Here is a 144,179-nt window from a genome sequence, read left to right as displayed (position 1 = left end):
GCGCTAAAGTAATTAACAATGCAATCCTTTTTAAAAATTGAATTTTATATTGGTTGTCAGTTTAATTTACTGTCCAATAAATGCTGTTGTAATAGAAAAGGTTTAAATGTAATTATATTATGAATGAATGTTTTATATGTAGGTACAAATATGATTTTTAGCATGATCCAATCTGATGCAGGTTTTTATTTTGGCCTATTTAAAATGTCAGAATTAACTATTTTACTATTCATTCTGGATGTTAATTTTTACAATATGGCAGCATGAAAATGGTTCTTTGATTGCTCATTTACTTTTTTGCTTGAACTGAATTTTTTCATTTTAAAAGTAGAATATTTCGACCAACTAAAACCAATTATTAGTGTGGCATTAGTCTTGAATGTTACGCATGTCATATTTCTCAATTTATATGTGCAATTTTTGTGATAACTCAATGTTGGTTTATTTTTTTAATTAAAATAAAATGTATCAATTGCCTTTTTTAATTAAAAAAGGATTATGTTCATTGTTGGAAAAAAAATGGCAAATGAACTTGTCTTTGTTGTCATCAGTTTTGTGAAACTTTTTTATTAAACATTTTTAAGATTATTCTAGTGTACCTATTTCCTTTTGTCCTTTGGGAACATTCTGGGCAGAACATGACAGTTTCACTCGCATAACCATAGAAAAAAATAAATCAGGTTTAGTTGTATTTTACTATTTTTTAGCTTCAAAGAAGTATAGTATATGGGTTTCATTTTGTTGGCTGATGCATGGTAAGTAGTGATTCCATTGCCTATGACTAAGGGATAGTGTGATTATCACTGTCTAGCCACCTTTACTATCCCTTTATTGGGTAAGGTTCAGTACCCATCATGGTTGGGTGGATAAGTTAGGGAAATCCTTGAATATAAAGTCCAGACTTCAATGTTCTCTACCATCATCCACCTGTCTCTAAATTATTCCATAAATAACAGCTGCAATTATTATTTTTTAATAGGCACAAAAAAAATAACCACAGAAACAGAGCCCCTTTAAACATTTGCTACAAAAAATTAAAAAGAAAATATGACAATAAAAAAAATCATTTATTTTATCACTGGTGACAATTCAAAAGTAAGTTACAACAAATTTGGGACAGACTAGATCACAGTTATTTCTTTTACAATTTTAGAACAAAAATTGTATTTGAATAACAATATCCATAGCTTTTTTTTTCATACATGTTCCATAAACAGTATTTAAAACAATTGGCAATGGTTTTTCATTATGTCAAGGGATCATGATAGTCTTAATTCTGCTAATGCATCATTCTGCATGGAAACAAAGATTAGAATTATTACGTTAAAGAACCTATACTTAATTGCACCATTTAAAAGAGCATATGAAGCTAATTCGCCAACTTAAGCCATTATGTTCAAACAATATTCCAAGACACTATATGAAGCACTTTTAAGTTACACTGGTAAAACTTTTGATGTGAAACATTGTTTCTAAGCTTACTTGGTAAATAATTAGGGTATAATCTAAGCACAAAAACAGGGCTACAAGTGTCATGCACTGAAAAGCTGATTGTAATTTCAGTTTAAAGACACAATTACTAAAAAAAAATTTTAGTCATTAAAACTGACTTAGTTAAAAATAACACTGATATTGCTCAGTAATGAGCATTAAATAAGAGGTATGGAAACTTCTTTAAAAAAAATATTTTACTTGTCAATCTTAAATTGGTCGCCCTAAGTACACAGCATCTTCACTACCTTCCTCCATAGTTGTAATAGCAAAGAATCCCAACTTTGCATAAAAATCAACCATAAACTTGTCTCCAATATTGAGTTCACAGTGAACACCTTTAGATCCCATACATTTCAAAGCTGACAGAACACAGGCCAAAAGTCGACGGGGAAGAGCTGGATCTTCCACTCTACTAGGTAAGATGTCAAGGCGAAGTACTGATGGATATATGGCATAAATCTCATCAGGGACTGTCCTTTGCTCATTGTGAAACCCCTGAATGACTTCCTGAAACATAATTTTTTTTAAATTTTCAATGTGTTAAAACTAACATTCTAAAAATAAGGCATCCAACAGTAACTTTACTGGATTAATTCTTTAAATAAAATGCTTACATCAACAGGTGAGCAGCTTTCCTTTTTCTCTGTAAGAGGATATTTCTCACACATTGTTGGTATCCAAGCCATTTTACTCTTTTTGGATAAGTCTCTTGCATCAACCCCTGCCACTACATATCCACAAATGCCGACATCATCTTCTATTACAAAACTATATTCTGGACTTAATGTTAAGAATTTGCCCACCAACCTGAAAAAAGGAATTTGCAATTGTATTTAATCAGTAATAACTAAAGGGAAATGGGGTTTTTTTTAATTGTAAGAAGCATCATTAAGTTTTTATAAACATACTTATCTCCCATTAGTTGTGGGTTGTCAGGGAAAACATCAGTGCCATCCATTCCATCGTCACATGTTTTCAGACAAATATGATAAACAGCATCCTGTTCAAAACATTAAATTAAATCTAAAAGTGAATGCTGGTGAAAACTATAGGTCATTCATGTATAATGATCACATTAAGGGGAAGGATGAGCTCTGAAAAAGTCATGTTGGGGGTGTTTGGTAGAAATCAACCCTTTGTAATAATTTTAAATATAAATATCTTGTAGATGAAACATGTATATTCTGCTTGTGTATTGAAAAAAGAAATCTTATTAGCACTGCAATGTATATGTGATTTAAAGACTTTGTATATTGTATTTGCATATTGAAAATGTGAGAGCACTTAGTTCTGTGGACTTTGACATGGGGATGTCAAAAATACAAAAAAAAATTAATGGATAACCCCAATATTAATTATGTAAGTACAGTCTACAAAACTGGCAGTTTCATATTTGGAGATAAAAGCTGGCAGCGAACAAAGCCACAACCTGCTGAGATGAAAGCCTCCTAAGAAAATGGCAATAATATGGGTCATACACTTTGGAAGCTGACAACCAGCAAGGCAAGACAGAAGTTCCCAATGTACAAGAAAGAGGCAGGCCGCTAGAAACATGGACTTTGAGACAGCCACTAAAAAGAGGAACTACATGTGGGGAGTTGCCAAACTATTTTCATGGGAGTTGTGAGGAACAAAGTGGGACAGCAGGTTACATACTGCTACATTGGGCTCACATTGTGGGACAGCAGGTTACATACTGCTACATTGAGCTCACATTGTGGGGAACATAATGGGACAGCAGGCTACATACTACTACATAGGGCTCACATTGTGGGGAACATAGTGGGACATCTGGCTACATACTGCTTCATAGGGCTCACATTGTGGGGAACATAATGGGACAGCAGGCTACATACTACTACATAGGGCTCACATTGTGGGGAACATAGTGGGACAGCAGGTTACATACTACGACATAGGGCTCACATTGTGGGGAACATAGTGGGACAGCAGGTTACATACTACTTCATAGGGCTCACATTGTGGGGAACATATTGGGACAGCAGGCTACATACTACTACATAGGGCTCACATTGTGGGGAACATAGTGGGACAGCAGGTTACATACTACTACATAGGGCTCACATTGTGGGGAACATAGTGGGACAGCAGGTTACATACTACTTCATAGGGCTCACATTGTGGGGAACAGTGGGACAGCAGGTTACATACTACTTCATAGGGCTCACATTGTGGGGAACATAGTGGGACATCTGGCTACATACTGCTTCATAGGGCTCACATTGTGGGGAACATAGTGGGACAGCAGGTTACATACTACTACATAGGGCTCACATTGTGGGGAACATAGTGGGACAGCAGGTTACATACTACTTCATAGGGCTCACATTGTGGGGAACAGTGGGACAGCAGGCTACATACTACTACATAGGGCTCACATTGTGGGGAACATAGTGGGACAGCAGGTTACATACTACTACATAGGGCTCACATTGTGGGGAACATAGTGGGACAGCAGGCTACATACTACTACATAGGGCTCACATTGTGGGGAACATAGTGGGACAGCAGGTTACATACTACTTCATAGGGCTCACATTGTGGGGAACATAGTGGGACAGCAGGCTACATACTACTTAGTAGGGCTCACATTGTGGGGAACATATTGGGACAGCAGGCTACATACTACTACATAGGGCTCACATTGTGGGGAACATAGTGGGACAGCAGGCTACATACTACTACATAGGGCTCACATTGTGGGGAACATATTGGGACAGCAGGCTACATACTGCTTCATAGGGCTCACATTGTGGGGAACATAGTGGGACAGCAGGTTACATACTACTACATAGGGCTCACATTGTGGGGAACATAGTGGGACAGCAGGTTACATACTACTTCATAGGGCTCACATTGTGGGGAACAGTGGGACAGCAGGTTACATACTACTACATAGGGCTCACATTGTGGGGAACATAGTGGGACAGCAGGTTACATACTACTTCATAGGGCTCACATTGTGGGGAACAGTGGGACAGCAGGTTACATACTACTACATAGGGCTCACATTGTGGGGAACATAGTGGGACATCTGGCTACATACTGCTTCATAGGGCTCACATTGTGGGGAACATAGTGGGACAGCAGGTTACATACTACTACATAGGGCTCACATTGTGGGGAACATAGTGGGACAGCAGGTTACATACTACTTCATAGGGCTCACATTGTTTGGGAACATAGTGGGACAGCAGGCTACATACTACTACATAGGGCTCACATTGTGGGGAACATAGTGGGACAGCTAGCTACATACTGCTACATTGGGCTCACATAGTGGGACAGCAGGCTACATACTGCTACATAGGGCTCACATTGGGGGTCATCCATTTATGACATCCACCCAGAAGGACGAAGATTAGAAAAAAATTGACTTGGGGGGGGGGGGGGTTCAAGTCTACGTGGACATCCACATGTTGAATTTAACATAGAAGTGTCAAGATTTTAAAACAAACATAAAACTTGCACCCTGCATGCAAAAAGTAAAATTAAGTTGGCAGTGCTAGTGATATAAAAAAAACAACATGTGTAAGTAAAGTACCGGATTTATACCTACACTGAGATCATCCATAAAACAAAGTCACGATTTTTACCTCCCCTCCCTCCCCCAAGTCACTAATCTTCACGAAAAGCCAGGACCCAACACCTATAATGATGTTACACCTCAGCCTACCACAACTCTCAAAACTGTATTTAAAAAAAAAATTGCTAAAACATCTACTAAGTATGGTCAATGTTGAGTAGGTCGTGTTAGATTTGTACTAAAATTTTTGAGAAAGTTAACTTCGTGAAACAACAGCTTTAATTCAGTTTCTAAGAATATTGCAAAGCGTCTCGCTACACTTTCTTAGAAACTCCTCCAGCTCCTCTGTAGTGTGACGCCATTTATGGACGAACCCAGATAAAAAAAAATAACCTCTTTGGAAAGCGAGCAATTAAGTAAACAGAAATAAAAGCCATGAACCTGAAGAGGCCTTGTGACTAAAATACATTCAACAAGTACAGAGAATTATACTGTTATCACACCCCCCCCCCCCCACCCCCTTACAAAGGGTTTATTAATACTTTGTGTTGGTTTTGGTAAGTTATGGGGAAAATCCTTGAAATTTTTTTTTTTTTATAATTTGTTTTATACATTTTAAACCTACTAATTTTTCTCTCCACAAGCTACATTCTACTTTTTAAATTTAGGCCTAATAATTAAAAGCAGTTAATATGCACACAATACTTGATGCTTCTAGATTTTTCTTAATTTAAAAAGCACTGATGCTTTTTTAACTTACTTAAAATACTCAAATAAAAAACAATTGGGTATACAAATTAAAGCATAACAAAATTAAAGAAATTTAGGTGCTCTACCCCTTAGACTTTTGAGTTTATAAGAGCAAACAAAATTCTGACTGGTCACAGGAACCACAAAAATATATTTTTGAGGCTCTACCCATCAATTTCAAGATCACAATGAAAGAAGTGCATAATCTGAATGGACAAAAATCATACCTCATCTTCATGTTTGTAGGGTCTAAGATGAAATGATCGTGATATTATGTAATCTGGAGGCTTGATATAAAACAGATCATGGGCACTATCAATAGGTAAAAGCCTCTGTAAAAACATGGAAGATAATTAAACAAATCTGCAATACTTAAAAAGCATACTACCACCAACTTGACATTGGCATTCGTGTTTGACCTACTTCAAATGAGGTAACATGATTATTACTTTAAAATGCAACCTGGGCTAACCTCAGTTGGGCATCTCCATCAACCACTGTACACAGCACTGCACCAAAATCTCAGGCATGTAGTATATTTTGTTCAATAAATTGGCTGGTTCCTATAATTTGAAAAAGGGTCAATCCCTTTGTGGCTACATCTCACTTGAGTATCACATTTTTTGCATTAATATTATTCGTTTTTCACTGTATTTTGAACAGTAGTTATCCACATTTGAAAAATATAAATTTAATTTGGAGAAAAAAATTAAAATATTATAAAGTATACATTCTCAAGTGAAATGTTCATGTAAAGAGACTGACACCAACAATCTGTAAAAGAATGCACTTAGGCTAAATTATAAAGCCTTAATTAATAATAAGTTTCTGGGACAAACACATTTTTAAAATGAATAAAATATCAATTTAAAATTGTGTAGGAAAGTAAATAGATGTAATTTAAACAAACAATAAAAAGACAGATGTATCTTTAAATCTTACGTTAGATTTAATTTTTTTTTGTCCCAGAAACAAATTGTTGAAGGAGCAAGACCAATAATGTTCTTTCCATTTCATCTATTTCCAATAGTTTTTCTCTAACTTAATGTCAAATTGTAAGAATGATAGGCAAAAAAAAAATTGTAATTTAAAACTTTGAAAATGAAGTCTAAATTGGCAATATGTAATAACAATTGAAAGAACATGATTTAGTCAATCCTGTGTCATCACAGAATCTTATTCTTTTAAATGGGTTGACTTGCATACTTTTAGAGAAAGCACACTAACACAATTCCATTTTATCCTCATGCAACGGTGATGACTGCATTAAAGCAGAATGTGTGATTTCAAAAAAAATATCTAAAACTAAAAGAATAAACAGATGACACCTATTGGGGAAGAAAAGTTATGATAAACAAAATAACTGAGAAATTGGTGCAAGTACCATGAGCAGCAGCTGCAAGAAAACAAAAGTATTAATATTGATGGAGGCCCTGCCCGAGAACAGCCATCTCTGGACGGGTATCTTCAAGATTAAAGATAGATTATTACTTTAGTGATTAAATGGATCTAGAATTATCAACTATAAATTGCCCTTGATACAGCTACGTTATGTTAAAATCTCTTCAAACTTATCAGTTTCCAGATTTATCTGTGCTCTCATACATACTTGAAGCTCTGCCTGAAGACCTCCTCTGAAAACCCATGGCTCCTGATCACCACTCATAAAAGCTTCCTTATATCCTTTTGAAAACCCTAGAAGTTTTGATAGGGAAAAAATACAGACGACCCAGTTAGCCCACACAGCATGTATGTTCAAAAGTTTAACATTGTCAACCATATTTGTGGCAGTTTGCTGAGCACGTTCAAACAGTTTACTGCCCTGAAGCTGCAGCAAATTACCAAAAGCCAATACTTTCTTTAAAAAAACTGAGGATCAAATACACAATTCACATCTGTACCATCTAGTTACATAGATAACGAACATATAACTCATTATTAATCTTCATGACTTTTTTTTTAATTTTGTGCATTTTGGTTTTTCTTTTCATTTACATTTAGTTCAACTCTAACATTATATTTTTTAATTTATCATATTTTCCATAAATGATATGAAACCTAGTTTCTATTAGCACAAACAAAGCAGAACTTTTATTTTGAAGTGCAGCTACCATTTTTATTTCTTTAGGGGACCTTAAAGGTATAAAACTTGCCTTTATGAAAAGAAATCTTGCATAAGCATTATCAATATATTTAAATGCATTTGGTGCACTAGCATTGTCAGCATGATACATTTTTTAAGTAAACAAAAAAAAATCAAAAGATGGTTAAGCCTAATATTTTATGCAAGAGTGTATGTTTCAAAAAGGCAAATTTTAGAACTTAGAAAAAAAGCTTATACTTTCACATTTGCTCCTTACTAGAGATATGAAGACAATGATTTCTTCAAGGAGTTGTATTTTTATAAATATAAATTATCAGCATAGAACTTTAATTTGAATCTATTTTTCTATAAACAAGTCTTCAAATTAGATGAGCAAATGATGAAATTATTTCCGAATATACACAGGAGGCTCCAGTTGATGTTAGATCATTTTGTTTTGCAAAAGAAATTAATGCTAACACTTAAATTTAGCTCTTCAATTGAAATTAAGGGATAGGTCTTCCTAATTATTAAAGAACACACTATTATGCAGAAATTATGCACCTGTATTGTTCTTTAATAAAATGCAGTAAACGTATTTATTTTAATTAAGTAGTATCAATTACAAAAACAATATATAATTTAATCAAATTCAAGGCATGTTAATATTATTTGCATGAAAAATATGAGACACCTCTCTGCAAAAACATTTTAAAACCTTTTAAAACCAGCATAATTTCAGTGTATATCACAATTCCTAATATGGAATAAAGTGATTTCCAAAACCAGAAGTTACTTGCTTGTTTAAATTTGACGTTTTAAAATGTATACATTAAGAACTGAAAATCAACTGGAGACTCATGCTTGGCTGAGGTCAAATAAAAATTATTATCAATTCGTCAGAACCTGCTGCATAAAAAAAACTCCATTAGCCAACTCTAAATGAAAGCTGCACTTCAAAGTTCAACTTTGCAACATATAAGCACCATAAATACAAAATATATTTAAAAAATGAGAATGCCTACATGTAACACAGCTAAAAGTCTGTTGAGCCAAAGGATGAGTAGCAAGTCCTTTTGCTGTAAAACAAAGGGTTCTTTAAATAGAAAGTAAGTATACTACAAAGATATATTATGGTAAATTACAAAGAATAATGTAAAGATCTACTTACATAAAAAATAGTCTCGATTTTGATCTTTTAAATAAAAATATTAAGTAATTAATAAGATATATGGTGATACCTAGCCACTGAACATATGCTCTGCATATCTTGAGAATACTGACAAGGTCCCACATGTAGGAGTACATATCACACATGAAAGACTTATTCGGTCCTGATGTTAATTTAGAAAGTAGATTCACCACAGAATCAACTTTGCTGGAAAATTCATCAGCTAGATGATGCCATTCTGTAGCCTATGTACAAAGTTAAATGTGCACATTTAATATTTAAAATTCTAAAAATATGGAAGTTACTATTTTCAGTGAATTATATGCCAGAACAGTTTTTTTAAATAAACTGCCTCTTATTATAATATAAATTACATAAGTGCAAAATTTTTAATGGTAAATAAATTCACACACAGAGTGGTTTTTCTGAATACAAAAAAAGAAAAAAATTAGAAGCTGTAAAATGTTGTATAACTGAAGTGGCCTTATTATGAGGCACAAGTAGTGTCTGTTAGTTTCTTTCAAATCAGAATATTAATGTCCTGTGTGGTCAGCACTATGCCCAGCAGCCCTTACTTCCCAACTACAAGCTGTTACACATCAAAATTAAAGTCAGGAAATGATGCAAATCTTATGAGTCTACACAAATGGTTTGGGTAGTTAAAAAATGCAATATTTACAAAAACAGTTTCCAATTTAACGCCCTGTATATTTTCAATGTTCTGCTAACATAAAAAAAAAAAATTAAGGTATATCTTACTTTTGAACCTAATTAACAAATTTTCAAAAATATTTCTTAAGAGATTTAATTATGCCATACCCATTTTACAAGTACCAGTTAATAGTTTCTAATTTAATTACATACCTCAAATGTGTTTGTATCTTTGCCACTATTACTAACAATTGTATGTGCATTGTTGCGGAGCCAGTAAAGTCTTTGAAGAAAGAAAATCCCTTGTGAACCATGTTCAAACGGCATGTAAAAAAGATCTATGAGAAGCATTGCATCGTCTTCACAAACAACAAAGTCAATTCTATCATCTGAGATGTTATCTTCATTTTTCTCATTCATGTCAGATTCAATCTGCATTAAACTGTCTGATGAATTTTGTTTTTCAAGTGTTGGTGCTGTATTATTGGTACTTAAATTTAGCGTTGGCGAAGAGTTGTGAACATTGTCTGCTGCTGATGCAACTTCCATTGGTTCTGCTCCAGATTCAGAAGAAAGTGGTGCATCTGAGATAGAATCTAATTCAGGCTGTGGCAGCTCTAATAAACTGCTGACTGGTAGACTAGGCGGCTGGAGAAAAGTAGGTATGGGAATGGGCGCCTGTGCATTGGTGCATATTGTTGCAAGTGCAGTAACGCCAGCAGAGCTCATTGTCTGGGTAGTAAAAGATGGGGTCAAGCAAGTTTTTATGATGTCTGGCATTGGGAGACCAGCAGGTGGAGATGGTGGTAAATAATTTTTAGGTGGTGTTGAGGGTGCTTCCAACTCCGAGGGATCCATGCAGGGCTGGGCAGCTGAAGGAATATCCCCTACAGAATTGTTAGCAGAAAAGGGAGCAATACCTGGAGGTATAGCAGGGTTTCCAGGGGGACATGAAGGAATACCTGGTGGAATGGACAATGGAGGGGTGGGGTTTAGAACAACCGGTGGTCCTGGGGGTATGCAAAGTGGTACACCTGGAGGGCCAGTCAAAATGGCGCCAGGCAAATAAGTTGGGATTACACGAGGAAATGGTTGACGGGGTGGTTCGCGTTTGCAGTGTATTTCAGCAAGCCAGTCTGACAATGCATTTTTTAAAGCCATTTTTGGTTGATATCGAAGATCAATACGAGATGGGATATCCTCATCAGAAATGAAATCATTCTCAGTTTCCAGTTTAATATCAGATGCTATTGGGCTTAAACGATCACCTGGTGATAAAAATATTATAAATTGATAATATTACAAGTACATAACAGTACTAGAGATATGATACAGCAAAGGAGAAAAAGACAGTTATAACTCAATAACTTTACAACTGAATGAATGACAATTTATCATCCCATACATCTTTCAGCAAACCGTTATACTTTTATCCCAGCTCAAAAAATGTAGGCTTGTAATGTGTGCATTATTTACCTTTTATAATATCTTTCTTGACTCCATCAGGATTAGATTGACACCACTGTCCCAAAGTATGAATTGCCATGAAATTGGCCTCAAATTCTGTATTTGGATTAGTCATAACTCCATTAATGTAGGGAATGACCTCTGGAGACCTTCCATCATATGGACCAAGAAATATACGCCTTGGATCATAATCATTTGCATGGATATTATCCCATATCACTGCTGGTCGCTTCAAAACCGATGCTATTTCCTCTAATGATGTAACAGTTAATTTTTTACTAACAACTTTTGGACCTACAAGTAAAAAAAATTGCAAAAAGAAAATAATTCTTCTAATTTAAATCATATTTTAAAAATTCAAAAAGCTTATTTTGCTTTACAAGTGCAGCCTGCTCACCACACTGACAACACACATATTTTAAGTGCTACACTGTTAGGTCAAGTATCCCAAAAAGTTAATGATACATCTGCAAAGAAAGGTATAGTGAGGTCAGCACTGTGCAAAGCAATCTTTATTCCACTGAATCAAGTTAGATATTCATCTGGGACTAAAGCCAGTGAATGAATCTCAAAGTCTTTCAGGATAGTAACTGAGCACTCAAACTCTAACCAAGCCATCCTATGTGGCCAGATATATGAATTTCAGCTTGCAAATTTAAATTAATGAGTGGTGTGTGAATTCACTGACTTTGATTTCAGCACCAAAAGGGTTGATTTAGTTTTATTTAGTTGTGTTATTCTCTTCATTTATAGCTCTGTAACAATTTATCTTGAATATAGATAAAACCTAATGAGCCAGATAAAGTTTAACAGGACTACAGTTCACAAAATGTTACTTTAGCTGAATCAAAATATTTCCAATACCTGTCCACATAATATCTATTCCAGGAAGAAGTTTGGATCCAATTGTATTTAAATATTCAGAAGAAACAACACTTGGAACAGCCCTTGAAGCACAGTATTCTATAAATAAGGTAATCAAAATGAATTACAAATTCTTTCAAATGTTTTTAAACAAAATTAAATTTATAGAATTTAACTGCTACAAAGTTTTTAAAATTCTAGACCTACCTGTTGGGCAAAATAGAAAGAGTTTTGGTTGATGGAGATGTTCAAACACTTCATTGGAAAGAGATACTTGTGCCAATCCGAATGACTGAAAAGCACTACGATCAGCTTCAGATAGCTCAGGATCAATGTCATCAAACAGCATAGCAAATGCTTCACAACCAAAAGTTGCCACCTAATTAATTAGAAAGTACTAAATGAGCTAATGAATATAGTCTAAAGTTTAATTAACATCACAATTTAACCACCTTTACTACACAAATGGGTCTTCTTGTTTTGCAAAAACAGGTGGAACAATTTTCTTATACCTGTTCCAATTTTCTTTTCAAAGCTTGAACATCCTTAACATTGGAAAATGAGATGTCAAGTCCAGGTGAAATGGCGTAAACAAAAGTAACATCTTTTTCTTTAGCAGCACTTATAAGATGTGAAAGATTTTCTAGAAAAAAAAAGTCATTTTTAAATTTTAACAACCACTATTTCAAGAATTTAATATGGAAAACTACTTTTTACAATATTTGACTATTTTTTAAAGAAACCATACCTGCTTCTTCCACAGAATAAAGTTCCCTCCAATATGCCCTGTGTTTGTAATCATCTTTTGGTGCATACATGTATGTGTTGAGACCACATTTCTGCATCCTGTTTAATGTTGTTAAAAATAATGTGTTAGCAAGTTATAGAGTACGAGCTACATACCCCTGCTTTGCCACGGTGTGGAACTCTGCACCGAACTTTTTGGACAATAGAAAAAGAATGCCACTAAACAAAAACAACAGATTTTTTTAAGTTGTCGTGAAATAAAATATATTAATTTCACAAAATTAGATATTAAAAAGAATTAAGGGTATTTAATAACAGAAGGGGAAATAAAAAACTGCACCCCAACCAGCACAAACCAAAGCCCACACCACCCGTTTTACTTAACAACACAACACACCCCAAGACACTATATAGTGTAACTCAAACCTCACCAAACTAACCCCACAATACACACTCATACTTCACATACATACAAAACACACCACATGGATCAAAACCCAAACCACCGTGCTCCACATATTAACCCACACCTCAACACACTATGAACGATACCCCGAAATAAACCCCACACAACCCCTGGTCCACATGTCACTACACCCTACAATATACATTAAAACCCACACCCCACTACTTCATATAGCACAACCCACACCTCACACCAGTTATCACATGATCCACACCCAATCACTAATCCCACACCATAATCAATAAACCACAGCCTATTCCACTACACACTTATCTCAAAACACACAGAATAGACCAAACCCCAACCAGCTTGCCCCAAACCACACCACACAACACATGAACAGCACTTCAAACAAAACCCAACACCATACCCCTAATTATTCTAGTCATAGCTCACCACCCCATACCCAAAACGCAAGCAATAGGGCACCCTCTTACCACAAACAATCCTTCATCTTACACTTCTCATTACCCCCACCACAGCACCCAAATATATCACACACACAGAGTAGATCAACATGCTCCATACTGCAAAGTTTTCGCATTAATTCAACACTTAACATAATGTTGCAAAATGTAGTCAATACAGTATTAAATTATGATAGCAAAGTTATAGTTATACAGCGTTTAATGCATTTAGGTTTACCATAAGCCTGCTATCAAATGTCTTTCTGTTAAGATTTCTGCTGAAAAAAATTGTTTCACAAGCGTGCACTCGGCAGTAAGGTGCCATTTGGCGATCACATGAGTATCACCAACTAACGAACGACATGTTTCCCCGCACCCAAGGAGAGAGCCTGTAGTTCTCTCTGACACAAGTGTTTCACATATTGATGAATGAGGATGGAATAAAAATTACATTTTACTCAGTATTAAAGTCAGAAACAACAAATTTGCCTCTGGGGTAGTTACTCAAATAATGGATGTCTGCAGCCTATTCTATATTTAGTACAAATTATTCTAATATACTGATGAAATCCAAATCACATGATTAAGTTTACTGAGTACTCAAAAACATGTGCTTAATGCACATGATGTGACACACCACCCAGCCACTTGTATGATAGACTAGCCGTACATCACCCACTTTACTTTTATAGATATAGATTAAGATAGATGATGTGAAGAAACTTACCAAGAAAACAGCAATTTTCTTTGGTCAGCACTCCAAGGTCTGCCATAGAAACCTTTTTAAAAAAAGCAAACAGAAAAAAATTATTTGTATAGATAGTTAATCTCATTTTTTAATTAAAAGTAAAAAAATAATAAAATATATTTGAGTACTGCATGGCATAAACATCACAAATTCAACACAATAAATTTCACAACAAACAGTAATATAAACTAATAAATAAACTAAGTACAGAATAAATGATAAACTAAAAAAGTTCATTAACAAATGTTATGATTTCCTGTTATCTAGCAGCCGGGAGGAAGTGACAAGTGAATTTGATAACAAACAATGGCTTGAGATGCTGAGCAGTTTGGGTTTTGACCATAAAAAACATCTAATCTTGCAAAATCTCATTATTTTTATGTAAGAAAAAATATCTAAATGGCTGTGGAGCAGCGAGGCTGGGTGGAACAATACACAACTGTTATACCAAATCCCAAGGTTCGGTTCCACAGGTTATCTCAAATAAACAGCTGACTGTAAGGAAAATGGTCAAGCTCCCTAGATTTTTTAGAGAAAAAACTACTGAAAATTCCAATGGACAAGCTATTCACCTGATTTTAATTTTTCTCAATTTTTTTTTAAATTACCAAAATACAACAACAAAAAAACAAGAGGTAAATAGTGTTTATGTGTGATCATTCTTTCAATAAATAACTATTTGTATGCATAGTTGTAACACATTCACACACCCACAGTAAGTTTACACGCCGTAGACTAAGTAATACCCTTCCCTAAATCATATGACGTAGTTACCACAAGAACAGCTTTCTTCTCTAAACCAGTAAAACAGTCATAAAGCAGAAGGGGAAGATTATCTGAATATGGGTAGCAAAACGGAAAATGGATCCACTGAAAAAATTGTCTATGTTTTTCAAAAAAGTCGTTTGGCGGAAACTATCTCAAATGGAAAAAGCGGATTTCCGGAAAAAAGCGGAGGGGTTTCATCTCTGTTCCTATAGCCAAGGTTGCTATTCGGACACAGCATTGAGTTTGGTCTATAGTTATACATACACATAACCTGTATTAAAACGATAACTTTAATGCTATTTGATTTTGTGGATTAGCTTTTTTTGTGTGTTAAAAAGTTCTTTCGATTTGCTAGTGTTAGGAACTACGATTTCTAAATACCCTATAATTAGGCCTAGGCCTATAGATAAAATTATTAAATATTGCCAATTAAATGTAGTCTCGTTGCCAAGTGGAAAACGTCATGCCTCCCAAGCCGTGGTAGTTACTGGTTTGGAACCTAACTAAACTGAAACTCCCCTTCACTTGTTCCTGGAAATCAGAAGCCAGTTTTGTACAAGAAGAAAAGTATTCAACTAAAGATTCTAGATCTATAAATATTCTAGTTCTAGATTTTTTAATATGCCAATTCTAAACATAGTTGCACCTAAGATCGACTAGAAATGGCTTGATTATATTTCATTATCAGATTCAGGAATAGTGATGGCGCACTAATACTTATACTATTTCTAATTCACTAGGGCCTATAAAAAATAAATAGACCAATTCCAGCCAGAAAAAAAGACATGCACAATGGAGAGAAACTACCACCTTAATTAGTGGCAATATTTTCGATGGTACTGCGCATGTGTGTGTGTGTTTACAAACCGCAGAACCCGAACCCTATCCCTCACCCTACCGCAGGTCACTGCGCCGCCTGTGCAGAACTATTGAGTTTTGTATTTAATGCCCAAAAATCTTTATCCGAGTAGATCTAGAATTCTAGATCTAGTCACTTCAAAATAAATAGAAGCTTGAAGCTAGATTCAACTATGTAAAATGTAAATAAATTCAAAAATTGGAGTACCTAGGGTATAGAAGGGCACTAAGAGCCACACTTTTTAGCACCTGTCAGCCTACATTTTTTACTAATCCAAGTATTTTCTAGTATTGAAATTAATGCCAAATTATTCTAACACATCATACACAATATACAAATAATAATAAAGGCTATTAAATTGACTTTAAATTGGTTTAATTTTATAATTTAGCATTTATATTTTAAAGCCTCCCCAAAATCAGCATTTGGGGCAAATGTAGCCGGGCCATAGGGCATTAAGTATTCGAAGTGACTACTCGGAAAAAGATTTTTCTCCCCAACGTCTCCACTTAGCAAAAGATAGCTCTGCGCATGCGTAGTGACCTATGGCTAGGGTTAGAATGAGGGTTAGGGGTAGGGTTAGGGATAGGATTAGGGTTAGGGATAGGATTTCCGATTAGGGCTAGGATTAGGGTTGTTGTTAGGGTTCTGCGTTTGTGAACACACGCATGCGCAGTACCATAGAAAACATCGCAGCGAAGACAAGTCATAGTTTCTCTCCATTGCGCATGCGTATCTTATTCCGGCTAGCATCAGCCTTAAGTATTATGATTTTATCTCCTAGTTTTGACTAACTCCACAATAAAAATAATTAATTTCTAACCCCAAAATAGTTAATGCTGTGTACACACACTTTAACTGATACTAGTCTAGCTATCACGGTGAACGGAAAAAAAGTCACAGGAAAAAAAACAACAGAAAAAAAGTCAGTTTTTGCTAGGAAAAAAAGGTCACAGTGGAAAAATTTTATCGGAAAAAAAGTCACAGAAATACTTTAAACTTAATTGAACTAACTTACTAGATCTAGAGTCTAGAAAGTCTAGATCTAGATTCTACATCTTTATAGGGCATATAGATAGATCTAGATCTAGTCTAGGGGCCTACTCTATACTACAAAAGTTAAAACTAGTCTATACCGGAAGTCGCCATATTGATTACAGAAACATAATAGAGACGACAGAATATTTAAAAAATAAAAAATAAAAGCATTTTAATACCTTCGACAACTCCTGAAATGAATTTTTTGTAGTTAGACTTTCCTTGAATTTCCTTTCCTGTCATAATATAGCAAATACTTTCTCCTTTTATATATTATTTTATTTTTAATGTACTAAATTCAGATTTCGTTTTCTCACAATTTGTAATGCTCCTGAGCGCATGCGTGCATTTCGAAGTTGGCCACAAAAATGTGTAGCTTCCGTGTCTAGTTTATTTATTTATTTTTGGAATGAGGCTAGGCCTATTAATAGATTACAAATAAATTGTTTTCGCATGTGTGTTCAGCTGAAAAACAAAACTTATTTAAAACCTTTATGATAAATTGAATACAAAGATGTGACTTTTCCGAATTTCTGTGAATTTTCGGATTCGCTAATGTTCAGTTAGAATCTAGATCTAAATAATTTCACTTTTGGGGGAAAATATTCTGTTTAAGTTTAAACTAAAGCTAACCAACAGGCCCTCTGAGTTCCATTTCGGAACTAGACTCTAATTGTAATTTTCAACTTCAAGGTTTACTTCATCATTTGATGGAACATAAAATCAACCAGATTAGCAGTAGAATCTAGTTAGAAAAGCTCTACTGTTTATTTTTCCGCTTTAATTTTAAGTATGCTCTATTCTGTTGAAGTTGAAGACTTTTTTTTTTATAAGCTTGTATTTCGTTTACAATGTGTTCGCTCCATTGTTTGTTTCGTTCTTTGTTTGTTTGTGGGTTGTAATAGATCTTGTAACTCATATTTGTCGCAGCAATTTCGCTTAACTTTCCAGATACTTTTGTCTTTAATGATAATGCAAAAATATCTAATTTTAAATCTAATTTGAGATTAAATTAGTAATTAAAATCGATTTAGAAGATGACTAAGTTCATTAATAACAGTGGAGAACACAAGATTAAATAGGCCTACCAGTAGGCTGGTTGATTTTTTATCTGAGTGTCGACCGCGGACTAAGATACTAAGAAGGGGTAGAATAAAAATTACGAGCCGACCCGCGGCGTATCATACGCCGCTGTTTGATTGTTTTATTTTTTTAATTTTCAGTAATTCATAATTTTTGAATTCAACAGTACCAATGCTGCCACTGAAAATATTTGCTTTAAAACACTATCAGTAGGTCGTTAAGGACGATACCCCCACCCCACGTGAAAGCAGCCTCCTCTTAGTTACCTCCCCTAAGTTTAAAATCGTTTCAAACTAAATTATCTGCCCCTAATAGCCGTCACTAAACCCGGCTCTACGATTGTAAACATTTAGCGTGAACCAAAGCTCACCAGACCATGTGGGGGTGGTAGGGATATGCCTAGAGAGGAAGAGAGGGGGCTGCTAGGCGCGCTTACAGCTTGAAGGCTCCATGAAGAGTTACATAGAGATCGCAAGCAACTGATCCGGTTTTAAAACAAACATTTTTAGTGATATATGGCCTCGGCGTCATTAAGAGCGAATTGAAAAAAAAAAGTTGAACACAAACGATTTTCTTAAATATATAATAATGCACTACTAGTTAAATAACTATAAAGAAAAGCGTGTGTGGCGTCATTTATAGACGCCCCCATGCATTATTATATAATAGCTTGTTATTAAAACTTTTTTTTTAAACTCAATACTTTAAAATTTTTATTAAATACAATTCCATGACTAAAAACAATTGCACACCAAATGAACTCAGACAAACGCCCTCGGGAATTAAATAGTACTTTATATAGGAAATTTAGTTAGGAAACTCTAATTAGTTTTTTTTTTAAATTAATGAAGCACCCAATGAAGAAATATTTGATGTCACATTGCATTGTCGTCGGATCTTGACCCACGTGCCAAAGTTGAAAAAAAATTGGTCAAACGGAGGAAGCAAGTTAAATAAAAGCTTGTAAAAAAACTGTAACAATAAGTTTTTAATTGCACTGAAAATAAGAAAAACAAACTTGCTTTCTCTATTAAAAACATTGGTAGCTTAAGTATGAGGCCTGCCCTATAGAGGCATAGGCCTCTTGCCCCCCCCCCCCCCCCCCGTGACCATTTTTAAGGCAATGACGCATTCAACATGTATAGAAGTACAGATACAAAACAAAACATTTGTAATGAGGCAATTAATAAGTAAGCACCGTTTTATGGGCCGTTATTAGTGTTAGTTTATTCAGTCGCGTAGAGAGGTCGGGTGTCACCCGGTGCGTCACTTAATGGCGTAGCGACCCTTCTCGGGTCAAACTTTCAATTTACGATTTGTACCCAACCCCCCCCCCTTCAAACTTTCTATTTGCACCTCTTAAAACACTATTTAACACTCGAATTAATCACTTAATTAAGTGGAATTATTATTTTTCTCTATATATTTTGCTATTTTTTGCCTTAGTGCAGTGGCGTAGCGAGGTCGGGTGTCACCCGGTGCGGCACTTAATGGTGTCACCCCCCCAGAGGCATAGAGACCCTTCCCAGGGACAAAGTTTCAAGTTTTCGATTTGCACCCCCCCCCCCTCAAACTTTCGATTTGCACCCCCCCCCTCGAGTTTTCGATTTGCACCCCCCCCCCCCTCAAACTTTCGATTTGCACCCCCCCCCCTCGAGTTTTTCTCTATATATTTTGCTATTTTTTGCCTTGGTGTCACCCCCCTAAATGGTGTCACCCGGTGCGGTCCGCACCCCCCGCCCCCCCCCTCGCTACGCCCCTGCCTTAGTGTCATCCCCCTAAATGGTGTCACCGGTGCGGTCCTTCCCCCCCCCCCCCCCCCCCCGCCCCTCGCTACGCCTCTGAGTTTATTTTTAAACAAAATAAAATACCTAGGCCTAAATTGATTTAGATATTTCACTTTAATACGAATATATGGTTTTCTTTTCAAACAAATGACTAGAGCATTATCAAACAGATCAATTATTTATCGATCAATTAGTTTTTGTTGCCAAAAAAATGTGTTTTTAAATTTTGATTTTTCTTCCACGTTCCACTTTCCAGTCCGTACAGTTGTTACCCTGCTTGATGGCAATTTTCAGCAGCTCGCATGTTAGGCCAGTTCAAAAATCGTCGAGGGATCGAAACTCTAAGTCAATACCCCGAGTGTCGATGAAAGGTTGCATCTCTTGTACAAGCTGATTGATTTGATCCCTGGCATGCACATCGTCTGGCACAAAAATGTCACACAGTGTGATACAAACGTCTTTCAGCGTGCAATCGTCTTCCTTTAACAACCCGCACAAGCTCCGCACAAAATGCAGGCCCTGTGTCCACGGACAAATGATTCATACAGTTAGCATGTTCATAAATATAAAACACTTTCTCTGCAAGTCTGACAAAATTCTGAGAACCTTAAAGGTTAACTAGACTTAACCATCAAAGTACCATGTAATTACTACCTACATTTATATTAGCGGTGATTTTCATTCGAATAATTCTGAGTTGATTACACCTAGCTATTGTTCGGATTAGCTCGTCGTCTAAGCTGTCTGGGAAGTTGTCACCGTTGAAAACCAGTTCTTCCAAACTTTCGTGGAAGTGGTTGGCAACATGATTCATGGTTACTGTCAACTACACACATCGTGGGGAAGAGGTCAAATTTTCAGAATATACATGTTTTTTTAAACACAGCAGGGTGTCATATCGTTTCCTTAGAGACAGACTGTTCTAACTTCATTTTTTTTTTTTTTGCGAGATTAACACACCGCTGTGTTCTAAATCCACCAAGGCATCATGGCAAAAATGTCATGGCCATATCTCTCACTATTATTATACAACACTTTATTTTTACCTATTCCTTAATGTAGTAATGTTAAGGGAAATAGATCTTTAAAGCCATGTGAACATTTTTGAATAGTGGAGTTAGAACAGTCTGGTTCTATTGAGGCGATATCTATATACTAGATTATACATATACACCCACATATAAATATATATATAAATATAGATATAGATATAGATAGATAGATGACATAGATAGATAGATAGATAGATAGATAGATAGATAGATAGATAGATAGATAGATAGATAGATAGATAGATAGATAGATAGATAGATAGATAGATAGATAGATAGATAGATAGATAGATAGATAGATAGATAGATAGATAGATAGATAGATAGATAGATAGATAGATAGATAGATGGATGGATGGATGGATGGATGGATGGATGGATAGATGGATAGATAGATAGATTGACTGATTGATAGATAGATAGATAGATAGATAGATAGATAGATAGATAGATAGATAGATAGATAGATAGATAGATAGATAGATAGATAGATAGATAGATAGATAGATAGATAGATAGATAGATAGATAATGCCAGTAGCGTCATAAGGCGGGGTCGATACTGCTCATACAGGGTGTGACACAATGTACAGTCTGGCACCAAATCGAAAAACCGTTACATTACAGCAGCAAGTTACACCCGACCTAGTGAGACCACTGATACACAGATTACAAATCATCGGACAAGTCTGCGTTTGGATAACATTTTTGGATAACATATATATATATATATATATATATATATATATATATATATATATATATATATATATATATAAATATATATATATATATATATATATATATATATATATATATATATATATACATATACATATATATATATATATATATATATAAATATATATATATATATATATATATATATATATATATATATATACATATACATATATACATATATATATATATAATTATATATATACATATATATATACATATATATATACATATATATATATATACATATATATATATATATATATATATATATATATATATATATATATGTATGTATACATATATATATGTATATATATATGTATATATATATACATATACATATATATATATATATATATATATATATATATATATATATATATGTATATATATATATGTATATTTATATATATATATATGTATATATATATGTATACTTATATATATATATGTATGTATATATATGTATGTCTGTATATATATATATGATAGACATTTATTTATTCATCTCTCAACACCTAAGTATACGGAACATCTGCTACGTTACCAAACACAGATCTAATCAGAAGTGGACTGGCCGTGTCCAAAAGGCCCAAAAAAAAGTTAAAGGAGCCCTCCGCCAAATTGAAATTTTAAAAGGGGCCCTCCTCCAAATTGAATTTTTTTGGATGCATTTTTGCCCCCTTAAAATGGAATTTTACGCCCTGGTAAGAGGGAATAAAAATGGTAAAATGGAGAAAAACCAACATTTTTTTTTTAATTAATTAAAATACTGATAGAACTATAACTACAGCTCATCGGAATTTTTCCCGGTAGCCGATCGGGCCAGTCAACCCCTGCATGTAACGGACGAATGCGTTACCTGCCTTCTAATAGAACACACGATACACGGATTCAGGCTTACCTGCCATTCTAATTGGGTATCTAATCGGGGATCAAACCCTGGCCACATGTAAAAACTGACCAATGGCATACTCGGGGCTAAAATCTGAAGAACGTTGTCAACCTCAATGATTGCCGACATTGTCAAATAAACCGCTAAATTAGGGCATGCCAATTTCAGTAAACTCCATCTCTTGTTAGAGATCGTTTCTGGGTGGTACCGTGCAGATAGAAATGGATACATATTATATATATATATATATATATATATATATATATATATATATATATATATATATATATATATATATATATATATATATATATATATATATATATATATAACATTATATCGACTACAAATCTAAACAACACTGTCCACCAAATACAGACATCTTATTCCCTAGTATGTTTCTGTCGATTCCACATGTTGACCACAGACCTATCAAATCTTACCGCCAGGCTCATCGTGATTGGCCCTTATCGTGAAACGTTTCAGTCGTCCCTTAAGAACCAACGCCAGATGTTCCATAAGCTCATCGCTCAGGTAACAGTAATTTAGTGCCAGACTCGAAAGGTTCTCAAATTTCTACATTCAAAAGGATAACTTAGTCATTTTTTGTGGCTGAAGAATTTGCTACTAGCGCTAGTTAGCCCCGAATGTCAACAATCTCTAGTTAGCCCTAAATGTCAACAATTTCTAGTTAGCCCTGAATGTCAGCAATCTCTAGTTAGCCCTGAATGTCAGCAATCTCTAGTTAGCCCTGAATGTCAACAATCTCTAGTTAGCCATGAATGTCAACAATCTCTAGTTAACACTGAATGTCAACAATCTCTAGTTAACCCTGAATGTCAACAATCTCTAGTTAACCCTGAATGTCAACTATCTCTAGTTAACCCTGAATATGAACAATCTCTAGTTAACCCTGAATGTCAACAATCTCTAGTTAACCCTGAATGTTAACAATCTATAGTTAAGCCTGAATGTCAACAATCTCTAGTTAGCCCTGAATGTTAACAATCTCGACTGTTGATACGCATCTTTTAATGTCATTTGTTCTTACTTTTTAAAATGAGATTTGTACTGCTGATTTGTTTGATGATATTTTTATGAGATTTGTAAGGCCATGGCATGTATATGACGAGTGAAATGACATGAGATGTGTAACTCTATGACATGACATGTGTAACGCCATGACATGTTGGTGACGAGTAAAATGACATGAGATGTGTGTATGACATGAGATGTGTAACGCCATGACATGTTGATGACGAGTGAAATGACATGAGATGTGTAACACCATGACATGAGATGTGTAACGCCATGACATGAGATGTGTAACACCATGACATGAGATGTGTAACACCATGACATGAGATGTGTAACACCATGACATGAGATGTGTAACACCATGACATGAGATGTGTAACACCATGACATGAGATGTGTAACACCATGACATGAGATGTGTGTAACGCCATGCCATGCATGTGACGAGTGAACTCAAACAACGTCGCCAGACTCGCCAGTAACACAGTTTTGAATGCACCAAAAACGCCGACAGCATTTTGATTACTAAAGAAATCTTCTATGTCCAATGTGGTTATCTTAGGTCCCGAGGCTGCGGCTAACACGTCTAATAGACAAACGCCTTGTTGTAATGAAAACTGAGCCGATTTCATTGCAAACTCCTGAAATACACGATTTTATAACTTTTTTCAAGCTAATTTTGATTCAACAAAATGAATGATCTATAAAATGTCCATTATTTTGTCCACAATTGGTACACTTGTTCACTGAAAATAATTATTATTATGTCGTCTGTTAAGTGTTAGACTATCATTTGCTGTCACTAAATTAACAGCATAAATACAAAGATTGCCATTTGAATAAACGACAAAATTATTATTGCAATATGAACTAATTGACCAGCACTCACCTCCACAAACTGACCAGCACTCCACAAACTGAACAGCACACTTCTCCACAAACTGACCAACACTCCACAAACTGACCAGCACTACACAAACTGACCAGCACTCACCTCCACAAACTGACCAGCACTCACCTCCACAAACTGACCAGCACTCCACAAACTGACCAGCACTCACCTCCACAAACTGACCAGCACTCACCTCCACAAACTGACCAGCACTCCACAAACTGACCAGCACTCACCTCCACAAACTGACCAGCACTCACCTCCACAAACTGACCAGCACTCCACAAACTGAACAGCACACTTCTCCACAAACTGACCAGCACTCCACAAACTGACCAGCACTCACCTCCACAAACTGACCAGCACTCCACAAACTGAACAGCACTCACCTCCACAAACTGACCAGCACTCACCTCCACAAACTGACCAGCACTCACCTCCACAAACTGACCAGCACTCACCTCCACAAACTGACCAGCACTCACCTCCACAAACTGACCAGCACTCCACAAACTGACCAGCACTCCACAAACTAACCAGCACTCACCTCCACAAACTGACCAGCACTCACCTCCACAAACTGACCAGCACTCACCTCCACAAACTGACCAGCACTCACCTCCACAAACTGACCAGCACTCACCTCCACAAACTGACCAGCACTCCACAAACTGACCAGCACTCCACAAACTGACCAGCACTCACCTCCACAAACTGACCAGCACTCCACAAACTGAACAGCACTCACCTCCACAAACTGACCAGCACTCACCTCCACAAACTGACCAGCACTCACCTCCACAAACTGACCAGCACTCACCTCCACAAACTGACCAGCACTCACCTCCACAAACTGACCAGCACTCACCTCCACAAACTGACCAGCACTCACCTCCACAAACTGACCAACACTCCACAAACTGACCAGCACTACACAAACTGACCAGCACTTACCTACACAAAATGACCGTCACCTACCTTCACAAACTGACCAGCACTCCACAAACTGACCAGCACTCACCTCCACAAACTGACCAACACTCCACAAACTGACCAGCACTACACAAACTGACCAGCACTCACCTACACAAACTGACCGTCACCCACCTTCACAAACTGACCAGCACTCCACAAACTGACCAGCACTCCACAAACTGACCAGCACTCACCTCCACAAACTGACCAGCACTCCACAAAGTGACCAGCACTCCACAAACTGACCAGCACTCACCTCCACAAACTGACCAGCACTCACCTCCACAAACTGACCAGCACTCCACAAACTGACCAGCACTCCACAAACTGACCAGCACTCACCTCCACAAACTGACCAGCACTCACCTCCACAAACTGACCAGCACTCACCTCCACAAACTGACCAGCACTCCACAAACTGACCAGCACTCACCTCCACAAACTGACCAGCACTCACCTCCACAAACTGACCAGCACTCCACAAACTGAACAGCACACTTCTCCACAAACTGACCAGCACTCCACAAACTGACCAGCACTCACCTCTACAAACTGACCAGCACTCACCTCCACAAACTGACCAGCACTCACCTCCACAAACTGACCAGCACTCCACAAACTGACCAGCACTCCACAAACTGACCAGCACTCACCTCTACAAACTGACCAGCACTCACCTCCACAAACTGACCAGCACTCCACAAACTGACCAGCACTCACCTCCACAAACTGACCAGCACTCACCTCCACAAACTGACCAGCACTCCACAAACTGAACAGCACACTTCTCCACAAACTGACCAGCACTCCACAAACTGACCAGCACTCACCTCTACAAACTGACCAGCACTCACCTCCACAAACTGACCAGCACTCACCTCCACAAACTGACCAGCACTCCACAAACTGACCAGCACTCCACAAACTGACCAGCACTCACCTCTACAAACTGACCAGCACTCACCTCTACAAACTGACCAGCACTCACCTCCACAAACTGACCAGCACTCACCTCCACAAACTGACCAGCACTCACCTCTACAAACTGACCAGCACTCCACAAACTGACCAGCACTCACCTCTACAAACTGACCAGCACTCACCTCCACAAACTGACCAGCACTCACCTCTACAAACTGACCAGCACACTTCTCCACAAACTGACCAGCACTCCACAAACTGACCAGCACTCACCTCCACAAACTGACCAGCACTCACCTCCACAAACTGACCAACACTCCACAAACTGACCAGCACTACACAAACTGACCAGCACACACCTACACAAACTGACCGTCACCTACCTTCACAAACTGACCAGCACTCCACAAACTGACCAGCACTCACCTCCACAAACTGACCAACACTCCACAAACTGACCAGCACTCCACAAACTGACCAACACTCCACAAACTGAACAGCACACTTCTCCACAAACTGACCAGCACTCACCTCCACAAACTGACCAGCACTACACAAACTGACCAGCACTCACCTACACAAACTGACCGTCACCCACCTTCACAAACTGACCAGCACTCCACAAACTGACCAGCACTACACAAACTGACCGTCACCCACCTACACAAACTGACCAGCACTACACAAACTGACCGTCACCCACCTTCACAAACTAACCAGCACTCCACAAACTGACCAGCACTCCACAAACTAACCAGCACTCCACAAACTGACCAGCACTCCACAAACTGACCAGCACTCACCTCCACAAACTGACCAGCACTCACCTCCAGGCCGCTCTGCGACTGTATAAAGTTAACCAGACAGATGGCAGCACTTGTCCTAAGGTTCGGATATCTCCAGAACCTGTCCAGCTCCAGCTCCGCTACGACCAAGAGCCGGAGTCTGGAGGCTGCCAGCAGCAGGAAAACAGCTTCCAGGTTCTCAATGATCAGCTTACAAGTGCTGGACGTCAGGTGTCGGCACGTGATCCTCAACTCTTGCAGATTGTGGCCGAACAATTTCGTGAACTGGATGGCCCGAAAAGCTGGGTGATTATTAAAAAAATCTTGAAATGTTATCCTAAAAATCTCGAAATGTTATTCTAAAAATCCTGAAATGTTATTCTAAAAAACCTTAAAATGTTATTCTAAAAAAATCTTTAAATCTTATTCTAAAAAATTTTGAAATGTTATTCTGAAAATCTTGAAATGTTATTCTAAAAAATCTTTAAATGTTATTCTAAAAAATCTTTAATTGTTATTCTAAAAACTCTTTAAACGTTATTCTAAAAAATCTTTAAATGTTATTCTAAAAAAATCTTTAAACGGTATTCTAAAAAATCTGTAAATGTTATTCTAAAAAATCTGTAAATGTTATTATAATACGAACCTGCGTTCTGGGCGTTAGGGCCACCAACAACAAAGGACTTTGACCGCCACAAGGATGGGTTTTTGAATGCATTGTTCCATGCCCGACATACCTAGCAAAAAATAGAAGGTCTACAACATAAGAATAAAATATTGTTAGAAAATGTAAGATTTTGTTTTAGAAGAATTTGTAATTGGATTTTTTTTCCCGATCGGCAGTTTAGGCAAATAAAAACCTCGTGACTAGATTTCTTTGCTTACATAGTAAAACCACTATTTACTACTATATTTAGTAGTAAAAAGTAGTTCCGGTGAATAAACCTGAATTACCTTGCTATTTTCAGAAGGACTCATCCATAAATCACGTCACTATGACGAAGACTCTTGTGATGATTTGTTGCCAAAAAAATAGGCGAATGGGAGGGGGGGGGGAAAGTCTGAAGCCACACTGAAGTTATTTTTAAAGCGAATTTTAGCCCTTTATTTAAATTCTAAAAATACATGTTTAAAATATATGAATGAACCTATTATTATTACAAAAAGTGATTGGTGATTTCTTTACAAAGGAAACAAGTCAAATGGTACTTTCACCAATTGCATACAAGTTTGGGTTATCCCTTATTTTTAAAAAATTTGGGCCTGTGTGGGGTGTCGTCTATTTAAGACCCCACACAACGGCGGGAAGAGGAGTAGGAAACTTTTCTTTAACCACTGGATATTATAGAAAGTAGTCCTTCAAATAAAACTACCGCTCTTCACGGGTCAACAGATATATTTTTACTTCTAAAACTGAAAAAAAAACAAATTTAGCACGTTCTTTTAATTAGCATTACAGTTATTAGCATTCAAAATTACACATTAGAAAAATCTTTTTATGAACTAGTATATTGGACATAAGAGAAGGCCGGTTCGTCCAAAGTGGTCGATATGGACGTAAGTATATTTAGGTCTTTATATATATACTAGGCATGCTGCCCGGCTTCGCTTAGGCTTTCGAAAACATTGAGAATTTGAATGCTTAATTAATTCGCCCATATAAGGCGCCGGTCACTCGAGGTCAGTTTTGACCCCCTCATTGTAGACTTTTCGGCCAACCGGCCCTTGTGTTCTGTCGCCCCAAGGCAAGATTCTGCCAAATTTGAAGCGCCTGCGGCGCCGGGAAGTGCCCTATCGGGCACCCGACAACTTAGCTTTCTAGATCATCTAGATCTAGATCTAGAATCTCTAGATCTATATGATCTAGAATCTCTAGATCTAGATGATCTAGAATATCTAGATCTAGATCAATATCAAAGTTTAGGCCGAGAAAATCGTATTGTATACATTTCATAGCGTACATAGCTCTAAATCATATTTAAATGAAATAGTTCATTTCTTTTTATTCTAAACTCGGAAGATGACGTCATCAGTTTCGTGCTCTTTTTTTTTAGTGTAAACAATAAGCGACGTCATTATTACGACATGCGTTCATAGACCCAAGTTTAAACACTTTTCTGGTTGCATAAATAATACTGTTTCTCTACATTGGAATACGCCTTTATTTTTTATTTTTCTTCTTTAAATAAAATTGTGGTTATACATTTAAAACATCTAACATATTATTTTCAACAAAAGTCCGTATAAAGGTATCCATATATCGCTGCCGATTCTGACGTGATGTCCGGCGAAAATATTTTGCGGACAGAGAGAGAGAGAGAGAAGAGCGCACATGGCTTTTTATATATTAGGATATATATATATATATATATATATATATATATATATATATATATATATATATATATATATATATACGGTATTTATTTACCAACAAGGCCCTTATAGGCCTATACGTATCAAAGTATAAAGTTGTACCAAAAGTTTACCTGTGATGCCACACATCGGCTTTTATCTGACAAATGTTTAAACACCTCTAACAATACAAGGTACGGTGTCTGATCCCATGAAGTTATGGCCTGTAGCTGCGTTGTAGTTTTTCGAATTCGCTTACGTTTGCTGTCGTGGAAGTCTTCAGGGAGAGAACGTTTGCTGGTCCGCATGCTTGATGTGGTCGACACGTTGTGATGGAATTTAGAGATGGTATCTCAAATGAGTTTTTATTCTAAACTGATGACTTCTGTACGTGTTTGTTATCATAACATGCCTGGTTCTTTTATTTGTGTTCACCACCCAAGCTGTGCACCCACGGATGTAAGTCACGCAACAAGAAGACCCGAAATATAAATAGCAAACTTTGGTGCACAAAAATGTTTGCGTCTCGGGGAAGTCGGGGGGGGGGGGGGGGTTGTAGGGTTTTGAGAACACGCTTACTTCGTCGTTTACTGCAGTAGTACATGGGTGTAGAGATGTCATTGTCATTTACTGCAGTAGTACATGGGTGTAGAGATGTCATTGTCATTTACTGCAGTAGTACATAGGTGTAGAGATGTCACTGTCATTTACTGCAGTAGTACATGGGTGTAGAGATGTCACTGTCATTTACTGCAGTAGTACATGGGTGTAGAGATGTCACTGTCATTTACCGCAGTAGTACATGGGTGTAGAGATGTCATTGTCATTTACTGCTGTAGTACATGGGTGTAGAGATGTCATTGTCATTTACTGCTGTAGTACATGGGTGTAGAGATGTCATTGTCATTTACTGCTGTAGTACATGGGTGTAGAGATGTCATTGTCATTTACTGCAGTAGTACATGGGTGTAGAGATGTCATTGTCATTTACTGCAGTAGTACATGGGTGTCCCCATTCACTCTGTGAGTCAATGACCCTTATAAAAAGTAGTTTAAATGCCTGAAGCGCATACATTGGATGCAGTGGTCGAATTGTAGGGAGCACGGCTGCCAACCAGAAATTATCGAGTTCAGATTCCATTACTTGAAAGCAAAAGATGATGATGATAGTGATGATTATGATGGTTGTGATGATGATGATTATGGTGGTGGTGATGATGATAATGATGATGGTGATGATGGTGGTGGTGGTGATGATGATGATAATGATGATGGTGGCGGTGATGCTGGTGATGTTGTTGATGATTATGAAAGCCCAATATACATGTGTCTCGGTGACGAGGAGTACACTTTAGAGTCCTAGTGCGGCCCACGGACCAACAGTCTAAAAATGTTTTTAGGTCTTGGAAGAAACCCATGTTGGCGGAGTCTAAAATCGATAGCGTCGTGACCAAATTATTGAGACCCTTATCGTACAAAACACACTAGTTAGCTAACCAAGCCCGCAAACACAATGCTGCTAATTATAATTATCACAACCATCAGACCATGACTGAAAGCTGAAACCAATCGATATAGCTGAAAGGTTCAGCAATTTCTCAATAAACAATATCGATTAGACCCATTCACAGATCTATATGCAAAAGGAAACGATACAAGTTATTGTGTCCGAAAATAGATTTCCTTAAGTGTGGGGTAGTTTTGTTGGTGTAAATGATATTTTAAGCCATTGGATTTAGTCTATCTCTGGCCATGATAATAACATCATGGAATAGCTTACACCTATTTATGGCCATGATAACAATGGGATAGCTTACATCTACATGATAAAAACATCATGGGATAGCTTAAGCCAATATATGGTCATTAACCATAATAATAACTCACGAATGAACCCTACTCATAGTCATATACTATTGTGCTAAAACCTAGTCTAGCACAATACATAACTCAATTGATTTAACCAGTGGTTTTATGATATGTCGTCATGACAGTCGTCATGCACCATCTGACTACACCACTGCCTACAGAGGTAATCTATATATATAAAGCAAAGTGGTCAAGTGCCCGATAGGGCACTTCCCGGCGCCGCAGGCGCGTCAAATTTGGCACGATGGTGCCTTCGGGCAATAGAACACGAAGGCCGGTGACGGTTGGCCGAAAAGTCTACGGAGAAGGGGTCAAAACTGACCTCGACTGACCGGCGCCTTATATGGGCTATATTACGAAAAAAAATTTCCTCCGACGACCCCCCTTGATATTTTGTGAGGTGGTAGGAGAACGCCTTGGGGTGTCACAAAAAACTCGCCATGTCCGGGAAAAATCGGGAAATGGGTCAAAACTGACCAGTCGTATTTCCCTATATAATCTTTGTATTTTATGGGGAAAACAGAGGGTCATTTCAAAACAGATTTTAGGGCACTTACCCTATTTACATCTGGCTAAGTTTTGGCATGCTTATAGGTAAATGGCTTGGCCGTAGGGCGGACCTGTCGGTTTGACTCAAAGCACTCGACGAGGGCTAAAAAGTGACCGCGAGTGAAATTCTCTTTATATGAGCTCTATTACGAAAAAAAATTTCCTCCGACGACCCCCCTTGAAATTTTGTGAGGTGGTAGGAGAACACCTTGGGGTGTCACAAAAAACTCGCCATGTCCGGGAAAAATCGGGAAATGGGTCAAAACTGACCAGTCGTATTTCCCTATATAATCTTTGTATTTTATGGGAAAAACAGAGGGTCATTTCAAAACGGATTTTAGGGCACTTACCCTGTTTACATCTGGCTAATTTTTGGCATGTTTATAGGTAAATGGCTTGACCGTAGGGCAGACCTGTCGGTCTTACTCAAAGCCCTCGACGAGGGCTAAAAAGTGACCGCGAGTGAAATTCTCTTTATATGAGCTCTATTACGAAAAAAAATTTCCTCCGACGACCCCCCTTGATATTTTGTGAGGTGGTAGGAGAACGCCTTGGGGTGTCACAAAAAACTCGCCATGTCCGGGAAAAATAGGGAAATGGGTCAAAACTGACCAGTCGTATTTCCCTATATAATCTTTGTATTTTATGGGAAAAACGGAGGGTCATTTCAAAACGGATTTTAGGGCACTTACCCTCTTTACATCTGGCTAATTTTTGGCATGTTTATAGGAAAATGGCTTGACCGTAGGGCAGACCTGTCGGTCTCACTCAAAGCCCTCGACGAGGGCTAAAAAGTGACCGCGAGTGAAATTCTCTTTATATGAGCTCTATTACGAAAAAAAATTTCCTCCGACGACCCCCCTTGATATTTTGTGAGGTGGTAGGAGAACGCCTTAGGGTGTCACAAAAAACTCGGCATATCTGGGAAAACTTCGTAAAGGGGTCAAAACTGACCAGTTGTATTTCCCTATATAATCTTTGTATTTTATGGGAAAAACAGAGGGTCATTTCAACGCAGACTTTAGGGTACTTAATCTCAGTATATCTGGCTAATTTTTTGCATGCTCCTAGGTCAATGGCTTGACCTTTAGGGAAAACTGTCGGTTACACTCAACGCCCTCGAAGAGGGCTAAAAAGTGACCGCGAGTGAAATTCTCTTTATATGAGCTCTATTACGAAAAAAATTTTCCTCCGACGACCCCCCTTGATATTTTGTGAGGTGGTAGAAGAACACCTAGGAGTGTCACAAAAAACTCGGCATATCTGGGAAAACTTCGGAAAGCGGTCAAAACTGACCAGTTGTATTTCCCTATATAATCTTTGTATTTTATGGGAAAAACAGAGGGTCATTTCAACGCAGACTTTAGGGTACTTAAGCTCAGTATATCTGGCTAATTTTTTGCATGCTCCTAGGTCAATGGCTTGACCTTTAGGGAAAACTGTCGGTTACACTCAAAGCCCTCGAAGAGGGCTAAAAAGTGACCTCGAGTGAAATTCTCTTTATATGAGCTCTATTACGAAAAAATTTTTCCTCCGACGACCCCCCTTGATATTTTGTGAGGTGGTAGAAGAACACCTAGGAGTGTCACAAAAAACTCGGCATATCTGGGAAAACTTCGGAAAGCGGTCAAAACTGACCAGTTGTATTTCCCTATATAATCTTTGTATTTTATGGGAAAAACAGAGGGTCATTTCAACGCAGAGTTTAGGGTACTTAAGCTCAGTATATCTGGCTAATTTTTTGCATGCTCCTAGGTCAATGGCTTGACCTTTAGGGAAAACTGTCGGTTACACTCAAAGCCCTCGACGAGGGCTAAAAAGTGACCGCGAGTGAAATTCTCTTTATATGAGCTCTATTACGAAAAAAAATTTCCTCCGACGACCCCCCTTGATATTTTGTGAGGTGGTAGAAGAACACCTAGGGGTTTCATAAAAAACTCGGCAATTCTGGGAAAACTTCGTAAAGCGGTCAAAACTGACCAGTTGTATTTCCCTATATAATCTTTGTATTTTATGGGAAAAACAGGGAAATTTTAACACAATTTTTAGGTTACTTAATGTCTGTACATCATGCTAAGTTTTTGCATACACTACTATAGATGACTAGGCCGTATGGAAAAACTGTTGGTCAGACTCAAAGCCCTCGACGAGGGCTAAAAGATGATCTTGAGTGAAATTCTCCTTATATGAGATATATATATATATATATATATATATATATATATATATATATATATATATATATATATATATAAATAAATTGACGAACGATCCCCTTAATATTATGTGACGTCGTAGACCGACCATGGAGGGTAACAAAAAAACTTTATTCCCGTCGGAAACAGCCATTATAGTCGTTAAATAAGTTCATATAACGTAATTTCTTATATAAGCAAACAATATAAGTAAATAATGACATACGTCATACGTTCAGTTTTCAAGGGAGGTAACGTTTTTAAAATTATTATTTTTCAAATAATTGTATACTATTTTAAACAGAAACAGAAAATGACGAAGTATAGCATTTGTTTTAGTACAAAATTAAGTTGTTAATTTAGTTAAGTATGTTAATTAAATTAATTAATTAATTTCAAAAGGCAATGTAATATAAACTATGAGATATACTGTTCATGAAACCTGTGTAGTTCTAATTCCATTTTAGTTATACATTGCGTACTTTCCAAAAATTCGCTACGGATCTGCATGTAAATGACTAACAAAAACATTTTTTCTAAAGTTAGCATTACTGTTTAAATTAAACTTATTAAACTTATTAAAGCACTCCACACCCAATCCATCGCTAAATAATTAAGTATTCAAATTCTCAAATGCCTTTTAAAAACCTAAGCGAAGCTAGGCAGTATGCCTAGTACATAATAAGACATAATTTTAAAAAAGGCTAAGTTAAAAAATAAAAAATATTTTGTTACTTAATTTTTATTTTCTAAATCGAAACAAAACTATGTCCATTTGTTTATCAACACGATATGTATATTTTTACAAGACATATTCTCAGCATGTTAAGCCATGCGTTCGTTCATGTAATAATGCGAGTAAATTACAAAATATGCAAGAAATATCACAATATATTGTTTATTAACAATGTCATATATATATATATATATATATATATATATATATATATATATATATATAGAGAGAGAGAGAGAGAGAGAGAGAGAGAGAGAGAGAGAGAGAGAGAGAGAGAGGCAGAAAGAGAGAAATAGAGAGATGCTTATGCATGTGTGTATGTAGGCGACATGCTGATTACAGAAAACTAGAGAAGAGAGGAAGAAAGAGAAAAATAGCCCGGCAAGCCCGGAACAGCTATCTCGCTAAAAGTGTTTCTTCCAGACTTTTTTCTCCGGGGGGGGGGGGGGGGGCACTTGATATTTTCGGGGCGGGGGGCGGGGGGCGGACACTAGTAAAAGTATATGTTTACTATATAAATTCCATTTCGTTCGAGGGGGGGCGGTAGACTTTCTTAGGGGGTAGCCCCCCCCCCCCCCCCTGAAGTGATGCCTGGAAGAAACTCTGTCCGCTAAACAAAAGACGGAGGTTCTGGCTGCAATAGAGCTGTACATTTGAGCTGCCTTCAAGTGTGCCGTGATCTGCTTTTCTCAAATAGTCGAAAAGCCACGAAAACTAGGAATGAGAGCTGTTAACAAGAGCTGTGATTGACAGCTGTTTACGAAAGCTGTTTCGAAAGCGGTTTACGAAAGCTGTTAACGAGAGCTGTGATTGACAGCTGTTTACGATAAATTTTAGCAACAGCTGTAATCGAGAGCTGTGATTGACAGCTGTTTACGAAAGCTGTTTACGAAAGCTGTTTACAAGAGCTGTTAACGAGAGCTGTGATTGACAGCTCTTTACGATAAATTTTAACGACAGCTGTAATCGGGAGCTATTTACGAAAGCTATTTACGAAAGCTGTTTACAAGAGCTGTTAACGAGAGCTGTGATTGACAGCTGTTTACGAAAGCTGTTTACGAAAGCTGTTAACAAGATCTGTGATTGACAGCTATTTACGAAAGCTGCTACGAAAGCTGTTTACGAAAGCTGTTAACGAGAGCTGTTAACGAGAGCTGTTAACGACAGCTGTGATTGACAGCTTTTAACGAGAGCTGTTTACGAAAGCTGTAGTGATAACGAAACTCGTTAAAGAAAATTAATCAAAGAAGATCACCGGCAACGAATGATTGCATAACTTTTTTTTGTATGGCAATAAATAATACAGAAATAAAATAAAGAATCCTTTGCTCTTACAAAACATCACGGCCATTCCCCCCCCCCCCCCCCTCCCCCAAAAGAAATGGAAAATATATTTTTTATAAAAAAAAATATGTTGAACTAGAGTCTGAGTTTTGAAATGATCCCATGTGATGAATTATCTTTCTGTTGCGATTCAGACCTGAATTTATTTCCGTGATGTCAGAAAAAATGTCCGTTTGGTTGAGAGGAATCTGTCGTGTCTTGATACTCGTCTGACCCAGCGTTTCCTGACGACTCGCGTATAGGACGTAACGAGTGCGCATGTCTGATTTCATCAATGTCTATGGATACCAGATTGGCCTTGCTGCGATAGACGCGGTTTTTGAGGTCTATGACACAGGGCTCGTCCACCAGACCCAGCAGCGCGCGCTCCACGGCAGACGAGTACTGGAACACCTGATGCACAGGTTTGCACGGAACGGGAGGCGGCCTTGGCCTTCGTGGGCCGGTCATCCGTGGCAGCCTGGAGGGCTTGCGTTTAGGCGCGACAGACGGGTCCCGTCTGGGGGAGTAGAGCGTCCTGTAGCTCCAATAGCCCGGCTTGGTTACGGGCGGCTCCACCTCGATGTTTCGCTTCTTCCTCAGGTCACGGTGGTACTCTGGGTATGGCGATATTAAAATGCATTCTCCTGTCTCGGCAATGTCTGCGTTAGTAGACTCATGCCGATCAGGAGCGTTTTCTGATTGGTTGACTTGCGCATGGAAGTCAGACGTTTCAATATCCGGTCTCATATACACGCCGACGCGACGTCTGCGGTTTTGTTGATTGGACGATTTCTCCTCCTGGATGTCGTCTGCTGATTGTTTCTTTCTGATTAGAAAAATGGCGCCGTTTCCTCCCATCATCTCATGTGTTTCCATGCTAGTCATGTCCTGTGATTGTTGAGGACTTTGAATGCTTTCCGATTTGAAATGACTCTTTGGGCTGTCAGAGTTTAGCGGAGGTAAAAATGAATTTTTCCGAACTCCTTCTTGTCCAGTGGTATCGCGAGATATTTTTCTACGTAATTGGATGTTCTCCATGGGCAAGTTCAACGATTCGTTAGAACCATTGTCGTCATTCATTTTTTTCTCTGCTATGTCCTTCATTTTCTCAGTGTACGCCACCATGGAGTGCTCCAAGGATCTCCTGTTGAACCTGATCGACTGGAGATCCTTGCGGTGGAGCGTCTGTTGGGTGGGAAACAAAACATTTTTTTAGCAGCAAAACAACGTGAGCAAGTAAAATATCAGAACTTTAAAGTAAAACAACTTGTGCAAGTAAAATATAAGAACTTTAAAGTAAAACAACTTGTGCAAGTAAAATATCAGAACTTTAAAGTAAAACAACGTGAGCAAGTAAAATATCAGAACTTTAAAGTAAAACAACTTGTGCAAGTAAAATATCAGAACTTTAAAGTAAAACAACGTGAGCAAGTAAAATATCAGAACTTTAAAGTAAAACAACTTGTGCAAGTAAAATATCAGAACTTTAAAGTAAAACAACGTGAGCAAGTAAAACATCAGAACTTTAACGTAAAACTACTTGTGCAAGTAAAATATCAGAACTTTAAAGTAAAACAACTTGTGCAAGTAAAATATCAGAACTTTAACGTAAAACTACTTGTGCAAGTAAAATAACAGGACTTTAAAGTAAAACAACTTGTGCAAGTAAAATATCAGAACTTTAAAGTGAAACAACTTGTGCAAGTAAAATATCAGAACTTTAAAGTAAAACAACTTGTGCAAGTAAAATATCAGAACTTTAAAGTAAAACAACTTGTGCAAGTAAAATATCAGAACTTTAAAGTAAAACAACTTGTGCAAGTAAAATATCAGAACTTTAAAGTAAAACAACGTGAGCAAGTAAAATATCAGAACTTTAAAGTAAAACAACTTGTGCAAGTAAAATATCAGAACTTTAAAGTAAAACAACGTGAGCAAGTAAAATATCAGAACTTTAAAGTAAAACTACTTGTGCAAGTAAAATATCGAATTAGTACTGCATGGCATATATTATGACAAAAGACTGGTATATGATCAATTGATGATTTACGTTGAATCAGACAGAAGATGTATACGTAATCAGACAAAAGACCCACTTGTAATCAGACAAAAGACCTACTTGTAATCAGACAAAAGACCTACTTGTAATCAGACAAAAGAGCTACATGTCATCGGTCAGAAGAGCTAGACGTATTAAAACAGAAGACCTACTTGAACAGTTGTAATCGTGTCTGATGATTTCCGATTCAACAGCGCATTGCGAGTTGCCGCCCCTGCTTGCACCTCGCTGTGGATACCCGCCACACCCGCATACGAGGTGTACAACGACCACGATCTGTTGATGGGTGGGTCTAGCAACGAAACCTAGGGGGGGGGGAAGAATTGGTATGATATTAATAAGTAAATTAATTCTTCGCTGCTTATTGTTATAAAAGATACATGGCGGCCCAGTTAAACTTTAGTCAGTGGCCCCAGTTAAACTGTTGTCAGTGGCCCCACTTAAACTTTAGTCAGTGGCCCCACGTCAGTGGCCCCACTTAAACTTTAGTCAGTGGCCCCAGTTAAACTTTAGTCTATGGCCCCAGTTAAACTTTAGTCAGTGGCCCCACATAAATTTTAGTCTGTGGCCCCAGATAAACTTTAGTCAGTGGCCAAGTTAATCTTTAGTCTGTGGCCACAGTTAAACGTCTGTGACCCCAGTTCAACTTTAGTCAGTGGCCCCGCTTAAACTTTAGTTAGTGGCCCCACTTAAACTTTAGTCAGTGTCCCCATTTAAACTTTAGTTAGTGGCCCCACTTAAACTTTAGTTAGTGGCCCCACTTAAACTTTAGTCAGTGGACCCACTTAAGCTTTAGTCAGTGGCCCCACTTAAACTTTAGTTAGTGGCCCCACTTAAACTTTAGTTAGTGGCCCCACTTAAACTTTAGTTAGTGGTTCTACTTAAACTTTAGTCAGTGGCCCCACTTAAACTTTAGTTAGTGGTTCTACTTAAACTTTAGTTAGTGGCCCCACTTAAACTTTAGTTAGTGGTTCTACTTAAACTTTAGTTAGTGGCCCCACTTAAACTTTAGTTAGTGGCCCCACTTAAACTTTAGTTAGTGGCCCCACTTAAACTTTAGTCAGTGGCCCCACTTAAACTTTAGTCAGTGGCCCCACTTAAACTTTAGTCAGTGGCCCAGTTAATCTTGAGTCAGTGGCCCCAGTTAAACTTTAGTCAGTGGCCCCACTTAAACTTTAGTCAGTGGTTCTACTTAAGCTGACGAGTACACTAAAACTGGCTTTTAAAAAAACATTGATATTAAACTTTAACAATATAATAAGATTTAAATAGTTAAAATACAAAAGTAAGATATGCCTATATTATGAAATTTTTAAAATAAATAAATCGTTTGAAAACTTACTCTTCTATGTTTATACATTCTGCGGTACTTATCCCTCTATTTGTTTAGGTTTTCCTATAGAAAATCCGTTATTGTTTTATCCTACTTGAAGCTCTGCCATTTCTGTTGTTCTCTATCCAAGTCTTCTAATGTAGTTCTGCCAACTATTTTGTTCTCTATCCAAGTCTTCTACTGCCAATCTGCCATATATGTTGTTCTCTATTCAAATTAACTTACACTATTATTTCTCGCAGCCGAAATCTCTTCTATTAATGCCGACATATTTAGTCGAAGGTTGCTACATGAGAGGGGCGAGGCGAGGCGCGTTGTTCAATATCATTATCCCAAACACGAGCCATTGTTGGGGAATTCCTGGACCAATGTAGCCTGATTTGATTACCTAAATAGTCTGCACGCTATTGCCGTCTCTACGTAGTCGGTATAAGCGCTAATCCCGAGCAGGCTTACTTTATCGATATCGAACTGGCTAATCAGCGCCAACCTGTGCAGACGAGTTGCGCAGAGAAAATCTAATCGTCAGACCGGCGGTTCGACCTCAGGTCGGCAAACGCTTTACCGCGGGCCTCAACCTCAGGTCGGCAAACGCTTTACCGCGGGCCTGAGGGCGTCTCCAATTCAGGGGCCGGAATAAAACATGAGCCTTGTCTGTCACTGACACACTACTTTTAGACATCACTGACACGTGACCTTCAGGACTATCACCGAAAAGCAACCTTAAGATATCACTGACACCACCTTAAGATATCACTGACACCACCTTAAGATATCACTGACACCACCTTAAGATATCACTGACACCACCTTAAGATATCACTGACACCACCTTAAGATATCACTGACACCACCTTAAGATATCACTGACACCACCTTAAGATATCACTGACACCACCTTAAGATATCACAGACACCACCTTAAGATATCACTGACACCACCTTAAGATATCACTCACACCACCTTAAGATATCACTCACACCACCTTAAGATATCAATGACACCACCTTAAGATATCACTGACACCACCTTAAGATATCACTGACACCACCTTAAGATATCACTGACACCACCTTAAGATATCACTCACACCACCTTAAGATATCACTCACACCACCTTAAGATATCACTCACACCACCTTAAGATATCACTGACACCACCTTAAGATATCAGTGACACCACCTTAAGATATCAGTGACACCACCTTAAGATATCACTGACACCACCTTAAGATATCACAGACACCACCTTAAGATATCAGTGACACCACCTTAAGATATCACTGACACCACCTTAAGATATCACTGACACCACCTTAAGATATCACTGACACCACCTTAAGATATCACTGACACCACCTTAAGATATCACTGACACCACCTTAAGATATCACTGACACCACCTTAAGATATCACTGACACCACCTTAAGATATCACCCACACCACCTTAAGATATCACTCACACCATCTTAAGATATCATTGACACCACCTTAAGATATCACTGACACCACCTTAAGATATCACTGACACCACCTTAAGATATCACTGACACCACCTTAAGATATCACTGACACCACCTTAAGATATCACTGACACCACCTTAAGATATCACTGACACCACCTTAAGATATCACTGACACCACCTTAAGATATCACTGACACCACCTTAAGATATCACTGACACCACCTTAAGATATCACTGACACCACCTTAAGATATCACTGACACCACCTTAAGATATCACTGACACCACCTTAAGATATCACTGACACCACCTTAAGATATCACTGACACCACCTTAAGATATCACTCACACCACCTTAAGATATCACTGACACCACCTTAAGATATCACTGACACCACCTTAAGATATCACTGACACCACCTTAAGATATCACTGACACCACCTTAAGATATCACTGACACCACCTTAAGATATCACTGACACCACCTTAAGATATCACTGACACCACCTTAAGATATCAGTGACACCACCTTAAGATATCACTGACACCACCTTAAGATATCACTGACACCACCTTAAGATATCACTGACACCACCTTAAGATATCACTGACACCACCTTAAGATATCACTGACACCACCTTAAGATATCACAGACACCACCTTAAGATATCACTGACACCACCTTAAGATATCACTGACACCACCTTAAGATATCACTGACACCACCTTAAGATATCACTGACACCACCTTAAGATATCACTGACACCACCTTAAGATATCACTGACACCACCTTAAGATATCACGGACACCAACTTAAGATATCACGGACACCACCTTTAGATATCACTGACACCACCTTAAGATATCACTGACACCACCTTAAGATATCACTGACACCACCTTAAGATATCACGGACACCACCTTAAGATATCACTGACACCACCTTAAGATATCACGGACACCAACTTAAGATATCACGGACACCACCTTTAGATATCACTGACACCACCTTAAGATATCACTGACACCACCTTAAGATATCACTGACACCACCTTAAGATATCACGGACACCAACTTAAGATATCACGGACACCACCTTTAGATATCACGGACACCAACTTAAGATATCACGGACACCACCTTTAGATATCACTGACACCACCTTAAGATATCACTGACACCACCTTAAGATATCACTGACACCACCTTAAGATATCACTGACACCACCTTAAGATATCACTGACACCACCTTAAGATATCACTCACACCACCTTAAGATATCACTGACACCACCTTAAGATATCACAGACACCACCTTAAGATATCACTGACACCACCTTAAGATATCACTGACACCACCTTAAGATATCACTGACACCACCTTAAGATATCACTGACACCACCTTAAGATATCACTGACACCACCTTAAGATATCACTGACACCACCTTAAGATATCACTGACACCACCTTAAGATATCACTGACACCACCTTAAGATATCACTGACACCACCTTAAGATATCACTGACACCACCTTAAGATATCACTGACACCACCTTAAGATATCACTGACACCACCTTAAGATATCACTGACACCACCTTAAGATATCACTCACACCACCTTAAGATATCACTCACGCCACCTTAAGATATCACTGACACCACCTTAATATATCAATGACACCACCTTAAGATATCACGGACACCACCTTAAGATATCACTGACACCACCTTAAGATATCACTGACACCACCTTAAGATATCACTCACACCATCTTAAGATATCACTGACACCACCTTAAGATATCACTGACACCACCTTAATATATCAATGACAGTGACCTTTAAAACTATCACTTTCAGGTAAATCAAACTATTCAAAAAAATTTACAATCTAAAACAAATTTTTTTCCACTTAAAATAATAAGATAATAAGATGTGGGTGATACCAAACCGAAAATTGTTTGAGGGGTGGGGGTGATACCTTTCGTAACCGCACCGATGAGACTGTGTCAGTGTCCGTCACTAAAACTTTTCTTACACAATAAATATAAAAAGCTGCTATAATGATACATTTTTAAATACACTGACATCTAAAAAAATAACACTTGAAGGCATGGTACTTTCAGTGCTATTGGGATAAAGTTTCTTGTGTACAGACAGTATGGAGGAAGTATTGATATCGTGCTGAAAAATTAACAGATATTTTGACAGTTTTTGCAATTTTAGACCTCCTTCCATTATCGCTTACGAAAAATAAAGGATGTACTGTTATCTTGCGAAAAAATTACATCGAGTTTTTGACAAATTTTGAAGTTTTACAACCTTCCGGACACTCAGAAAACCTGTATCCAGCATAAAAAGACAGGCCCCCTCCTGGAATCCACAGGGCAGGTGGAGAAGAGGCAGACCAAGAAAGACCTGGAGACGTGACCTGGAAGAAGACACCAAGAAGATTGGATACACATGGGGACAGTTGGAGAGACTAGCCCAGGACAGAGGCGCCTGGAAAGCTCTTGTCAGCGGCCTATGTCCCAGGAAGGGCGACAGGTAAAACTTACCTAACCTAACAAGCTTTCGGAGCCGGAAAAAGTTACTTTTGCAATCATGTCCGTCTCCGCCCCCCACCTCATCCCCTCTCTTGCTTTTTATGTGTTTGGGTGGGGGGGTGTAAACAAACATGAGCACCGTTTCAGTGATAGATATTTCATATTTAATATTAAATTTGCAGTTGTTTAAATGTGTGTGTGTTGCACCTTAACAGTCTTATTAATTTTTATTAACTCTAAATGAGTCTAATTAATCAATCGACAAAATTGAGACTTTTAGCCCCACCTACCTACTTCATAAAGGAAACAGTTACGTTTATGTCACTGTGCATTGCCATTGAGTCTTGACCTAGGTAACAATTTTGAAAGAAATCGGTCCGTCAGAGGTGATCCTTTTTTAGATGTCGGAAATAGCACTACTTCCTGTCACCGGAAATCACTAAAAGTTTGACAGAATCAAGAGAATAAGATCTTTTATTTATGTAGGAAACTTGGTCTAACTGGAACATTACTGGAAATCGTTCGAAAGTTGATAGAACTGAGCACATAGGTAATGTTATATTTCGGTACTCAAGTTATAAGTTCCGTTCACCATGGAAGTTAAAACGAACTAGCTGCACTAGATGTGGATAAAAATGGTTGCAAGATTTGTCACAAACATACGAATAGAAGGACGGAGACATTATAAACTATAAACTAAGTAAAATCTCATAAAAACGGGATGGTGTTAAGCTCTTTTAGTAGGAGGTAAATTGCAAAATATCTGACAAAGCTTGGTAGCTAAAAAAAGTTCTCATAAAAAATGACTGCTCCCCCTTCCCCCACCCACATAACCTATTGCTGAACAATCAGTTGTCATGATACATGGATTAGTGACGAGTTTAATTACAATCCTTGGTTTAAGCTGACAACGACTTTGCGTTGAGATATGGGTTATCTACCTTTTACTCGATAGGCATGCAGTATGTTACATGTAGAAGCCAATGAATGTTAACTATAGTAGTCAATCTATGTTACGTATAGTAGTCAATGTATGTTAAATGTGGTGGTCCATGTAGTATATAGTAAATGTAGTAGTAAATGTAGTAGTAAATGTATGTTACATGTATGTTAATGGGGCTGTATTTCCATAATAATAGCCACATTCCTTCAAACATTCAGGGGAATAATGGTTGCACGGCAACTGCTTGCTTAGTGTTTCTTCCAGACTTTTTTTCTCGGGGGGGGGGGGGAGACTTGATATTTTCGGGGGGGGGGGGGTCAACATTTTTCGGTTGGGGGCGGACCCTAGTAAAAGTATATGTTTGCTATATAAATTCCATCTCGTTCGGGGGGGGGGGGGAGCGGTAGACTTTCTTCGGGGGGGGGGAGCCGAAGAGATGTCTGGAAGAAACTCTGCAACTGCTACTAGCGTTATTGGGGTGGAGTGTTCGCTCTTGAGGGGGGTGTGATGCTCCGGGGCTTGCCGACCTGAGGGGGCGCTAGAAGGGGTAGGGAAAAATGCAAAACTTCATTTTAAGCTGCTGTTTTGAATTATAAACAGCCAAAGTTAAGAAATTAAACGGCTACTAGCCTTTTACACACTGATTTAACTGCAAATAAATAACATTAAGAAACAAAGACCGACAAAAAACGGATTTCCAACATTTTCCAAGATTGGGGGAGGGGTGCTTTATCGCCGACTAAAATCGGAAGAATTGACACTGGATTTGTGAGTAGATAGCAGTTTTAACACTTAGAACAGAAACCAATTGAATTAAATTGTATTGTACGATTGTGTAACAGTAAACCGGGAGTGATCTCCCCTAAACTTTCTCGAATATTCTTATATAAAACAACAGGGGCTGGCAACTCGGGATATAGACATGATTTTTAATCCATTTTAAATACTTAAACTTTTTTCACAGATTTCGAAGTTTTACACCTCCCTGAGTCGGAAAAATAGTTTTGCAATTGTGTCCGTATGTCTGTGTGTGTGTTTGTATGTATGTCTGTGAACACGATAACTTGAGTACCGTTATATCTAGGTTGATGAAATTTCATACATAAGTATTATGTCAAATTTGTAGTTGTATCAACTTTTCAGCGATTTCCTGTAACCGGAAGTGGAACTTATTCTACTTTTAGTTTTTCAAAAGCCTATAACTTGAGTATTATTTCAGATAGATAAATGAAATTTCACATGTAAGTACGAGATCTTCTTTTGAATTTTGAGTAATTTCCGTTGACCGGAAGTAATAATTTACGCTATTTTCGATTTCTCCAAAAACGCATGTGAATTTATAAAGTGGGCTACTAATAATATTCCGCATTATTATGCACATATTGTTTGCCGTTCACTTTGTGCGAAATTCTTTTTTCTCTACGAGATTTAATTCTATTTTAAAATGGTTTTAAGTAATTAAAAATGGATATAAAATCATGTTTATATCCCGAGTTGCCCTCAACACTTCTGATATTCTTGTTTTTTATTCCTTTTGGGTTCCTAAGGAGAATAGGCGTAAGCAACATTTCGTCAACTGACTTGATTTTTATGAAGATCGATCCCTGATAATCCAGCCTCCCCCATTTATATTTTAAACGATTTCCTTCATGAGTTTTTTGGTCTATTTTCTTTGAGCGTGAACTTAACAGCATTGCTTATGATGTTTACTTACTGTCTTCCTGATATTGTGTCCTATTCACAAACTTTTTCGTTGCTCTTGTTTCGTTCTCCACAGTCTGTTACTATCTACCCCCGAGCCATACAGTATTGGGAGACCTCACATTTAGCTGTAGATCCTGATTGAATTTTTTTATAATGCATTTGAATTCCACATTGGTTTAGAAAGTTCAAAGAATTTCATCGCTGCTGATTGTAATCTGAACGTCACGGGCGATTCCACTATCATTAGACCGGTTATTACTGCTTCTTCAACCAGGCAATTTGTTCTGCATTTGTTGTTGACTATGTGTGAGAAGGCAGCGCACATCTAATCTGTGAAATCCAAGACTTCGAGCTGTTGTGTCCGTTGGTTTCCAGTTTGTTTTCTCTAGCTAAATAACCATGTCGCATTCTAATCAGTGTTTCTTCCAGACTTTTTTCTCCGGGGGGGGGGGCACTCGAAAAGTAAATATTTTCTATATAAATTCCATTTCGTTCGGGAGAGATTCGTTTCGAAGAGATTCTGCCGATTTGCTATTGTGTATGACCTTAATTCTAACAAACGTATAATGTTACTATGTAACATATTATAACAGAGACTGTTCCAAAGATAGAACACACAACACAAGCCTAAATTAAGCATATTTATTTCTGACATTATTTTATTATTTTTCTTTTTTAAAAGGATAACATTAACGCATCTTGCGTCAAGTTTTACGGAACGATCTAAAACCATCACACACACACACACACACATATATATATACAGGGGCGTAGCGAGGGGGGGGCGGGGGGTGCGGACCGCACCGGGTGACACCATTTAGGGGGGGTGACACCAAGGCGGCAAAAAATAGCAAAATATATGGAGAAAAAGTTGAGGGGGGGGGGTGCAAATCGAAAGTTTGAGGGGGGGGGGGTGCAAATCGAAAACTTGAGGGGGGGGGGTGCAAATCGAAAGTTTGAGGGGGGGGGGGGAGTGCAAATCGAAAATTTGAAAGTTTGTACCCTGGAAGGGTCGCTACGCCTCTGGGGGGTGACACCATTAAGTGCCGCACCGGGTGACACCCGACCTCGCTACGCCACTATATATATATATATATATATATATATATATATATATATATATATATATATATATATATATATATATATATATTGAACGTACGCCCCGGACGAAGCATGGTTTGGTCTGCGGAGAGATCTTCGTCTGTGTATTTTTCTGTGCACTATGTGACTTATTTTAGGAGAAAACTGTTCGTAGAGCAAAGCGTTTTGTGTAGGCCTACTACTGCTACTACTAGACTACATACACGGGAACCGTACGGCGCCATAACATTTTGTTTGAAGTTCGTTTCCGGGTCATCGCGCAACAGGAAGATGGAGGAAAATCATAACATTAGCCTTTGTTGAGTTTAAGTTTCTGCAACAGCTTTTCGTCTTATTTCGAAAAATGTGACTCAATTATCAGTAAAGAAAATACTATACAAAGCAGCAATGGGTAAACTGAAATGTTTTGAGATAATTTTAGCTGGCAGTAAATCAGTTTACCATCCCGGGGAGCGAGTCCAAGGCAGCGTCATAGTTGAGCTGAAGGGCGATATGAAAATGCGTTCACTTCGAATTTTTATGAAAGGTGTTGCTAAAGTACATTGGACTGAATCAAGAAGTACAGGGAGTCGTCTTGGATCTTACACTGAACACTATAATGCAGAGGTCGAATATTTCTTCAAAAGACAAGTATTGTTTGGAGGAGGCAAGTAATATTTAATATTTATCGAAGTGACTAAAACTGGGAAAAAGATTTTTTTCCCCAATGTTTAGGCGCAAAAGATAGTTCTGCGCATGCGCAGTGACCTATGGCTAGGGTTAGGATTTGGGTTAGGGATAGGATTAGGGTTAGGGATATGATTAGGGCTGGGGTTAGGGCTAGGGTTCTGCGGTTGTTAACACACGCATGCGCAGTACCTTCCAAAACATCGCCGCGATGGCAAGTTGTAGTTTCTCTCCATTGCGCATGCGTATCTTTTTCCGGCTAGCATCGGCCAATATTTTTAGTACGCCTTACTAATTTTAACTAATGGCCTAACGTTCTAACCCTAAGCCCTAATGTTAGAAAAAAAAGTTTGCCTATCTTTAACATTAGCCTATTATTAATAATAGTTACTCTATTTATAGTCTGTCGGTAACGCTTTAGAGAAACCCAAGGAAATTAAAAAAATATGCATAGTAAAAGACCGTGATGTCACATGTAACATATGGGAAGCTATCAAAACTAAACGCAATATGTATGATTTCATTGTAATATATGTACAATTCTAAAGCCGGAAAAGCACACATTAAAATTATGTCATTGATGCTAGGGTTAACACAGAATTGAAATGCCATTGCCAAAAAAAATGCACATTAATAATGACCTCATCAAAACGATGATAAATACACTAACATTACCACCTTATTTGTTTGTCAAATCTTAGAGTTTCTTTTGCAGAGTTTCTTTCAGGCATCTCTTTGATAAAAATCCGTTTTTAATGACTGGTTAAATTTGAAGTTGATGTGGTGATTTGGTTTAGGTTTCTGTTTAGAGAAAAAGACAACACTATCATTAATATCAACCTAGTTTTATAAGTTACAAAATATAGCCCTATTAGTGTTAAAGATTAAAATAAATGTTTTGAAAGTTAAATAAATTGGTAAGTAAACATTAACCATAAATACTAAAATTAGGCAAATACCTGCCAGTAAAAATAATGAGCTTGATGCAGCATCTAGGGTATAATGCTACCACATCTCATCAGATGTCACTCTACCTCATCTGTCCCTTGGATCACCATGTTTTAAAGGGTTACTTGTAGAATCTCGTTATCATAGTAAAATTATAGTCTTATTCTTTTTAGTTATAGAAATGATTATCAGTAGAAATCTTACATTCTTTAGAAAGTGTTAGTTTTTTTTTTTTCAGAAGTGGCAGATGGACGGGATACTTTAACAGATGGACATCATGAACTGACATTTGCTTTTGATTTACCAATGGGGTAAGTGTTACAGCAAACTTGAATCTTCACATAATATAGTCAAACATTGACATTTTTGTATTTATTACATAGAAACATATCTATTTTTTAAATGAGCCTAATTAGTTTTCAAAAATGAATGTTTATAGTGGTATTTCTACAAGCTTTGAGGGAAAACATGGCAGCATACGATACTGGTTGAAAGCAGAGATGGATAAACCTTGGTCTTTCAATCATAAAACCAAAAAAGCCTTCACTGTTATAAGTCCTATAGATATTAATCGTCCAGAATATCAGGTTTGTTTTGTTTAAAATCAATTACAAATCAGGATTACTTTTTTTATTTTTTAACAAATCAGAATTTTATTTACTTCTTTTATAAGTAATTTAATATTTTAAGATTTAAAGCTTTTTGTATTTTGCACTACATATATAAAGATTGGTTTAGAACTTATTCTTCTAGATCACTTTGAATTTACTAATCTTTTGTTTTTTATTTTAGGTTCAAGTAGAAAGTAGTGTAGAAAAAACTCTTTGCTGTTGGCTTTGCACATCAGGTCCAATCTCTATCACCTCCAGAACAGACAGACGAGGATACTGTCCAGGCTAGTTTACTTTTATTTTAACTCGATTTTTTTATGTTTTTAAGTACTTATAGTTTTCTTTAATTTTTTCTTTTTTTTCCAGGTGAATCCATAGCTATATCTGCAGAATTTGACAATCACTCATCTCGTACAGTTATACCATATGCCACTCTCTATCAATCTCAAACATTTTTTGCCAGCGGGAAATCACGGATCAGACGAACTAAGTTTACTGTTCTAACAGGTCTTCCTGTTGCCCCAGGCACTAGAGGCTCATGGGACTCTCAGCTGTTAAAGATACCTGCTGTCACCCCCTCCATCATCAATTGTTGTGTCATGAAAGTAGACTATTATGTCAAGGTGAATAGTTTTTCTAATTGATCAGTTGATTCAAAACAAAACATTTTCATGGCTCAATTCTTTTGTTTTCTATTTTTGATTGATTTAACATTTGTTACCTGTAACTTTAACTGCATTACACATCTCACTATTCATGAAGTTTACCTTTTACATTTGCATTTAATTTTAGGTTGCTCTTCATATAAATGGTGCCTATAATTTAACCATGCATTTGCCTGTGGTGATTGGCACTGTGCCTTTCAGACAAGCTCCAAGCTATAGATATACAGACTCACGATACTATAGAGAAACACAAGCCCAATTTGCTTCCATGAGTCTTCTGCCTGTACCACCACCTTACAGAGAAATGATAACCCCCCCTCCACCATTTGATGGTGGGTGCTCTTTTGTTTCTTGTTGGTTTTTTTTATCTACTTATACATTTTTTTAAATCCAATGTTTAGATATGAATGACACTATTTTTCTAAATTATGGTCAGTCATTTTAAAAATTAGCATGGACTCCAAAAAACTACAGTGTTTAGTTGTAACTTTATTTACATTCTTATGAGCTGTACATTATCTTATACAATCGTGTGTACTATTTTCTACAAGACTAGTCATGTGTATATTATCTTAGAGATAAAAATTGTCTACTGATGTCATTATGTGTATATTGCTAACATTTGTTCACATAGTTGTTTGTTACAAGGTCAAATCTCTGTCTCACAGACCCACCAACTTATGCAGAAAGTATAGGCGGTGCTGTAAATATTGATGATGAAGAGGATGACAATGAACCTCCAGGCTCCAACATGGGAGATCTGACCTACACACCAATGTATCGTTATGTTTACAACTACAGACCACCACCAGCATATCATGAGGTTTAGAAATTATCATTTTATCTCATTTATCTGATATTTAGAGAATGGAAAGACTTTATTTCATGTTTATCATCTCCTAAAAAAACGCTACTAAATCCCAGCACAAAACATTTTCCAACATTTCACCAAGGGAGACAATACTCGATTTTTTAAAAAAATTTTATGAGCAATTTTTTTTTCAAAGTTAAATGTTTCGATTATTAAAAGTTTACAAAATCCACTCAAAACACTCTCCAAAATGTTATACTCTGAAATCCCAGCCAAAGGGAAATGACTCCGCACTTAACACTGGTTGTTTCAGGAAAAAATTAATAGCAACTCTATCTTGCACCCTAAATACAAGAAATAAAGTGCATTGTATTAAGTACTGATTGCTCCACATAAAATATTATCTTTGGAAAGTATCAACATTTATTGTAGTGCATGGTGCTATTTGTTCAACAAAATCACAAAGCTGTACCTCAGTCAAAATCGTTGACCAGTCTCGATCACTATCTTCATTGAATTGTTCAATCGTTCTTGGTCTAGTCACTACTAGAACTAGCATTATCTTCATCGCTAAAAATACACATTGCCACTTTCTTTATTATTAATTAATTCATAGTCTACATCAGACTCTTCATCATTATCATACTAATCAATATCCTCATCCAAATGAGATGGTCCAGCGCCATGACTTATCCAACTTGTTAGAAAATTGAAAGATCGGATAGTAGATGTTTACCTTTTGGTCAGTTATTTATTATATTCATATTGTCTATCAGCTGGTCACAAAACAATAAAGGTTCCTGAATAATTTAAGTTTCTTCAAATATTGTTGCTGTTCTGCGGGTGGCAGGTTTTTAAAATAAACTTAGGACTAGCACTATAAAATACATAGCAAAGACCAGTGCTAGGCGAGGGCATCAACATAGGGGGGGGATGTAAACATCACATGGCTTTGGTCACGTGTGTGCAACCTCTCTATTGCCTTATTTAATGTGGTGATCCTGTATTTTTTAATGAGTGGGGCTGTTTCAGCTATAGTTCCTTGTAGAGTAATGTCAATCAAACTGCTGACAATTTTTCTTACAGAGTGATGTCACACAACTGACTCTATCAACCTGCAGTGATGAAGATTCTTGACCAGAGTAGCTGTATGTCTACAACAGCCTTCAGCTCTATTCCCATCCCATCACTTAGGAGACATCTTCAACCAAGTGTAAAGAGTGCAAGTGAGTCTGAACCCAGCTCTAATCAGTATTATTAGATCCAATTGAAGAATTCCAATGTGGCATCAAATTTCACTGTTGAATCTCTTGAGTTTTTCTTTTTTAATGAGCAGCAATTTTTTTCATTTCTTTTATCCCTGCCTCACTTAAGAGCCATTTTTTTAGCATTTTAGGGCATAACTCATTCAAAAACAGGGTGGTGCTCTACAAAGTTAAAAAAAAAAAGAATACACTAATGGAACCTATCAAAATCCTAAATCAAAGCATAAAAGAACACATTTACTATGATATAAGAGTTAATATGTATTAAATGTGTAACAGTGCTTTATAAGACTAAAGAGTATTCAAACTAAAATCTGGAAAAAAAAAGGTTTCAAATGCTTTCTTCTGTGCAATAGTGTGAATATGTATAATACAAAAATCGTATGGATTATTTATTGAAATAATTTATGGAAGAAGTGGTTCTTACAAAGTATGGTCTTATTTTTTTTATAAGCTCATACAGCTAAAATGCTACATATCCTGTGTTAAGACTTTAATAAAAAAAAGTTTTTTGATGTACACGTGTTTTACTCAACTTACAAATAAATGTGGTCAGTACCTCAAATGTGGTGTAGCCAAACTTTTAATTCAAACATTTATGAGTTGTTTGCATTGTGATAATTTTATTAGCTATGACAGTCATTTGTTTGTGTCCTCACACGGAGGTGTGGACTCATGTGATTGTGTCCTCACACTGGGGTGTGGATGATTGTGTCCTCACACTGGGGTGTGGATGATTGTGTCCTCACACTGGGGTGTGGATGATTGTGTCCTCACACTGGGGTGTGGATGATTGTGTCCTCACACTGGGGTGTGGATGATTGTGTCCTCACACTGGGGTGTGGATGATTGTGTCCTCACACTGGGGTGTGGATGATTGTGATTGTGTCCTCACACTGGGGTGTGGATGATTGTGTCCTCACACTGGGGTGTGGATGATTGTGATTGTGTCCTCACACTGGGGTGTGGATGATTGTGTCCTCACACTTGGGTGTGGATGATTGTGATTGTGTCCTCACACTGGGGTGTGGATGATTGTGTCCTCACACTGGGGTGTGGATGATTGTGTCCTCACACTGGGGTGTGGATGATTGTGTCCTCACACTGGGGTGTGGATGATTGTGTCCTCACACTTGGGTGTGGATGATTGTGATTGTGTCCTCACACTGGGGTGTGCATGATTGTGTCCTCACACTGGGGTGTGGATGATTGTGTCCTCACACTGGGGTGTGGATGATTGTGTCCTCACACTGGGGTGTGGATGATTGTGATTGTGTCCTCACACTGGGGTGTGGATGATTGTGTCCTCACACTGGGGTGTGGATGATTGTGTCCTCACACTGGGGTGTGGATGATTGTGATTGTGTCCTCACACTGGGGTGTGGACTCATATGATTGTGTCCTCACACTGGGGTGTGGATGATTGTGTCCTCACACTGGGGTGTGGATGATTGTGTCCTCACACTTGGGTGTGGATGATTGTGTCCTCACACTGGGGTGTGGATGATTGTGATTGTGTCCTCACACTGGGGTGTGGATGATTGTGTCCTCACACTGGGGTGTGGATGATTGTGTCCTCACACTGGGGTGTGGATGATTGTGTCCTCACACTGGGGTGTGGATGATTGTGTCCTCACACTGGGGTGTGGATGATTGTGTCCTCACACTGGGGTGTGGATGATTGTGTCCTCACACTGGGGTGTGGATGATTGTGTCCTCACACTGGGGTGTGGATGATTGTGTCCTCACACTGGGGTGTGGATGATTGTGTCCTCACACTTGGGTGTGGATGATTGTGATTGTGTCCTCACACTGGGGTGTGGATGATTGTGTCCTCACACTGGGGTGTGGATGATTGTGTCCTCACACTGGGGTGTGGATGATTGTGTCCTCACACTTGGGTGTGGATGATTGTGATTGTGTCCTCACACTGGGGTGTGCATGATTGTGTCCTCACACTGGGGTGTGGATGATTGTGTCCTCACACTGGGGTGTGGATGATTGTGTCCTCACACTGGGGTGTGGATGATTGTGATTGTGTCCTCACACTGGGGTGTGGATGATTGTGTCCTCACACTGGGGTGTGGATGATTGTGTCCTCACACTGGGTGTGGATGATTGTGATTGTGTCCTCACACTGGGGTGTGGACTCATATGATTGTGTCCTCACACTGGGGTGTGGATGATTGTGTCCTCACACTGGGGTGTGGATGATTGTGTCCTCACACTTGGGTGTGGATGATTGTGTCCTCACACTGGGGTGTGGATGATTGTGATTGTGTCCTCACACTGGGGTGTGGATGATTGTGATTGTGTCCTCACACTGGGGTGTGGACTCATGTGATTGTGTCCTCACACTGGGGTGTGGATGATTGTGTCCTCACACTTGGGTGTGGATGATTGTGATTGTGTCCTCACACTGGGGTGTGGACTGGTACATTGATCATGTTCAATGTCTATGCTGAATTAATTTTATACATAAAAAAAACAAGTAAAAAATAGAATGTGATTTTTTTGTTTTATTTTAAGTTACATATTGAAAAAAAACTGTATATCTGTATACAATTGTGATTAAAAAAAATTATCCCTATAAACATACTTAAGTTGCCCATCTGCATTTTTAAAATAAACATAAGTGAAGCAAGAAATTTTTTAGCAATTTATAGGGTAATATAAATAAGATCAAATTTGCCATGGTTTAAAAGGTTTCCACATCTGGGGAAAAGTTTGTTGATAGTGTACTTGAAGTCCAGCTTAGTTACCTTTTCTCAAAGAAATGCTTTGTGTCTTATGATTCTTTTCATTTTACGTTTAATAGTTTAATATGTTTTATTGTTGTATCATAATCAAAGACAGTTTGTCAATTATTAACAAGCTTAATCCTGGATAAGGTGATATTATAATTTTTAAGACATTGTTATTTAACATTTTTATTTATAGAAATTTGTAACATTGATGTTGTCAGTTGTCCTGTATGAAAACCCAGGTGCTTCATTGCCCACGGTATGTTGTCATTTATTAACATCTAGATCATCTCTGTAACTTGCACATAATGTTTGAATCTTCATAAAATTCAACTTTTTATTGGCGCCTGATTTTTATAAAAGTGTTGTTTTTTTTTTAAATACATATGTAACAAACGTTTTAATTTCTTTAGTGTCACAGTTCTGGGGTACTTAAATGATGTTCAATTAGTTTATTGAAATGGCTGCTGCTGTAGATTTGTGTCTGTACTACTAGATAAATTAACTAAAACTAAATAAAATTAGTATTCTTAAAGAGCTCTTACATTTTTACCAAAGAATTCATTTATCCATACTGAATTTATTTTATTCTTTTGAGCTGTTAGACAAAATATTAAAAAAAAACCATAGCTTTGTGAAAATTGAACAGAAAAAAGTTTCTGTCCCTTTCCTAAAACTTGACAGCAATGTGACAGTTACTGTTAATTACTTTCTAGATTGTTGTCAGCAATGTATGTGTTTTAGCATACAGGTTAGTTTTTTAAAAACTTTCATCAAATGGTATGAATTGACCATGAAAGAATTTCACATCCTGCTATAATTGAAAATGTTTTAGATTCCTTGATTTCCTTGTAACTTATGTGATCTTTATTTGTACCTTCATCAACTATTGTGTACTTATATCAATAATTTTGTACCATCGACTGCTGTGTTTCTGTAATTCACATTTGTGTTTCTGTAATTCAGATTTGTGTTTCTGTAATTCACATTTGTAAAACTAGACAAGTCTTCATCATAGAGATATAGCAAACACTGGTTTAGCACAATAATCCAGAATGTTTGTTAACTCCTCTGTTAAGACAATTTTGAAGGCCTTTTGTAAATGTACCACATATATATTTTTTATTATTTATTCATCCACTAATATTTTTTTAAATCAGTGGATCTGGTTTGCTATAGATATATTAACCTTTTAAAAAAATAAATATTATGTTGTTGTAATTAAAATATAATATTTTACTATAATTGTATTTAAAAATTAGTTTTGCTTTAATGCAATACAATTATTTACTCAATAACTTTTTAACACAATCTATTTTTAATCAAACTTCTGAAATTAGATATATTTATTTACTTTTCCCTGCGATGAAAACTATGAAGGATAAGATTTTGTTTTACTAATTTTAAAAAAACAACATTTTAAACTTTCATGAAATTGTCTTTTTAATCTGGTTAACATTTGAAATACAATGGACAACTTTAGTTCTATAGTTATATGATTTGTTTAGCAGGCATTGAATGCCTGATAATTTTTTTTTTAATATGGTGTTATTCATATATGCCTAAGTAAACTTTGTACTCTTTTTCATTAACACAATGTTAAATATATTGGGGGGGGGGGGGGGCTAAAAATAATTAAATGTATGGGGAAAATTTTAGGTTGCTCAGCCTTTAATAATTGAAGTTTTATTTCTTTCTTTTCAAGAATTAAAATTTCTTATAACTTCAGTTGAAATGAATATTGGTTCAGTTAAAAAAAAGTTTTCAACAGATAAACCTCCATCCATTGTCCACCCCAATGTAGTATTCTGTGATAAATGAATTATTTTTACATTTTACATTATTTTTACTTATCAATCTTGTTAGACTTCAATAAGTATGTAATTTTTTAAAGATTGAGATCTAAAATTTTGTTCCAAATTATTGTTGTAATGTGCATGCTAATTGTGTATCACATTATCCTTTTTTAGAACACACATGTATTTGCAAATTATTACGTAACTACTAATTTTTTAAATGCACTTAATTCCCCTTTGCTTGAGTCACCTTCCCACCTGTGTGCAAGGAGAAAAAGCATATTTTAGCTTTCTTTAAATGTACAGTGCAGTCGCATTTATTTCTAGTCAGAATTCTCTAGATCTAGCTTTATGAGAAACTATTGGGGTAGAGGACCACACATCGTATTGTAAACACATTTTATATTGAACTAAGAGCTTAAGCTAACAGTTATGAAAGCAATCTTAGCATGACATATACTTAGTGTCATTATGATTTGAATCATGTTTAGTCATTTCATACATCAACTAAATTACGGGTTTGTCTACTCATTTCTTTCTCTTTAAAAAGGTTAAATGCTCATAAGCTTTCTCTTCCATGTGGTTGCTAAACTGTATGAGTTATCTCACCTCGGTCTTGATGTGTGAGTTATCTCACCTTGGTTTTGATGTGTGAGTTATCTCACCTCGGTCTTGATGTGTGAGTTATCTCACCTTGGTCTTGATGTGTGAGTTATCTCACCTTGGTCTTTATGAATGGTGTTACATCACAACACATTTATTATTTGCTTTTCTGTATCTAGAAAGCCTGGTAACTTGGCTAATAAATAATTACAAATAAGAGTTTTGTCTTAAATGTTAGATCTTGTGCTCTATGGAAGGGAAACAGTGAGTGTCATTTAGCTTGTCAGCTTGTGTACAACTCATCTAAACTGCTACATTATGACCATCGCTGGCCGATGTTGGTAATTTTTTCACGTTCTGCTTTTCATTTTTATGTAAAAAGTTATATAATCTATAAATATAAATACAGAATAAATTGGAATGGGGAATTATTTTAGCAGAAACCAAACAAATTATTAACATTTTTTCTTGCATGGTATATTTATTTGACAAAAATTCATGCACTAAGAGAGTTCTTCATAATTGACAGTTGTATTCTTTTTTTACAATCAAGCCTATTGGAACAAATACTTAATATAGTTTTACATAAAAACCTGGTTTTGCATGGTATTTTAATTTGTACTTAAACCGTCATATTATTTATAAAACAATGATCACTCTATTCTTAAAGTTAAGAATGACTTCGATGTATACTATATTCAACAGTATTATTGTTTGGTTAAGTGACATTTTTATCGTTTATTATTTTATTATATTTGTTTCAATGGTGTTTATACAATTTTTTAAACAAAAATTAAAACTTATACATTTTGAGTTTTGTTTCATTTTTGCTAGTCTAGATATGTTGTATGTTTTGGTTTGATTGTACCAACAATGAAGGAAACAGAATACTAGGAACATATAGATTATGAAAGAACAGTTAAGCACAATTGCTGCAGACAGTGACAAAGCCCTTTGAAAAAAAGTAACAACTGGATGATATATAATTTACTAAACAATATATAAATATTTTGCAATTTTTATATCTAAGGGAAGTAACCTTGTAAATTATCATGCAATTATTTTATTCGGTTGTTTCCCTTTAACAATATTCGCATTGTTTGCTACTACGAATTTTGTATCAATCCTGTAGTTTTTATGTATTTCCTGACCTCAGCGGTACAGAGCTAGACTGCTAATCCGAATCTCGAGTTCAAAGCAGGCGACAGTCTCGGAGTCCAACCAACTCTAATGGGTACCTAACTTACGTTAGGAAAACAAAGGCGGCTGGGCATAGTGCTGACCACACTATCCTTCATATGCCGAGGTCAATGAATCAGATGAACTCTACTTCATATGCCCCATGTGTCTTGGGTATGAAAGGGATACAAAAGAAGAAGTTAGTATAGTATTCTCGTTAACACTTACAAATTTTATCAAAAATAAACAAATTCAAACAAAACTTTAAAATATTTTATTCAATAAACATTTTAAATGGTACATTTAGAGCAAAAACTATTTGCTGACCAGCTCATCAAACATAGTTAGAGTTGTTGTGTCTCCCTTGGTTCTAGCATCATCCAGAAGAGCCTGCAGTTTTCAATGGTGAACAAATTACATCCAGTTATAAAAGCTAATACTTACATACAGTACTAAAATTATTATAAGCTTCTAAAACTTACATCCAGTCGCCACTAAAATACCTAAAAAATGTGTTGCCACTATGTGCATATAAAAACTACTGAAATGTGTTGTCACTATAAAACCTACAAAATGTGTACCCACTATAAAACCTACAAAATGTGTACCCACTATAAAACCTACAAAGTGTGTCACCACAATAAAACTACAAAATGAGTCACCACTATAAAACCTACAAAATGTGTACCCACTATAAAACTACAAAATGTGTCACCACTATAAAACCTACAAAATGTGTACCCACTATAAAACTACAAAATGAGTCACCACTATAAAACCTACAAAATGTGTCACCACTACAAAACCTACAAAATGTGTCATTACTATAAAACCTACAAAATGAGTCACCACTATAAAACCTACAAAATGAGTCACCACTATAAAACCTACAAAATGTGTCACCACTATAAAACCTACACAATGTGTCACCACTATAAAACCTACAAAATGTGTCACCACTATAAAACCTACAAAGTGTGTCACCACTATAAAACCTACAAAATGTGTACCCACTATAAAACCTACAAAGTGTGTCACCACAATAAAACTACAAAATGAGTCACCACTATAAAACCTACAAAATGAGTCACCACTATAAAACCTACAAAATGTGTCACCACTATAAAACCTACAAAATGTGTACCCACTATAAAACTACAAAATGTGTCACCACTATAAAACTACAAAATGAGTCACCACTATAAAACCTACAAAATGTGTCACCACTACAAAACCTACAAAATGTGTCATTACTATAAAACCTACAAAATGAGTCACCACTATAAAACCTACAAAATGAGTCACCACTATAAAACCTACAAAATGTGTCACCACTATAAAACCTACACAATGTGTCACCACTATAAAACCTACAAAGTGTGTCACCACTATAAAACCTACAAAATGTGTCACCACTACAAAACCTACAAAATGTGTCACCACTATAAAACCTACAAAGTGTGTCACCACTTACAGCCCTGAGGCTCTTGTCTTGAGCTGAGTCAGCCAAGTTTGCCAGCAGCCTTTGTCTGATGAAGGAGCTACAATAACCAATTTCCTTGTCAACATCTAAATGGTCTAATGCTGTAGCAAACAAATGTTTGGCTCTCCTGTAGAAAAATAAAAACTGGATGACACATCTACGAATCAAATGTAATGATACACTGTAACAAACAAGTGATCATCATTAAACCCCTAGACTTCAACTATTTACCTTTTGTCATTGATTCCCTCAGCTCTCAAACCCTCAAACACTAATGCTATTGTTGACTTTATGTCATTGGTTTTCAGCGTCTCGATAGCTTCATCAATACTTTGGCTTAATATTGCATTGTTCAATTGATCCTAGAAAAAAGGTCAAATGTCTTAAAACATTAGCTTAATATTGTGTTGTTTAATTGATTTTAGAAAAACAAGTCAAAGTTCTTCAAAATTCATTTTTTCTATCTAATTTAAACGTAATGTTATGTTTGAATAAAGTTGTAATAGAAGCAATTAACTTAAAAACATTTTGGTTACATTTGCCATATCTTACAAGTGAATTAAAGCCTTTCCAAAGAGAAAATATTAAAAACTGACTTAAAACTAAATGTTGAGGGACATTAGAAAGAAATTACTTACCTTTAAACCATGGTAAGCCATTTGTATTTTTCTTTCTAATAAATTCCTCAGGATTAACAGGCTAAATAACAACATTTTAAGAAGATTTGTAAATGTATTTTGGAAAAAAGTTACTCTAAACAAACCAGGAAACAAAGAACCAAAACTATACAATTTTAAAATATTTCGTGGGCCTTATCTTACTTGTTATCATGAGATTGGTGTTTTAAAATTTGTGTCGCATTTTCAAAGTTTTGACTTTGATAGCTCAAGGCACAGCTCACCTGTTGAAAAAATGAAGCTTTGTATTGGGGTTTGTGGGGGATATAAATACACTTATTGGTACAACTAGCATAGTAGTGTTTCTTAATCAGAACTGGTCAGGAATAAAAGTTAACAATAATACTAAAATGTAGGCCTACTGTTAACAATAACTTACTTATGAATGATAAAAGTAACAAGACCTGAAGACTCCCATCACATTCAAGAAAAACTTCACCATACTATCAACATTACAGCTAATTAAATGGCATCTCAAGACTAGCAGACTCACATAGCTACCATACATTTTGTTACACTTTAACCCCAGTACATTGATTCTGTAAAGAAATGTGAGCAAGTCTGAAATACCAACCAAAAGAGGGAGTTTGCCAGAAGGGTTCACATCTGCCTCTTGTGACAGAAAGGCCTTGATAGACTTGAGAAATTCTACAGCCTGTAGGGTGGGAAAATATTTTCATTCTCAACTCCACAATTTGAACACAGTGACTTTATAAATTTAACTTTTTAAGATCAGGTTCTGGTGACTGAAGTTACCAGTGAAAAAACTGACATAGCAAACAGATCAGGTTAAGCTTATAGTTACCAGTGATTGTTTCTTCTCAAGTCTTGACAAAGTCAAGTTTAGAAGAGCCTCATCAGCTGCTTCAATACAACAAACTACCAACAGTTGAAGGCACCAGACTTCAAGTTCCTCAGACAGATCACCTAAAACAACCAACAAATCAACTGACCTGTATCTAACAGTCAACTGACCTGTATCTAACAGTCAACTGACCTGTATCTAACAGTCAACTGACCTGTATCTAACAGTCAACTGACCTGTATCTAACAGTCAACTGACCTGTATCTAACAGTCAACTGACCTGTATCTGTCAACTGACCTGTATCTAACAGTCAACTGACCTGTATCTAACAGTCAACTGACCTGTATCTGTCAACTGACCTGTATCTAACAGTCAACTGACCTGTATCTAACAGTGACCCGAGGATACTTTGTTCCCACCTAAACATCTGCTTGCTGCCTGTCAATGCTGTACCAATGGCACCTTCAGCATGAAGGGCACAGACTAAAGTCATCAAAGAAGTTCTGGAGCCTAAAATAAATGGGGAATATACCTCTCATAATTAGATACATATTTTTTATATTTATATTTTAAAATCAACGTAAAATAATAACAAAAAATAAAAAAAGTCCTGACCTGGATTAGTATGGAAAGCCTTTTGAGCTGTTACCAAAGCATTTTTTCTTCTGACTTGCCTGTGATGGTGACCATGCAACAGCTGCACCAAACCCAGGAGAGTTTCTTGGCTCTAAACATCAGAAAAGTCAAGCTGTCACATACGACTTAACAAATATTTTATAAATATAAGTCAAGAGCAAGCTGTCACATACGACTTAACAAATAACTTAAAAACATAAGTCAAGAGCAAGCTGTCACATACGACTTAACAAATAATTTATAAACATAAGTCAAGAGCAAGCTGTCACATACGACTTAACAAATAACTTAAAAACATAAGTCAAGATCAAGCTGTCACATACGACTTAACAAATAATTTATAAACATAAGTCAAGAACAAGCTGCCCATTAAGCATCCTCTAGGTGTGATAACTATAATATGTATGGTGAACGTACATGAATGGGTTTGGTATTTTCTTTCAAAGTCAGCTCTGAACCTCCATAATAAACCTGGCATAGATGATCCACAACAGATATGAGATGAGAGAAATCTTTTTGTTCAGCAAAATATGAGACAAAACCTTCCCACAGGGGCCATAGTTCTGGCTTGCCTTGTTCCAATTCTTGCAGCCATTCAATGGCCTTGTCCACATGACCCTATTGACCACACAAAATATCATTAGAAAAGTGAAATTATTTTGAAACAAACAATTAATGTCTTAGCTACCATAATGTCAAAATTGGGCTTGTAAGTAGGTCACCAAGTTATCATTTTTGTACTTGCCAGATGGTATTTTTCAAATCAAATGTGAATATATTTATTAAATGGGTAATATGTTACTTCCACTATGTTAAGTTATTTAAAATTCTAATCAATGATAATGATAGACTACAAGTTGCTAGCTTTAAGAAAGATATAGCCTAAGTAAAAAAAATTGTGTGTGGTTTTTTAAAGAAGCGTAAGATTGTTATAATTGATTCAAATCTGTAAAAAGTTGTCCTAAATATCGTTACAATATTAATACAATATTATTAAAATAGTCTTGGCCTACCAGTACTTAATTTGATTTTATTATCAGTAAATTTTCACAATTATGCAATGTGTGTACACTTTATATTTTACAATCTTGAAGTGAGGCCTAGTATGCTGAGTAACAAATAGTTGCCATGTTTTTTTGTTATTATTGTGAATCATGATCACAAAAATTAATTTAGTTCCAAAATTTATCTCTCCCTGACTAACGAGATTTCAAAGTTTAAGTAAGAGAGACCGAGACTTACAAGCTCTATTCTCACTGAACAACATGAACTCTGTGAGCTAAATCAGTCAATTAGAATTTACCTCTAATAAGTAAGTGTAAAGTTGTAAGAGAGTGATGTCCCTTGTAAACTTTGTTTGGTCCTCCCTATTGAAGAGTTCCTGTTGTCCAGCTGAAGCTAGAGTCATATCTTGCTGCAGCAAACCCAGGGCACTGACAGCAAGTAGGACATGGGGAGATGGCGCAGAGGTTTGAAACCTGCAGTTTGACAAGATTTGAAAAATCAGTCACTGAGATAAAACAGTCAGTCACAGAGATAAAACAGACAGTAAATAAAATAAAACAATCAGTCAATGTGATAAAACAGTCACTGAAATAAAACAGTCACTGAGATAGATCAGACAGTCAATGTGATAAAACAGTCAGTCAATGTGATAAAACAGTCAGTCAATGTGATAAAACAGTCACTGAAATAAAACAGTCACTGAGATAGATCAGACAGTCAATGTGATAAAACAGTCAGTCAATGTGATAAAACAGTCAGTCAATGTGATAAAACAGTCAGTCAATGTGATAAAACAATCACTGAAATAAAACAGTCACTGAGATAGATCAGACAGTCAATGTGATAAAACAGTCAGTCAATGTGATAAAACAATCACTGAAATAAAACAGTCACTGAGATAAAACAGTCAGTCACTGAGATAAAACAGACAGTAAATAAAATAAAACAGTCAGTCAATGGGATAAAACAGTTTGTAAATAAGATAAAACAGACACTGGGATAAAACAGTAAGTCACCAGGATAACCTTCTATAATAAAGGTAAGATAGAGAAATGTAACAGAACCACACTGCCAGTGAGCAGCCTACCCATCAAAGAGTTTAGCTTTAGCATCAGCAGTATCCCCCTGGATGTAAGCTAACATTCCAAGTGCAGTACAAATCTCTGACTTGTATGCTGTGCCCTCTGACATACTCAATGCATCTTTATAAACTGTAACAGACATGTCGTTATGGAAACAAAGATTTTTTTTTTAATACAGCATTCTAAAGATTTTATAGATGTACATGAGATAAAAGCAACAATCATATGGGTAGATAAATTAAAATATGCAAAATTTGGATGGATTTATTCATTATATTATTGAAGATTTTTTTTTTTAAATTCTAAAAATGTTACTAAAAACATTACCACTTACCACAGTAGTTTTACAATACATTACCACTTACCCCAGTAGTTTTACAATACATTACCACTTACCCCTGTAGCTTTACAATACATAACCACTTACCCCAGTAGTTTTACAATACATTACCACTTACCCCAGTAGCTTTACAATACATAACCACTTACCCCAGTAGCTTTACAATACATTACCCCTTACCCCTGTAGCTTTACAATACATTACCACTTACCCCAGTAGTTTTACAATACATTACCACTTACCCCTGTAGCTTTCAGAAAATTGATGACACTTGAATAAAGCAAGCCCCAACTGGCAAGTTTGTTCAACATTGGAAGATAAATCACAAGACTTGAAGAGGGACACAGATTCCTCACTTTTACCTTGTTTGCTTGAGATAAAAATAATTTCAGTGACATTTTTAAATAGATAAACAATGGTTAGGTTGTATTACATAAAATAATTTTGTCTATAAGATTCTTGTCTAAATAGCACTCAACATTATTTTTAAAGAAAGAAATATAAGGTGACTGAAAGGACTAGGGTTTGAATCTTGTCTTACAAGTGATTTGTTCTACTGTATCTGCACCATCACTTGTCAGATGCCAGTAGTGTTTAACTACCTTTAATGTAATAAAATCTTTAAACTTACCACAGAAGTCGAGCTAGGTTAAGTTTTACACTGACTGAGTGGTTCAATGGGTCATCAATATCAAGTAATTTAACTGCCCTGGGGAAAAAGAAACAATGATATTTTCCTTTTTAAACAACAGTGCTAAAATAAACAGGATCATAAAAACCTTACTCATTAAAGACGAAAAGAAACAATTGTATTTTTCTCTTTTGAAACAACAGTGCTAAAATAAAAAGGATCATAAAAACCTTACTCTCTAAAGGCATTGACAGCAGACTGCAAAAGATTTTGATGCTCATACAATAGTCCCAACATGTTCAATGCAACTGGATCAGTTTTGATACGACCTGAAAAAACAATTGACCGGCTATCCACCAATTAGTTTTTAAAATTTACAAGTAGCTAATGCTGGATAAATAACTAGCAAAAGTAGTTAATGCTGGATAAATAACAAGCAAAAGTAGCTACACTCCCAGCATTTGGTCCACTGGGCCAAATACTGGGAGTGTAGTTAAAGTACCACAGGTCAGTGGACCAAATGCTGGGAGTTTAGTTAAAGTACCACAGGTCAGTGGACCAAATGCTGGGAGTGTAGTTAAAGTACCACAGGTCAGTGGACCAAATGCTGGGAGTGTAGTTAAAGTACCACAGGTCAGTGGACCAAATGCTGGGAGTGTAGTTAAAGTACCACAGGTCAGTGGACCAAATGCTGGGAGTGTAGTTAAAGTACCACAGGTCAGTGGACCAAATGCTGGGAGTGTAGTTAAAGTACCACAGGTCAGTGGACCAAATGCTGGGAGTGTAGTTAAAGTACCACAGGTCAGTGGACCAAATGCTGGGAGTGTAGTTAAAGTACCACAGGTCAGTGGACCAAATGCTGGGAGTGTAGTTAAAGTACCACAGGTCAGTGGACCAAATGCTGGGAGTGTAGTTAAAGTACCACAGGTCAGTGGACCAAATGCTGGGAGTGTAGTTAAAGTACCACAGGTCAGTGGACCATATACTAGGAGGGTTATTAGTGTTATAATTAACATATTAGCAAAACATACTGGATATCTAACCTAAATTCAACATACAAATAAAACATACAGGTATATCTAGTTAATGCATCACATGCTGCAGGTAGGGCTGCCATCTGCTGAATGCAGAAGTGAAAGAAACTGGTCTCTCTCTTAGTTACATCACCAAGTACATCCAACACCCACTGACCATAGCCAATGGCACTTTCAAGCTATAGAAGACATGAGAAATTATTCAACCTACATTGTTCTTAGAATTGACCATCTGGTTATTCATAAATGCATACATGTCATTTCAAAAGTAAAAAGCACAAAAACTTTGATTTTAAAAATTTTGAATGTGTTTAAAACCTCACATGGAAGCCTAGCTCTGTTGTGTGTCTGAAGAGATCCATAGCTTCTTCATGGCCAACAATCTCAGCAATTAATGCCTTCAGTAAATAAAGAGCATAGAAAAACTCAGAAATTAATGCTTTCAGTAAATACAGAACATAGAAAAACTCACCAATTAATGCCTTCAGTAAATACAGAACATAGAAATACTCAGAAATTGATGCCTTCAGTAAATACAGAACATAGAAAAACTCAGAAATTAATGCCTTCAGTAAATACAGAACATAGAAAAACTCACCAATTAATGCCTTAAGTGAAAATGGAACAAAAATATTTTAAAAACTAGCAAAGAGAAAAAAAGTTGTAAAAAAAAACAAAGAGTGCTGCACTATGTGTTGTTTAGTAAATGCTTTTGATGAAATAAATTAATAAAGCACATAAATGTATTTGTACGTTGACCAATTGCATAAGGTTGAATTTCCCATCTGCAAAGATTACCTGGCCAACCCAACATGCCATGTAGGTAGGGTCAATACTCTGAGCAGCTTTGAATGCATTGTGGGCTAGCTGGAAATAAAAAATAAACCCTTACTAATTGACTGAACCTGCAATCAAATAACTACACATTTGAACATATATAGATTAAAAAGGTGTTTGTTTGTTTTTTAAACTTATATCTGCCTAAAAATACAAGTGTCACATTGTGTAAGCATTGACCTGGATTTCACTGTTAGCTAGGTAAAAAACTCCAAGGTTGGTCCACGCTGTGACATTCTGTTAAAAAAAAGGAAATATCTTTGTCAAATAATACGGACAATAATCATTATTCTTTATATAAGGTAGGAAAAAAAAAGTAAATATATATATATATATATATATATATATAAATATATATATATATATATATATAAATATATATATATATATATATATATATATATATATATATATATATATATATATATATATATATATATATATATATATATATAAGAGACTAGAGATATAAAAAAAAGTCACTACATCATACATACTTTAGCGTCAGAAGAAATGAGAGTGTCATTTATATTTTACAAGTGTAAAAATCCCAATCCAGTTCTGATCAAATGAACTACCCTATAAAGAATATTCTGCTTTGAGCTACAAATTAAACTTACTGATGATTCACATTCAATAGATTTGATAAAGCAGTGTTGAGCTAGGGCTGGCTTCTGTTCAGCTAAAAAATAAATATACTGAAGAGGTCAGTTACAATTTAATAAGATAATATGAATAAAATGTACAAATAAAATATATATATATATAATTCTCTTCATGCAGGGACCATGCGGAACACCACGTATACACACGCCGCCCAAGCCCATCCCTCGCTCTCCAGGCATGCTCAACAGGCCATATCGCTACCACCCCAACCACACCAGTCTGGTGAGCTGTTTACAATTGTAGAGCCGGGTCTAATTAGTGACGGCTATTAGCGGCAGATAATTTAATTTTTAAACTAGGGGGAGGTAATAACAAGTTCTGCTTGATGTTTTCATTGTCGTCTGCAAACTGCCGTCATGGACGACTGTTTTCACAGGGGGGAGTGGAAAGTGAGGGTGAGGATAATCGTCCTTCATGAGCTACTGATAGTGTTCTAAAGCAAAATATTTTTAGTCGCAGCATTGGTAGTGTCGAATTAAATTATGAATTACTGAAAAATAGAAAATAAAACAACTAAATAATGCATATGCTATGTCACGGGTCAGCTCGTACAATTACAGTTCCTATTTTTTTAGTATTGAAATTTTGGTATACCCTTCACCTCCCCTCCTTAAAAGCTACAAAAGACTTGACTTAGTCCTCTTTGCTCCTTATGGAACATAGGGCCTCCCCCATTCCATGGAAGGAAATGGTGAAAGCTAGAAAAGAATGTAGGCAAAAGATACAGGAAAAAGTAGAGCAAGCAATGAGCCAAACATCTGTTATAATATAATTACTGACCAGAGCAACATGCAATAACTCCTAGAGCATTCCAGTGCCTCCAGTTGTTGGGCTCTAACACTAATGCCTTCTTGACTGCCTGACAACTTTTTTCTAGCAATTGGAGACCTTCAGCGACAGAGTCCAGGCTCAACAATAACTGGCTTTGGTGGTACAAGCTGATGCTTAAATCATGCCACAGGGCTCCACTCTCTGGTAGAATCTTCACTGCCTGACTATAGCACCTAACCAGAGGAAAGATCTAGATTAGTGGAGATGGGAGGAAATGTCTAGATTAGTGGAGATGGTAGGAAATGTCTAGATTAGTGGAGATGGGAGGAAATGTCTAGATTAGTGGAGATGGGACGAAATGTCTAGATTAGTGGAGATGGGAGGAAATGTCTAGATTAGTGGAGATGGGAGGAAATATCTAGATTAGTGGAGATGGGAGGAAATGTCTAGATTAGTGGAGATGGGAGGAAATGTCTAGATTAGTGGAGATGGGAGAAAATGTCTAGATTAGTGGAGATGGGACGAAATGTCTAGATTAGTGGAGATGGGAGAAAATGTCTAGATTAGTGGAGATGGGAGGAAATGTCTAGATTAGTGGAGATGGGAGGAAATGTCTAGATTAATGGAGATGGGAGGAAATGTCTAGATTAATGGAGATGGGAGAAAATGTCTAGATTAATGGAGATGGGAGAAAATGTCTAGATTAGTGGAGATGGGAGGAAATGTCTAGATTAGTGGAGATGGGACGAAATGTCTAGATTAGTGGAGATGGAAGGAAATATCTAGATTAGTGGAGATGGTAGGAAAGATCTAGATTAGTGGAGATGGGAGGAAATGTCTAGATTAGTGGAGATGGGAGGAAATGTCTAGATTAGTGGAGATGGGAGAAAATGTCTAGATTAGTGGAGATGGGAGAAAATGTCTAGATTAGTGGAGATGGGAGGAAATGTCTAGATTAGTGGAGATGGAATGAAATGTCTAGATTAGTGGAGATGGGAGGAAATGTCTAGATTAGTGGAGATGGGAGGAAATGTCTAGATTAGTGGAGATGGGACGAAATATCTAGATTAGTGGAAATGGGACGAAATGTCTAGATTAGTAAATGTGAGAATAAAACTGCTACAGTACCATCAATCTATGCCTAATGTAGCATTAAGAAAGGCAAATATTTCAAACCTAGCACCGATTTTCAAAAGCTCCATTTTGTTGACAGTTCTTACTTCCAGGTCAGAGGTCACTTTACCTAACAGCTTTACTGGTACACTGGGCAATACAAGAAAAAAAATCTATAATACTAGCAAGGTATTTTTTTGGAGTTTTTGAGCCTAATAATTAAAAAAACAGCCGAAAATTTGAGTTATAACTGTATGCTGGATATGATGGCAATAGGTTTATAAATAAGAATTTTGGCTAATTGGGTATTCATTACCAGCCCATGCCCTTAAGCTAATAACACAACTTTTGTCACCTGTAAGTATCTGAAGCTAGTGAAACAACTTGTGTACAAGCATCTCCCAACAACTTCCACAGACAAGACATGTCTGGTCTTTGACCAGCAGCTCTGTTAAAATATTTTTATAAACATGGTCACTTAAAATTTATTGAAAAAGTTTATACATGTGGCCATTTGAAGTTAACTCTCATCAAGTATTTTGATCTATTTCTTTTATTTCTAAGTAGGCCTAATAAACTAAAGTTTAAAGTAGAATTATTTGTGTGAATTGTAAAGATAAACAAAAAGTAATCTATTTATTGCTTATTGTAACCATCCAGGTGAAACCTACTTTGTCAAATACAGAATGGCCTCCTCAAAATGATCCTGGGCAAGTCCATCTAAGCAGCTGTCCAGGTTTTTTTTACCCAGATGGATTAAACTTTCAGCTACTCCTTTGATAAAAAGTTATGCACAGTCATCAATCAACAGTTTTAAAGTACCCCAGTTTTAATTTTTATTAATAATTTGGGTGATACAAACAGTACATTTTGCAGATAATCCTTTCAGTTATTTTGTTTTAAAATGTATTTATTTTATATTGTAGAACATATCAGCATAGAGTAAAGAGCAGCTGTAACACTCAGAACAAAGCTTAAAAAAATGACAGCTTTTACCTTTTAATACAGGAATATAATTAGGGGATTTTTTCAAGATCTCTTTATATTCCTCAACAGCTTCAGACAGAGATCCCAGGAGATGTTTAATGTTAGCAATTCTAAAAACAAGTGCAATCTTCAAGATTTAATCTCTAATTTAGTTTAGCACATTTTGATTAAAAGAAAACAAGAAATGTTAACTACTATTCAGTTTCTTTTTAGTCTTAAATAGACATTAATGTATCAAACATGTATATTGATTCGCAATAATTGAAACTTGAATCTGATTATTTAAAACAACAATATATATGTTAATCATACGTACTTGTACAGACTATACAATGAGTTTGTATCCAGCTAAAATGGAAGGAAAAAAGTCATAGACAATAATGAGTTTGTATCCTAAAAAATAATCACTGAATACCACAAATTATTTCTAGTTAACAATATAGTATTACAGCAACAGCAGTTTTAAATTGCGTTTATAAAAACATTAAATTATTTATTTGATTTATATAGCTTATAAATATTTTTTTTTAATAAATATATCTTTTATATTATTGTTTAGTTTACAAACATATATACATATATATTTACAAAATGTTTAATAGTGTTTCTTATCTGATGTATTTTAGTAAATGTCAGTTTGGTAAGTGTAATTGTTGTATGCTTTTAGAAAAATATTTTGATTGGATCACTTTTGTGTTAAATTATTTTCACTGTATTTGATAAATTAATCCAAGAGTTACTTTAAAAAAATGTTATGAAACTGTGAGTTCTAACCTCAGAAGATTTAGCAAAAGCTTTAAGAGCAGCAGTCAGACTCCCCCGCTGTAAATAAGCCTCAGCTAAGCACTCCCACACATGGCTGATGACAAGGAAAAACATGTCAGACAGGAATTATATGGGATTATAGGATTAAACCCTTTAGTTGCATGTGCAATAAACTTACTTATCATTTGGATCTGCCCTAAGTGCTGACTGGAGAGACATTATAGCCTTGCTTGGATTTTCATGTTTTATTTGATACAACCCCAAGCGCAGCCAAGCCCATTTTGCACTGTAAAATTTGATAGAGTTTTTATTTATATAAATTATATAGGCTTTATATATATGTGTATATATGTGTATATATATATATATATATATATATATATATATATATATATATATATATATATATATATATATATATATATATATTTACATATATAGATAGAAAATAGATATTTTTATAAATAGTAACCCTGCTTCGCTACAGTAATAGAAATACCCTGAGACACCTCCCCATGCATAAATATGTGCACCTTCACCACCACGCCAACAAAGACAAAGTTGCTGTACAGATGACAGAAGGACAAAAAGATGGAATGATAACTACCTGGCCGCTTATATATGTCTATATAGATTATATATAGATAAATACATAGAGATACAGAGTTACAGTCATAGATGAATGAAGATCCCTCAGTTTTTTTTTGGCTTTTTTTAATTAGTGATCAATCGTTGACTTACCACCCAGCTGCTGCCTGTGATGTAGTTGTCTCCAGAATTTTTAAGCTCTGGGCCTGTAATAGACACAAATTAATAATTACTGGATTGTGTGGAAACTAGTTTCTTAAACAAACTGTTTATTACACTCTGAAGCTCAATAATAATGTATTGACTTGACAGTCAATCTTGACTCTGACTTGACTCCCCCACCATGACCTGACTTAAACAGCCTTGACTCAGCCCTGACTCACCCATCATGACCTGACTTAAACAGCCTTGACTTAGCCCTGAATCACCCACCATGACCTGACTTAAACAGCCTTGACTTAGCCCTGACTCACCCATCATGACCTGACTTAAACAGCCTTGACTCAGCCCTGACTCACCCATCATGACCTGACTTAAACAGCCTTGACTCAGCCCTGACTCACCCATCATGACCTGACTTAAACAGCCTTGACTCAGCCCTGACTCACCCATCATGACCTGACTTAAACAGCCTTGACTCAGCCCTGACTCACCCATCATGACCTGACTTAAACAGCCTTGACTTAGCCCTGAATCACCCATCATGACCTGACTTAAACAGCCTTGACTTAGCCCTGACTCACCCACCATGACCTGACTTAAACAGCCTTGAGTAGACAGCCTGGAATGAGCTCATCTATAGCAACAAACAGGGAGAGAACTTACATCATCCCCAGCTTGAACCAGGCTGTCAACAAGAGCACAAGCCGCTAACTCTGAGTTGTGGTTAAGATCATAAGCTTTTTGGAAACACTTTCTTGCTTTACTGAAATTAGTTATTCAATACTTTATTCTGTTTGAAAATTTTAAAGTATTAGATTTATTCAATAAAAAATAACATTTCAGTAATGAAAAGAACACTAACATCAATTAATGACTTACACATCATCCTGGTTTTCTTTATAGTAGAATCCTAAGTATAAAAAACTTTCGTAGTAGTTGGGATCCAGTTTAGCAGCCTATAAACAGATATTCTATAAAAATCTGGTTTCATCATTTTTTTAAATTTCATTCATAAATATATAGGCCCTACTTAAAAATATTTTCCGTAACTAAGCAAGCAAGGAGTTTGTTTTTTTTCAAGAATTTTGTTTCTTTTTATAAAGCAGACTGCTATATAAACAAGAAATTTTTTAAGTACATTTAAAAGAATTGAGACTGTGGCTGCAAGGCTATGAAAAATAAATTGGAAAAATTGCAAAAATTTAAGTTAGTTTTTTGTAGTAATTGTAGGCCTATTAAAGCTTAATTTAAAAATAAGAATTAGTAAATACCTTTAAAAGATAAGCAAAACATTTTTGCTTCACATTGTCAATATCTGTTCTTAGACGCATTTCCCAAAAAAGTTGTCCAAGTTTTAATGTTGCCCTAAAGTCTGTTGGATCATTGTTAACAATACTTTCTAGTCTGGAGAGAGACATTTAAATATCACAAATAATACTTTCTAGTCTAGAAACATTTAAATATTACAAATAATACTTTCTAGTCTAGAGAGGAACATTTATTATCACAAACACTAAAATTTGGTTGGACCAGAGACTTACATTTTCAAAGCGGAAACATAATCTTTTTTATGCATCAAAATCATGGCATTCAGTGTTTGAACTGAAACTGGCTCTTGTGGAAGGTATCTCACACAAATCTGTACATAATCAATTTCATAAGCTTATAAAATGTATTTTTATCTGTATTCTTTGAGGTAAGTGCACAAATGTGTATCAACATGAGGCAACATACTATTGACATTAAGAAGAAGTCTGTGTTTTCAAGATATCTGGACTATAGTACATTTTTAATTATTTTTATGGCTATCATCTATATATATAATTCTCTTCTGGGAGCCGTTAGAAAACAAGCTGCAAGCGCCTCCTTGCAGTCCCCTCTCTTTCTCTCTATCATTATCACTTACCACCCCCACCCCCACATTGTCTGGTGAGCTGTGGTCACGCTGTTTACATTTTACAATCATAGAGACGGGTTTGGTGACGGTTATTATGGGCAGAAAATTTAATTTGAAACGATTTTAAACTTAGAGGAGGTAACTAAGAGGAGGCTGCTTTCACGTGGGGGGGGGGGGGGTAGTGTTTTTAAGCAAATATTTTCAGTGGCAGCATTGGTACTGTCGAATTCACAAATTATGAATTACTGAAAAGTAGAAAAAACAACTAAATAGCGGCATATGATATGCCGCGGGTCGGCTCGTTTAGATTAATTTAGAAAAAATGAGATTCAGCCTATAGACTAAAAATACCTCTGCTTCAGCAAGTTCTCCTTGATCAAGGTATATGTAGGCTTTGATGAGGAATGATTCAAGGGGTATTTTTTCTGAAAGCTAATAATTTAAACGTAAAACTTAACAAACAAAAATATGATTATGGTAAAAGCAATAAAAACAAAATAAATACAATAGAATAAAAATAAAACATTTGATGTCAAGATCAATCTAAACAATATGGCCAAGCCAGTTTCAAAGTAGGGTTTAAAAAATCATCTACCCAATGCTGCAAAATCTAGTGAGTTTTTTTTATTACAGCTGCCTTGTTAGTGGCCAAGTGAAAGACAAGCACAACACCCAAAATCTAGTGAGTAAAATCTTTTGACAAGGCAAAATCAAAGACAAAATCATGTCACCACTATGTGGCTAATGATAGGGAAAAAAAATCATGTTACCTCTTCCAGCAGTGTAAGAGCTTGTTCTTGTGATTCTGGTGTGCTAATTTCCCTCAGCGCTTCAGCCTGGACTAGCTTGAACATGTTCATCACATGATCACAAGAGGCACACAGCAGACACTTGGAGTTGAGCTTTGCTAGACCTGGAAATATGCTGACTTTTTTAAGATGCTTCATTAGAAAAATCAAATTATTTTAGTTCTTCTGACTTAATAGCTGCAAGTTAATATTTTAAGTTAGGTAGAAAGTGTTAGGATGTTCAAAACTACCTTTGATGCTAGTCCCAAGACACTGAGAATTCTTGTGAAGTTCCAAATATGTCCGACTTAAATAGTACAGGCCACTCACTTCATCATAGACAGAAGCAGCTGTCAATTTAGATTGCTGATATAAACTAAGCACTTACATTTTTTTTAAAATATCTAACATTAAATTAAGTGTATATTTAATACAAAATGGATTTAACTTTCCAAGTATGTATTCACACATAAATTGACAGGTTGTACTTGTCAATAGTAAACACAAACACTGACAGACTGAACTTGTCAATAGTAAACACAAACACTGACAGACTAAACTTGTCAATAGTAAACACAAACACTGACAGACTGAACTTGTCAATAGTAAACACAAACACTGACAGACGGAACTTGTCAATAGTAAACACAAACACTTACAGACTATACTTGTCAATAGTAAACACAAACACTGACAGACTGAACTTGTCAATAGTAAACACAAACACTGACAGACTGAACTTGTCAATAGTAAACACAAACACTGACAGACTGAACTTGTCAATAGTAAACACAAACACTGACAGACTGAACTTGTCAATAGTAAACACAAACACTGACAGACTGAACTTGTCAATAGTAAACACAAACACTGACAGACTGAACTTGTCAATAGTAAACACAAACACTGACAGACTGAACTTGTCAATAGTAAACACAAACACTGACAGACTGAACTTGTCAATAGTAAACACAAATGTTGAGGCTGAATTTGTCACTACTGAACACAAATGTTGAGGCTGAACTTGTCACTACTGAACACAAATGTTGAGGCTGAATTTGTCACTACTGAACACAAATGTTGAGGCTGAATTTGTCACTACCGAACACAAATGTTGAGGCTGAATTTGTCACTACTGAACACAAATGTTGAGGCTGAATTTGTCACTACTGAACACAAATGTTGAGGCTGAATTAGTTGCTGGGTATGAAGAAGGATACAGACAGGATCACTAATGCAATTGATCCCTTTGAGATTCTACTGAGCACAGTCAAAACAAGAAAATTGAGTTGGTGTTGGCATGTCACACTAATCAACTTTCACGGAAAAGAAAAGTAGCTTTTAGTTATTTAAGTATTTGAATACAAAGTTGTGGTTCTAAATTAAGAGGACACTCATGAGATTTTATGTAAAACGAGCCGGCCCGCGGCATAACATACGCCGCTATTTAGTTGTTTCTAATTTTCAATAATTCATAATTTGTGAATTCGACAGTACCAACGCTGAAACTGAAAATATTTCTTTAAAACACTATAAGTAGCTCGTTAAGGACCATAACCCCCCCCCCTTCCTTCCCTCCCCCCTCCTCCCCCCCCCCCACTAAAACCATGTAGGGGTGGGGAGGTAGGGAGAGCGTTTGCAGCTTGTTTTCTAACGGCTCGAAGAAGAGAATTATATATATAGATACTTTGAAAATATCAATTTTTCAATTGTGACTGAATTAAAACATATTTCTACTATTACAAGTAACTCTAAAATTTACCTTCAAGTAAAGCTAATGCTTGGTCAAACTGTTTCTCAACAAATGCTGTGAAGCCTTGTGCAATGAGAATTATGTTTGAGTCTGGTTTTAACTTGGAGAGATCAGCCATGAGCTCTTTAACTGTAGTGCAAGTTTCAGATGAGATGCTGCCATTACCTAAAGATAGGAGTAACTTAAATATTCACCAAAAACAATAAATCAAAATACAGTAATGACTCAGCAAACATTTAGCAGTAAAAAATAAAAAAGGTTTTATGTGTGTCATGACATATCTGTGATGAAAAGTTACAGACCAATGTTACTGTCAAGGTGATGTCTAAGTATGTACTCAGTTGGTGCTGGTGCCAGGGGAAATTTCTCCTTTAGACTTGCAGCTAATGCTGGCACCTTGTAAACACTTATCTGAAAACAGAGAGTACAAAGATGGGTTTTTGCTGAACATACAAAAAAAAAGGTCTTGTTAATTTTATTTTTTAGTGCATTTATAGATATATCATCGTATTAACTTGAGTCCTCTTATTTACCATCATCAAATAAAGAATTATTCTATGATCATTTACCTGAGATGTTAACAAAAGAAGTTTCTCAACAAAACCAGTTTGGTCCACTGGACTTAAGGAAACAGAGCTTTGAAGAATTTCAGTTAAAGCTTCTTCATACTACAGAGTTTAGAAATACATATGTTATAAGTTTAATAGCAGATGAGTGCTGGAATATTTTAAAAGCTGTCAAGTTCATCAAATATACTTTACTGAAAATACACTCAAAACATAATAAAATATGTCACATAAATAATAGTATTTGTAATTTTTAAACTGAATATTAGTAAATTAACAATTATTTATTTCTTACCAGGTCAAGATGTTCTTTGGAAAGGTGTGGAGCCATTGGAGAGAGAATGTTAATTACAGAATTATAAGAACTCATCCGCCCTTCACTTTCTTTTTCTAGCTCTAAAAGCTCAACCAGGGTTTGAAGTGCCTTAACAAAAAAAAAGTGAAATTTAAAGATTTCCTTTCTTTGTAATATTTCCTTATGAAAAAAAAACATTTTAAAATAACATGTGGGTCAAATTTTATGGAATACATTCAGAGAAATTTAAGTTTTTAATTCAGTCTATTACAATTTTTTTCATATGATTCTGTTTAAAAGAATGTAAAAATTCATAGATGATGTTACCTTTTGTGTATCATTTATTTTTATATAGAGATCTGCAAGTTTGTGACAGTAGAGAATCTGTTTTTTTACATCACTGAAAAGAATATACAAGTGAATGTACATATTTATCATACACACTTATTGATAAATATGGCTACAAATTCAGTTTGAAAAAATAAAATAAATAACTGAAACATTTGGTATAGATGGTAATAAAAAACAATTATGAAACTCTTGTTCAGAATAATTTTTTTTTTTTAATTTTCAAAAACTGATATTTGGTAAAAACAAAATCTAAGTTACCTAGAACTCATATTGAGAAGTTTCTGATAGGTAGTAATAATTTCCTCTGGTGCCATCAACTCTGGGTTTTTATCCACAATACTTGCCAAACCCTGGATAATGGAGTAGTGTGAAAATTTATTCTAAAGTTTTCAACTTGCGACAACATGCTATTTTGTTTAATCACGTGACATAGAGATAAGCAAGAAAATGTATGCAGATATGTTCATATAATAAGTAAAAAACTTAACTTACTTGCCATGCCAACAGCTGGTCAGGTTGGTTTTCTGCTGCTCTTCGATAAGCTTTTAAACCTTGGTCTGGCTGCTGCAAGCCCTCTGCAGCTTTTCCCATAAAAACCAAGGCATTATAATTTTCTTTGTCAACTGCTAAGACTGCCTATGAAGTTGTGTTTAAAACTTTTATTAGGAAAATACAAAACAAAAATCCTGTCTGAAGAACGACTACATATAATATTTGAATTGGTAAAAAAAATTAACCGGGAGTGATCTCCCCTAAATTTTCTCAAATATTCTTATATAAAACAACAGGGGATGGCAACTCGGGAAATAGACATGATTTTTAATTACTTAAACTTTTTAAAATAGAGTTGAATCGTGTAGAAAAAAGAATTGCACACCAAGTGAACGCAAAACAGAATGTGTATAATAGTGTGGAATATTATTAGTACTTTATAAATTCACATGTGCTTTTTGAGAAATCGGAAATAGCAAAATTACTACTTCTGGTCAACGGACATTACTCAAAATTTGAAAGAACGCAGAGATTTAGATCTTTTAATTACATGTGAAATTTCATTTATCTATCTGAAATGGTACTCAAGTTATAGGCTTTTGAAAAATTGAAAGTAGAAAAAGTTCCATTTCCGGTTATCGGAAATCGCTCAAAAGTTGATACGGATCTACAATTTTGATATATATATATGAAATTTCATCAACCTAGCTGTAACGGTACTCAAGTTATCGTGTTTACACACGGACACACACACACACACACACACACACAGACATACGGACAAGATTGCAAAACTAGGTTTTTCCAACTCAGGGAGGTGTAAAAACGTCAATTTTTTTTTTGCATGATTACAAGACTTTCTCTATACTTCATATATACGAGAAAGTAAAAACTGCCTTTTTGTTTAAATTTTTAATATGTAAGCATTATTCTGTTATTAACCACAAACTGGAAAATAATAAATAAATCTTAAGTAAATTATAATTAAGGTCTATGACTGGAGAAATTGTACATATTAAAATTAATATATGAAATATAATAACAACCCATTTGGAAATAGAAAAATTTACAATACTTTTTATTTTTTAATAGAAATTCACCCAACAAACATTTTTTATTGCAGTTGGAAGCCCTAATTTTGGACAGATCAATTTTCTGGTTGTTGGCTCTTTATAAATTTCTGAATTTTTTTCAGGCTTAAGTTTTTTTGGGGATCTTTCTGGATGCCATTATGGGACAATAAAAAATAAAAACATGTCAAACTTGGCATCATCCATTACATACCTTGCAATGCTTTAAAGCTTCCTTGAAGTCTGATTCCCGTATAGCTTCTAATGCACCTTTTAAACATGATTTGACTTCTTTAGCGTCCATTGACATTTTCTGTTTATACCACAGTCAAAATAAAATTAGTGAAGATATAAATACTTAATTCAAAAAAAATTTCAAAACTGATTATCAAATAACAGCACAGTGTGAATCAGTACTAACGTAACTTTTCTTAACTTTTTGGCATTATCAAAATGCTTGATTTTAACTAATTAAGTACTTTTTGTACTAAATATCCAATTTTAATTTTTCACTTCTATAAAAATGTTAAGCTTTGTTTAGACCTCTGAATAATGTAATTTCCAAATGTGCCCCTATAAGTATGATCCAGGCGCAGGCATTGTTTACATTTAAATAACTCAGTTTTAGAAAAACTAAGTCTCAAATCTAAGAATATAGGATTGGTAACGCATTGCTGAAACCCTTCTTATATATTTTGTCAGACTTTCTTATATCCTGGCGGAAAAGTGCAGCGACGGGCACGCTAGTTTTTCATAATGGACAGAGATTGCAGGCAGTCATACATTTTTGTATTTAAATATCTAAATTGTAACCAGACTATTTTGAGTTTTTTAAATTGAAAAATAAACTAGATCTACATCATATTAGGCTTTGACACAAAATAAAGATTGTAGGTCTACTATGATCTAGTTTTAATTGTTTGAAAAGTTTAAAAATAAACCTGAAACATCATGAATTGTTTTAGAAAATTGCAGCGGACACTGCCCCTTGTAAAAAAAATGGTTTATTTCTTATACCGCGTTTACACTTGCGACATGTATACTATACATGTCTAGAAAAAAAAACTTCGCTATAGTATAGGGCCTATGATAATAGGGGAGCCTACTCACTTATTGCGAAGTTTTTTTTCCTAGAAATGTATAGTATACATGTCGCAAGTGTAAACGCGGTATTAGGCCGGCGGTACATCGCTAGTTTTCATTTAGTACTGATAAGTTTTAATTCAACTGTTTAAAAACAGGGAAACATTTTTGTATTTTTCAAAACATAAATAAGATTTAAGGAGTCACCTGTTTTTCACATTACTGGTCTCGGGTGAATTTACGTACCTAAAACGATAGATTACCCTAATATTATTTTTAATATATTTACATTAAGGTAAAATCTTAGTTTAGCGTCGTAAATTCGGCCAAAACTAGTAATGTAGGAGAGAGTGAATTAATGAATATGTCATTAAATATGAGTATATTTTCGTATAATTTGATAAAGTATTATAGATAATTGAATAATAGATCACCATTGATGGTTAAATCAATTTAAATATCCTGAAATTAATTTTTATCAACCCTGTTCGAGATAGTAAATTTGCTATTAAAAACAGCAGCCATCTTAAGAAAATGTTATTGAGAGTAGCTTCCCTTTCATTTCTATTCATATGAAAATGTATTTAAATATGATCGTCTTGTTGTATAGTCCGTATTACAAAGCATTATTTTAAAATGTGAATTTCCTAACAAACAACTTTATTAATTCTAGAAGCATTGTGAGATGCAACTTGTATCCATGTATTAAATCATGTTTTTTTTTTACTAATGTTTATTTGATCTTACTATTACTAAATTGTTGTGAGTTTTTTCTTATTATTTGAATGTTCACTATTTTCATTTCAGGTTTTTCTTTTCAACAATTAGATCTAGATCTAGTAATTCTATCGTAACTTATGACATTTTTTTTTACTTCTCTTTACCTTAATTAAACCCCAACCTCCGTCATATTTTTGTCGTCAATGTCACAACATGTCATAATGTAAAAAATTACGCTTCACTCTGCCTTATCTAAGATCTCTAACCATAATTTTGACAACATTAAATGTTTGTCATCATTTATATATACAGAGAGACAAAATGTATTATCCACCAGCTTCCCTCGTAAAACATCATCTAAAACAATGAGCCAGTCCAACCCTTAAGTGCGTGTTGTCATTATGGTCGATCGCAAGTCTCCACCTGCCAGACATATTTTGGTTATCCTTTGTTGTCAAATTGTCAATATCAAGTACACAAGTGAGTGATATGGGGTTGTCCATAAATGATGTCACATATGATTTGCTACGGGAGTGAGTGAAGATTTGTGACGTCAACTCAGGCGGCTTTGCAATTTATGACGTGTCGGTCTCATGAAAGAGGTGAACTGGGAAAAATACCTAGATGGTTGATGGAGAACGTCTATAATGCTTTGTTAAATCAAAATAACGATAAATAAGCATTAGTATACGTAAACCTTGCTTGAAACGAATCATCACAAATGTTGCAAGCCTGCTAGTTTAAGACATTTGGCAAAACGGCCGCAACACATTATCCCCGTCAAAAAGGCTTGCTACCAAATGCCTGCCGACGAATAAGCCGTGTCTAATGCGGGGCGTTAGGAATACGGCCATTAGCATGGGCCGCGTTAGAGCACCAGTAGGCTATCGCGCTTTGTAAGATGACGTAAATACTTAAATTCAATTTCGCTAAACTGCGCAAAAATTTAGTAATGTTCCATCGTTTGAGGAAATTTATTTTCTTGGACTTAAATTGAAATATCATGTTGACTGTCTGGCTCTTAATTTCCGAATATCACTTTTAATGTATCAAGATTCAGAACTATAATTTACTTTAATATAAGTGTCATCTTATCGTTTATTGTGGTTTTTATAAAGTGCAGAGCAGCTACAAAATGGGACGGCCATCCTGTTTTCACCAAGCTTCTTTTGGAGCTTAATATGGGTAGTCTAGTTCTATACGGTGTGAGCTCAATACATTTTTAAAGGGCCGAAAGTCTCAAGACAGCAAGCTTGCAGAAATAACTACGTACGTTTAAATGGACGAGTGATAGATGTATTAGGGGCTGTTTAATGAACACCAACTTATGTAATCAAACTAAACGTCGCAAAAGCGTCAAAAAGGCAGTGCTTGTTGTTGTTTTTTTTCTATAAATTAGCCTAACGGTCGGTGGTACCGCTACATGACGTCACGTGCGAGCGTTAACTCGGTGACGATGTGCTAAGTGGGGGAATGAAAAAGGTAGGGTTCAAGAAATGCGACTCGGCAAGCTTTTTACATTTCTTGACCCTTCTTAATAGTTCTTTCGTCCCCACTGAGAAAATGGATCACCAATGAATGACGCGTCATACTTCTACAGCTGGTCTTTCTCCCACAACCATCCCGTTTTCACGAGAAAAAAAAAACCTGACCCGTCTCCAAAATCACATCGCTGAGTTCTACTCAACCTCTCCCCACCACAAATCACAATTTCTATCTGAAACAATATGTTCATATGTTTGCTCTGTAATAATGCACGCTGTCATTACTATCTTAAGAGCGACGTCATTTATGAGCGATCTAATATTGATTTGCTTACTGCAAATAAAGTGTTCAAAAGTTCGACCTCCCAACAATTGTTGTGGTCTTGGATGCACACTATTAAGTCTGATAAGGTCTATTAGTCATTCATGTCAACTATATTTAAAAAAAAAGAAAAATTACTATACAGGGGGTCATCCATAAATGATGTCACGCTTTTTTTGACGATTTTTACCCCCCCCCCCCTCCCCTCCGTCACACGTCGTCACAAAAAGCCAGACCCCCTCCTAAAATGACGTCACACCTCAGCCTACAACCCCCCCCCCCCCCCCCTCAAAATTGCAGTTGCTATATTTTTCCAAAATCTTGTCTGAACTCTGTCAAAATAGAGTATTTTAATCAATTGTTATTACAATGTATTAAAACAGTTTTTTAAAACGCAAAATAACGTCTAAAATTCGTTTTGTAACATTGCTTTTTTAAAATGCAAAAGTGTGACGCGTCGCACCATCTGAACCCCTCCCCCTCATCACACAACGTCACAAAATTACGGACCCCCCTCCCCCCTACGAGTGTGACGTCATTTATGGACGACCCCCGGCATATATTAAAACAATACAAAACAATCATATTAAACCACAAAATCAACACAAAAGACATACGAATAGACAATTTATTGTTTTTAAAACATGGCCGCTGCTTGTATTTACTCATTGTTGTCTCGAACGGGGTAGTTTAAAGTTTATTCCAGGATATTTATGACTGGTTAGGTCTTGGATTATGATTTGTTGTTCAATTATCTGTTATATTATGTAAAATATGACATAAATATGGCCAAATGAAAGAAATATTCATTAGTTACCTTCATCGCACATTACTAGCTACGTTGGAATTTACGACGCTAAACTAAGATTTTACCTACATTAATATAATAATATTTAATTTGCATGCCCAGTTTTCATTTAAGTGCCTAAACAGCTGAGTGGGAGATTACCGCTGATTACCTGGCTGGTCTGAGCCTGGTAGTTATTAGTTACTTTAGTAGTTCTAAAAAATCAAAATCTCATTCATACTATGAATAGTAGACTATGATAAATCTTAGCCTTCTAGACTAGGCTAGATAGTAGATCTAAAATCTAAATCTAGATTTATTTATTTTATTATCTAGACCTAGATCTAGATCCAAGTTCAACCAAGTGTCCAAGTTGTTTTCCTTTCGTTCTGTTTCGTTTTTCGCTTCCTGGAAACATTATCTTATGGCCTAGTTTTGAAGAGGCTTTTTTGTTTTAGGAGAAGATTACTCTGGTTAACCGCAATAAAACTTAAACTTATATAAATAAGATTTTTTAGAAAGTTCAAAGCAAGAACAAGAACAATCTTAAAGACTTAGATCTAGATCTAGTCTCCTCTTAGCACTTAGATCTATATAATTATATATTAGTATTAGATATCTGTCTAAGATCTAGTAGTATTATTACTAGATCTAGATCTAGATCTAGGTCTAGATTAGAAATAGACTAGACTAGGTTCTACGGGTTAGTAGACTAGATAAATTAATTTATTATTAAATTCATTAGAATTAGATTCTAGCTAGTAATAGTAGTATGATGAACAACCAGAAGGTCCTTGAAATTGAAAGTGAGGTAGGCTATACTATAGTGTATAGTGTATTGAATTGAATTAATACCCATAATAATTTTATATAGACCTAGGCCTATTTAGTATTTAGGTATCTATAGTAATAGTATTCTTCTATATTCTATAGGCCTATAATCCTATATAGTATACTAAAAATACTATATATTTTATAAATATAATTAGGCCTATATTGACTCATTGAGTCATTGAGCCTATTACTTATTACAGATTTCTAACAAAAGATTTAATCACTAATGTGTGTGTTAGCTTGTTTGTAGTATTAGTATTGTCAGTAGTGAATTATTTGATTGATGTTTATTGTGTAACAACCACTTAGCCTATCTACTATCTAGATCTATATATATATATTATATAATTTAATGTAGACCATTATAAAGGAGTTGCCTGTAGATGAGAATTGCTAGGAGTTTAATCTAGAATTATCTGGAGTGCAGCAGGCCAGGGGAAAGCATTTTGTCATGCATTTGTTGTTAAGGGCTTCAGTTAGGCTACGGATGATATGCAGTAGCATGAGAGAGAGGCGTGCCAATGGGAAGACACTGGTGGTGATTTATGTCTAAAGCCAAGCTCAGGCATGAAGCTAGAGAAATGACGTCATGGTAGTATCATTACTTATGACGCACAGGTGAACGCGGACACATTTCCGATGACCATAGGGAGATATTATTGCTAATTGTAAGCCTCGCCTGGATCTTTGGCTAGACAGTGTGGGGACATGAAGTGGGTGGTTATCGAGAGCACAGGCTGACCTGAAGTTATCTCGAGCAGCCAGTGACATGACAGGGCCTGACTGTGACTCTCAATTGTTGGCTCTGGAGAAATGATGAGGCTTTTTGTTTTAGGAGAAGATAACTCTGGTTAACCACAATAAGCAAATGGGATGTTTTGCACTAGCCTAGACTCAGGAGAAATGATAAGGGTTGTGTAGACTAGGCTTATATATTGGGCCAGGAACCAAACAACGGACAGTTAGTAGGACACAATCAAGACTGACGATCACTACATTCACAGAGACAAAACTCGACGTTATTGTCTACTATGGATGCGCTACCCAGGCAACTCTTTAAGAATTGCTGTAAACCATTCAAGAAGTAATAAAGTATAATATAATAGTATAATACATTTCCCATGTCTACTTAGCTATAGGTCACAGAAGTAAATAGTTAATTAAGTAGACAATGTATTATCATACAACTTTTTTACCTCGCCTCCTTCCTCCACCCTTTGCCTATGACATAGATTTATATTGCATGTACAGCTTATTTGATTTAAACAGATTTCACTGCATAAGGTTCTTCAAAGCGAACTCAGCCAGCTAAAGGCAAATGCAGTAAGCATTTATCTTCATTATTATTTAGTGATACAAATAAGGTCATGCCTAATTTCATATCAATTAAAATAATACTGCTTCATTCATGAATATTTTTAACTTAAAAAAAACTCATCTTAGCTTGAGTCAACACCACCCTTAATCATATAACTGCAGAGCTCTCCTATATTAGCCTGAGTCAACACCACTCTCAATCATGTAACTGCAGAACTCTCCTATATTAGCATGCCATAATAAATACCACACTCAGTCATGTAACTGCAGATCAACACTCTCAAAGCCACTGGTCTTCAACACACAGTCACATAACATTACCAAAAAGGCAACTGCATCAGTCTGTTTTTGCTATCCTGAAATCAACTTGCTCTTTTTCAACTGTTCTGATTTTTTAAGTTATGTTTTTAACATAATTGACATCAATCTAAAACATCTGTTTCAAATAAGTTTTGGTATTATTATTTTAATTTTAATTAAATCTATATTAATTTTATAGATAAATTTATTGATTTTATATTATATCAACAGAAAGTTTACCAAAAACAGCATAACAGTGATATATATTTTCTTTCTTCTGTAGACCATGAAATGGCAGAATCAAGAAGTTAGTAAAATGTTTATTCTATTTATTTATTTTTAACTCAAAGCTATGTTTGTTATATTTTACTCGTATTGTAATCATTAGGTAAACTTGATTATCTTGTGGCAGAAAAATTAAGATTGGAAACAAAGAAAATATCTACCACTTGAGTTTGTAATGGACATTTTATTAAGAGCCTTCTTCAATTCTGGAATGCAGGTAATGTCAGAAAAGTGATGGGTGTTTTTTTTACAGTTGCAACTATGAATTTAGAATAAAGTGAAAAATGATATATGCTGAGCCTAAATAAAATCCAAAGTTTAATAATATTTGCACAAAAACGTAATATCAATTTTCAAAGGGCATAAAAATATGACGGGCCTTAATTATTGAGACAAGTGATTTTTCAACTGAGATCTTCTAAGGCATTCCAGTATGTGAAAAGAAAATGTGAAATCTAATTATAAAATTATGACTATGATTCAGCATTTTGTAGATTTAGCTTGGGTTAATTTTTTTAATGATATTCAATTTTTTTTTAAATAATTCATTAGCTCTTACACAATATCAGTTTGTTCATATTTTGTAACTCAATTTTGATGATTTTTCTCAAAATATCCTTGTTAATATGTATGTAGATCTAATGACAGCTCAAAAATCTAATTGCCTTTATTAAGAATAAATTGATTGCTAACAGTTTACTTTCTTTTTTACAGGTATTGGAAAAGTATCATACTCGAAGACCATTAGTAAATAAATAACTGAACAAGTACTGAGATTGAAAATAACTAGAATGTCCCACTTTATTTGCTTGTTAATATAAACTAAGCCTAAAATTAAACTAACATAAAAACAGCTATAGTTTAAGTGTTGGGCTAAACATTTTCTTAATTTAAAATTAAATGTCAATGACAAAAATCATTAAAAAATGTAATATTTAATAAATGAATATACTACAAGTTAAATACCTCTATATAATATAGCACCATTTCATTTACTTGCTGATATAAACTACAACTAAGGAAAGGTCTGCATTCTGACAGTAAACAACAATAAAATTCAAACACCTAACATGTTTGTAATTTTTTTTTTTTTTGAAGTACAAAATCTCAAATGGGTTCAGTTATTTAAAGTATACATTAAACAAATCCTGAAAATAAAGCCACTGACACATAAACAAACAAAACTACCTTGAATTAATTGACCATTGATAACAAAATGTGAAAAAGTCCCAGGCTACAACCTCATACTACATATAAAGGCTGGTGTTTGTGGTTTTTTTCAAATGGTTACTCAAACATTGATGTATTGTTTGTAGTTTTTCTTCAAAAATGACAGCCTTAATTATATCCAAATTACAAAAAAGACAACGAATTATTTTTTTAAAGAAAACTAATTCATCAAATACTTTTTGGGTTAGCATTTTGGGTTCATTTAAATATGTAACTTGAGACTAGCATCACACAACTAGGTGATGCTTCAGTATTAAATGCTGTGCAAGTCAATTATTTCATGAACACCAAGGATTTATTTAGTAAAATACACATATAATAAACATGTCTGCTTTAGGATTCAGAATAAGCAGTTTTAATTTTCACTCAAAATGTGGAGAATCAAATTAATGACATATATGTCAAATATACTAAAAACATTTAACTAGAAAATGTCTTTTTTTTAAAAACTATATTTGATTACATTTAAATAATTTAAAATGTATAAATTTACTCTTATTAATACCATCAATTCTATATCACTACAATGCTAATCAACAACATGAAGTTAAATTAAAATATGAAATACCAAGCCTATTTAGCTCATAAAAACATTACAATCATGGTTCATATCAGCTTTTTTTAAAAAAAGCAAATGAAGTTTAAATACCAAATTGTGTCCCAAGTTTCAGAAAACAAAATCTGAAGTGATCTGAAATTATTATATAGTAACATTGAGAGATCAGTTTCAGTTTTGGTTGGTCCTGCTATCGTGGAATGAATCCTTAAATAACTTAAATAGAAGAAGAATTTGTTTCAGTGTTATTGGTTTCTGGCATAATGTAAGAAATATCATCCCATGGGTGTCTATACAATCCTTGCTTCAAGCGCTTCTGGTCTAGAAAGTGTCCTGCGGAGGAATTTTAAAATATTTTATGTGATTCACACAAGTAAAAATATTCGTTACGATTCTTCACAACTTACAATACAAACCAACATTAAACAAAACAGATTTAAATAAATACAGCCGTTTAAAAAAAAAACCAATATTAACAGTTTGAAACAAAACCGCTGTACTTTGTAAACTTACCAATAAACCCCATAGAGCGACCAAGAACAAACATAGCATTCAAAGCACCAATTTCAATAAATTCCTGAGCCTCTTCTCTGTAGAATATTTGTATGCATTTGATTACATTTTACAATTTGGAAACAATCTTCATATTTTTTTTAAAAAGGAGCAAATACATTTGACAATTTCAAACTATACATACGCAGTAAAACAGCCACAGTTCCTTAGTAAATCAACAAAAGCCACACCAATAAGTCCATCAACATTCAAAATCAGGTTAGGTTTCTAGGAAACAAAAAAAGTACACATTTTAAAATCTGTATTCTGAAATTGCTCCATTTTGCAAACAAATTTGTCAAATATCAAATTCTGAAGGTTTTTAAGAAATTGGAAATAGAGTAAATAATTTGCTTAATTGTATTTGAAACTTCAGATCCACCTAACTGAAACAAGTAGGGATTTTGGTAAAAAAGCACTAATCATCATATAAAAATAAAAATTACATATTCTTGTAGAGCTCAACAAAATGAAAACAAAACAAAAAAGATTTTTTGTCTAGCTCAAATAGTTTTTTTTTTGCGAATTTTTTTGTGAGGGGTGGAATCCCCTTACTTTTGCATTGGCCAATTGTGACAAGTCATGGTATACCTGAATAAATTGAGCATAGTTATTTTAATTGCATTTGTATTTTGTTCATATTTGCAGAGTTTAGCTAGAATGATATATAGAACTTGTAAATTTTGTTGAAATGAATAAAAATAATACAGAACTTATATTTTTGTGTTGGCTTCCTCCCATAACCCCAAAAAACTGTGTGCTGCGCAAATATGAAAATGTTTCTAAAGCCATATTTTATATAAATACAGCAAATGAAAGAACTACAAAGTTTGAAATCTAAAGTAAATGACTTGAACACTGTTATGTGCATATAATTGCCTCATTATTTTGGGCAGGTGAAGTAGAGTCCATCTTTAAGCCATTATGTTATAAAACTGCTGCGCAAATATGAAAATGTTTCTAAAGCAATATTTTATATAAATACAGTGAATGAAAGAACTCCATAGTCAGAAATCTAAAGTAAATGACTTGAACACTGTAATGTGTCTATAACTGCCTTGTTATTTTGGGCAGGTGAAGTAGAGTCCATATAAAAGCCATTTTGTAATAAGTGAAATGAAGTTATCAGATCAATGTTTTTATGTGTGAATTGTGTATGGATTCTGATTTTCAGCATATAACTATATCTAAGGGTAAGTAGAACTTGAATACTTAAAATTACAGTTAGCACAATGCTAGTGTATAGCAACAGACAGGTAACCTAGATCTAGGTCTGACTCTTGTCAGTCTAGTCTGACAAAATTGGATTTTTAGGAAAAACATATTCTGCAAAACTAGAACTAGAGCTGAAAAAATTAAAGATGGGTATGTAAATATATTTTGAAATAAAAAATTAGATTTGTTTGCACATGCCATAAGAATGCTGTTATTAGTTGATCAAACTTAAAGCAGGAAGATCGGGATGAAAAAATATAACAATGGTGGCAGCGTGACCTACATACAGTGACTACGTTCGGAGGGGTATAACTAATGTCGGAGTCAAAATATCCAAAAACAAATTTCATTTCCAATTACTTAAGATATGTCTGATCAGTAATCTACTCTCATCTAGAGGAATCTTTTAAAAAATCGAGATTCCAACGTATTTGAAACTAACCTTGATACAGAGGGAAGACCAAAGCAGAGACAGCATGCAATCAGGTCGCAAAGCCATTAAAACTAAGGGACAACCACTCTACTTTTTAATTAACCTTAGGAAATGACCTTTTAAACTTAATTAATTACCATAAATTAAAAACTTATTAGTATGCAAAACCAAATCTCGTGTGTCCGGTATCAGAAAGTAATGGGCGATTTCGGGTCATGTTTTTACCGCGAACTCGGCGGATGCCGACAACCCTAAAACAAGTTATCGTCTTCACACACAAACAATTGCAAAACTGGTGTTTTTTTTAATTCAGGAAGGTGTAAAATGTCAAGATATGTCAAAATCTCTATTTGGATTCTTGCATGATAACTCCATAAATGAGAAAGTAATAAAGCATCAACAGATGATCAACCTATTAGTTTCTGAACTAATTTTTTTGTTTACATTGTTAAATACTGGGGGCTATAACATCCTGTCTCACACAAGTTATCCAAGCAAACAGCATGGTTTGGCTTTTAAAAACAGTAATTAAAAATAAAATATGTTTTAAGAAACAAACATACCTTTGAAGTCGTTATCTTTTCCACTTCTAGAGCATAGTTAAGAAGTGGTGTGGCAGGAAAATGTTTCTGAGCATATTCTTTTAAGATAACAACTCTCATGTCAGGATTATTCAACTAAAATACACAGAAAAAATATTTTAAATTAATATTTATCTTCAAAATATGACTAAAATAATGAGTGTCACTAATCTAAAGCTAAATGTGCTGATATATGAAATTTATTAAAACTATGCACTATAACTGCTAAAACACTCACAGATTTGATTCTGTGACCAATGCCCATAATGAGTGTTCCCTTTTTTCTCATGTCATTGACAAACTCCATAGGTATGAGGCCACTGTCTAATGCTGTACTAAACTGTTTAGCTGCTGCATCCAATGCTCCTCCAAACCTGTCTCCCTATAAAAAAAAATTACATATTTGAAAATATCCTTCAAAATGAACTAGAAAATAAGTTATAAATGCATTTAAGTAAACAGTTAAACCTACAATGGTAAGGAGACCAGATGTGAGACTGGAGATGAGATCTTTTCCTGCTCTAGCACAAACTATAGTGTTATGTGCACCAGATACTGCTGGACCATGATCTGCTGTTACCATGAGACACATTTCAATAAACTTGGTTGCATACCGTGGCAGCCTACAAAAGTGTAAAATTACACATAATTCTAATTATCTTCAAATTGTAAAGTGATGTAAGAAAAATATGAATAATGTGTAGTTGAACATATTTCTTCTAATCTAAAGACTTATTCATACCCATGGTGCAAATAGTGCAATGTAACTTTCTTTTACATTCTCATTCACCCCATTTCTTACACTGCAAATCTATTTATGAAGACTGATTTTTCAGATAAAATTTCAAGACCACATTTTTACCACTAAAATTAATTAGCACTCAAAATTAATTTCTTCTAGTAGTAAAAAAAATTGTCTTTCCCCAGTAACAAATATAAGAATAATATAATAATGAATGCTTTGTATAAAAGAAAAACTATAAGAAGAAACGCCAAAACATTTGTTTTTTTATAAATTATATTGCAATAATTAACCCTTTACTAGCCAGGGCATCATTGTACTTTCCCCTACAGCTGGGCAATAGACCTGTAACGGGTTAATTAGTGATTTTTCCATCTATTGAATATAATGCAACCATCAACTTGCATTGGTGTTAACATTATTATTTAACAGCAAACTGAACTCACAAATAGAAAATTGCTTTAATTTACTTTTAAAAAAACATAAGTTACAAAGGTACTTTTGCAATTTATTATAATTCTTTATTTTTTCTGCTAAAAACTAGTACCTTCGTTGAAACCATAACAAGCTGAGTACACCTCCAATGCCCATATCCTCTTTAAATATGTCAGTGATCGGAATGCCAGCATACAATAGTTCCTGTCCTCTTTCATCACAAATACTTGTCATGAAGGATGCTGGTTTTCTGATTAGGCCCAATTCCTACACACACAAAAATTGTTTATACCACGCAAATCTATAAATAATATCAAAGTTACTACTTTAAAATTATGCCTTCCATAAAACGTTATACATCTGTTTTTTTAAAAACTAATATTTCTTAGAATAGTAAAAAAACAACCTCCTAGATCATGTTTCAAAAAAAAAATACAATGAAAGAAATACCCTAGCCCAGTTGAAATCCATTGGAACTGTTGGTGGTGCAGTTTCAGGTTTAGGCACAATAATTCCATCAGACACCAGTTTTGAGTAGACTTCACTGCAAACATTATTTCGAAATTGTCTTTCTTCTTGCATTACGTAAATAATACATGTATATGAGGTAAGATAGAAGATCTTTTTTCTTACTTGATTGTTATTCCAAGTTCATCAAAACTTCTAGGCACAATAGCTCCAACTGCTCTAAGGGCTTCGTTTTTTGAACCAGCTGTTTCAGCATCCGCATTAGCACAAGCACCAGCATGGCCAAATTGAACCTAAATAGAAAATTTTTTAAGTAAGATACATGCAACCTAAGATTTTATTTTTGTTATTTCTTCTTAAAGTTATACTAAGTAAAAGGCAAAAAAGTATTTTTGTTGATGTCAACTGAAATAAGTGTCCCACTGAGCAAACTGATTGCAGTATAATTATTCTTAAAACATGATATTTTTCCAAAATCTTGTTTGAACTTGACAACATAGAGTATCTTAATCAATTCCTATTACAATTTATTAAAACAGTTTTCTAAAACGCGAAATAACAGCTAAAATTCATTTTCTGTTTTTTAAAATGCAAAAGTGACGTCACACCATCTGTACCACCCCCTCCCCTCATCACACACCGTCACAAAATTACTGACCCCCCCCCCCCTCCTACGAGTGTGACGTCATTTATGGACGACCCAAAAGAACAATTTTAGATAGTCTTAGCTTAGCATATTCACACGGTAAGTTTACACACCGTAGACTAACAGACATTTTGGAAAAGTTTTAACTCCCAATTATTATTTAGGCCTAATAATAGATGTTACAGAAAATAATAAAATAAATCCCTATATTACATTATCAGTTAATGTACACATTGCATGTAAATGAATTAGTAATTTTACAGCATCTTTTGAGATGTCCACAATGGGGGGGGGGGGGGTGGATGTTGCCAAAAGCTGACAAGGGGAGGGGGGGTGGGGTCTAAAATTCCAAATTTTTGTGGATGTCGTAATTGGATGACATCTAACCATAATCTAACACTTTCTAAAGAATTGTATTTACTTCTGATGTGAACATCTTGGCACAGGTTCCAATACACCATGCAACAACAGGTTTATCAACCTTGCCTCGTTTAATAGCTTCTACCAGCTGGTACTCTTCAACTCCACCAACCTATTATTGATAGAATTAAAATTGTAATAAATTATATTGAGCATTAAAATAAAACATAAGCATTCACAGAACTATATTACCAATAAATATGTAAAAAAAAACAATTATAATTTCTTGTTCAAAATCTATGAAAGTTTTTAACCTCGCCTAGAAGTACAATCATTTTGGCATCTGGATTAGCCTGATATCTCAGAATGTGATCCATAAATGTGGAACCAGGGTATCTAAACAAAACAGTAAAAAAAATTATCATGGGTCATTGAGCATTATTGTTTATTTTTAAAAATATTAAGCATTCAAATTTCCCAATATAAGAAGAAAATTTGTGTGCCGTTATACTACTTAAAACCCAAAAACTCATCAAGGCTAGAATGACGCCCCAAGCATCTGTGGATTGACCTGCGATCATGTGACAATGTTCCTACCGTTTAATATTTTCTATATTCACAATTTGCAGTCTTTGTCTTTAATTGATAATCTAGGTAACTAAATTGCTAGGTACCATTTATAGTTGTGATTACTCCTTGCTATCTTTCTGTAAAGTTGGTTTTGTTTATTTAAATTTTTTGCGTGCAAAAGACTTGCAAATGAAACTGCATTTTTTAGAACTATGTCTCCTCTCATTCAGCTGTCATTCTATACAATTACATTCATCATCATCATTTCCAATTAGTGCCCAAGAGTTGTTGCTTTAAGTTTTCTTTTTATTTTAAAACTTCCAAGTTAACATTTAGAGTTGACATTGCTACTATAAAAACAAAAATCAATTACTTCAAACTTAATTTAGAGCATTTAATTACTATAAATTTTTATATTACATTTGTAGGTTTCAAATAAACAGAGAAAAAGTTTATGGGCTGTAAATACTAAAAAAATGTGACAAAAAAATATTTCTAGTACACCATTTAACTTAAACTGATTCATAAAGAGATAAAGCTCCACACAGCAGCTGGTTCAATAGATTAGTTCTATCTGAAAAATGCAAGAATTAAATTAACTACAATATCAAAAAATAGAGAATATTCACCTGTCTCCACCAATAGCCACTCCTTCCAAAACACCATCAGCATTTAAAGCAATAATGTTATTGAGTTCATTGGACATCCCACCAGATCTCGATACATAAGCAACACTGAAAAACAGTATTTTAAATCCTAAGTTGATAAAATAGAAAAATAAACAGGGAAATGGAAAGGAAAAACAAGACAGGGCAACACAAAAGTATTTAATTCAATAATTGCAAACCAAATATATAATTATATAAATACCTAAACAAAACATAAAAACTTTCAAATATCTATTAAATTTACCTGCCAGGTCGATAAAGCTTGGATGCAAGAATATTATCTAGCATGCCACCTGTGTTTCCTATCTTAAAGCAACCTGGTTTTACACCACCAACCTTAAAGACAAAACACAAGTTGCTTTTTTTACAAGTAATTGGTAGAAAACCTATCTTTAAAGATTATGAATTATTTGGTTATACTGCATTTTAAGTCTAAAACAGGAAACAACCAGTCTACTTACAGTTGCTGGTCCTATGATTATTACACCCTTTTCAGTTGCCACTTTGATCAAATTACGAGTCAGATTTTCAGGAATGCCCTCCGCAATAATTGATATGGATCTAATCTATAAATTTTGAAAAAATATTAGTAATGCTAATTAGCATTAAGTGGTGCTATGCGTTGCTATATATCGAATGTCAACTCTGATAAACGCTTCAATTTTACCTGTGGATAATTAAGTGTTTCGATTGTACTGTCATAAGCTGATCTTAATGATGCAAAATTCACAAGTGTATCTGCACTAGGATGTTTCTTCATGCAGTCACCCATATTCTTGTAAACTGAAATGAGAAGATTCATATTTATTCTAACACGCTTCCAAACTATAAACAAGGGGAGGGAGTCAAAAAGACTTTTTCTGCAATATTTAAATTTTATAAACATTTTACACAGCTACCTTATTTGAAATCAGCAATGGAGAAATTTTTTTACCTGGAATGAGTATTTCTTTGTGACCCCAATAAAACTTTTGCTTGTGGTCACCACTGAAAAACAAAGTTGGATGTAGCATTTGCTGATAACCTCTACTTCTTTTAATGAAAATATAATTATAACACTAAATTTGAGAATATATTACACAAAACTTACGTGAATGGATAAATCATAGCAACTACTGAAGGTTTTGTTCGTGAACAAACATAGTCAAAGTCAAGCATGCCTTGTACAGCACGTTGCTGCATTCCCCAAACAATGCATTCTGTGTCTTTAGTGAACAGGTTGTAATCAACAGAGCTTGCTGCTGAACCATTCTGTTGTGTATGTGAAGACTTGTTTTGAACTTTAGGGGTAGAACCTTTGTCTTGTGATCCACGTCGACTAGTGCAAGGAGATGGCTGAAAAAAATATCCAAGACAATTAATTTCAGTTTTAAAAGAAAACTTTTGCTGAAAGCACAAAAATAGGACATCTTGAAGCTGAAATCCAACTACACTGTACAGTGCCAGCTAGCTGTCTTCCGTTATAGATTAAGAAAAAGTAAGATGCAGCCCCACTTCCTACATCTATGATCAAACAAAATTATTGCATTACTAACATTTTAACAACTTATGCTTACTTTACAGATGGTTATACATATAACACAGATGAATAAACGTACATTGTTTTATGAAATATAAGTATCGGATTTTAATTTCTTTTTTAAATGAACTGATACTTTAAAAAAATAATTACTTAAGCTTTTAGAATTTTGAATGTTGTATTACAACAATAATATGTGACATGACATTCTAAAGTTACTGCAGAGCTCTTTAAACACTCTTAAAGTATTTATCACACTCAAGGAAAATTAAGATTTTAAAATTGTATTTTTTGCTTGAAAATGCAAAATGCTAAAAGCTATTAAAAAGGCAGAAGAATAGGTGTATAAAGCTTGCTACACATTTTATGAACTGTTCATTTCATGTCCATGCAAAAATTTACAAAGTGGAGAAAATGTGTAAAAAATATAAATTAAACATGAGTGCAGACTTTAGAAATGGAGATGACTACAGCATATCTACTGTTTTAATGTGATACACAAACTACTTTTTTTAAAAACAATTTAGCTTAGTTAAAAACAATATTGCTAGTACGACTAATATTTTAAAATGCATTTCAGATGAGAAAAGCAAAATGTATTTAAAAAACTACAAAAAAAAATCAATATAACTGGTTGAGAAAAGTATGTAAAAAAACTGACTAATATTATTCAATAGCTTAGTTTACTACTTTTTTTTAATAAAGTATCAGGTTTTATTGCTATCTCAAAACCCTCTTTTTAAAGTTGATAAACCTTTCAAAATTTCAAATGTATCTTTTTTCACAATATTTTCAAAATTAAAAAACATTTAACATGTATTTGAGACATATGAGACAAGCACATTGGAGTAGTGTTAGTGATACAGGTATATTATTGACATGGTAACATTTTTATTATGTCTATTTATTTACCCCTGGAAAGAAAATCTGTGGAAATACGATTAACTCTTAGGAGAAAAAAAAATGTATTTGTGTATTTTATACTATCTAATCATATTTTTTAATTTTTAAAAAATGCATCAAATTTTTTAAAATAATCATATTCAGTTGTGCATTAAAACAAAAGCTATTTTACTAAATAATAGAAATTATAGAGTAAATATATATGTATAGTCATTCTGAAATTATCCTATAATGAGATTCTCAAAAAACTTTTAATATAAGCACTTGTGAACAACAAATGACATGAATCTAATGTCTTACTTTAATAAAATAAATAGTAATGATTGTCTTTAATTTTTATATCAGCTATTATAGAAAAAAAAAATTCTTATATATTTTAGAAAATGTACCAATACAGATGGTTGTGAAAAAGAATCTTTCTTTTACAAGGGTGAGACAAATTTCACAAATCTTAATTGTTATGTTTTACTAACTGACACGAAGTGTAAGTTAAGCAACATTATTTAGGTTAAAACGTAAAAATTAAGAAATTATATGATGTCTTACATAAACAAGTTTCATTTTATTTAACAAAGAGCATCTTTTATTCCCCAATGTCGAAAGGTAATTGTCTAGCAAGTTTTTTACAACACATAATAGCATGGTAACATGATTAGGAACAAAAGTGTAGAGATGTGACAATAAATATAAAGAAATGAACAACAAAAATCACTGAAACCAAACCTATTAATTACCTGAGAACTCTGAATGCAAAAAGGAAGAACAATTTTCTAATCAACGCTAACTTGCAGATAATTTGAAATGTTTGAGGCCTACATGTAATAGCAATAGAAAGTGAAAAAAGAAGACTACCAAATAATTGGAAAATTAAACATGACAAATATGAACTTCGATAAGACAGTTAAGGCCACAAATTACTGATCTAGCAATAAAAGAGCCAGCAGTTATTTATAGAAGTGTATAATCAAACCCAAAATAAATCTAGGAAAAAACCTTTACCTGGTTGGTTGAAGAAGGAAGAAGAAAGTTTGCAGTAGTTGGCAATGCTTTTGGAGTTGTTGGGATATCTCTTTTACCCAAAGCCATGCTGACAATAGCAGTCATGTGAGTTTCTGGGCCAAATACATGGATTGGAAGACCAAGTCTGTTTCCTAAACACCAGAGTAGCAATTACAAGACTTAATATGGTATTAAATTTATTAAGATGATAAAATAACGGATAAAATTATATTTATGCATGGGAAGAGCTTTTTGTTATGACAATAATTCCAGATGAATAAGAAATGAATCAACACCATTATTATTCGATGTAAGGTTTTGATGTGGCCAGGCAGGAAAGCTTAACTGAAAATCGTGAGTTCAAACCCCCGGAAAATGAGGTTGTTAGATAGGGACAGCAACACAGCTAATACCAAGTTAAATAAGCAATATCTCTCCCTTGGATCTATCAGCTGTGTGGAAAGAGGGGGCCTGATACATGAGTAGCATCTGGCTCTTCTCAACTTACTGCCCATGTTCAGCACCTTGATTTCCAATCAGATTTTCTATCAGACTAAGGAGCCATTTATTTATTATATTAATTACTGAAAATGCATATTATTATTCAAAAGCAATGCTGGTCAAAAACTTTTTTTTTAACTTTTCAACTAAGTTTATATATAAGCAAATATTTTGCAAATATACCTTATTTATTTTCAACTCACAAATATTCAACAAAAACCCTTGCAGCATCAAAAACAACCTTTTGAAAAATAGCACTTCAACGCAAACGTTTGTAAAACGATAGAAAAGTTAAAATACAAACTTCTGAAAAAGAAAATTAAATTTTTAAAATTTAAAGCATCTTTACTATCTTTAGGTCTATGCACCTGTTTACATAAATGTCATCATTACAGAAGACAGTGAAAAAAAAACTTAATATAAACATACCCAATTCTCTCATTATTCTTAGACCCTCTTGATAGTTTGGACCAGCTCTCCTGACATAGATTGTAATATTGCCTTCAACTAGTTTTAATTGAAACTCCTCTAATGCTCGTACAATACCCTGAAACAATCATTTTCTAGTATCTTACAACATATCCTGAGAATCAGTGACATAGACAGGATTTTGACATTGTAGGGGAAAAGGGTGTTGTGTGTGTATGTATGTATGTATGTATGTATATATATATATATATATATATATATATATATATATATATATATATATATATATATATATATATATATATATATATATATATGTGTGTGTGTATGTATGTATGTATATTTTTTAAGGATGTTAAAGTTCAAATTTTTAAAATGGTAATTCAGGTAATTATTGAAAATGACAAAGCAATGTTGCAAAAAGCTTAGTAACTATGTGAGACAGCTAGCATTTAGGAGGTCTTAATGCCCTACATGTCTATACCACTGTTTTATATACATAATACATTTCAGAGATAAAAATTTCTTTAAAAAAATTTATAAGATCAACATATTTTAGAAATATAATTAAAGAAAATACCTTAAATGTAGCAGCTACATTTGTAAAATTAGCAATGCCACCACCAATGATCAGTATTTTGCCTGAAAAATTATTTAAATTTCCAACTGTTATAAAAAAAGAATTTTTTCTTCAATTAATTACAATAATTTCATGATAGAAAACTATAGTTAAAAATTCTAAATATATCTATTCTCATTGTCAAAATTATTTGTAAATAGGTACATGAAAAATAGACATTCAGGACAATTAGGCAAATTTTATTTTTTTAAATATGTTCCTTCAGGAAATACATTGTTGTAATTAAATTACTATACCTTCTGGATGGCGTTCTTCTACCATTAAAGAGAGCACTGTTTTGGCATACTCATAAGTTTGCTGTTCACTTGGTGCTCCAGAATATTCACCATAGTTAGCAAGCTCAGAGGCACCCCCTAGGTCACAAATGGTGTCTCTATAATTTAGAATAAAATTACAAGTGTTTACTCGTTTAGAAGTTATAACAGTAAAAGCGTATAATTGTAGATTAAGTTGACTCACGCATAAATAACAGATGCTCCTCCTCCTGCAACCATAGTCCAAATACGACCCCTCCTGTTGAGTATTGTGAGTTTTAGACTTGCTCCACTTTTTGCATCAAGCTCAGCAATATATGCCTCCTAAAAAGGATTTTAAAAGTATTACAGAAAATAAATGTGCTTCTAACAGCCAAGGGGAATAAGGGAAGGATGTAAAAGCTTAATGGAAGTATTAGTAAAATGTGTAATGTTAAAAATGCTCATCCATTTATGAAGTCCAAATTTTTTTTATTTTGGACCCCCCGCCCCCCTCCACAAAAATCCACTTATTTCCTTTATAAAAGTCCATACTCTTAAGCAAAAGTCAATTTTTTTTCGGATCCCCCCCCCCCACGTGTGGACATCATAAATGGATAAACAATTATACTCATTCATTTACATAGAAAATTATTATTGTTTCATATTTCATTTTAATTTTTATGTTTTTTCAAACATTTTTATTTATATACAAACCTCTGGTAATGCATCTCTTCCAAATGGTGGAGGAAAATCAACATCTCCCCACTTAGCCTTACAAAGAAACTCAGCACACTGATCAATCTTGGCAGCAAGGTCTAGTATAAAGATTTGTGTCCCTTTAACCACTGAAAGAGATGTACTTTTTATCAAAAAGGGCAAAAAAACAACAAAAAGAAGTGTTGAATGAAAACAATTATTCAACCATGCACATAGTTTACAATTACGACATGCATACTATACTTTACATATATATGTTATGGGTATATGGAAAATCTGAGTTGCTGAGTATTGAGCCATGTGCCTTTCTGTGTTATAGATTAAGTTTTTACTTTTGCTCACTGAGCAAAAACATTAGATACATTCTGAATTTGAGATGAGTGTGCATGCATGGAAGTGCCTATATGGCCTATATGCAAATGTTTAAAGAAATCTGGAGCTTCAGCTGACAAAAATTTATTTACTTAAATTATCCTAAAGGATATATATAAACAAGCAACAAAGCAGCATAGTCCATAATTATTTTAACTACTACGACTTTAAAATACGGCTAACAAGGTCATGTTTGTTTACTAAAATGTTTAAAGTGTTCTGTTAGTGTGAACGCTAAGGTATACATGTTTCATGTATACATTTTTCCAGATAAAATTAACTTTTGGTGGGTATTGTGTTCTAGAAATGTATAGTATACATGTTTTTAAGTATAAACACAGTGATGCAGAACAAAAAATTACACTTACCCAAGGGATTAATCTCAAGGTATGTAAAATGTAATTCTTGATAGACTTTGTACAAAGTGATAATGAAATCAGTCAAGGGCCTTTGAAATTAAAAATATTACTTACATTACTTACAGATCAGTCATTAGGATTGTATATCAATGCTAGTACATTTTAAGGTGGAAAAAGTACTGTTGGTATTATGAAATTATAAAAATGAAATAATCAGTTATCTTCTGTGTTTACTACACTTTCTTTTCAATAGACACAGGATCATTTTAATACATGTAGGTAAGAACAGCCCAAGACAGACCTGGAGGCAGTCTTCTTGAAGAACTGAAGCCAAGAGGGATGTCTTGGGAGATGGCAAAAATTAATAGCCGGGGATCGGAAGAAATGGAAGGAAATGGTGGAGGCCCTATTTTCCATAAGGAGCAGTCAAGGTAAGAACAGTTTTTCAAAAGTATGCCAAATTTGTACACCAACATTTAAAAATTAATAAGAACTGATGAGCTGCTTACTGCTGTGAATTCTCTGGGACTTGTAATAACAGTTTGTTTTTAACTTCAACTGGTGAAAGAATTCCACCAACTGGAACATCCAGTTTTACTGCCTGAAATCAAGCATAAAAAATGCTACATCATTACATGCTCAATAGTGTAAGAATCATGCAGACAACTTTTTTTTATACATTTAACTATTAAAGAAATAAGGAAGAAGTAAATTATCAAACTATGTGAGTTTAACTTGTTATCTTTTCAGTGATTCTAGATTACAATACAAAACTATATTTAAAAAATAAAACAATTGCCTTTGAATCTACATCCCCAATATCTATTCCTCCTTCATGGTGAAATAAAATAGTATCTGCATAGCGATGGGAATGGATACACACATAGAATTCTTCATTCTGAAAAAAAAATTACTTCTTAAAAACAATAATAATGGACATTATTAAAACATTTGAAGTATTGAATGTTGTCGAAACGGTATCAACCGTAAAAAAAATTATAAAAGAGCATTATCTTACAAATTACAATTTATTTCCCAAAATTAGTAAGGGAATAAATCAGGGATATAATTAATGGTGCATTTATCTCTAGTTTCTGTAATCTAATTGCATCCACTGATTGGAGATTACACAGGTGGTTCAAAAAATAAATAAAATACTATAACCATTACTCATACATTTTTTCCAAGAAGAGAATCAACTGGTTAGTTTACTCATGGATCAATAAGAGGGGAAAAATCAATAGGTTACTAAACAAACAGGGTAGTGCTTTTCTCACACATGTATTTATCCTGCTGTTGAGAGGTTTTGAAAAAAACGCATGGTAAGATAAAGCAGTTATATGAAAAACACACTAACCTGACCATGCTCTACAAATGGCTCAATAATAAATGTCTTTAACTTTCCTTTTGCAGCACCAATCTGTAACACAGCAGCATTAACCAGTTTGCTTACAGTAAAACAAATACTTAATGAACAGATTTAGCAAACATTTTTAAAAAATGATATTTTCTATTTTAATAAAAGTATTAACCCATTAAACCCACAGTAATGCTTCTTTGGTCCAAGTCTTAATTCACCATGCGCCAGCTCTGAGACAACTTGCCGAAGATCAACAGTCCATACATAGAAATGCAAAATTTTAATATTAAATAACTAGTGCTGTTCTACTAGTGATAAGCTCCTGTCATGGCTGCCCAAAAACTAATTGTTTTGTTCTGTTTATCTTTTGCAGCTTTATTTTATTTTTCTAATTGAAAGTCTCTTGTGTGTACATTTAGCTCAGGAGTTCAGGTGCATGGGGATTTTAGGACCAGGAGTTAAGGGTTCAAAGGGTTAAATTCTCTTAAAATATTGAACTTCAAAAAAATCTGACAAAATGCACATTTCTAAACCTAATGCTAAAATATTTAGCATGTAGATCTAGTTATAACTCAAAGAGTTAAGTATAAAAATAAAACAAGTTAATTAAAAAAGTCTAGTGACATTTATGCGCAATTTCCTTATGTTATCTAAAAATAGCTCTGACGTATAATGCTGGGTTGCGTTCAAGCTAGAAGAACGATCGGTTTGTAGGTGTTTATGTAATTTTAAAATTTGTGACCGCACGAGAGGATATTTTTGAAAACTTTCTTCGGCAATATTGTTCTAAATTATGGCAGGAATCGATTGGTACATGTTTCAAGTCGCTAAGTGGTCTGGTTGCCGAGATATGGGCCAAAAACTGCATTTTTTCGAGGTTTTTTGGCTTTTCCGGGAAATACATGAAAGAAACCCGGAATTTTTATGGCCTATGCTCATTCTCGTAACTTGCTTAACATAATTGCTTTTGGAACTAGTCATCGATATTGCTTCGTTGAGGAGGAGATACGACTTAAAGCCCGGACACACATTCATCCATACATTCATTCATTCATCCATCCATTCCCAGAAATGACGAGTTAATAAACGCAATTCTCCAGAATGGAAATTGCGCTAAAAATGGTGATAGCAGCCATCTTGGAATTTATTTATTTTTATAAAATCAAAATAACTCAAATATGGCTGATGCGAATTCAATAAAAACTAACAGGATTATAGAGGCATGTGTTGGTAACAATTCTGATTACATTTTAAAATACTTTTGTTTTTATATTGTTTATTCTAAAAATCACTATCAAAAAATTGATAATTTGTGCAAAAAATACACCATTTTAACTGTAAAAGAAAAACCATACAAATTTTCCAAAATTTGTTCTATCAGTTTTGTTGGAAGATCTCTATGTATACAGAAAAACTAGAGAAAATTAGATCAATTTTAATAATAATTTTTAAAGTTTTTTCAATATTAAAATGATAAAAAATTTCAAGATGGCCACCATCACCATGGCAGCGGCAGGAATTTTCAGCCATTTTTTTATTTTTTAGACTTAACTCTTTGAGTTATAACTAGATCTATATGCTACATATGATAGCATTAGGTTTATAAATAAGCATTTTGTCTAACTGTGTATTCATCTTCCGTCATGCCCTAAAGAAGCTTTAAAAGAAAGTTATGTTTTGACGTATCACATACCTCAAACTCTTTTCCAAGTTTTGTCAGTAGCCATTCTTTTACTCCTTCTATATTAACTCCTGCTTTGATAAGGCCTAGTTTACCTCTGCGTTTTATCAGCTGATCTGGCTTGACGACAAGTTTCTGGATAAAAATCAAACGGCATGAAAACCTTTAACATAAAATTGGTGATAAAAAACATTTAAAGTTAAGAAAACTGAAACTGAAACATTCTTAAGAGAAATTTCTATAAATGTATTCTCACCTCATTTGATAGCCAAATATTGTCTTGAATCACTTGGTTCCAATTGACATTTTCATCAATCAACACATATTTATTCTTCATGGCCACATCACCCAAAAATTTGTTCAGTAGCTCTTTGCCTTTGGCTTCATAAATAGCCTTGGCTGACATGCTGGTCAGAATGTGTCAGATAAAAAATACAAAAATATCTGGGGAAAAATACACATAAGCTCTGAAATGATTGTCATTTATAATAATTTATTCTACTACTATTATATTAATAATTAATATGATATTAGTCATAAGATTTGTTTTAAGTTTTTATTAGACAGCAAAACAACTGTAACTGTAAAGGAATAAAACGGAAGATGACTTTAAAAGTTGAGGTATGCATGCTGTTCAATTTTTAAACTCCATATTAGACAAGGAGAAATCGGTGTACAAGTTGAAGAGGAACTGAGAATCCTACTTCACTTGGTAACAATTTTACTATGATTGCAGCTTCTAAGAATTTGACAGATCCTGTTTTAAAAATAGGTCTAGATTCTAGATCTAGATATTATATTATAGTTAAAGAATTACATAGAACTAGGCCCTACATACATGTGCATATGAAATGTTTTTTTTAATGTAGGGTAAGGTTCTTTTATTCATGCATAAAAATAGAACAAGATTGGGATTTACCTGCCTTTATACTTTATGTATGTTAATTATAATTATAATTATTGTTAATCTTAAATATTATTAGTAATATTAGGCAATATTAGGAATAGGCCCTAACATTAAACAATATTTAAACATTTATTTATTTAGTAGTCTAGATACTCTAGTAACTCTAGAATCTAGTAGTACTTTTAGAATTGACTCTTGACTAGCATACTTTCTAAGTAGAATCTAGATCTATTTAGATCTAGAGTTTAGATTATTATTTATAATATTTAAAAAATATTTATCACGACACAACACTAACAACTTTAACTTAGCCTAATTTTAACTGTTTACTTTAGGTTTAGCCCACCGTTTAGGAAGTTTAGTCTTAGTTTAGTTTAGGCTTTAGGTCTACGTAAATAACTAGATCTAGAATCTAGATCTAGAATATGGATCTAGATCTAGATCTAGGAGGTAGAATCTAGATTTAGATCTAGACTACATTCAAATAAAAAAGCTTACCAAAAAATAACAAGACTCAGAAGCCTTACAAGAGGATTCAATGGGTAAAATGGGCTGTTTCTACGCGTGTGTTCTGTGCTTATCACAAAATATCAGCCGATAGAGCCGGGTTAACCTCTGACCTCTGCATACATTAAAAGGAATTTCATTGTTAGGCCTTATGGCTTATGGGCTAGTCGGCTAGTGAAACTTCTTTTTTAGATAGATCTATTAATCATTGGTCTACTTGGCTTAACATAATCTTCATTGAATATATTATTTGAAACTATAAATAATAAATTATGAAGCATTCTATAGGCCTAGAGTATAAATCTTTTATTATTCAGAAACGAAAAATGCAAAAGTGTAGCTGAGTACTCAGCATGCCCTACACTACATTAAATTATATGGGCCTAATCACCCCACGTCACAACTCGACTAGACCCCTACTACATAATAGCCTACATAGATATCCATATCCAGAACTTTAAAAAATAAACAATATGGTTTATTACTTTTTTTTTCCTACTCTTGATTAATACGTTTTCTAGCATATGTTGAGTTATTTTTTTAGAGCTGGTGGGGGGGGGGGGGGGGGGGGTGGGGGAGCTACAGGACTTTATAAATCCAAACTTGCTTATTTTTTATTTATTTTTTGTGGCTGGCACACTGCATCCAAACATGCTTGTTATTGATTGTCCCGGGCGAAGAAAATCTCCAACAGAGGTTAGAGTCTATCGATTTTTAAGCATCCGATGATCCCGTTCCCCTACATGGACGATTCAGCCTACGATTGATTTAGGTGGCTGGAAGTGGTTCTATAGAAAAGGGGCCATAATTTAATCCCTTGTGTTTTTGAAAGGTTATTGTGTTGGAAATAAAACATCAGTTTTATAAAAATAAAAAAACTTCTCAGTCTTTTGCCCCAATATAGAATTAAGATTATGTTTAAATAATATATTAACAGACCTACTAAAATAATATTAAAGGCCTACCATAATGTGACCGTCTCCACCACACACCACACCACCCTACCATAATCTGACCGTCTCCACCACACACCACCCTACCATAATGTGACCGTCTCCACCACCCTACCATAATGTGGCCGTCTCCACCACACACCACCCTACCATAATGTGACCGTCTCCACCACACACCACACACCACCCTACCATAATGTGACCGTCTCCACCACAAACCACCCTACCATAATGTGACCGTCTCCACCACCCTACCATAATGTGACCGTCTCCACCACACACCATCCTACCATAATGTGACCGTCTCCACCACACACCACCCTACCATAATGTGACCGTCTTCACCACACACCACCCTACCATAATGTGACCGTCTCCACCACACACCACCCTACCATAATGTGACCGTCTCCACCACACACCACCCTACCATAATGTGACCGTCTCCACAACAAACCACCCTACCATAATGTGGCCGTCTCCACCACACACCACCCTACCATAATGTGACCGTCTCCACCACACACCACCCTACCATAATGTGACCGTCTCCACCACACACCACCCTACCATAATGTGACCGTCTCCACCACACACCACCCTACCATAATGTGACCGTCTCCACCACACACCACCCTACCATAGTGACCGTCTCCACCACACACCACCCTACCATAATGTGACCGTCTCCACCACAAACCACCCTACCATAATGTGACCGTCTCCACCACACACCACCCTACCATAATGTGACCGTCTCCACCACACACCACCCTACCATAATGTGACCGTCTCCACCACCCTACCATAATGTGACCGTCTCCACCACACACCACACACCACCCTACCATAATGTGACCGTCTCCACCACCCTACCATAATGTGACCGTCTCCACCACACACCACCCTACCATAATGTGACCGTCTCCACCACCCTACCATAATGTGACCGTCTCCACCACACACCACCCTACCATAATGTGACCGTCTCAACCACACACCACACACCACACACCATCATACCATAATCTGACCGTCTCCACCACACACCACCCTACCATAATGTGACCGTCTCCACCACACACCACCCTACCATAATGTGACCGTCTTCACCACACACCACCCTACCATAATGTGACCGTCTCCACCACACACCACCCTACCATAATGTGACCGTCTCCACCACCTTACCATAATGTGACCGTCTCCACCACACACCACCCTACCATAATGTGACCGTCTCCACCACACACCATCCTACCATAATGTGACCGTCTCCACCACACACCACCCTACCATAATGTGACCGTCTCCAGCACACACCACCCTACCATAATGTGACCGTCTCCACCACCCTACCATAATGTGACCGTCTCCACCACACACCACCCTACCATAATGTGACCGTCTCCACCACAAACACCCCTACCATAATGTGACCGTCTCCACCACAAACCACCCTACCATAATGTGACCGTCTCCACCACACACCACCCTACCATAATGTGACCGTCTCCACCACACACCACCCTACCATAATGTGACCGTCTCCACCACACACCACCCTACCATAGTGACCGTCTCCACCACACACCACCCTACCATAATGTGACCGTCTCCACCACACACCACCCTACCATAGTGACCGTCTCCACCACACACCACCCTACCATAATGTGACCGTCTCCACCACAAACCACCCTACCATAATGTGACCGTCTCCACCACACACCACCCTACCATAATGTGACCGTCTCCACCACCCTACCATAATGTGACCGTCTCCACCACACACCACACACCACCCTACCATAATGTGACCGTCTCCACCACACACCACCCTACCATAATGTGACCGTCTTCACCACACACCACCCTACCATAATGTGACCGTCTCCACCACACACCACCCTACCATAATGTGACCGTCTCCACCACAAACCACCCTACCATAATGTGACCGTCTCCACCACACACCACACACCACCCTACCATAATGTGACCGTCTCCACCACACACCACACACCACCCTACCATAATGTGACCGTCTCCACCACACACCACACACCACCCTACCATAATGTGACCGTCTCCACCACACACCACACACCACCCTACCATAATGTGACCGTCTCCACCACCTTACCATAATGTGACCGTCTCCACCACACACCACCCTACCATAATGTGACCGTCTCCACCACACACCACCCTACCATAATGTGACCGTCTCCACCACCCTACCATAATGTGACCGTCTCCACCACACACCACACACCACCCTACCATAATGTGACCGTCTCCACCACACACCACCCTACCATAATGTGACCGTCTTCACCACACACCACCCTACCATAATGTGACCGTCTCCACCACACACCACCCTACCATAATGTGACCGTCTCCACCACCTTACCATAATGTGACCGTCTCCACCACACACCACCCTACCATAATGTGACCGTCTCCACCACACACCATCCTACCATAATGTGACCGTCTCCACCACAAACCACCCTACCATAATGTGACCGTCTCCACCACACACCACCCTACCATAGTGACCGTCTCCACCACACACCACCCTACCATAATGTGACCGTCTCCACCACACACCACCCTACCATAATGTGACCGTCTCCACCACAAACCACCCTACCATAATGTGACCGTCTCCACCACCCTACCATAATGTGACCGTCTCCACCACACACCACCCTACCATAATGTGACCGTCTCCACCACCCTACCATAATGTGACCGTCTCCACCACACACCACCCTACCATAATGTGACCGTCTCCACCACCCTACCATAATGTGACCGTCTCCACCACACACCACCCTACCATAATGTGACCGTCTCCACCACACACCACACACCACCCTACCATAATGTGACCGTCTCCACCACACACCACACACCACCCTACCATAATGTGACAGTCTCCACCACACACCACCCTACCATAATGTGACCGTCTCCACCACACACCACCCTACCATAATGTGACCGTCTCCACCACACACCACCCTACCATAATGTGACCGTCTCCACCACACACCACCCTACCATAATGTGACCGTCTCCACCACACACCACCCTACCATAATGTGACCGTCTCCACCACCTTACCATAATGTGACCGTCTCCACCACACACCACCCTACCATAATGTGACCGTCTCCACCACACACCATCCTACCATATTGTGACCGTCTCCACCACACACCACCCTACCATAATGTGACCGTCTCCACCACACACCACCCTACCATAATGTGACCGTCTCCACCACACACCACACTACCATAGTGACCGTCTCCACCACACACCACCCTACCATAATGTGACCGTCTCCACCACACACCACCCTACCATAATGTGACCGTCTCCACCACAAACCACCCTACCATAATGTGACCGTCTCCACCACCCTACCATAATGTGACCGTCTCCACCACACACCACCCTACCATAATGTGACCGTCTCCACCACCCTACCATAATGTGACCGTCTCCACCACACACCACCCTACCATAATGTGACCGTCTCCACCACCCTACCATAATGTGACCGTCTCCACCACACACCACCCTACCATAATGTGACCGTCTCCACCACCCTACCATAATCTGACCGTCTCCACCACACACCACCCTACCATAATGTGACCGTCTCCACCACACACCACCCTACCATAGTGACCGTCTCCACCACACACCACCCTACCATAATGTGACCGTCTCCACCACACACCACCCTACCATAGTGACCGTCTCCACCACACACCACCCTACCATAATGTGACCGTCTCCACCACACACCACCCTACCATAGTGACCGTCTCCACCACACACCACCCTACCATAATGTGGCCGTCTCCACCACAAACCACCCTACCATAATGTGACCGTCTCCACCACACACCAACCTACCATAATGTGACCGTCTCCACCACAAACCACCCTACCATAATGTGACCGTCTCCACCACCCTACCATAATGTGACCGTCTCCACCACACACCACCCTACCATAATGTGACCGTCTCCACCACCCTACCATAATGTGACCGTCTCCACCACCCTACCATAATGTGACCGTCTCCACCACACACCACCCTACCATAATGTGACCGTCTCAACCACACACCACACACCATCATACCACAATCTGACCGTCTCCACCACACACCACCCTACCATAGTGACCGTCTCCACCACACACCACCCTACCATAATGTGACCGTCTCCACCACACACCACCCTACCATAATGTGACCGTCTCCACCACACACCATCCTACCATAATGTGACCGTCTCCACCACACACCACCCTACCATAGTGACCGTTTCCACCACACACCACCCTACCATAATGTGATCGTCTCCACCACACACCACACACTACCCTACCATAATCTGACCGTCTCCACCACACACCATCCTACCATAATGTGACCGTCTCCACCACACACCACCCTACCATAGTGACCGTTTCCACCACACACCACCCTACCATAATGTGATCGTCTCCACCACACACCACACACTACCCTACCATAATCTGACCGTCTCCACCACACACCACACACTACCCTACCATAATCTGACCGTCTCCACCACACACCACCCTACCATAATCTGACCGTCTCAACCACACACCACACACCACACACCACCCTACCATAATCTGACCGTCTCCACCACACACCACACACCACCCTACCATAATCTGACCGTCTCAACCACACACCACACACCACACACCACCCTACCATAATCTGACCGTCTCCACCACACACCACACACCACCCTACCATAATGTGACATTTAAAAAATATATCTGGGGAGATTGGGGTACTTACATTTGCTGGGGTGGGAGGGGGATGGGAGGACATATTGGTTTAAGTATGTCAATATAATTTTTTTATCTATTTCTTTCGGGAGGGGCGGCCCCCTTTCCCTGAAGAGATGCCTGAAAGAAACTCTGCTTGCATCACCCTTATACAGTAGATCTACATCCACATACTTGGAGCTGATACCTATAACAAACTTTTAAACTACCTTTGATTTTTTTGGGTTTTAAATACGTAACAAGTCGAAGGTGGTTTGTACTTTGTAATGTCATTTTAGGGGGAAGGCAGTAGCGTAGTGAGGGGGGGGGGCGGGGGGGGGGACATATGTCCCCGGGCGCCGAGCTTAGGGGGCGCCAAAATGGGTTGGAAAAATAAATTGAAGGTTGAGGGGGGTGCAAATTGAAAGTTTGAGGGGGGGGGGGGGTGCAAATCAAAATCTCGAGGGGGGGGGGGGTGCAAATCGAAAGTTTGAGGGGGGTGCAAATCAAAATCTCGAGGTGGGGGGTGCAAATCGAAAAGTTTGTCCCCGGGCGCCGGTAAGGGTCGCTACGCCTCTGGGGGAAGGTCCGGATTTTCGGAACAAAACTAGTGGGGGTGAGGGGGGGGGGGATAAAATCGATTAAAATAACGTGAAGTCATTTAATGAAGTACCACTTAGCTTATCAGGTATTAAAATTTGAATATCACTATATTCATATTGGTTTTTACTCTTCTAAAAATATTGATCTCAGAGAACATAATTACTCCCGTGGCTAATCCGACACTCCACATATTAGGTTTTCATGTAAAATTTATGAAGTCATTAAACTAATTGAACATCTCATGTTAAACACGAGGAATTGGGAAACACACACAAAAAAAAAATTTTTTTAAAAAATTAATATATATATATATATATATATATATATATATATATATATATATATATATATATATATATATATATATATATATATATATATATATATATATATATATATATATATATGATTAGGTTTAAATACATATGCAATTAATCGGGCGATTCTACGAACCATTACAGAAAAGTAGGAATCGAAACAAGATCTAGATACAGGCATTTGATATGGGCTTATATATGGTAATTCATAGTGATGAGATGTTACTATCGTTTGGATAGTTAACTGTAGTGGTAAGTAAGTCCACTTGTTTCTCTTACCTCGGCATATGAAAGGATAGTGTGGTCAGCACTATGCCCAGCTGCCTTTACGTACCCTAACGTGAATTAGGTACCGATCAGAGTTGGGTGGACTCAGGTACGGTCCACTGACTTGAACCCTGATTCGAACTCGAGTCTCACGGGTTAGCAGTATAGATCTCTACCGCTAGGTCACTCCGTTTAAAATTATAGTGGTAATTTGTTACAATTGATGTGATAGTTATTCGTGGTGGTGCCGTGTTACAGTTATTCTTCTTCTACTTCGTTCTTAGCTGTATTGTTGGATGGAATTCCTCCAACATAATTACGTATCAACCTGTTATGCGTCAGCAGCGTCAGTCAGGCTGTTGACTCCGATTTCACGTAGACCCAATGTTATATTGGTAGTTACTCATAATAGTGATATATTGCAGTTGATTGGGAAGTTATTCATAGTGGTGATATGTTACCTAGCCTAGCCTAGCCTAACCTAACCTAACCTAACCTAACCTAACCTAACCTAACCTAACCTAACCTAACCTAACCTAACCTAACCTAACCTAGCCTAGCCTAACCTAACCTAACCTAGCCTAGCCTAACCTAAGCTAACCTAGCCTAGCCTAACCTAACCTAACCAAGCCAAGCCAAGCCAAGCCTAACCTAACCTCACTTAACCTTGTGATATTCTAATTGTCGCGTCAGCCGAGAATAACAGAGAGGGGAAGTGACCACGGGTAAACTTGTCATGTTTGTGTCAGGAATTCTTTGCATAGACGGCGTACCGTTAGGTTAAATATCAATGATAATATTATTCCTCTATATATTCATTATATATTTATATAGGCCTATATTGTTAGGATAAAATAGAGCGAATAAAAGAAAAATTCTAAATAAATATAACGGCGAAAGAGATATTTCACTTTCAATATTGAGCTTGCTAGATAGAGACTAGAAGTATGCAAAAATTTAGTTTTATCCAATCCAGACACAAAAAAACTAGTATTCAGCAGTGTTTCTTTAACCATAGATAGAGGGTTATACTAATTGGGCAGGAGATCTCATTAATGTGATTTACATATATTGTCATGTTTATCAATATTCGAATTATAAGTCACAACATAGATTACTGATGCAGATAAATTGATTAAGGTTTTTTGTTTTATTTAACGAAAACATCTGCCGCGTTTTATTCTCGCTGGTCACATGTGACTGAACGGCCTGCTAGCTACAAGACTGAACAAGTACATAGGACGCTATCTTAACTTTTAGCTCTACTCTCGACGAGGTCAGCAACCAAAGCCTATGGCCATGACCTTTATTGACCCCTGTGGTGACCTGAGCTAACCCGTTTTGTGCCCGTCTTTAATATACAGTGCTGTATTAATACGCACACACACTTTTGACAATTTTTTAATATAGATCTAGAGATTATTAGAGATCTAGTTTTTTTTTATAGTAAATAGATCTAGTAGGCACAAAATGTTTTACAGGAGCGTCACATCGAATTTGAGCAAAGGGTAGTTTTCAGAGAGGAGTGTTGAATGAATTTTAAAATATTCTATCACTTAAGGTATTTTGCGCATGAATATGGTCTGGGTACAGTAAACGACCAGTGGCGTATACGGGAGGGGTGTGTGTTATGCTAAGGGGTCATCCATAAATGACGTCACGCTTTTTTTGACGATTTTTACCTTCCCCCCCCCCCCCCTCCCCTCCGTCACACGTCGTCACAAAAAGCCAGATCCCCCCTAAAATGACGTCACACCTCAACTTACAACCCCCCTCAAAATTGCAGTTGAATTTTTTTAAAACATCGATATTTTTCTAAAATCTTGTCTAAACTATTACAATTTATTAAAACAGTTATCTAAAATGCGAAATAACGTCTAAAATTCGTTTTCTAACATTGCTTTTTTATAAGGCAAAAATGTGACGTCGCAACATCTGAACCCCCCCCCCTACCCCTCATCACACATCGTCACAAAATTACGGACCCCCTCCCCCCTACGAGTGTGACGTCATTTATGGATGACCCCTAAAGGGGGTGGGGTCAATGAATTATTAAAAAAAAACAGTTGCCTCAAGTTTTTAAAGTAAAGCTAGATCTAGATCTATATTGGCGAAAGTGCGTTCGATATACCTTTAAGATTATTCAATCAGTTTAAAAAAAATTGAAAGTCATAAAATCGTGCGCTAAGTTGTGGAATCTGTCTATCTAATTATATGTCATCTTTTTCAATTTTGCACAAGACACACGGGACAAATGATTAAAGTTTATCTGTTTTAATTATATTGACATACAAAGGGATAGTGAGACTTGAAATTCCTTTGAACAGGCCGAAGAGCAAAGGGCTGCACCGTAAATCAAATGGACAGGTCTCTCTCTCTCTCTTCTCCGCCCACTGTCCAACTCCAGGACTGCCTTGGTCGGCCTACTTCCCCCCCCCCCAGTCAAACGCAGTCTCGCGATGTTATCCTCTTAAGGGAAGGTGTGGTCAGCACTGTGTACATCCGCCTTTCTCCCCCCCCCCCCTCCCCTCAGTCAAACGTAGTCTCGCAATGTTATCCTCTTAAAGTCTTAAGGGAAGGTGTGGTCAGCACTGTGTACATCCGCCTTTGATTCCTCGAGTCAGGTACACATCTGTCCTAGTTACTCGAGGGAAGGTGTGGTCAGCACTGTGTACATCCGCCTTTGATTCCTCGAGTCAGGTACACATCTGTCCTAGTTACTCGAGGGAAGGTGTGGTCAGCACTGTGTACATCCGCCTTTGATTCCTCGAGTCAGGTACACATCTGTACTAGTTACTCGAGCCCAAGATCCGAAATCGAGACACACATTTTTTATCTATGGGGGGAAACCGAACCTCCGTAACACAATCTTCCTACTCCACTGGTCTATTTATTAGCGCTCTGCATACTTTTGAGGTGGTCCTTTAGGCTAACATCACACTTTCAAAACGATTTTTACCCTCCCTACCATTGTCACACCAGATCCCCTCCCTAAAATCAAATGAAAATTAATTTTTTTAATTTCTCGGGGTAGGCCTATAGGTCATAGGTGAAATTTGATAAATTTATAAAGCATTAAAAGACACCCCCCTACTCCAATAGTGTGACGTCACTTACGGACACACTCTGAAAAAAGGCGAGAATACCGGATATAAAGGAAACCCTTCTTGCTTTGTTACATTTTTTTTTAGACATAACACATTCCTAGGCCTATCTTGAATACAGCCCAAGTCTTTCAGAATTTATTACCGCCAAAAATATATTACATAAAATATAAAATCCTACTTCTTGGCCCTAACAGTAAGCCTACTAAAATTTCCTTCCGTGTTTAGATAGAATAAGCAGCGGTCTATGTAAAATAATATGAACGTGTAGGCGAAAGTAAGTTGCCGTGATGGGAACATCTAAACAGGCAACGCCTCTGATGGCTCAAGGGGCGTGATTAGTGTGTGTGTGGGAGGGGGGTGTGTTGTCTACGTGACTTTCATCAAGCCAGTGGTCAAGGGTCATGTTCGCATGGACGAGGAACAATTAATAACAGTAACTGTTGGCAGGACTTACTTACAGACAAGACCAGAAATAGAACTAGCAAAAGTAGATCTTCTTTCTAATTAATTTCTAGTACACGAAAAAGTAGTTCCTAATAGAAGTAAAAGATATCTTATTTCAATTTCATTTTTACTCCCCATTAATGTAATTCCCCCAGGCCCCAACATAGACATTATTTTGTATGAAGCAGTTGTGCACGTTGATCAATTGTTAAAACAATTAGAAAGAAAATATTTTTAAAAGTATGAGCTCACTCACACTTTTTTATGCCCAGACCTTTCCCATGGACTAGCACTAAATCTTATGGGAGAACTAGATCCGCCATGTAATTTTTTTAAAAGTTATTTTCTCTGGAAAAATGTGAATACACTGTTAAGGTGAAAATCATGGCAGGAGTTTGTAGTTAATAAATTCGTTTTTAATTAACTTACAACACACAGCAATTGATATGAGTTTAAAGAAGCTAAAACTGACAGAGTAACTCAGGGGTTAAAACATAAAGGGAACCAGAAAATGTGGAGAAACATAATTATAGCCTAGATCAGGGGTCGGCAACCTTTTGAGTCGGAAGAGCCAAAAGTTACTATTTACAAAATTTCCAGTTTTTAAAGCGCCACTAATATATATATATATATATATATATATATATATATATATATATATATATATATATATATATATATATATATATATGTGTGTGTGTGTGTGTGTCTGTTAGCCTTTTTTTCATGACTACACCTTTCATCCGATCGCCATGAAACCTTAGGAAGTTGTTGAGAATAATCCTGGGGAGTCAAATTCCCAGGGGTGGCGATCCGGTATGACGCGATTCTATTGTTCTCTATATATGGAGAAAAATAAAAGTCGATTGCGGAATGACACCGTTCATCCGATAGCCATCAAAATTTGGGGAGTTGATTAGAACATTCCAGTGAAAGATTCTGTAAAAAAAAATATTTTTTTAATTTTGTAAGGGCGGCGCCCCGGGTTGGTGCGATTTTTCTCCATATACGGTATAAAAAAATAAAAGTCGGGTGCGGTTTGCCATGGAACTCTGGAGAGAAGATGAGAATAATCCCGAGAAGATTTCTGCGAAAAAAAATTATTTCTTATGGGCGGCGCCCTGGAGGGTGTAATTTTCATCAATGCACGGTTTTGCGCCAAGAGTTCCAGAGCGGCTATGCTAGCACTTAGCATCCTTAACGGGTGTCCTGCATAGCGGGTAAGGCAGGGGTTCCCAATCTTTTTTTACTCTAGAGCACATTCTAAAATATCGGTAGGGTGGCAGGCACCACCTATTTTAAATCAACAAACTCCTTCCAGAGGCGTAGCGACCCTTCCCGTCACCCGGGGACAAAACTTTCGATTTGCACCCCCTTCAACCTTTCAATAATGTTTATGAACAAAATTCTGTCTCTGTCGAATAGTGAGAGGCGGGCACATACGAATCGTTCGGCGGGCGCCATGGCGCCCGCGGGCACGGGGTTGGGAACCCCTGGGGTAAGGGGTACTGCTATATTCGGCGGTAAAACTGCAACATGCGCAACCGCCGGCGTCTCGTAGATTGCTCGACCCGAAGCGCCCCGGGCTCGCATGCGAGCACTATTACGCCTACGTTCGTTTAAAAAAAGGCTATACAGTGAGACACAATGGAAAACAATAATCGTTGAATTAATCGAATCAGGCGCGCCCTCCAGCGCGCCGGGAGGGGGTGATTTGGCGCCCAGGGCTGACCCGTGAGCACCATGGCACCTATGTTCATTTTAAACAGCAGGATAGACTATGGATAAAATGGGTTGCTAAAGTCGCTCACTAAATTGAATTAGGTGCGTCCTCCATAGTCTCTGCAGGGTGCGATTTGGCACCTATGGAGATCCCCCGAGCTCTACGCTCCTATGTTAGTTTTAAGGAGCACCCTTCATATTGATAATGCGGCACACGACATTCGATAATTAAACCGAGCTAGGAGCCGTATGCGGCGCCCCTGGGATAGTGTAATGGGATTCACAAGAGCGCCACTTTCCGTCCCTGAGACTTAGGCGGTGATTGATTAACGTTGGTATTACGGTGAGTGAATAACTTTCACTCAAGTCATTCATAAAACTCTGTTTTAGAAAACAAGGAAGTACATTGAAATAGGGAGCAACTAAATATTCTAATAAAATAGTTTATTATTTATATTTATTATTGTATCGTTCATTATCGTGTGTTGCATAACAATATTTTTTTGAGTTTTGAAAATAAAATAATTATTGATATTTGTGCATGGAGCTGAAGAGCCGCATCTTGACATCACAAGAGCCGCATGCGGCTTGCGAGCTGCACGTTGCCGACCTCTGGCCTAGATACACATCTAGCCCACATACAAGTCTATCCATAGAGAAATTGAAATAGCTTAGTTTGAGTTGCAGTACAATTAGGAAGCACGAACACTCCGTGAATCAAATATGTTTTAATTGGATATATTTACTTACATCAACAGTAACAAGAGTTTTGATTGACAAGGAAACAAACCAAAATGCTAGCATAAAAAATTCTACTTGAAAAGGCTGTTGGACTTGATTTTTTTGGTAAACACTGCTTTACTTGTAGCTGAGCCCATCCAGGCTGGAAGTTTGGTCTGTGCTGATTGGCTTTCTGACATCATTTGTGACTGGTCCTGGCTAAGAGAAGTGGATGAACTTTGAACTTTCTGTCTTTTTGCTGGTGTTGGAGGCAATGGGGAGTCACTCTGGAAAAAATATAACTTGTGATGTGACTTTCATTATGTCATCTAATCACTATCCAGTTTATATCAGCTGGTAACATTTTCTCATATCTCAAGCATATTAAGTGGGACAAGAAGTAGAGATTTGCATTTTTAAATACCATGATTATGCTTTGGTCCATGACTGATGGTACTGATGTGAAGTCTGTGGAAAGTGATGGATAGTAAAGATGTGAAGTCTGGAAAGTGATGGTTAGTAAAGATGTGAAGTCTGGAAAGTGATGGATAGTAAAGATGTGAAGTCTGGAAAGTGATGGATAGTAAAGATGTTAAGTCTGTGGAAAGTGATGGATAGTAAAGATGTGAAGTCTGGAAAGTGATGGATAGTAAAGATGTGAAGTCTGGAAAGTGATGGATAGTACAGATGTGGAGTCTGTGGAAAGTGATGGATAGTAAAGATATGAAGTCTGTGGAAAGTGATGGATAGTAAAGATGTGAAGTCTGTGGAAAGTGATGGATAGTAAAGATGTGAAGTCTGTGGAAAGTGATGGATAGTAAAGATGTGAAGTCTGTGGAAAGTGATGGATAGTAAAGATGTGAAGTCTGTGGAAAGTGATGGATAGTAAAGATGTGAAGTCTGTGGAAAGTGATGGATAGTACAGATGTGGAGTCTGTGGAAAGTGATGGATAGTAAAGATGTGAAGTCTGTGGAAGGTGATGGATAGTAAAGATGTGAAGTCTGTGGAAAGTGATGGATAGTAAAGATGTGAAGTATGTGGAAAGTGATGGTTAGTAAAGATGTGAAGTATGGAAAGTGATGGATAGTAAAGATGTGAAGTCTGTGGAAAGTGATGGATAGTAAAGATGTGAAGTCTGTGGAAAGTGATGGATAGTAAAGATGTGAAGTCTGGAAAGTGATGGATAGTAAAGATGTGAAGTCTGTGGAAAGTGATGGATAGTAAAGATGTGAAGTCTGTGGAAAGTGATGGATAGTAAAGATGTGAAGTCTGTGGAAAGTGATGGATAGTAAAGATGTGAAGTATGTGGAAAGTGATGGATAGTAAAGATGTGAAGTCTGGAAAGTGATGGATAGTAAAGATGTGAAGTCTGGAAAGTGATGGATAGTAAAGATGTGAAGTCTGTGGAAAGTGAATGCTGAGCTTACATCTTCAACAGCAGTGGAGGAGCTGGAGAAAAGCATCTGACCAGTGCTGGGTTTGTTAGAGCCACACAACACTAACTCTCCATTGGTGTTGATTTCTTGACCATGCCTGACTACTAACTGGGAGATGACTACTTTGATTTGGTTGTACTCAACATATGGGGGTAACTGGTCCTTGATCTTTGTAAGACTTGAAATTCCTGCAGCAACAAGTTACTGCATTTAATGGCTAACAATGTACAAGTCACATTTTAACAGATATAAATTGTGGGACACAAGAATTGTCAGTTTTTATAATGGACAGCAAAAACCTCAATGTTTTTATGGTTATAAGAAGGTGTTTTTGTTGTCAGCAAAGAATCATTTTTCCATTGGGTCAGCAAAAAGTCAGTTGTTGGAATTTAGGAGAAAACATTGGCTTCATTTTAATAACAAGAACAGTGTACTACAGACTGCCTACTTCTACTTAATCTTAATGGTGTTGTCAATAACTGTCTTGTACAAAGCTTGGGAAGCCACCAATATGTTTAACCTAAAACTTGGCTCAATAAGCCAGACCATAATGTGTAATGTGAATTCACCAGTCAGTGAAGAATCAACATGACACAAGAGATAATAGTGATGGTCTGATCAAAAGAAGACAAAATTCTTTACTTGGAGTTAGAATTTTTTGTAATTAAATGCTTACATTTTTCATAGTATGTCACTATTTTACACAATCAATTTATTCTCTTAGACTGTCATTTGTCTAGTGATATTTCATGTTGTGGCCTGTCATTTGTCTAGTGATATTTCATGTTGTGGCCTGTCATTTGTCTAGTGGTATTTCATGTTGTGGCCTGTCATTTGTCTAGTGATATTTCATGTTGTGGCCTGTCATTTGTCTAGTGATATTTCATGTTGTGGACTGTCATTTGTCTAGTGATATTTCATGTTGTGGCCTGTCATTTGTATAGTGATATTTCATGTTGTGGACTGTCATTTGTCTAGTGATATTTCATGTTGTGGACTGTCATTTGTCTAGTGATATTTCATGTTGTGGCCTGTCATTTGTATAGTGATATTTCATGTTGTGGCCTGTCATTTGTCTAGTGATATTTCATGTTGTGGCCTGTCATTTGTCTAGTGATATTTCATGTTGTGGACTGTCATTTGTCTAGTGATATTTCATGTTGTGGCCTGTCATTTGTCTAGTGATATTTCATGTTGTGGACTGTCATTTGTCTAGTGATATTTCATGTTGTGGCCTGTCATTTGTATAGTGATATTTCATGTTGTGGACTGTCATTTGTCTAGTAATATTTCATGTTGTGGCCTGTCATTTGTCTAGTGATATTTCATGTTGTGGACTGTCATTTGTCTAGTGATATTTCATGTTGTGGCCTGTCATTTGTCTAGTGATATTTCATGTTGTTGACTGTCATTTGTCTAGTGATATTTCATGTTGTGGCCTGTCATTTGTCTAGTGATATTTCATGTTGTGGCCTGTCATTTGTCTAGTGATATTTCATGTTGTGGCCTGTCATTTGTCTAGTGATATTTCATGTTGTGGCCTGTCATTTGTCTAGTGATATTTCATGTTGTGGACTGTCATTTGTCTAGTGATATTTCATGTTGTGGCCTGTCATTTGTCTAGTGATATTTCATGTTGTTGACTGTCATTTGTCTAGTGATATTTCATGTTGTGGACTGTCATTTGTCTAGTGATATTTCATGTTGTGGCCTGTCATTTGTCTAGTGATATTTCATGTTGTGGACTGTCATTTGTCTAGTAATATTTCATGTTGTGGCCTGTCATTTGTCTAGTGATATTTCATGTTGTGGACTGTCATTTGTCTAGTGATATTTCATGTTGTGGCCTGTCATTTGTCTAGTGATATTTCATGTTGTTGACTGTCATTTGTCTAGTGATATTTCATGTTGTGGCCTGTCATTTGTCTAGTAATATTTCATGTTGTGGCCTGTCATTTGTCTAGTGATATTTCATGTTGTGGACTGTCATTTGTCTAGTGATATTTCATGTTGTGGCCTGTCATTTGTCTAGTGATATTTCATGTTGTGGACTGTCATTTGTCTAGTAATATTTCATGTTGTGGACTGTCATTTGTCTAGTGATATTTCATGTTGTGGCCTGTCATTTGTCTAGTGATATTTCATGTTGTGGCCTGTCATTTGTCTAGTGATATTTCATGTTGTGGACTGTCATTTGTCTAGTAATATTTCATGTTGTGGCCTGTCATTTGTCTAGTGATATTTCATGTTGTGGCCTGTCATTTGTCTAGTGATATTTCATGTTGTGGCCTGTCATTTGTCTAGTGATATTTCATGTTGTGGACTGTCATTTGTCTAGTGATATTTCATGTTGTGGACTGTCATTTGTCTAGTGGTATTTCATGTTGTGGCCTGTCATTTGTCTAGTGATATTTCATGTTGTGGACTGTCATTTGTCTAGTGGTATTTCATGTTGTGGCCTGTCATTTGTCTAGTGATATTTCATGTTGTGGCCTGTCCTAGTAGGAAAACACAGACAGAATTTAAGAAATAATATGTTGTTTTACCTCTAGTTGCTATCTAATTAAAAAATTAGTTACAAGTCAGTTCAAAAAGGTAATTGCAATATGAATATTCAAACAATGTGGTAATTAATGGATGTCATGTGCAATACAGAATGAAATGAAACTGTGATCCTGTCAAGTTGTTTGTGTTGATGAATCTACGCTATCATGTGTGATCTACCCCGTCCCCAAACTCACTTGGCAATAAATATATATCCTACCTCCACATACAGGTGAAGCCCAAATAGTGTCAGTTACTATCTTCTCCACTTGAGGTGTGACACCAAGACGCTTCACATCAACACTTAAACCAACTTTTAGTGCATCACACATATGGGAGATAACTGTTGATGTTTTAAGACCACGTTTTGAAGCTACTTCTTCCTGGGAAATTTGAATTATTAGCACTCTTGGTTATATTCAACATGAAGGTATTATAAGAAACAATAACAATCATTTCACACAAAAACTAAATTACAAATTAAACATTTTTTTAAAAAGGTCTAAAATTACCAATGAATAATTTTGTAGAACAAATAGAATGTAAGATTGCCGTTGAGTTTCCGTCAGCTTCATTAGATTCTGTTTCAGCATATCCTCAGCACCATCTATGTTCTAGTGTTAAAAAACATAGAGAGTCTGACTTCAATTATCATTAAACAAATAAAACCATACAGTCTGACTATATTTATCATTAAACAACTAAAACAATATAGTGTTACAATTGGCATAAACAAATAAAACCATACAGTCTGACTATATTAAGCCTATTTTCACCTTGTTTTAAGTATATATTAGGGAGCCCAAGTGGCTCAAAGAAAAATAAGATTACACATCATTGATGTAAATATGAGGCAAATGTAAAGAATATGTGAGAAAACACTGGTAATTTAGGCTTGGCTTTTGAATTGCACTGATCACTGAAGTCAGATAACAGGGCTGCCATGATACAACTGGCACCCAGCCATTTGTTGTAAACCAGAGGGAAGTAATAACTTTATTCTTGAGAGTCAAGAAAAGATTTAACATTAAGAGTTACACAACGTGGGTTACAAATGCATGCTCTAACTATTGGTTTTATTGGTATTGCAATGTTTTATTTTATTGGTATAGCATTATAATACAATGTTTTATTGATATAGCAATGTTTTATTGGTATAGCAATGCTTTATTGGTATAACAATCTTTTGTTGGTATAGCAAAGTTTTATTCGTATAGCAATGTTTTATAGGTATAGCAATGTTTTATTGTTATAGCAATGAACCATGAGGAAAAAGGAACAAGAATCATTAGAACCTAGTTCCATAAAAAATTTTTTTACTTACATTTGTATCCATAACAGGAAACTCATCTAACTTGAGTGAATTATCATCACAAAATAGATTTATGAGCTTCAAAAATTTTTCTCCAAAACGATCAGCTTTTACCTCAGAGAAATCTTCAAGTCGAAGAAGAGCAGTTCTGTTACTTGGTCTGTTTAGAGTTTCAAACACTTATCAACATGGTTAGCCTACATAACTATTATGGTCTGATGCTAAGTTGAATCAGCAAGAATTTAAAATGGTATCTGGGCAAATCTGGCAGCCATTAAAATGTAACAATATTTGATTTTCAATTCAAATAAATTGATATGAAATTTGAGCCAGAAAACAACTTGCATAAGTGTGTTGGAAAAGTACACAATAATTAAGCCTACAGAGTAATTTGAATGCCAGGGATCACCATGGTCATGGTCAGCCAATAAAGTACCAGATTGATAAACTGGCGTTATTAGGCTTGATTGCTGGGGACAGCAACCCAACTAGGAGAGACACTTTCAAAATCAAACAACTACTTCCTTGTAGTTTGTTTTTGGATGGACAAAGGGAATGGAAGCAAATCCAGGCTGAATCAATTTTTAAATGATAACAAAACATAAGGTATAGAAAGAACAACTTTTAAAAAGAATATAACCTTAGTTTAGCCATATCCAGAAGCAGTTTGTTACTTGCAATACTGTGTGGTGCAAAGCCAGTTTCCTGAGAAATCTCATTCCTTGTTTTGACCAAAGCGCTATATAACTCTTGTTCTAATTTCTGTGTTTTTTCATCTATTACTGGTTGCAATGGTGGTGCATGTGTTACTTGTGTAGTTTTCAGCAACTCTTCAGATGTTGTTGATAGTATCTGGACAGGTCTATTTATTTTGAATGTATAAAAATACAATGGTTAGTACTTAGAGTGCTTGATTACTTTATCATTAATCAAGATGTCAGGCAAATCAACCAACCTAATGTTAGATATCAAGATTGGCTTTGTTGGCTCTTTTTGAACAAGGTCTCCAGTTGGAATCAATAAAAGTTTATTTTCTCTAACTTTTTTTTCATGTAGCCATGATTGGGCCTTTGAAGTTAACTCAACAGTAGAGCCAAATCTTCCATAAACACTTCTTTCTTGCAAATAACCTTCATAAATCAATGCTTTACCTTGAGAAAACAAAATATGAGAATACATTCTGCATGTTTTACAGTATAATACTACAAATATATTTTAAAATATATTGAGTAATTTAAGTTTTCTATTTTAATTTTTAAAATAATATGGGATTAGCCTATAAATAAAAAAATATTTTTTTTTAAATTAAAGGACTAACCTAATGCACTCCAAAACTTTATAGGTCTATACCTGAAATTTTAAAGTGAAAGTTTTTACTTTTTGAATTTCTTCACACAATTATAAAATAAAATGTTTTATACCTCATAAGACTGATTAGAACTTACTTCCCAGCACCAAAAGATTTGGTTTTTTTAAAACATTCAACTTTCTTTACTCCTGATCCACTTAAAACCATCGTCGGAACTCCTAGACCATAACAACTTCCTGTTGACTGTTTCAAAAATTGACTTTACCAGTTGGAAATTCATATAATATTTTTTTTTACACCCAATAATTTTAATTCAATAATTTAGAATAAATTTTTGTTGATTACATTTGGTAATATTAAAAGCATCTGATCACTAAAAACCAAAGGCTCTAGGTTTTTTTCAGGCCTTGTTTGTTGGTATTCTAACATTGAAATAACATTATTTTTACATGATTTTTACACCACATTATGTGGGATATTTAAAATTCAAATGACTTCCTTGTCTAAAGCTAAATGAAAAGATCCACAATGTAAAAGTTACCTCTATAGCAGCAAAAAGGTCAGCAGCCTCTTTGGAAAAATCCACTTCACAATCAGGTGTGTGTGTTAAAGTGAGACCACACTTTAATTGATTTAACCTTCAGAAAACATGGTTAAAACTTCATTAAGTTATTGTTTACACTATAAATATAAAAAGCAGAGAATAAATAGTCACTTCATGTATGCTGAAAAAATGTGTACTAACATTAAAAAAACAACAGTAAAGTAAAAAGTAGGTTAACACTAGTTTTTAATAGAGAATTGTTTTAATAATAAATTACTGCGTAATATTTGTTTTATTAATGAATTGTGTAATATTACAGAGGGGTGTTAAAATATATCTAATATATAAGCATACCTTTTCCTACAGCAATCACAACAATTTTCTGTGCCCCCTGTCTCTTCTATATCGCTCTTTTTTTCTTCAAAATATGACAGCAAAATTCTGTAAAATATAAAATACTACCAAAACTTATTCCTAAAAATTTCCTTAAATACCATTTAAAAAGTAATTAAATACTTTTAGAAATGACAACAAAAAATTATGATAAAGTTTGTGTATAGCAAGCAATGTTAGTAAGTATTAAATTCAACACCTGTTAGACAGGGAGAAACCATAGTGATCTATTAAAAAAATACACAAGACTGACTAATCAAATTATTTACCTACGACGACAGTTGGTTGTTGTCAAATACTGTTCCATTTTTCTCAACATTTTTAATTTATGCTCTTTAAATTTTGGATTTTCTATGTCAGTCATAAAGTACCTAAAAAGCATAGACAGTAACATACAAAGGGCAATAAATAAAATGTTCTGTATAAGATGGTAACAGATAATGGGAATTGTAATTGAGATGGTAACATATGAGAGGTATTGTTAAAGAACGTACAATGTTGCATTGGGTAGGGTGTACATCTGTACTTTATGCTGTTAAAAAGCATATATTGTTTCAAACATATTAGAATGCCATTATTTCAGCAAATTTACAAAATCTGCGTAAATGAAATTTACCTCGACAAATTAAAATCAGCTGAAGAAAAGATGACAACACACACACTTGGCTGCCCATCTCGACCTGCTCTTCCTATTTCTTGGTAATAGCTTTCAATATCTTTAGGGGCTGTTAATTTGTTAAAATGTAGTCTTTAACTTTTGATTCAAAGATTACGAATTTAACAGTTTAAAATTTTCCTAAGTAAAATGTAATATTTTTACCTTAAAGTTTAGGAAATGAGGAGTGTTTAAAATTTTCCTATTACATACCTCCATAGTGTATGACTTTCCTAACATCAGGCTTGTCTATTCCCATTCCAAAAGCCACTGTAGCCACAACTACCTGAATAAATGCCATCAATGCCAGATTTGTAACATTTTAACCTAACCATTTATAAAATATCCGTAATCAATCTCATGAGAAATGACTACATTAATTACTATAAATTGTAATTTATTATCTTAAAACTATTCTCAAGGACTAAAAATGTATATGGAGACTCAAAAAACTATTGGATTATTTGAAAAAGAAAATCTACTTGGCTTACTTGGATTTTGTCATTTAAAAAAAACTGATGGGCTTTTTTTCTTGCTGACAAAGACAAGGATGCATGATATGGCAGGCAAGGTACATTTAATCCTAAACAGTAGAAAAAAAAACCTGAAAGTTATTAAAACCATTGTACATTATATATAGTATAAAATAAAAACATGATTTTAAGAATATACAAACCATTTAATGCATCTGCCACTTCCTCTGTCATTTTCTTGGTAGGACAATAAATAATTGTTGGTCCATCAAAACAGAACTTGCTTCCTGCTTTTCTTAGTTCTTGTTTCAGGTCCAACACTATGTCGTTTGTTTTTTGGGTGACATTTAGATAAAGGTTTGGTCTGGATACACAAAATACTTTCGTTACTTGCATGATTACCATCTTCAAAAATATCTAAAAAGACTTTTAAAGAACACACCTGTCAAATCCGGTACATGTCATGCAAGGATTGATTAGCTTTAAAGAACTACAAATATCTTTGCGCACTTCTAAAGTTGCAGTAGCTGTAAGGGCAACAATTGGGATCTGTAATGCAATATTGATATTTATTTACATAAATTCATCCATATATGAGCGTGTGTGTGTGTGTAGTATATGAATTTTTGTACGTGCGACATTATGCTTTTTAATTTACAAAATAATATTAAGTTACTTTGGGAAAATGGCTTTTTAGCATTCCAAGTTGTCTGTAGGATGATCGAAAATCATGGCCCCATTGTGAGACACAGTGTGCTTCATCTACAGCTATTAGATCTATGCCTAAAATAACAAAAATCAATTTGTTTATAAACTTTTTTATCAGTGTAATTGAATGTATTTTGATTGCTGAGCACATGAAGATTAACAATAGTAAACACTGAAGTTTTTGGTACACTTAATAAAACTATTAACTATTTAGACTTGTTTTAGTTTCTGACCAATATCCTGATCCAGCCTATGAAAATCAGATAAAGCTGTAATAGCATATTCTGGAGTTACATATATGAGACGATATTTCCCAGAAAACATTTCCTGCTTAATTGATGCTGTATCTTTTTGAGCTGATCCTAAAAAACATGCCTCAATGTTAGATGCTCTGTGGACAACAAATTAAGCAGTTACTTTTTTTTCAAAAACTCTAATTTTAAAAACACAATTTTATAAAGCCAACATTAAAAAATAGAATTTACTTTAGTCCATGGACTTGATCTTCCATTAAGGATATCAGCGGACTTATAATAATAGATACCCGCTTTGTAAACACTGATGGAAATTGAAATGTGAGGCTCTTTCCATAACCTGTTAACAATACACATAAATATATTAAAAAGTAATCTTTTCCTTTAATTTAAGTGAAGCAGACATAACATAAGGCATAAGTCTCATACAATTATAGCTGTATAATGTGAATCACCTGTAGCCATAATGACACAGTTATCTCTTTTCTCATTCAAAACAGAATTTATTATCTTCCACTGCATTCTGTATAAGCAAAATGGAAAAATATTTTATGTTTTAAAATGGATATTCAAACGTACATTAATCAGTAACTAGAAATATGTTATCAAGGAAAACTTACGGCCTAAAATTTGAGTAACCAAAGTATTGTTTTAATACATCAAGATATAATGAATCACTTGGCTGGTTGATGTCGTCATCTAAATTGTTTTAATTAAACATCAAACAAGTTTATTAATTTAGCATATTATTAGATCATTCAAATTTATACTTGGCTTTTAAAAACCAATTCATAAAATATATCAAAATTGAAACTAAAACAATCAGAAAAAAAACCACAAATATACTACAACAACAGTTATTGATATTAAATTCATTGCACATCTTAAATATCTAAGACAGACAGAATGAACTTTTTTATTTGACAAAGAGAAATAGAAAAAAGAATTTTTTAAAAGATACCTAAATCGCCATCAACAGAAAAATCACTACATGTGTCAGTCTCTAACAAGTTCCTTTCAGCTTCATCAATCATCTTTAGTAAATAAAAAATAGCCATTTTAGTAAATGTTTATGATTACTGAATGTTTCTACTCAAAATATTATTATTTACTAAGTACGATCTACTGATGGCAAAGAGGAAAATACTTCTAAACTTGGGTATTTTAAATATTTAGAATTGACTTATTTATGTGTATAAGTATAACTAGACCTGAATTAGACCTATAGTTAAATTATGATACCAACCTCAAGTGCTTCATCGGTGAAATCATCATCATTGAAACTCTCATCTTTAGAACAGCTTTCTTGTAAAATGGAATTTTCAATTCTAATAGCACGTTCTACATCAATATCAGATGGGCCACCCTGGTCATCATTATTATGACATTTTCTTTATAAAAACTTATAATAATATGGTCTTACTAAAACATTAAAATAAACCTTTATAACGAGCATAACGTTTAAAGGTATAGCTTATATTAAAATCATGCCTAGATTTAAAAAAAAAAATAAACATAATAATAGTAACAATAGTAAGAATGAAAACAATTTTAGTCTCTTCCAAGTAACAGACTAGCTTGAAATAATTTTAGTTTTAAGTGTCATCTTTCAAGCTTGCAACTAAACACCATTTTTTTAAATAATCCTCACCTGAATTTTCCTTTCAGAATTATCAGCTTTGTTAACACAATTTACAGGGTATTTTATCTCTTCTTGGCTAAAGAAATCATCATAGTTGACATCATTTAGATCATCAAAATCATTTGTTTCATTTCCTTGGTTATTCTCCTGACCCATTGTTGCTTTATGATCAATGAAACTAATCTCAGACACATTGCCATGATGATGAGAATCTAATTTTGCAACTAATGAGGCATGGGAGACATCGTCGGAATTATCCACAATTTGATACAAATCTGATAAATGCTTTTTACAACTGTCTATAATTTCTTTACATTGGTCATCAACTTCTCCCTGCACCTTTGTCGCTTTTGATTGAACGATTTCAATGGATTCCTCTATATGATGTTTCAAATCTTTCAGATGTTTCAGCAGTAATGACAGCTGCATTGTATTCTTGTACAACTGCAAAGATATATTTTTAATGTATCAAACCACAATTGTAAACTAATTTTATCTAATCCAGATTGAACTATTTTACTATACTATAATACTATTACTAACTAGATAAATGGCCTGTTGAGAGAGAAATACAACAAGCACTATGTTGATAGTGTTGTCTTTTTCTCTTAACTGAAATTAAAATCTCCAACTCAACTTCAAATTTAATAGGAAACAAAAAATGTCATTGAAAACAGATTTTATCCATAATCAGCATTTTAACAGGATTTAACCTTGATCTGCAAATAACAAACTATAATTTATATAGAAAATGTACTTTTACAAGTGTCGTTTCCCCCCCCCCCCCCCCCCCCCCCCCCCCCCCCGGATAAAGATGTCTGAAAGAAACACTGGTCGAATTTGTAGATCATACACTCTAAAGTTAGACCCTACTACTATTATCTAGACCCACTTCTTACTTTTGGCCAGTAAACCTCAATCATGCAGATGGTGTTTCTTTCAGACTTTTTTATCCGGGGAAGGGATGACTAAAAGTATAGGTATATTTTCTATAAAGTTATATTTAGTTTGGGCGAGGAGGGATGGTAGACGTTAGATGCTTGAAATTAGGCGGTAATATTAGTGTTTTTTATTGATGACGTCATTATTTTGTGTCATTAGATTTATTTACTCTAGAATCAATTCAATTATTTTTACTTTATAGGCCTATTGGATAATCATTAGGGACATTAGGCCTAGTTACCAGTAAGTTACTTAGTTAGTATATTATAATTAATTTATTATTAGATCTAGACCTAGACGGCTGCTAATAGTAAATGAGCATGGTTGCATCTGTTGGAAACATCGCTAGTCTTCATTTATTTAATAAATAAATTTTATTACTGAAAAGTTTTAATTCAATTGTTTTTAAAAACAGGTAGGCCTACATAAATGAAACAAGGAAACCTTTTTGTATTTTAAAAAACATAAAAATCCTCCTCAAAATGTGAAATAATTATTAAAATTATTAAATTTAAGGAGTCACCTGTTTTTCACATTACAAGTCGCGGGCGATTTTACGTTGGCCCCTAATAATTTTTTTATTAATAGATCTAGAATCTAGTAATAACAGTATAGTACACTGTATATTAGTATAATAACGTATTCGTATCGGCCTACTGTTACTGTATACTGTATAGTAGTGTATAGGTATAGTTATAGTAATGTAGGGCCTAGTGTATAACAGTAGTATAACTAGTTTAGTTACTAGATCTAGTCTTCTAGTATAACTTTAGGCCTAATGAGTACTGTTTATTTTTTATATTGGACTACGCCAGATTTTTGGCAACAAAACAACCAATTATAAGAAATTAAATTAATTTTGATCTATAATTTAGGTCTAGAATCTAGATCTAGATCCTAGATCTAGATTCTAACGGGGGGGGGGGGGATTTTCATCTAAAGTAATATTACCTTGCGTCACAAACCTAATGTTCTTAGAAAAACCAGAAACTAGATTCTATTTGTAAATGTAACAATGTTTCTTGCCAGCTCTCGTTATTTTTTGTTAGACCCCCCCCCCCCCTAGACGGTGGCGGATAGTTACCAGAATAAGAACGGATATGACTTAGTTTAAGCTAAAGTCTCTCCCCCCCCCCCCCCCCCCTCAACACCACCCCACCACTACCAAATAAGGTCTTTAATAATAATCATTACTTTATAGATTATTTCGAGACCGCGGGTGCTGAGAGGGCGCCCCGGGCTCTGACCTTTAGGGGAGGAGGTGGACGCAATTAGCAATAGAACGATGTCCACCAGGTGCCGACCCCCCCCCCCCCCCCCCCCCCCATCCGAAATTGCACTGTGACGCTTCTTAGGTTTAGATTTATTCTTATTTAAACCAGTGGTTCTTAATCTGGGTTCGATCGAGCCCCAGGGATTTGGCGAACAGTCTCAGAGGTTCGGCGGAGACTCTTGTGATTCACGAACAGATTTTGTTCGTGTGGACGATAGAACTATTAAGAAGTAGGGTTCTGTGAATGTACTTATAAAACTATGGGGGTCGGTAAAAAAAACAAAAAAAAAAACCACTGGTGTTAATGGTGAATTATAGGGTTTGAGTTATTTAGAGTTCGGTCAATATATAATACCTTGGACATAACCCGTGTTATAAATAAAATACGCTTAGGCGCACAATTAGTAATAAAACAGGATAGTGTTATAGTTACCTCACAAGTTAAAGACAGTTACTGTTTGTCTTTTTTTGTCTAATCCAAGGGTCGGCAACCTTTTGAAGCGGAAGAGCCAAAAGTTACAATTTTCAAAATTTCCCTGGTTTTAAAGAGCCACTAACATTTTTTTATTTCAAATATTTTTTTTTTATTAAGATTATTAGTATTTGTGCAAGGAGCTGGAGAGCCGCATCTTGATATCAAAAGAGCCGCATGCGGCTCGCGAGCCGCAGGTTGCCGACCCCTGGAATCTGTAACCACACTGTTGTGTGCTGACGAAGACCTTGGGTCGAAACGTCCATAGTATTTGTAACTGTCTTTAACTTGTGAGGTAACTATCTGTGTTATTACTAATTGAATTAATTGTATTTAGCTAATAGGCGAACAGAGTTTCCAGCGGCTACTTGATTGAGCGTCCTGCTTAGTGGGTCAGGGGTACTACCTAATACAACTGTCAAAACTGCAACAACTTCGGCGTCCGGCGGTCGGGCTCCCCTATAAGACTATGGCACCTATATTCGTTTTAAAGAGCACACTACACTAGCGGCATTCAATAAGTAAACAAACCAAGGGTAGCACCGGGCGGTAGTGAAACAATCGTGCGGGCGCCGAGGGGTGTTCTACCCCAGTATCAATTAACATGCACGCAAGGCTTTCACACAGCGAGTCTTGAGGCGTCTAGGCGGTAGTGTGGACAATCCCGCGCCCCAAAAACTAAGTCAGCAACAGGTGTAAATTTTAACAACAATCTTGATGTAGGTTCTAATGCTGGCAAGAATGTTGATACAGGTTATGATACTAGCAATAATGTTGATACAGATAATCATACTAGCAGGAATGTTGATAGGCCTACGGGTGCTAATAAATAATAATATAGAATATAATGAGGGGAAGCAAGGATTTTTGCAGGAATGTTGATGCAGATGTTGATACTGACAGGATGATTGTATAAAAAGTTCGTACATAAAGACATACGTGGGGATTAAAGAAAGTTATTTAACATTGAATTTTACCTCACCAAATGATATATCACCTTACTTTTTTACATAATGAATTTGTATAATTCTACTAAACGGTTGTACACTAGTTGTAGTTAACATAAAACATATGAGTCTTTAGGAACGAGGATAAAAATAAGCGCACATGGAAAAAAGCGCAAAGAGAAAAAAGCGCACACAGAAAAAAGCGCAAAAAGCGCAAACGGAAAAAAGCGCAAAGAGAAAAAAGCGCACACAGAAAAAAGCGCAAACAGAAAAAAGCGCAAACGGAAAAAAGCGCAAAGAGAAAAAAGCGCACACGGAAAAAAGCGCAAACAGAAAAAAGCGCAAACAGAAAAAAGCGCAAAGAGAAAAAAGCGCACACAGAAAAAAGCGCAAACAGAAAAAAAACGCAAACGGAAAAAAGCGCAAAGAGAAAAAAGCGCAAACGGAAAAAAGCGCAAACAGAAAAAAGCGCACACGGAAAAAAGCGCAAACGGAAAAAAGCGCAAACGGAAAAAAGCGCAAACAGAAAAAAGCGCAAACGGAAAAAAAGCGCAAACAGAAAAAAACGCACACAGAAAAAAGCGCAAACAGAAAAAAGCGCAAACGGAAAAAAAGCGCAAACAGAAAAAAGCGCACACAGAAAAAAGCGCAAACGGAAAAAAGCGCAAACAGAAACAGAAAAATGCGCAACCAGAAAAAACACAACGAAAAATGTGCAAAAGAGAAATTTAGCACAAAGACCATATGGACTAGATGACACATTTATACATGACTGTTAGGGCTGCTGTGAGAGTGTCGTGTTTGATCACGTGATCTACTACCATTTAAAGCGTACCACTACCATCTGCATTCCCATCACCACGATACAGGCGATAATCACTTTACACAATGCCTATTATTTTCTTGGTCAATAATTATTCAACTACTATTCTCGTATAAACATAAAACTATCGACATTACACGAAGTATCTTTCACATTCTCCCTAGTCCGAACTACCTAGCTTGCATACTATAACAACCAGTTCCTATGGCAAAACTTCACTCTCTTTCATCCGCGTCATCAAACATGCATTCGTCATATCTCTCGTAACAACATTCATTCGCACCAAAATAACAATTTTGTATTTAATATTTTTTCACATCATGACGCACCTACCTACCTACCTACTACCCACCTACCCACCTACCTACCTACCTACCTAACTACCCACCTACCCACTTACCCACTTACCCACCTACCCGCCTACATACTTACCAAACTACCCACCAAAAAAGTATCGGCGAAGTTCGTAAGTTTCGTAAACTGTACTAGACATCTTTTTTTTAATGAAAATTCATTGACATCATTGACATATGTTACATATATGTTACATTTTGCGACAACCTTAATTAGTGCGTTGGGCTTGTATGAAAACTCACTTCGAACTAACTCAATTACATGCTATTTATTTTAACATTACACGGTAAGCGTCACCCAACTGTTGTGATGTGAGGCGAGGACAGGTTCGACCAATAAACCAACACGAAAGTACGAAAGAGACAAAGATTGCCTATTAGAGAATGGACCCCTTAACTTTCCTAACCCCACCATTTATTATACCCTACCTAACCTCTAAATTTCTTGCGCTAAATGTCACTTCCCTCCCAATCGTTCCTATTCTACAGAATTGTGTATACTATTTATTTACATTCTTTAATCTCAATATAACTAAAATAGACTTTTGTTTTGAAGGGTAATGAAAACATGTAAACAAAAGGGACGCTACTCTAAATCTATGCGAATACTTATATGCAGTGTGGGTGGGTGGATGGATGTGTGGGTGGGTGGATGGATGTGTGGGTGGGTGGGTAGATGTGTGGTGGGTGGGTGGGTGGTGGATGTGTCGGTGGGTGGATGGATGTGTGGGTGGGTGGATGGATGGGTGTGTGGGTGGGTGGGTGGGTGGATGTGTGGATGGGTGGGTGGATGTGTGGATGGGGTGGGTGGATGTGTGGGTGGGTGGATGTGTCGGTGGGTGGATGGATGTGTGGGTGGGTGGGATGGATGGGTGTGTGGGTGGGTGGGTGGATGGATGTGTGGGTGGGTGGATGGATGGGTGTGTGGGTGGGTGGGTGGATGTGTGGATGGGTGGGTGGATGTGTGGATGGGTGGGTGGATGTGTGGGTGGGTGGGTGGATGGATGTGTGGGTGGGTGGATGGATGGGTGTGTGGGTGGGTGGGTGGATGGATGTGTGGGTGGGTGGATGGATGGGGTGTGTGGGTGGGTGGGTGGATGTGTGGATGGGTGGTGGATGTGTGGATGGGTGGGTGGATGTGTGGGTGGGTGGGTGGGTGGATGTGTCGGTGGGTGGATGGATGTGTGGGTGGGTGGATGGATGGGTGTGTGGGTGGGTGGATGGATGTGTGGGTGAGTGGTACGCTTTAAATGGTAGTAGATCACGTGATCAAACACGACACTCTCACAGCAGCCCTAACAGTCATGTATAAATGTGTCATCTAGTCCATATGGTCTTTGTGCTAAATTTCTCTTTTGCACATTTTTCGTTGTGTTTTTTCTGGTTGCGCATTTTTCTGTTTCTGTTTGCGCTTTTTTTCCGTTTGCGCTTTTTTCTGTGTGCGCTTTTTTCTGTTTGCGCTTTTTTCCGTTTGCGCTTTTTTCTGTTTGCGCTTTTTTTCTGTGTGCGTTTTTTTTCTGTTTGCGCTTTTTTCCGTTTGCGCTTTTTTCTGTTTGCGCTTTTTTCCGTTTGCGCTTTTTTCCGTTTGCGCTTTTTTCCGTTTGCGCTTTTTTCCGTGTGCGCTTTTTTCTGTTTGCGCTTTTTTTCCGTTTGCGCTTTTTTCTCTTTGCGCTTTTTTCCGTTTCCGTTTTTTTCTGTTTGCGCTTTTTTCTGTGTGCGCTTTTTTCTCTTTGCGCTTTTTTCTGTTTGCGCTTTTTCTCTTTGCGCTTTTTTCTGTGTGCGCTTTTTTCTCTTTGCGCTTTTTTCCGTGTGCGCTTTTTTCCGTTGCGCTTTTTGTTTTGCTCTTTTTTCCGTTGCGCTTTTTTCCGTTGCGGTTCTTTCCGGCCACCATTATTAACGTCGACCTTCTGGAGTGTGACGTCATTTAATTTAAAAAAGTACCGATGAATTAAACAGAAATAGAGGTACGAACCCAAGGAGGCCTTGCGACATATTAATCTTATAAATGCTATTAGTAATTATTACATCCTACGAGTACAGAGAATAACACCTTTAACATTCCCCCCCCCCCCCACACACACACACAAATTCACTCTAGATTCACTTGTGATATTAAGGCCTAATAATAAACATGAAACATTATTACCGAATGTATTGAAAAACAGTAGTAGAAAGGTTTAATAAGTGTACCTTGTTGTACACATGGGGGGGGGGGGGACATCGAAATTGGACGCGTGGGAGGGGGTAAAAATCCGGAATTTTTATGGGTGTCATAAATGAATGACTTCTTATATAAATCTTTACCAGATCTAGATAAACAGGAAAGCTTAACATAAGTGTGTCTATACGCGGGAAATACCAGACTTTCATTACTTGAGTATTTAGTGTTAAGCTTCCTGGTGTTTCGTGTTGATATGATTTTTTTTACATTAATCGCTCCTGACACCAGAAGAATTTCGACGCTTATTCGCCTATGTTCTTTCATTTATTAGTTATTTTGAAGGTTTGTTTTTCTATCAAAGTACAATACTACGTAAAAAATAACGTACAATATATAGATCTAGTGTGAATATTTGGATACATTTTTTCTTTGACGGATTGATTATCAATTTAATCATCCAGTTAGGATTTAATTCTCACTGTGCAAGGTTCAGAATAAAAATAGAACGCACGCTGTTTCAGTACATACGTTTTTACCTGTGTTTTTCAGTAGATTTGTCCAAAAATAGGTGTGTTAGGTTGCACGGCTATAGATTCTATATAAAGCTCATCTATGTCATATGGTTTTTCAGGGTTTTTCTAGGGCCAGAAATGAGCTGGCCTATCCCCGTATAGTCCCTAGGGTTGGACATAAGAAAATGATAGTTTAGTTAAGTTTAGTGATCTGGATCTAGTTCTATTATACGTTGAACTTATAAATACTTGAGTCATTTATTTTAACAATATGAGACAATATATCATTGTTATTAACCCAGTTTCATGAAATTTGAAGGTTGAAAATAAAAACGAATGTAACACTCACTGAGCTGCCAGCTACAATTCTACATCAAGAATAAGCTTTACCCTTGCAGAAAAAAAAATGGCATGGGCTATAGCATTGACCACCATGCTATCCATGACACTTCTCAACAGTTTACATGGTATGCTATGTGTGTGTGCATGTATTTCTGTGTTTACAAGAATGTTAATCACAATAGTTGTAACTAACTTAATTTAGGAGGGAGTCATGTGGGGGGGGGGGGGGTCTAAATTCACTAAAATTGCATCACACTGCTCTTGATGTGTAATGTAAATTCAAGATAATTAATCACTTAGTCCACAATATTAATTCTGGGGACCTATAACTGGGGACAGTATGTTTTTTATGAAACTGGTTTCCTGACAGTGGATGTTTAAAAAAAAACTAACATAACATTCTTTCAGCTGCTAGACACAATGCTACAACAAGCAAAGCTTTTGTCTGTTATTTTACTGCAACCTCCTACTTTCCTGCCATCACAAGTACCAGCTGATCTCTGTACACATTTGATTTATGCCTTTGGAACTATAACACAGCAAGGAATCAAGCCAACTAAGTCTTCGGATGTTCAAAACTATAAGTAGAGCATTTGAAACAGTTGGATACATTATTGAGTCAAGGAGATGTATGATGATAGAGCACATAACTTCTTACACGAATCACCTTAGGTCCATGCACCCCCCCTCCTTTTCACCTAAATGGTCCAGATACAATGTGCTTTCACTCATGTATGAACACAGAGTTTCTCTCTCCAGGCATCTCTTCTACTGCCACCACCCCCGAACGAGATGGAATTTATATAGTAAAAATATACTTTTTACTAGTATTCTGCCCCCCCTACCCACCCCCCCTCTGGAAATGTTGACCGCCTCCCCAAAATATCAAGTGCCCCCCCCCCCCCCCCGGAAAAAAAGTCTGGAAGAAACACTGTAGTATGAACATATTTTGACCCACCTTTTTGGCTATATCAATGATTTCTAAAAGACATGGAAGATTTTTTATAAAGTTTTTAAAATGTTTATGCAATATTTTCATCATCATCGCTGGCCATCTATTTCTGCTGGGGTGTGGGCCACCAACTACAGAACTCCAGAGTCCTCTATCCTGTGCCATCTTTTCAACTTGACTCCATGTGTTGCCCTCTTTATGGTGTCAGCCTCAAGGTCCTGTTTCCAGGTGTTTCTTTGTTGACCTCTTTTACACTTTCCTTGTGGGGTTCCTCTTAATTTAGTGGTCTGCCTGGTGATAGTAAGAAAATTTTTGAAAACTTACAATCAGTATCAAGAAGTACGAAAATAGAGCCTTTAAATTTAATTCAGATCAGATTTTGTCACAACTAAATGGCTATTTCCCCCCCCCCCCCACCCCCCCAATAAAAAAACCCACCCAATGCTATGTTCAGTGGCATCAGTGTTTCTTCCCAGACTTTTTACTCCTGGGGGGGGGGGGGGGGGCGCTTGATATTTTCGGGGGGGGTCAACATTTTCGGGGGGGGGGGGGGGGGGGGGGAGGGGCGGACACTAGTAAAAGTATATGTTTAACTATATACATTCAATCTTGTTTGGGGTGGGGGGGGGGAAGAGATGCCTGGGAAGAAACTCTGAGTCTGAGTGGCCCTAGAAGTTCTGTTACTGATATTTTTAAAAAGATGTGTTTATTGTTTTAATTCTTAGAACTCTTGTGCAACTGAAAAAGAGAAATCCCAGATTTGAAAGTATTATTGTCATTACAACAAGGATTTGATACAGTTGTACATGCCTGGGCCAGAAGTCATGAAAAGGTAATGAAATCAGTGTTGATTTTTTAGTATTGTTTTAAAACATCAGGAAAAGGTTACAAAAACTAATTGTCTGATTTAATAAATCTTTTTCTCCTTGTGATGGGAGGGTTTTTGGGAGATATATATGTATCTATTATAGGGTAGTGTATATTGTATACTGAATACACTTCCATGGATCATACCATGTTATTGTCTTCTTTAAAATGTAGCCTGAAACAGTTTAGTTGATGGAAGCAAACACAAAAGGTCCAATTCAAGGCAAAACTATAATGTTCTTTATTTACATTGCAAATTGATCTCCTAACTCCTATCTAACTAATCTATACTATAGTATAGACTACAGACTAACAATACTCCTAACAATAACTAACTTGCAACAAGCTTCCTTAACACGTTCACAACCGCTAACACTCTACTGCAACTGCCCACAAGTCCATGATCAGCTGACCATCACAACGTGACTGGTCATCTCCTGCTATAAATTTCTATTGGTTCTCCCATGACTGACCAATGTCCCCACCTTAAATACCTATTTCTACCCTGACCTGACGCTATTCTATCTCTCACCTGCTTGACCTCTAACCTATTTATAACTAGCATCATCACACTCCTATTGATATTTATTTCCTGAGTCAAATAGTCCAGACCATGTTTTCCTTCTCCAGTTTAAACTTGAACCATTATCATACCATTCCCAGCACACCAATAATTTATAAGAGCCTAGTCTGGTACATGTTTAGAATAATAAACCCTTGTGGATATTTCAAATGTGTTTGTGGAAAATCCATCACACCACTTCATAGAGTTAAGCAATATGCATTTAGTCTTACTTTCTGATTGAAAACTATGGAAACTAATTTTTTAAGTTTGTATTTTAAATAGTATTATAGTCCAGTTTAGTTCAATACAAACTATAATAATAACAATTAAATTTTTTTTTTAAATAGCTTTTTCCCAAACATCAGTATCATTTTCTACAAGCCTTTGGCTTTGAATGGAGTAGACTTGGATTGGGAATTTCCAAAAGCAGTTGACAAGGACAATTTCATTCAGTTTATAGAAGTATGCTGTCATTTTTTTTAAAACACTTATTCTCTTTGGTAAATGCAATATATAATTTTCAAAATAAAAAGTATAAAAAAAAGTTTACTTTGAACGCTTACCTTATTGGTATAAGATGTGGTAGAATTGCTCAAAAAGTTTAGCACAATGACATAATAATTAAATCTTTTAGTGTAAAAAGTGTTTGTTTTTTTAAAAAAACGTATTGAATTATTTTTATATAATAGTTTATATATTCATTTTTAGATATTTAAAGATGCTTTGAACAAGTATGACTTAATTATGTCTGCTGCCACTGCCTAATAGTCCAGCTTGGTTCAAGGTTTTGATACCAACACTCTTGCAAAGTAAAAACATTTGGAATTTTTTGTTTATTACTGTTCATAACAATAAGTTCATTTAAAAAATTTAAATTACTTTTTCTAAAATGACAAAATATAATTTTCCTTTATGTGTCGAAATAAATAATAACATTGATCATTATTGTACTAATACTCAGCTATTATGTTCACATTCATATTATAGGAATATGGGATTTTATGACTGCCATGACCATATGACTTCCATTTATTCATCGAGGGAGTCGATAATACAACAGGATATAACAGTCCAACTCTTTACACCACCAGGGAAAACAAGTTTTTGTCTACGGTAATAAACACACATTTTTGTGTACATAACATGTAGATGTTGTTGTTGGTAGGAATAATATTCTTTTGATTAGGAAAGTAAAAAAAAATGTCACAATATTGGCATAGGGGAAATTGTCTGACTGCATTATTTTCTGATTATCTTATTTTTATGATATATATATATATTTATATATATATATATATATATATATATATATATATCTATATAATATATATATATATATATATTGTCATTAGTTACTTCCCTTACATGTTCTCTTTCCTGCTGCTTATGGTGTAGTGTAGCCATTAAAAAATTTTTTTTTTCAGAGTGAGATGCTAAATTTACTATATAAATCAAGGTATGCCATTAAATAAATTGTTGATGGGCATTCCAATATATGGACGCTCATGGACATTAGCAGACATGAAGCAACATAGTTTACATTCTCCAGCAGTGGGCAAAGGAGAACCTGGGCCCTTCAGAGGCTTTCGTGGTATTTATTTATATCCAGATGTTAGTATCATATTTTCAAGTATTTTCTCAACTAGGCTTTGTATTGCTTTTTTACCTTATTTAAACTGTTTTAAAAAATGTATAACATAATGGAGCTAAAACTGTAACTGATGACACAAATGGAGCAGCGTATTTGTATGCTAATAAAACTTGGGTTGCTTATGAAGATGAACAAACTGCAATACAAAAGGTTCATTGTAGATTTAAAAATAATCCATATTCCCTTAGTCAACATTTTACAAGTTAAAAAATGTTGACTTCTCATGTTTCTTTTCTCTTTCACAGATTTCATGGATGAAATCTCAAAATTTGGGTGGAGTTGGCATATGGGCTTTAAATCTTGATGATAATGTTGGTGTGTGTAACTCTGGAAGTCTTCCTTTACTTAATGCTATTAAATCTAATTTATGAAAAAAAAGTTATGTCGGGTATTTGTTTGGTGTGGCCCATGGACATGGGGGGAATGGCTAGTCCCTTAGAAGTCTGAAGAAATACAAATACTACCCAAGTTGTCATTGTAAATTGTCGCACCGCAAGCTGCTCCTGGAGGGAAATTCCACCACACTTAATATGGACCTTTAAACATTAACAAATAAATGTATAAATGTTACATAACAGCTTTAGATGTGCACTTAGTTTATACTGATGCATCAGTGAGGCTGTAATATACACAGTAGGGCCATCTTATGACCAATAGACACAGTAGGGCCATCTTATGACCAATAGACACAGTAGGGCCATCTTATGGCCACTAGAAATAGTAGGGCCATCTTATGACCACTAGACACAGTAGGGCCATCTTATGACCACTAGACACAGTAGGGCCATCTTATGACCACTAGAAACAGTAGGGCCATCTTATGACCAATAGACACAGTAGGGCCATCTTATGGCCACTAGAAATAGTAGGGCCATCTTATGGCCAATAGACACAGTAGGGCCATCTTATGACCACTAGACACAGTAGGGCCATCTTGTGACCAATAGACACAGTAGGGCCATCTTATTACCAATGACACAGTAGGGCCATCTTATGACCAATAGACACAGTAGGGCCATCTTATGGCCACTAGACACAGTAGGGCCATCTTATGGCCACTAGAAACAGTAGGGCCATCTTATGGCCAATAGACACAGTAGGGCCATCTTATGACCACTAGAAACAGTAGGGCCATCTTATGGGCAATAGACACAGTAGGGCCATCTTATGACCACTAGACACAGTAGGGCCATCTTATGACCACTAGACACAGTAGGGCCATCTTATGACCACTAGACACAGTAGGGCCATTTTATGGCCACTAGACACAGTAGGGCCATCTTATGACCACTAGAAACAGTAGGGCCATCTTATGGCCACTAGACACAGTAGGGCCATCTTATGGCTAATAGACACAGTAGAGCCATCGTATGACCACTAGAAACAGTAGGGCCATTTTATGGCCACTAGACACAGTAGGGCCATCTTATGACCACTAGAAACAGTAGGGCCATCTTATGGCCAATAGACACAGTAGGGCCATCTTATGACCACTAGAAACAGTAGGGCCATCTTATGGGCAATAGACACAGTAGGGCCATCTTATGACCACTAGACAAAGTAGGGCCATCTTATGGCCACTAGACACAGTAGGACCATCTTATGACCACTAGACACAGTAGGGCCATCTTATGGCTACTAGAAACAGTAGGGCCATCTTATGACCAATAGACACAGGGCCATCTTATGGGCTACTAGACACAGTAGGGCCAACTTATGGCCACTAGACACAATATGGCCCATCCATATTGCAGTTCCATTGCCATCCTATGACTAATAAACACAGTATAGTTAACTAATGGGCAATACACACAGTAGGTTTCACAGATATGTTTTGTTGTT

At 36.1% G+C, this 144,179-nt stretch overlaps 8 protein-coding genes, 1 long non-coding RNA gene and 1 pseudogene across 19 annotated transcripts in view; 5 read left to right on the top strand and 5 right to left on the bottom strand.

The window, feature by feature from the left end:
* LOC131957741 (cell division cycle-associated 7-like protein) overlaps window positions 1–538 on the top strand; it is a 10,036-nt gene extending 9,498 nt beyond the window's left edge. For all 3 annotated transcript variants that reach the window (XM_059322502.1, XM_059322499.1, XM_059322500.1), the window contains exon 10: window positions 1–538. This exon is cut by the window's left edge and continues 1,316 nt beyond it. The gene's annotated coding sequence lies outside the window, so the exon portion shown is untranslated.
* A 510-nt stretch (window positions 539–1,048) lies between these two features.
* Window positions 1,049–17,433, bottom strand: LOC131957744 (protein O-GlcNAcase). Its single transcript, XM_059322504.1, has 15 exons — window positions 17,240–17,433; window positions 14,375–14,426; window positions 12,776–12,873; window positions 12,540–12,670; window positions 12,235–12,406; window positions 12,028–12,126; window positions 11,173–11,457; window positions 9,910–10,964; window positions 9,116–9,290; window positions 8,900–8,953; window positions 7,401–7,486; window positions 6,019–6,123; window positions 2,403–2,494; window positions 2,109–2,301; window positions 1,049–2,001 (listed from the first exon to the last, which is right to left on the bottom strand). Exons 1-15 carry the CDS (start codon window positions 17,301–17,303, stop codon window positions 1,702–1,704), a joined length of 2,961 nt encoding a protein of 986 aa, XP_059178487.1. The 5' UTR covers window positions 17,304–17,433; the 3' UTR covers window positions 1,049–1,701.
* A 2,610-nt stretch (window positions 17,434–20,043) lies between these two features.
* On the bottom strand, window positions 20,044–30,012 carry LOC131957735 (F-box only protein 39). Its single transcript, XM_059322485.1, has 8 exons — window positions 29,721–30,012; window positions 27,878–27,968; window positions 27,274–27,533; window positions 24,135–24,299; window positions 23,064–23,196; window positions 22,630–22,817; window positions 20,589–20,756; window positions 20,044–20,449 (listed from the first exon to the last, which is right to left on the bottom strand). Exons 1-8 carry the CDS (start codon window positions 29,892–29,894, stop codon window positions 20,246–20,248), a joined length of 1,383 nt encoding a protein of 460 aa, XP_059178468.1. The 5' UTR covers window positions 29,895–30,012; the 3' UTR covers window positions 20,044–20,245.
* A 6,309-nt stretch (window positions 30,013–36,321) lies between these two features.
* On the bottom strand, window positions 36,322–40,062 carry LOC131957736 (uncharacterized). The gene is made up of 3 exons (XM_059322486.1): window positions 39,663–40,062; window positions 38,473–38,625; window positions 36,322–37,446 (listed from the first exon to the last, which is right to left on the bottom strand). Exons 1-3 carry the CDS (start codon window positions 39,678–39,680, stop codon window positions 36,436–36,438), a joined length of 1,182 nt encoding a protein of 393 aa, XP_059178469.1. The 5' UTR covers window positions 39,681–40,062; the 3' UTR covers window positions 36,322–36,435.
* Window positions 40,063–47,692: 7,630 nt separating this feature from the next.
* On the top strand, window positions 47,693–53,084 carry LOC131957738 (arrestin domain-containing protein 3). Its single transcript, XM_059322490.1, has 8 exons — window positions 47,693–48,076; window positions 49,283–49,355; window positions 49,484–49,631; window positions 49,837–49,939; window positions 50,022–50,278; window positions 50,448–50,652; window positions 50,989–51,143; window positions 52,218–53,084. The coding sequence occupies exons 1-8, from the start codon at window positions 47,818–47,820 to the stop codon at window positions 52,266–52,268; spliced, it is 1,251 nt and encodes a 416-aa protein (XP_059178473.1). The 5' UTR covers window positions 47,693–47,817; the 3' UTR covers window positions 52,269–53,084.
* A 5,893-nt stretch (window positions 53,085–58,977) lies between these two features.
* Window positions 58,978–84,324, bottom strand: LOC131957737 (superkiller complex protein 3). Of its 3 annotated transcripts, none has more exons than XM_059322488.1 (45): window positions 84,151–84,324; window positions 79,728–79,826; window positions 78,444–78,587; window positions 78,210–78,301; window positions 77,928–78,000; window positions 77,601–77,729; window positions 77,309–77,407; window positions 77,042–77,150; window positions 76,749–76,904; window positions 75,238–75,336; window positions 74,969–75,111; window positions 74,550–74,630; window positions 73,843–73,940; window positions 73,573–73,705; window positions 73,181–73,257; window positions 72,965–73,064; window positions 72,293–72,345; window positions 71,730–71,837; window positions 71,561–71,645; window positions 71,103–71,134; window positions 70,796–70,896; window positions 70,471–70,573; window positions 70,155–70,247; window positions 69,863–69,949; window positions 68,696–68,919; window positions 67,870–67,931; window positions 67,430–67,486; window positions 67,211–67,279; window positions 66,736–66,810; window positions 66,450–66,591; window positions 65,614–65,707; window positions 65,379–65,456; window positions 64,990–65,117; window positions 64,413–64,536; window positions 63,624–63,798; window positions 62,738–62,938; window positions 62,300–62,411; window positions 62,066–62,194; window positions 61,684–61,805; window positions 61,453–61,533; window positions 61,023–61,102; window positions 60,840–60,900; window positions 60,433–60,563; window positions 60,193–60,328; window positions 58,978–59,108 (listed from the first exon to the last, which is right to left on the bottom strand). In XM_059322488.1, exons 2-45 carry the CDS (start codon window positions 79,821–79,823, stop codon window positions 59,034–59,036), a joined length of 4,647 nt encoding a protein of 1,548 aa, XP_059178471.1. In that variant the 5' UTR covers window positions 79,824–79,826; window positions 84,151–84,324; the 3' UTR covers window positions 58,978–59,033. The 3 variants fall into 3 exon arrangements, with proteins under 3 accessions (XP_059178471.1, XP_059178472.1, XP_059178470.1); XM_059322489.1 differs by lacking the exon at window positions 84,151–84,324 and adding an exon at window positions 84,089–84,115 and having other exon boundaries at window positions 79,728–79,829; XM_059322487.1 differs by lacking the exon at window positions 84,151–84,324 and adding an exon at window positions 80,455–80,478.
* Window positions 84,325–84,626: 302 nt separating this feature from the next.
* On the top strand, window positions 84,627–87,502 carry LOC131957747 (ASNSD1 upstream open reading frame protein). The gene is made up of 5 exons (XM_059322511.1): window positions 84,627–84,720; window positions 86,013–86,066; window positions 86,592–86,667; window positions 86,749–86,862; window positions 87,360–87,502. The coding sequence occupies exons 1-4, from the start codon at window positions 84,682–84,684 to the stop codon at window positions 86,811–86,813; spliced, it is 234 nt and encodes a 77-aa protein (XP_059178494.1). The 5' UTR covers window positions 84,627–84,681; the 3' UTR covers window positions 86,814–86,862; window positions 87,360–87,502.
* A 426-nt stretch (window positions 87,503–87,928) lies between these two features.
* LOC131957746 (ATP-citrate synthase) lies at window positions 87,929–132,392 on the bottom strand. 7 transcript variants are annotated; one of them, XM_059322509.1, is made up of 31 exons: window positions 119,237–119,362; window positions 105,074–105,261; window positions 104,830–104,952; window positions 103,134–103,196; window positions 102,576–102,674; window positions 102,286–102,377; window positions 101,786–101,865; window positions 101,043–101,173; window positions 100,552–100,670; window positions 100,329–100,465; window positions 100,033–100,094; window positions 99,453–99,570; window positions 98,523–98,674; window positions 97,533–97,547; window positions 96,192–96,436; window positions 96,036–96,088; window positions 95,769–95,884; window positions 95,563–95,667; window positions 95,346–95,437; window positions 95,063–95,167; window positions 94,178–94,259; window positions 93,925–94,035; window positions 93,023–93,150; window positions 92,840–92,933; window positions 92,502–92,656; window positions 91,685–91,835; window positions 91,451–91,594; window positions 91,195–91,308; window positions 89,129–89,211; window positions 88,945–89,021; window positions 87,929–88,764 (listed from the first exon to the last, which is right to left on the bottom strand). In XM_059322509.1, exons 2-31 carry the CDS (start codon window positions 105,221–105,223, stop codon window positions 88,649–88,651), a joined length of 3,312 nt encoding a protein of 1,103 aa, XP_059178492.1. In that variant the 5' UTR covers window positions 105,224–105,261; window positions 119,237–119,362; the 3' UTR covers window positions 87,929–88,648. The 7 variants fall into 7 exon arrangements, 4 of the variants coding, with proteins under 4 accessions (XP_059178492.1, XP_059178490.1, XP_059178489.1 ...); XM_059322507.1 differs by lacking the exon at window positions 119,237–119,362 and adding an exon at window positions 106,223–106,338; XM_059322506.1 differs by lacking the exon at window positions 119,237–119,362 and adding an exon at window positions 105,400–105,496.
* Window positions 132,393–138,273: 5,881 nt separating this feature from the next.
* On the top strand, window positions 138,274–140,108 carry LOC131957748 (uncharacterized). Its single transcript, XR_009389130.1, has 3 exons — window positions 138,274–138,427; window positions 138,711–138,886; window positions 139,980–140,108. It is a non-coding gene; the product is annotated as an uncharacterized LOC131957748 (long non-coding RNA).
* Window positions 140,109–141,669: 1,561 nt separating this feature from the next.
* On the top strand, window positions 141,670–143,297 carry LOC131957749 (chitotriosidase-1-like; annotated as a pseudogene).
* Window positions 143,298–144,179: the final 882 nt, after the last annotated feature.

The sequence above is a fragment of the Physella acuta genome, unplaced genomic scaffold, assembly GCF_028476545.2.
Source record: "Physella acuta isolate Inbredline_101_S28 unplaced genomic scaffold, ASM2847654v3 ptg001261l, whole genome shotgun sequence".
Lineage (NCBI taxonomy): Eukaryota > Metazoa > Mollusca > Gastropoda > Physidae > Physella > Physella acuta.
This window is presented reverse-complemented; position numbering and strand designations above follow the sequence as displayed.

Excerpts from the sequence above, each read along its gene's own strand:
- LOC131957744 (XM_059322504.1), bottom strand. The coding sequence starts at position 17,303 with ATGACAGGAAAGGAAATTCAAGGAAAGTCTAACTACAAAAAATTCATT. Across the intron at positions 12,127-12,234 it reads CTTTCTATTTTGCCCAACAG|AATACTGTGCTTCAAGGGCT; the intron begins GTAGGTCTAGAA and ends CCTTATTTATAG. Across the intron at positions 6,124-7,400 it reads GTCTTCAGGCAGAGCTTCAA|AGGCTTTTACCTATTGATAG; the intron begins GTATGTATGAGA and ends ATGTTTTTACAG.
- LOC131957735 (XM_059322485.1), bottom strand. The coding sequence starts at position 29,894 with ATGCGGACCAGCAAACGTTCTCTCCCTGAAGACTTCCACGACAGCAAA. Across the intron at positions 24,300-27,273 it reads AGTCGCAGAGCGGCCTGGAG|GAGTTTGCAATGAAATCGGC; the intron begins GTGAGTGCTGGT and ends CGTGTATTTCAG. Across the intron at positions 20,757-22,629 it reads ATACCCAATTAGAATGGCAG|TTGACAGTAACCATGAATCA; the intron begins GTAAGCCTGAAT and ends CGATGTGTGTAG.
- LOC131957736 (XM_059322486.1), bottom strand. Across the intron at positions 37,447-38,472 it reads ACACGATTACAACTGTTCAA|ACGCTCCACCGCAAGGATCT; the intron begins GTAGGTCTTCTG and ends CCCACCCAACAG.
- LOC131957738 (XM_059322490.1), top strand. The coding sequence starts at position 47,818 with ATGGGTAAACTGAAATGTTTTGAGATAATTTTAGCTGGCAGTAAATCA. Across the intron at positions 49,356-49,483 it reads GCTTTTGATTTACCAATGGG|TGGTATTTCTACAAGCTTTG; the intron begins GTAAGTGTTACA and ends GAATGTTTATAG. Across the intron at positions 49,940-50,021 it reads CAGACGAGGATACTGTCCAG|GTGAATCCATAGCTATATCT; the intron begins GCTAGTTTACTT and ends TTTTTTTTCCAG.
- LOC131957737 (XM_059322487.1), bottom strand. Across the intron at positions 71,838-72,292 it reads TCACAGGCAGCAGCTGGGTG|TGCAAAATGGGCTTGGCTGC; the intron begins GTAAGTCAACGA and ends CAAATTTTACAG. Across the intron at positions 61,806-62,065 it reads CGGGTCACTGTTAGATACAG|GTGATCTGTCTGAGGAACTT; the intron begins GTCAGTTGACTG and ends TGGTTGTTTTAG.
- LOC131957747 (XM_059322511.1), top strand. The coding sequence starts at position 84,682 with ATGATGAACAACCAGAAGGTCCTTGAAATTGAAAGTGAG. Across the intron at positions 84,721-86,012 it reads TCCTTGAAATTGAAAGTGAG|ATTTCACTGCATAAGGTTCT; the intron begins GTAGGCTATACT and ends TGATTTAAACAG. Across the intron at positions 86,067-86,591 it reads GCCAGCTAAAGGCAAATGCA|AAAGTTTACCAAAAACAGCA; the intron begins GTAAGCATTTAT and ends TTATATCAACAG.
- LOC131957746 (XM_059322509.1), bottom strand. The coding sequence starts at position 105,223 with ATGTCAGCCAAGGCTATTTATGAAGCCAAAGGCAAAGAGCTACTGAAC. Across the intron at positions 92,934-93,022 it reads GAACTTGGAATAACAATCAA|TGAAGTCTACTCAAAACTGG; the intron begins GTAAGAAAAAAG and ends TAATGTTTGCAG. Across the intron at positions 91,309-91,450 it reads TTGGTCACAGAATCAAATCT|TTGAATAATCCTGACATGAG; the intron begins GTGAGTGTTTTA and ends TGTGTATTTTAG.